The following is a 144,179-nucleotide window of genomic DNA, read 5'->3' on the forward strand; positions in this document are numbered from 1 at the left end:
CTATGCGTTATAGTGCAGCATCTTGATCTACATCTACATCCATACTCCACAAGTCACGTGACGGTATGTGGCGGAGGGTACCTTGAGTACCTCTATCGGTTCTCCCTTTTATTCCAATCTCGTATTGTTCGTGGAAAGAAGGATTGTCGGTATGCCTCTGTGTGGGCTCTAATCTCTCTGATTTTATCCTCATGGTCTCTTCGCGAGATATACGTAGGAGGGAGCAATATACTGCTTGACTCTTCGGTGAAGGTATGTTCTCGAATCTTTGACAAAAGCCCGTACCGAGCTACTGAGAGTCTCTCCTGTAGAGTCTTCCACTGGAGTTTATCTATCATCTCCGTAACGCTTTCGCGATTACTAAATGATCCCGTAACGAAGCGCGCTGCTCTCTGTTGGATCTTCTCTATATCTTCTATCAACCCTATCTGGTACGGATCCCACACTGCTGAGCAGTATTCAAGCAGTGGGCGAACAAGCGTACTGTAACCTACTTCCTTTGTTTTCGGATTGCATTTCCTTAGGATTCTTCCACTGAATCTCAGTCTGGCATCTGCTTTACCGACGATCAACATTATATGATCATTCCATTTTAAATCACTCCTAATGCGTACTCCCAGATAATTTATGGAATTAACTGCTTCCAGTTGCTGACCTGCTGTACTGTAGCTAAATGATAAGGTTCTTTCTTTCTGTGTACTCGCAGCACATTACACTTGTCTACATTGAGATTCAATTGCCATTCCCTGCACCATGCGTCAATTCGCTGGAGATCCTCCTGCATTTCAGTACAATTTTCCATTGTTACAACCTCTCCATACACCACAGATTCCGTCAGACAGAATTTATTGGTGTTTTTACTTTATGGATCGTTGCCTTTTCTGCAAGGTATCTTCATAGCGCTGGGGATTAACTGTGGTTCCACGCTCGAAGAAGTCGACGAGCAGATCACCCTTTCAGTGGAAGAGGAAGCCTACCTTAGATTAGCCGGAACTTGGGTGATCAGCTTTGAATTTCTTTGGCGGGGGATATGTGGGGTACTTCCGCTGTTGGTTTTGCCGTTTGCCTTCGGCTGTCGTTATGCTGTCGAACGGAATCATCCTGTTGCACGATAAAGCCCGCCCTTATACCGCCAATCGGGCGAAGGCTGCGCTTCATCGATTTGATTGGGAAACACTGTCACATCCTCTGTAGAGCCGGGAGCCTTCACCGTGTGATTTCCATGTCTTTGGCGACCTGAAGAGTAACTTTGCTTACAGTCGGACGAGCAAGTGGCCATAGTGGGTGCTGTTGTGTAGTCGTCTGCGGCCAACCGCTTTCTACGAACAGGAAATGATCATCTCGTCTCTGAGTGGGATAAATTTCTTAACGTGTGTAGCGCTTATTTTTCAGTTGGATCATTCCGTGATTCAGTTGTGGGTAACGTTCGATTTTTATTCAATTGCCCCCCCCCCCACATGTTGCTGGCATGAAAGGCGTTCTGCAGTTGTTCCAAAAGGCCGGTTCTCCAAGTTTTCTCAGTACCGTTCCGCGAAAAGATCGTCGTCTTTCCTCCAGTTATTGACATTTGAAATCACGAAGCATCTTCATAATATTCACGCGTTGATCGAACCTACCGGTAACAAATCAAGCAGCCCTCCTCTGAATTCAGTCGATGTCTCCCTTGAATACGATCTGGTGGGTGTGGTGTCAGCGTTAGACACCACGCTAGAGGTTGCGATAATCGATAGCGGTCCAGCACTTGCAACCTCTCTGGACTCGCTGGCGCTTGCAGCGCCGCCGTATGGCACGTGGCAGAGAGTTGCAGATCGTACCGGCCGAGTCAGCGATAGGTCGTGAGCCAAGTCAGATTACAATAGCCTTCAGCTCGCAAGGTTCTCAGGCTCTAATTCGCGCATGTATTACGCACGTTATACCAGAATTGTGTTACCTTGCTTGTTGTATAATCCAGTTCATGTTTGTTAATGAATCTTTTGTATTCAAGAAAGATAGTTGTTATTAGTTATGTTCTTGGAGTGCAGTAGCAGGACAAAGTTAAGTAAAAGTTATTTACTAAACTATTCCAGTACTAAGTATTATAGAATACTCCAGATTCCTACAACCATCCCACTTGTGAAAGCCTCTATCACCCCACTGCAAATCCCAGGGGTACAGATCGAAAAGTATCCTGCATTTGTGTGAGGTAACGACATGCTGCCATCGACTTTCACATCAGTGGGGATCCCAAAAACTGGAGCAGTACCCAAGAATGGGTCGCACCAATGTTCTGTTCGCGGTTTTCTTTACAGATGACCCACAGCTTCCTAAAATTCTCCCAATAAACCGAAGTCGACCACTCGCTTTCCCTACCACAGTTCTCACACTCTCGTTCCATTTCATGTCACTTTGCAGAGGTACACTTGGATATTTAATCGACTCGATTGTGTCAAACAGGACACTACTTATACTGTATTCGAGTATTACTAGACTGTTTCTCCAACTTATGTTAATTAATTTATGTTTTGCTATGTATAGAGAAAGCTTCCTTTCATGACATCAACTAGAAATTTTCGTAAGTCATGTTGTATACTCCACAGGAAACTTTAGCGATAGCCCCGGACATCTGCACAAGCCCCGCCCATTTACCCCCCTCCACACCCACCCCCCGCCGCACCAACCAAGAGCACATCAATATGATCTTTGGTAGTCCTTGTCACTGTCGTGTTTTTGTTGGTCGTTTTTTGTTTTGCCGGTTTTACCGTGGTTGTTCATATTAGCAGTGTTGTGCTGTTAGAACTTATTAGCACTTTGTGTAATACTGTCAAATTGAAACAGATATGCACTCTCAATAAAGCTATCATACACGATGTACCTAATCTTGACTGTTGTGGCCAAGTGCTGTCAAAACTGATACCTAACAGACATTACAGTACGATATGAGGTGTTGGAATGACACTGACGAAATTATGTACATATGTTTAACAATAGTCAGCTCTAAAGCTCTCAAACACTGAAGAAGAACTCAAAGTAATCTCGTGTCTGCTATAAGCAAGCAGTCGTAAGAGTTCACAAGTGAAAATTCACCCATTACACAGGCAAATATTAATGAAGAATGTCACTGTATAAATATCTGACTGCTTGCATTACGCATTTCTACATTATCCCACTCTTATATTCTTTAGTCTTAATGAGGTAATCAGAAACAAACCAAGACTTGTTTATGCACAACATTGACTTTAGACAATCGAGATAATGGACAGCATCCTTGGCGATACTACCAATTAATATTTCCCAACAGAATTTCTTATACTGCGCGAGGTGACGGAAATTTGCGCTCACTGCAGTTAACAAATATCAGATTTTTTGATATAGTGCAGATGAAAGCTCATGAAATAAAAAAGACAATGTGGATACCATTTTTATTTTTCTTTCATACTGACGATTTTTCAACTCGCATATTCAATGAACGTATTTCTAATTCTTTTCACAGTGGTACCGGAAAAACTCTATTTCGAACTAACTACTGATTTTCTCCCTTGTTATGACTGGCATATCTGTGATACGAACAACTTTGATGTTGTAACATGCGGCAGACCATGGGCGGAGATTAGGATATGGATTGGTGTGGAAGGGGGTGATTGGGCGGGACTTGTGCACCGTCCGGGGCTGTCGCTAACGTTACGTTACTCCACAAACGCTCAATGACGACACCTTCCCGCCCACCACAGCATCGTCACCATACAATCGCAGATTGCTGCTCACCTGTCCGTCGGATAATTTACACACGTAGAGAATAAGAGTGGTCCTTCCTTGAGGCACTTCTGACGATGCGGTTGCGAACTACCGGTTGGAGTGATTGTTTTATTGACTGTCGTCTGACCCATTCGTGAATATGTGAAATTCCATACTACTCCTCTCAAGATGAATGTCTGACAAACCCACCCAAGGATCTGAAAACCGCTTCAAAGAGAATGAATTTGACCCAGAGACATTCAAATTAAGGTCGGCATTTACTTCAAATTACTCTTGCTCTTAACCATTTGTAATAAGGTATCTGCCTTTCATGAATTTTATATGGTACTTCTTAATAAAGCATCTCACTAACGTCACTTGAAATTTGTACTTCCTTCAAACTGTATTCATAACACACAGATTTCAGGGATGAATGGTGCTACCTGAAACAAGATGTTACGCTCAATGAATACTATTTAATCCGACCACATAAAAATGAGCATTGAACTTGACTACAACAACTGCTGATCTCATTAAACACGAATAAAGAGCTCTAACGAAAAAAAAAACAAGAATGAATTTAATACAATTAGTTGACGTGTCTTTGGACACGGAAAAGGAGAAAATAGAAAACAACAGATTTCCTACCTCTTGTTTACGAAAGATAGTTACCTTCCTGAATAACAGTGAATTTGCATTACAAATGTGCATGCCTTGAAGAGGAAAGAACAACTATTGAACCCAAAGAATACTGTTATAAAAATGGCTGTCACTCAGCAACCGTATACTAATTTCAACATAGCATTATACAGCCAACCAGTTGCAAATAACTTTTTGATACACTGACCTAGGTTTCGGCACCTACTAAGAGTATCTTCATCAGAATGAAATTATGATAAACTGTAAAATTACATTGCGGAAAAGCAATGGTCAGAAATTAGAACAGCTGTGCTCAAGTCAAAAATAAAACAAAACGTTCCAGCCTTTGCCACATGTGCCTAGCAAGGAGCAACATTGCTTTTTCGCAATGTAATTTTACGGTTTATCAAAATTTCATTCTGATGCAGACACCCTTAATAGGTGTCGAAACGGAGGTCAGTGCTACTTGAAAACGGTTGGCTGTATAATTCTATGATGGAACCGAATGAAATTACCCTGAGTGTTGCCACCCGACTTCCCTACCATGCCGGAGCTGAGCAGTACTTTACGGTAACGTGTGATTGTACTCTCGCGTTGTAGCCACGACGAGTCGCGTTAGACGGCGCGTGAGTTCTGCATGTCGGTTCTGTACCTCGGTGGTTGAATCACGACTAAACCTGTCCTACGCTGAAATAATTTTCCGAAATAATTCTATCCCAATGTGAGTTAAGGGCGACGACGGTACGCGTCCAGAGAAAAAGCAAAACTTATCTTTAAGCTCTGTTGATCCGCTGTACATGCGGGACAGCGGCTAGTCAAATATTTATCAAGAAAAACCCTCAACCAGACGTATGTTTTGAGAAGTTATTTTCGTTAGACAACCAGTTTCGGCAACTCAGTATCACCATATTTAGGTCCAATATGTACTTCATGTGTAGGCAATCAGATCTATCCATACTTGCGTATTGGAGCTCTCAGTATCTGTGTTGTGTCGGCTACTGTGAGAATCAGCACGGATTCGAGCAGGGAAGGAGAGAAGTTGCGATGGTTGGTAAAAGGAATTCAAAAGCATCTTTACAAAACACTTTCCAGTTAATAGAAAATTTTATTTCTAAAAAGAAACTTAACGTGTCTTGATTTCTTACTATTACGCAGTACAGATACTATCAAAGATTGCGTCAGAACTGGGCCGGCCAGCAATGGTCGGCTGGTTAAGTCAGTATTAACAGAGGACGTTGGACTCTGTCTTGCTGCCCGCTCTTTCCATGGGAGAGTGAGTCAGCGCGTTCTTGACACCGTTTCATGGCGCTGGTCTCGGTGTCGAGTCGATGCTTTAGGACTGCACATCCTGAATACCGTGAATTCGTTTTTCGAGTGTTTTCTTCAAAGACCTAATAGTTGTCGAGTCTTCGAAGTTAACACTCGGAAAACGAACTCACGGTATCCAGATACTGGAGGCCCCAGTATGCAAGTATCGATTCAATTGATTGTCTATACATGAAGCTTATCTGGGGCCCGAAGATGCTGTTATTGAGATGCCGAAGCTGCTGGTCTAAATAAAATAACTTCTCAAAACGTACGGCTGTTTGACGATTTTCCTCGGAAAAATCTTGAAATTTGTGCAAAGTAAAGAAAAAGTATATAACGGAAGAGTAAAACATAAGATCTCGAGTGGAACTCCTGAGTAAACACTTAGAGCCAAAGCTCCTCTGATATGCATCAGCAAATGAAAAGGAGACTGTCCAAACTTGCAGTTATGAACAGAGCTTAGTTTGTCACAACTGAACGTTAAACAGAAAACTATCTACCTTACTTTCTCCGAAGGCAGAGGACTTGCTAATTTCCAAGAAGAAGTACCTCCCTTCCGTTGCCAGGACTATTAGACATAGAGATCCCTTTCATCTCATAATGCAGTCCGCCTGACTGAAGAAATTGCAAAAGAATAATGAGGAGTAAAAGGAGAAAGGAATTACTCTCGCAGTGCAAAATTATAAGTTTCATGTTCTCCCACATTCCATCATTTCTTCCATGCCTCTCACAATCAAAGGCCAGAACACAGTTCAAGGAGTCCGTATCACATACCAACAAATATTAAAGACCAAAAAAGAAATTCTGTCCATCCCATGCGTTCTTACATTCTACGCTCGCCAAGGAAGCGTCTTCTACCATGACTCTGATGTGAAAACGTATCAGTAAATGAGCGTTTCTCTTTCCAAACAGCACTTAGGACGCAGCATCCTCACGCTTCGTTCGGAAGTACTCTAAAAAGAGCGAACCGAAGCAGTGATGGTCGGGGGAGGAATTCTTAAGGTTTTGACTCTACATCTACATCTACACATACATCCATACTCCGCAAGCCACCTGACGGTGTGTGGCGGAGGGTACCCTCAGTACCTCTATCGGTTCTCCCTTCTATTCCAGTCTCGTATTGTTCGTGGAAAGAAGGATTGTCGGTATGCCTCTGTGTGGGCTCTAATCTCTCTGATTTTATCCTCATGGTCTCTTCGCGAGATATACGTAGGAGGGAGCAATATACTGCTTGACTCTTCGGTGAAGGTATGTTCTCGAAACTTTGACAAAAGCCCGTAACGAGCTACTGAGCGTCTCTCCTGCAGAGTCTTCCACTGGAGTTTATCTATCATCTCCGTAACGCTTTCGCGATTACTAAATGATCCTGTAACGAAGCGCGCTGCTCTCCGTTGGATCTTCTCTATGTCTTGTATCAACCCTATCTGGTACGGATCCCACACTGCTGAGCAGTATTCAAGCAGTGGGCGAACAAGCGTACTGTAACCTACTTCCTTTGTTTTCGGATTGCATTTCCTTAGGATTCTTCCAATGAATCTCAGTCTGGCATCTGCTTTACCGACAATCAACTTTATATGATCATTCCATTTTAAATCACTCCTAATGCGTACTCCCAGATAATTTATGGTATTAACTGCTTCCAGTTGCTGACCTGCTATTTTGTAGCTAAATGATAAAGGATCTATCTTTCTGTGTATTCGCAGCACATTACACTTGTCTACATTGAGATTCAGTTGCCATTCCCTGCACCATGCGTCAATTCGCTACAGATCCTCCTGCATTTCAGTACAATTTTCCATTGTTACAACCTCTCGATACACCACAGCATCATCTGCAAAAAGCCTCAGTGAACTTCCGATGTCATCCACCAGGTCATTTATGTATATTGTGAATAGCAACGGTCCTATGACACTCCCCTGCGGCACACCTGAAATTACTCTTACTTCGGAAGACTTCTCTCCATTGAGAATAACATGCTGCGTCCTGTTATCTAGGAACTCCTCAATCCAATCACACAATTGGTCTGATAGTCCATATGCTCTTACTTTGTTCATTAAACGACTGTGGGGAACTGTATCGAACGCCTTGCGGAAGTCAAGAAACACGGCATCTACCTGTGAACCCGTGTCTATGGCCCTCTGAGTCTCGTGGACGAATAGCGCGAGCTGGGTTTCACATGACCGTCTTATTCGAAACCCATGCTGATTCCTACAGAGTAGATTTCTAGTCTCCAGAAAAGTCATTATACTCGAACACAATACGTGTTCCAAAATTCTACAACTGATCGACGTTAGAGATATAGGTCTATAGTTCTGCACATCTGTTCGACGTCCCCTCTTGAAAACGGGGATGACCTGTGCCATTTTCCAATCCTTTGGAACGCTACGCTCTTCTAGAGACCTACGGTACACCGCTGCAAGAAGGGGGGCAAGTTCCTTCGCGTACTCTGTGTAAAATTGAACTGGTATCCCATCAGGTCCAGAGGCCTTTCCTCTTTTGAGCGATTTTAATTGTTTCTCTATCCCTCTGTCGTCTATTTCGATATCTACCATTTTGTCATCTGTGCGACAATCTAGAGAAGGAACTACAGTGCAATCTTCGTCTGTGAAACAACTTTGGAAAAAGACATTTAGTATTTCGGCCTTTAGTCTGTCATCCTCTGTTTCAGTACCATTTTGGTCACAGAGTGTCTGGACATTTTGTTTTGATCCACCTACCGCTTTGACATAAGACCAAAATTTCTTAGGATTTTCTGCCAAGTCAATACATAGAACTTTACTTTCGAATTCATTGAACGCCTCTCGCATAGCTCTCTTCACACTACATTTCGCTTCGCGTAATTTTTGTTTGTCTGCAAGGCTTTGGCTATGTTTATGTTTGCTGTGAAGTTCCCTTTGCTTCCGCAGCAGTTTTCTAACTCGGTTGTTGTACCACGGTGGCTCTTTTCCATCTCTTACGATCTTGCTTGGCACATACTCATCTAACGCATATTGTACGATGGTTTTGAACTTTGTCCACTGATCCTCAACACTATCAGTACTTGAGTCAAAACTTTTGTGTTGAGCCAACAGGTACTCTGAAATCTGCTTTTTGTCTCCCATGAGAGGCACCTCCCCAGCGTGAGCAGCGGAATGCAGTGCAGTGAAACGGCGACGAGAAAGCTTGTTCAAAGTTTTCACCGAACGTGAGACCTGTTGTATACTTCAGGGGCCAAAACTGCCTCGTGTGTGCGGCCGCCGACGGGCTGTGAGGCCCCTTGGGGAACAGCGCTGTTTGTCTCAGCGGATGGTGCCGCCCTCCCGGTGTATTCGCATATCCGACACAGAAGGCAACATCTGGAGACCGAGGCGTTGCCGCTGGTGGTCGTACCGTGTCGAACCCGCCTTCTCGCTCAGACCTGGCACAGTCTGCTCTGTTACGAGCCAACTCATAGCAACTAAGAACTTACACTGAAGTGCCAAAGAAAATGGTACAGGCATACAGATGCGTATTCAAACCCAGAGATATGTAAACAGGCAGAATACGGCGCTGCGGTCGGCAACCCCCAAAAATAAGACAACAAGTGTCTGGCGCAGATGTTAGATCAGTTACTGCTGCTAAAGTAGCAGGTTATCAAGATTTAAGTGGTTATCGGGGCACGAGCGTTGGGGCATGGCATCTCCGAGATAGCGATAAAATGGGGATTTTCCCGCACGACCATTTCACGAGTGTACCGTGAATATTAGAAATCCGGTGAAACATCTAACCTCCTACATCGCTGTGGCTTGAAAAAGATCCCGCAAGAAGGGTACCAACGACGACTGAAGAAAGCTGTTCAGCGCGATAGACGTGCAACCCTTCCGAAAATTCCTGCAGATTTCAGTGCTGGATCATCAACAAGTGTCAGCGTGCGAACAATTCAACGAAAAATCATCGATATGGGTTATCGGGGCAGAAGGACCACACGTATCCCCTTGATGACTGCACGACACAAAGCTTTACGCCTCGCCTGGGCCCGTCAACACCGAAATTGTACTGTTGATGGCTGGAAATATGTTGCCTGGTCGTACGAGTCTCGTTTCAAATTCTATCGAGCGGATGAACGTGTACGGGTATGGAGACAACCTCATGAATCCATAGACCCTGCATGTCAGCAAGGGTATGTTCAAGCTTGTGGAGGCTCTGTAATGGTATGGGGCGTGTGCAGTTGGAGTGATATGGGTCCCCTGTTACATCTAGATACGACTCTGACGGGTGACACGTACTTAATCACCCTGTCTGATCACCTGCATCAGTTCATGTCCATTGTGCATTCCGACAGACATGGGCAATTCCAGCAGCATAACGCGACACCCCACCCGTCGAGAATTGCAGCAGAGTTGCTCCAGAAACACTCTTCTGAGTTTAAACACTTCCGCTGGCCACCAACTCCCCAGACATGAACATTATTGAGCATATCGGGTATGCCTTGCAACGTGCTGTTCAGAAGAGATCTCCATCCCTCTCGTACTCTTACGGATTTATGGACAGCCCTGCAACATTCGTGAAGTCATTTCCCTCCAGACTGCATCAGACATTAGTCGAGTCCATGGCACGTCGTGTTGCGGCATTTCCGCGTGGTCGCGGGGGCCCTACACGATATTAGGCAGGTGTACCAGATTCTTTGGCTCGTCACTGGAACTACAATTGTCATAAGAAGTAGAAAGAAGGTTATTGAATTAAGGATAAAGAGAATAAGAAGGAAAAAAGTATGGAGACTCATTGGCTACTTATACTACTCGTACTGACATGACAAATCTACCTAATCTTGTGATTTAATACCCTGTAAGGAACTCAAAAACCTAGTTTTAAACGAATAAAAATATGAGAAACGTCGCGTACATCCACGACATTTTTCTCGTACGTCTCTGATGAACACTCGCTATCGCGATCGGGTCCTATTAAGAAGTCTTCGAGCCACTCAGATATCCGGGAACTTATTTCGTAACGAACCTTGTCGGCTCTTTCGATGTTTTTACGTGTTTGCCTACTTGCGCGATCCGCCTCTGTCTAGTCGCCGGGTGGCGCTTCGGTCGCCTGTTAGTTGAGTCTTTGGCTGTAGTTCCTTGGAGCGGGTTGTTGACCACATGGGCAGTCAGTCGGTCGCAGTCAGAGGGAGAGAGACAAGAGGACATGTGACGTACGGTGAGCTGCTTACTGTTTAAGCGGCCGGTGTTCGGAAGAGTTCTGTTGGTCGGCAATGCTTGGGATCCACTACGCTGGATGCCTGTGGTTCACTGTCACTCTATCCAAAACTGTTAAATTTATCTTTAGGTACCACTGTTTGAAATTATCTGAGTGGCGTATCTGATGTTTCAAAATTTCCTTAAAAAGGGAGGTTGTTCAATGTCTGCTTATCTTGTCATTCGGGCCTAAAATTAATTGTGTCGTATGTTCTAGGCTGCCACGAGTGGCCATTGAGGTTGAGATTGAGTTTTTTTGTATTAGGCTCAAAGGCTCTGAGCACTATGGGACTTAACTTCTAAGGTCATCAGTCCCCTAGAACTTAGAACTACTTAAACCTAACTAACCTAAGGACATCACACACATCCATGCCCGAGGCAGGATTCGAACCTGGGACCGTAGCGGCCGCGCGGTTCCAGACTGTAGCGCCTTTAACCGCTTGGCCACCACGGCCGGCGTCTTATTTGTATTAGAAGTTGTTGCTTCCCTAACTGATGTATCGACTAGAAAATTGTCTACGGCCGTAGTAAGCAAACGCTAGCGGCCCAGTGAATCTTGGCTCATTTGGGTAGTTAAATATCAAAAGTCTGGCGAGATGTTTGCCCTTTCAAGATAATTAATATTTATTATTTTAAATATAATGTTTTGTAATTGTTTGAGTGTTAGCCCTCAAGACTGGCCTGTTACCTTTTAAGTCAAATAAGTGAATGTGTTTGAATATCCGGTGATTTATTGGTTTTTACATTAACTTGTTATATTTTGTTGTAAGATTAATCGGTTAATCGTTTTAGTAATTCTTATTGTAATGTTCTTGTTCTAATACGTTATTCTTCTAATACGTGACTATTATGTATGACTTATATGTTTGTCTGTTTGCTCTCGACTTTTCGAGCTGTTCGTAGTGTTTGGAGGCGCTGCACCTGGCTGTTATCTGTTACCCACCGGTTGATCGGGCATAGCCTGTCCCCGTCGGCTGTGTACACTATGTGATCAAAAGTATACACACTCCCTCAAAAACATACTTTTTTCATATTAGGTGCATTGTGCTGCCACCTACTGTCAGGTACTCCACATTAGAGACCTCAGTAGTCATTAGACATCAGGAGAAAGCAGAATGGGGTGCTCACGGACTTCGAATATGGTCAGTTAATTGGGTGTTACTTGCGTCATACGTCTGTACGCGAGAATTCAACACTCCTAAACATCCATAGGTCCACAGTTTCCGATGTGATAGAGAAGTGGAAGCATGAAGGGATACGTACAGCACAAAAGCATACACGCCGACCTAGTCTGATGACTGACAGAGACCGCCGGCAGTTGAAGAGCGTCGTAGTCTGTAATACGCAGACATCTACAGGATTTCCAAACTGCATCACGATCCACTGCAAGTACTGCGGGAGGTGAGAAAACTCGTGGTCGAGCGGCTTCTCGTAAGCCACACAGCATGCCGGTAAATGCCAAACGACGCCTCGCTTGGTGTAAGGAGGGAAAACGTTGGACGATTGAACAGTGAAAAATCGTTGTGTGGAGTGACGAATCACGGTAAACAATGTGGTGATCCGATGGCAGGATGTGGGTATGGCGAAAGCCGGGTGAACGTCATCTGCCAGCGTGTGTAGTGCCAACAGTAAAATTCGGAGGCGATGGTATTATGGTGTGGTCATGCTTTTCATGGAGGGTTTTGAACCTCTTAATGTTTTGAGTGGCACTATGACAGTACAGGCCTAGACTGATGTTTTAAGCACGTTCTTGCTTCCCACTGTTGAAGAGCAGTTCGTGGCGCGGGATTAGCCGAACGGTCTAGGGCGCTTCAGTCATTGACTTTGCGGCTGGTCCCGGCGGAGGTTCGAGTCCTCCCTCGGGCATGGGTGTGTGTGTGTTTGTCCTTAGGATAATTTAGGTTAAGCTTAGGGACTTATGACCTTAGCAGTTAAGTCCCACAAGATTTCACACACATTCGAAGATTTTTTTGAAGAGCAGTTCGAGAATGGCGATTGCATCTTTCAACACGATCGAGCACCTGTTCATAATGCACGGCCTGTGGCGGAGTGGTTACACGACAATAACATCCCTGTAATGGACTGGCCTGCACAGAGTCCTGACCTGAATCCTATAGAACACCTTCGGGATGTTTTGGAACGCCGACTTCGTGCTTGGCCTCACCGACCGACATCCATACCTCTCCTTGTAGCACTCCTTGAAGAATTGGCTACCATTCCCCAAGAAGGCTTCCAGCAACTACATCCACATCTGTATACATACTCCGCAAGCCACCTGATGGTGTGTGGCGGAGGGTACTTTGAGTACCTCTATCGGTTCTCCCTTCCATTCCAGTCTTGTAATGTTCGTGGAAAGAAAGATTGTCGGAATGCCTCTGTGTGGGCTCTAATCTCCCTGATTTTATCCTCATGGTCTCTTCGCAAGATATACATAGGAGGGAGCAATATACTGCTTGAGTCCTCGGTGATGGTATGTTTTCGAAACTTCAACAAAAGCCCGTACCGAGCTACTGAGGGTCTCTCTAGCAGAGTCTTCCACCGGATTTTATCTATCATCTCCGTAACGCTTTCGCGATTACTAAATGATCCTGTGACGAAGCGCGCAGCTCTCCGTTGCATCTTCTCTATCTCTTCTATCAACCCTATCTGGGACGGATCCCACACCGGTGAGCAGTATTCAGAGGGCGAACAAGTGTACCGTAACCTACTTCTTTTGTTTTCGGACTGCATTTCCTTAGGATTCTTCCAATGAATCTAACTCTGGCACCTTCTTTACCGACGATTAATTTTATATGGTCATTACATTTTAAATCACTCCTAATGCCTACTCCCAGATAATTTATGGAATTAACTGCTTCCAGTTGCTGACCTGCTATACTGTAGCTAAATGATAAGGATTTTTCTTTCTATGTATTCGCAGCACATTACACTTGTCTACATTGAGATTCAACTGACATTCCCTGCACCATGCGTCAATTCGTTGCAGATCCTCCTGCATTTCAGTACAATTTTCCATTGTTACAACCTCTCGATATACTACAGCATCGTCCGCAAAAAGCCTCAGTGATCGTATGCCTGCTAGAGTGGATGCTGTCATCAAGGGCCAACACAATACTAAATTCCAGCATTACCGATGGAGGCCGCCACGAACTTGTAAGTCATTTTCAGCCAAGTGTCAGGATACTTTTGATCAAATTATGTGCACACGGGCAGCGCACCGCCTCCGTTTCATCGTTGTCTCTGAGACATTGCGGCCTCCTGGCTTGCTGGAGCATCCATCATAAATTGAATTTTTATCTCGTAGCAATCGGACGTTACTTTAACCAGAAATACCTGTTATTCTAAACCGTGTCTTGTCGTACCTACCCATTTCATATGTTACCAGTTCGAAGTTTGATTTTAGTGTAATTGTTTTAATTTTCGTGTAATGCTCAATTTGCTAAATGGTATGTTATTATTTTTCCAAGCCAGTACCTTAATTACGCCCGAGGGACTCGTCTGATTGATTAAATATGGGAAATTTGTGTTAAGAATTGTCCCTGTGCTCGTTGCATAAGATATTAGCATTTCACAGGCCTCAACTCGTGAGACACTTGTGTACTTTTATGTTACTACACTTATTGTAAGTTGTACTCATTAATGTCAAGCACGCCATTTCAGCAGCCAAATTTTGGAATTGTAGTCTTTACCATCATAGCTGTCACTGTTTGTCCAGTGCTAAGTGCATGTTTGAGTTATATTTGATCGCACTACTTGTTCGTTAATCCTTCCTAAACTGGTGCATTTTATTCGTTTAAATTAACTAATGAGTTATCAGCTGGTTTAACTGAAGAAATTAAGCAGTAACTGCCTGAATCATTTGTATTTTTTTCGTGTTTTGGTATGTGTGCAATTAAAGATTGTTCGACTCTTGTGATGAAACGACTGACTTGTGATAAATGGCCGACGCCTTTCCCATGCCCGTTTACCTGTTTCCGTATCCTGCAGCGTCCACTGACATTTCACGTATTCTCGTACCTTCGTAATCACTCTGCAGTGGGAACTGTGTCTAACGCTTTACGGAAATCTATGGTAATGGGATCTGTCTGTTACCCTTCATCCGCGGTTCGCAGGATATCATGTGAGAACAGGATAAGCTGACATTCGCACGAGCGATGCTTTCTAAATCCGTTCTGATTTGTGGACAAAAGGCTTTCTGTCTTAGGAAAATTTATTACATTCGCATTGAAAATACGTTCAAGTATTCTATTACAGGCCTATGTTACGGCTAGTGGTCTGTAATTTTGCGAGTTCATTATTTTACCTTACATATTTGCAGGTGTCATCTGCGCTGTTTTCGAATCGCTTAGGAGTGTGACGACCCCAGAAGGGTAGTAAGCATTTTAATAAATAACGTTTGAACCAGTATTACTCTTGGCGAATCGTAAATGAGATATATTTTATCATGCTATTGACCTGACAAGTGCAGCACGATGAAGATTAACAGTAAAAATCGTCTTGCTATATTTAAATTTCTGCTTTGAGGCTCAATGAATCCAAAATAAATTTCCCAGTAGTATAATCCGAGCCGACCTCGGGGATGATCAGTTTGGATTCCGTAGAAACACTGGAACACGTGAGGCAATACTCACCTTACGACTTACCTTAGAAGAAAGATTAAGGAAAGGCAAACCTACGTTTCTAGCATTTGTAGACTTAGAGAAAGCTTTTGACAATGTTGACTGGAATACTCTCTTTCAAATTCTAAAGGTGGCAGGGGTAAAATACAGGGAGCGAAAGGCTATTTACAATTTGTACAGAAACCAGATGGCAGTTATGAGTCGAGGGACATGAAAGGGAAGCAGTGGTTGGGAAGGGAGTAAGACAGGGTTGTAGCCTCTCCCCGATGTTATTCAGTCTGTATATTGAGCAAGCAGTAAAGAAAACAAAAGAAAAATTCGGTGTAAGTATTAAAATCCACGGAGAAGAAATAAAAACTTTGAGGTTCGCCGATGACATTGTAATTCTGTCAAAGATAGCAAAGGACTTGGAAGAGCAATTAAAGGGAATCAACCGACCACGGCATAACAGCCCGGATAATTATAATGGACATGATATTTCCGTCCGTGAAAGTCTACATTTTAGTATCAGACGCCTCTACGGGGAGGAGATGTCAAGAGAAGTGCGACGCCTGAAAGGGCTCCAGAAGAAGAGAGTGCAGCTTTTGTGTTCCCTCACATTCCTGTCTCGTTACAGAGCCGTCGGCGTTATACCGAAGTTTCTGAAGATAAAGCGACTGTTCTATTCGGGAAAGGCACAACGCATTTTCAAACGGACTGAGGAGGCCTTACTACGAGAGCGCATTCAGCAGACCCGACGGGACTTGGGTATGTCTGTAAGTCTGTAAGTTAATGTCTCTCCATATTACGATCAGTAATAAACTGTGCAGCGGTGACTGGGATAAAATTGATAGACTACTGCATGATACCATGGGGAAGCGTATGTTGACGACGTCTAGTAGACTGAAGAAGAAGTTTGATAGTTTGCTACCTAATCAGACTGTTCGGCATTTAGACGTTTCCCGGACCGTTATCAATTTGTCCAAACGATCGTTATCTAACGATGAGACATCTGTGCTTGCCAAGGGAGGAAATTTTGCCGTTAGTCCGCGTTTTGTGCCCACGGAAGAAATTATAGCCAATGTAGAAGCAGGAATTCGCAGTGTAGATTCTGTAACAGCTAAAGAAATCCGTATAGAAACAGTAAGAATATTAGTCAATGCAAAACCGCCGAAAAGTAATATAACTGTGGGTGAGAGAAGGGCTTTAAAACTCCTGAATGACGACGATTTTGGTTCTCCCAGCTGACAAAGGAAGCGCAACGGTAGTTATGGATGTGGCCGACTATCAGGGAAAAATTACTGATCTACTGGATTCGCAAGCATATAGGAAGCTGAATAAGGACCCCACTAACAACGTTCTCAGAACTGTGTCGCGGTTAATAAAAAAGTCCTCCATTGAAGAGAATGTACAGAAAGGTCTCTGCAATTCGGTTGCGCTACCACCGAGGCTGTATGGATTGCCCAAAATTCATAAAGAAAATGTGCCGTTAAGACCGATACTAAGTGCCATTGGTTCGCCCACCTACTCGTTAGCCAAGTTTTTGACTACGCTGTTAAAACCACATGTGGGCCGTTCGGACTCTCATTTAAAGAATTCGACACATTTCATCAGCAGATTGAATGGCATAGTGGTCCAGCCGGAGGACATATTGGTCAGCTTCGATGTGGTATCGCTGTTTACCATGGTTCCACTTAATGATGTATTGGAACAGCTGGATCGAATTTTTCCTGCCGATATTTTAGAACTGTTTAAGTGTTGTTTGACGACCACATACTTCAAGTGGAATGAACAGTTTTATGAGCAAACGGATGGCATGGCTGTGGGAAGCCCCCTAAGTCCCGTAATTGCAAACTTCTTTATGGAGAAATTCGAAGAACAGGCCTTAGGTACTGCCAGCAAGAAACCAAATGTATGGTTCCGATACGTAGATGACACGTTTGTGTTGTGGAGACATGGTAGGGAGGAACTAAGCCGGTTCCACGAACATCTGAACAGTATAAACTCAAGAATTCAGTTTACAATGGAGGAGGAGGTAGACGGCAAACTACATTTCCTCGTTGTGCTTGTGTTTAGAAACGAAAATGGTAGTTTGGGCCACTCAGTGTACCGCAAACCCACGCACACGGACCGTTATTTGCACCGGGATTCGAACCACCACCCACAACAGAAGCGGGGTGTTACCAAGACGTTAGCGGACAGAGCTAGAAATATTTGTGAACCTGAGTTGCTCGACGCTAAGATGGAACATCTCCACAATGCACTAACGAAGAACGGATATTCGTCCGCCGAAATAAAACGTGCGTTGAGGCAGCCACGCAGAAATCATACTGACGTACAGGCTACTGCAAAATCTAAGGTTTTCCTGCCGTTTGTTAAAAATGTAACGGAAAGAATCGGGAGGATCTTGACGAAGCGGAATATTACCGTAATTTACAAGCCCACCAGGAAGATACAGGAATACCTTAGGCCTGCCAAGGACGCTCGCAAACCATTGGAAAAATCTGGAGTGTATAGGATCCCATGCAGCTGTGGTGATGTTTATGTGGTTACCACTAAAAGAACTGTTTCTAAACGTTTGGAAAAGCACAAGGGAAATTGTAGAAGAGGAGAAACGGAACGATCAGCTGTTGCGGAGCATGCTTTCCAGCCAGGGAACCACAATATTCGTTTCGAGGAGACGCTAGTACTAGCGGCCACGAGCGGATATTACGAAAGGCTCTACAGGGAGGCAATCGAAATCGCTAAACACCCAAATAATTTCAACCGAAAGGAGGAGGGCGTCAAATTAAACGGTATATGGATGCCGGTGTTAAAGAAGATGTGTACCACTCGTCCACTACTGGGTGATGGAAACGGCGATCGACGGTGACGGACAGCGGCCAATTGCACTGACGTTTTCAAAACACGTGACGGCGCGGGGGCGCGTGGACACGGAATTTAGCGGCTGTCAGTAGCGAGCCAGTGTGTGTGTTGGACCTTCCATCGAGCTACGGATCCCCTTGAAGATGTCTCCCGCAGTCGGAGACGAAACGTTGGGAATCACCACAGAATTCATCAAACGACCACGGCATAACAGCCCGGATAATTATAATGGACATGATTAGATGGGTAGATCACATAACTAATGAGGAAGTATTGAATAGGATTGGAGAGAAGAGAGGTTTGTAGCACAACTTGACCAGAAGAAGGGTTCGGTTGGTAGGACATGTTCTGAGGCATCAAGGGGTCAACAATTTAGTATTGTAGTGCAGCGTGGAGGGTAAAAATCGTAGAGGGAGACCAAGAGATGAATACCCTAAGCAGATTCAGAAGGATGTAGGTTGCAGTAGATACTGGGAGATGAAGAAGCTAGCACAGGATAGAGTAGCAAGGAGAGCTGCATCAAACCAGTCTCAGGACTGAAGACCACAACAACAACAACATAATCCGAGCATTCAGAGTCTTAATTAAAGTTTATGCAGCCTATCAAACGCTGGAAATATTGTATTACCTCCAATCCTACTAAATACGAAATTGTGCTCCTCTCCTCGTGAAGCGCAGGATTGGGAGGGGGGGGGGGGGGGGGAGTTAACGACAGAGGGAAAGTGAGTTTAATTAAAAAGCGTTTCATTTGACAGAGACATAACACCTTGCCTACGATTGAAAGGAACCAATTAAAGGAAGCAGACTCATTATTATTTGTTCTCTATACTTTACCAAGTAAGTAGTTCCCAGAAACCGGAATTTAATTCTTTCGGAACCAGGTCTAACTTGGTGTAACATTTGATATACTAATGATAGACACCAATGTGTACTATCATCCTCGTACAGTACTTCACAGAATATGGTTAAAGTGAAGAGAACGTCTTATTCTCTAGAGCAAAGCGTGTCATACCAATTTAACATATATTCGTAATACTAGGATTCCTAATAGTTAGTTACGAGTTCACAAATCATTTGAACGATTCTTTCATCGAAATGATGTAGAACCAATCAGCTTAGGGAATATCTAGATACTTAAATGTGCCCTGTCGATAAAGAAAGCTCTACAAAGGACCAAACCTCCATCTAAACGACTTTGCAAAACGTAAGTGATTCAAAGTTTCTCGTCGCAGATTTTTTCACGTCGGGGAGCTCCATTCCAACAGCGATGGGATCATCTTTTTCGTCCATAAGCTGCATTTATACCTGTAATAAGTAACTATTTGTGATCTGAAAAAATAAGAAATATCAGTTATCATTCCCTTCGTTGGAAAGAAAAAACAAGAATGTCTGCCGTCATCGCTGAGTGACTCATGACTGTGAAAGTTTAATGCAACTCTCACAACCAAAAAACGTAGGAGTTTAGATAATCGAACTTCTATGTTGACGAAAACAGGATGTATCCCTGTTAAGAGAATGATTAACTAAAGAGTACACGTTGGTACGAATCATTCTGTTGTTGAACAACCCCATTCCAACCTTTTTGAGGATTTCTTCTTAAAATAATAGATAATACTTGTAAACTACAATTTGTTGTATTAGGTCAGGTGTTGCATCTTATACTATGAAATAAAGCAAGGTTAGATTATTAAATCTAAACTTATTATTCAGTAAGCAGACAGCACCCAAGAGTTACATGTTACTTCTACCACGATCAGACAGAGGACACGCAAAAACAGAAAATACAGAATGAGATTTTCACACTGCAGCGAACTGTGCGCTGATATGAAACTTCCAGGCAGATTAAAACTGTGTGCCGGACCGAGACTCAAACTCAGGAGCTCTGCCTTTCGAGGGCAAATGCTCTACCAACTTACTTTTTTTTCTTTAATTTTGTTTTGCTCGCTGTTGTTCATTGCATCTGTTCGGGGCTGACGTCGTAAGCCGTCCGTTTAAATTCGTTGTTGATCGATTAACTCACTTTCTTTATCACAGAGCGCAGCTAACCCTCCGACCGAACACCCTGAGTTACCGTGTCGGCGACCAACTGAGCTACCCAAGCACGACTCACGCCCCGTCCTCACAGCTTTACTTCTGCCAGTACCTTGTATCCTATCTTCCAAACTTTACAGAAGCTCTCCTGTGAAACTTTCAGAACTAGCAATCCTGAAAGAAAGGATATGGCAGAGACATGGCTTTGCCACAGCTTGGGGGATGTTTCCAGAAGGAAATTTTCACTCTGCAGCGGAGTGTGCGCTGATATGAAACTTTCTGGCAGATTAAAACTGTGTGACGGACCGAGACTCGAACTCAGGTCCTTTGCCTTTGCGGGCAAGTGTTCTACCAGCTGAGCTATCCAAGCACGACTCACGCCCCGTCCTCACAGCTTTACTTCTGCCAGTACCTTGTTTCCTACCTTCCCAACTTTACAGAAGCTCTCCTGTGAAGCTTGCAGAACTAGCACTCCTGAAAAAAGGATATGGCAGAGACATGGCTTTTCAACAGCCTGGGGGATGTTTCCAGAATGAGATTCTCACTCTGCATCGGAGTGTGCGCTGATATGAAACTTCCTGGCAGATTAAAACTGTGTGCCGGACCGAGACTCTAACTCAGGACGTTAGCCTTTCGCAGGCAAGTGCTGTACCATCTGAGTTACCCAAGCACGACTCACGCCCCGTCCTCACAGCTTTACTTTTGCCAGTACATTGTTTCCTACCTTTCAAACATTACAGAAGCTCTCCTGCGAAACTTGCAGAACTAGCACTCCTGAAAGAAAGGATATTGCGGAGACATGGCTTTACCACATGGTTTTGCCCTCCTTCTGGGGGATTTTTCCAGAGCATTTTCACTCTGCAGCGGAGTGTGCGCTGATATGAAACAAAAAATGGTTCAAATGGCTCTGAGCACTATGGGACTCATCATCTGAGGTCATCAGTCCCCTAGAACTTAGAACTACTTAAACCTGACCAACCTAAGGACATCACACACATCCATGCCCGATTCAGGATTCGAACCTGCGACCGTAGCGTTCACGCGGTTCCCAACTGAAGCGCCTAGAACCCCTCGGCCACAGCGGCCGGCTGATATGAAACTTCCTGGCAGATTAAAACTGCCAGGAAGTTTCTAACAGAAAACACAGTTGATGCTAATATATCAGCTGTACAATAAGAGGATATCGTAGGAGACCGGTAGCATCTCAAGCTCGTTATATCAATTATATACAATGATATTCAGAGATCAATGGATGGTCGTTAAATACTTTGTGTACAGAAAAGAACTGTCACACAATTTAGTTTGTGTGATTGAACAAGTAATGCTATAGTGGTTCGTTGAGGGTTTTTAAATAGAATTGTTGTTGTTGTTGTGGTCGTCAGTCCTAAGACTGGTTTGATGCAGCTCTCCATGCAACTCTATCCTGTGCAAGCTTATCTCCCAGTACCTACTGCTACCTACATCCTTCTGAATCTGCTTAGTGTATTCATCTCTTGGTCTCCTTCTACGATTATTACCATCCACGCTGCGTTCCAGTACTAAATTGGTGATCCCTTGATGCCTCAGAACATGTCCTACCAACCGATCCCAGCTTCTAGTCAAGTTGTGCCACAAACTCCTCTTCTCCCCAATTCTATTCAATACCTCATTAGTTATCTGATCTACCAATCTAATCTTCAGCATTATTCTGTAGCACCACATTTCGAAAGCCTCTATTCTTGTCTTGTCTAAACTATTTATAGTCCATGTTTCACTTCCATACATGGCTACACTCGATACAAATACTTTCAGAAACGACTTCCTGACACTTAAATCTATACTCGATGTTAACAAAGTTCTCTTCTTCAGAAACGCTTTCCTTGAGTCTACATTTTATATCCTCTCTACTTCGACCATCGTCAGTAATTTTGCTCCCCAAATAGCAAAACTCCTTTACTACTTTATGTGTCTCATTTCCTAATTTAATTCCCTCAGTATCACCCGACATAATTAGACTACATTCCATTATCCTCGTTTTGCTTTTGTTGATGTTCATCTTATACCTTTCTTTCAAGACACTGTCCATTCCCTTTAATTGCTCTTCCAAGTCCTTTGCTGTCTCTGACAGAATTACAATGTCATCGGTGAACCTCAAAGTTTCTATTTTTTCTCCATGGATTTTAATGCCTACTCCAAACTTTTATTTTGTTTCCTTTACTGCTTGCTCAATATACAGATTGAATAACATCGGGGAGAGGCTACAGCCCTGTCTCACTCCCTTCCCAACCACTGCTTCCCTTTCATGTCCCTCGACTCTTATAACTGCCATCTGGTTTTTGTACAAATTGTAAATAGCCTTTCGCTCCCTGTATTTTACCCCTGCCACCTTTAGAATTTGAAAGAGAGTATTCCAGTCAACATTGTCAACAGCTTTCTCTAAGTCTACAAATGCTAGAAACGTAGGTTTGTCTTTCCTTAATCTTTCTTCTAACATAAGTCGTAATGTCAGTATTGCCTCACGTGTTCCAACATTTCTACGGAATCCAAACTGATCATCCCCGAGGTCGGCTTGTATCAGTTTTTCCATTCGTCTGTAAAGAATTCGCGTAAGTATTTTGCAGCTGTGATTTATTAAACTGATAGTTCGGTAATTTTCACATTTGTCAACACGTGCTTTCTTTGGAATTTGAATTATTATATTCTGCTTGAAGTCTGAGGGAATTTCGCCTGTCTCATACATCTTGCTCACCAGATGGTAGAGTTTTGTCAGGACTGGCTCTCCCAAGGCTGTCAGTAGTTCTAATGGAATGTTGTCTACTCCCGGGGCCTTGTTTCGACTTAGGTCTTTCAGTGCTCTGTCAAACTCTTCACGCAGTATCACATCACCCATTTCATCTTCATCTACATCCTCTTCCATTTCCATAATATTGTCCTCAAAAGCATCGCCCCTGTATAGACCCTCTATATACTCCTTCCACCTTTCTGCTTTCCCTTTTTTGCTTAGAACTGGGTTTCCATCTGAGCTCTTTATATTCATGCAAGTGGTTCTCTTTTCTCCAAAGGTCTCTTTAATTTTCCTGTAGGCAGTATCTATCTTACCCCTCGAGAGAGAAGACTCTACATCCTTACATTTGTCCTATAGCCATCCCTGCTTAGCCATTTTGCACTTCCAGTCGATCTCATTTTTGCGACGATTGTATTCCTTTTTGCCTGCTTCATTTACTGCATTTTTATATTTTCTCCCTTCATCATTTAAATTCAGTATCTCTTCTGTTACCCAAGGATTTCTACTAGTCCTCGTCTTTTTACCTAGAATTACCAGACAAAAACATTAAATGTAAAGACGCTATTTAAAATGAGAGCTACTTTCCAACAAGAACATCGCTTAAGTGTGGTCAAAAATGGACCTTGGAAATTTCTGTCTCCACATTTAACATTATAATGCATTTCCTAATCAAAGCTCAACAAATCACCGCTTCCTCTAAATTTTACAACATCCCTTTATCCTCATACTGTTTGTGATGTTACTCAACGAATGCTGCTCGTTCATATGCTTTGCCATCTACCATGAGCCTGTCTCTTTCTTATTACGTTCTGTAAACCGCACTTTAAGGTTCCTTTCGTTTGCCCCAGGTAATTCAATTCACGATTCTGACATTTTATTCCATAAAATATCACTTTCGCCATCGAGCTCATCCCTGCGCAGTCTTATTCTCCTTCCTTTGTTCCAGTTTGTTGTACGTCCTGGATTCATTTTTCACCCCTTTGTTTTTAAATATACTCGCCAATTTATATGGCGACAATATCACACATAAGACAAATTATGGCGTAATATTTTCAATTTCGATGCATTCCATTAATGTTACCGTAATACAGACAGAACGTTGATGATGCAACCGAAGGAATTTCCAGTACATACCCTAAGTACACAAGCGTCAGTGTCAACTACAGATGAAAATGACCGTGAATCATAACTGTAAACAGAAATTCCTTGGTTTTGAGATGTAAGTAACAGAAAATTTTTAGAGAATTTAATCTTACAAAGCGAAATAAGAAAAGAGAAAACTTCACAGAAACATTTTTGGTAATAAATTAGGCGTTGCAATACACTTTTCGAAACCCCCTTAAGGGGCTCCGGAAAGGCTCAAAATCATGAAAAGTTCAATTTTTACTTTTTTGCGTTTTCTGAATCTGCAGACTATTACCTTTTAATAGATATATAATTTATTCATTTCCGAAGACTACAACTATTTTTAAATTTTTTTTGAAATGTGTTCTACATGGGCGTGACCCACTGTGGCGCTGTTAAACTGCTGTCAAATGGTGTTATTATTAACGTCCGTGTTCATCAGGTACATTTTAGTGATGTGAGATAAAGTATGTGCTGTGGCTAACCTATTTTCAGAGACTTAGCAGCACCTGAACTGTTGAAAAGTGTTTTCACGGAAAAACTCAAAACCCCAATGAAAGTGTAAATAGTGTTATATGGTCAAGAATCCCCAAGACTGTATTTGTTGGAATAGAAACACTTCACTTTGGTGTGTATGATGCTGTTGCGACTTTCAATGATGGCAACATTGTAAGGTGCAAGGTATTTAGAAATATGGGAATGAAGATAGGTTCTAACATGGTACGAGCGATGCTTGCTTTAGACAAGGAACGCCTTCGGGCTGCAGACAGGGCTGTAAAGAGTCTAGAAATACAAGCAAGAGTAAACAGGAGGAGGAACAAGAGGAAGCTGGAGGAGGAGTTTGCAGAGGATGAAGATAATCCATCCTATGGACCTGGAATGCACTAAAAAGTTAATCCAATCTCTGTCGCTCGATTCCCAAAACTTTTATTTTCTCATACTAATTACATGTTTTCTAAGGATCTCCCAAACATATTTGTTTCAAACTTTCAGTAAATGTTACACAGTACCTTCTGCATAATTTAACACAGCCTTTTTCCAAAAAACTGTATATTTTTGAATATATAAATAAAAAATTGCAAAAAAATATTGTGAATTTTTATTACAATTGAAAAAATCATCTTTAATAACTGAACTAAAATTTTGTAAAATCCCTGTGTTAAGTTGTAGCCCATATTCCAATAAATAATCTATAAAATGTTCAACTTCCTAACTCAAATACTTTGTGAGGAAAGATGTAATTTATAAGCGTTGTTTTAACATTGCAAGTATAGGGAGTTCCGGAGCCCCTTAAGAAGTAATTATACGTGTAAGATGCCAGGGAATCAAAGAAGTTATAATATCGATTATATTTCCTGAAACCAAAGAATCAGGAAACAAATTAAGGAACACCAGATTTACCCAGATGCTGACACTGATGGCGACGATAAGCTAGTACTAACGAAAAACCAGCAGAAATACAAAGAAGTAAAGAGAAAGCAGAACAGACGTTGGAACTTAGACAAGATGAAGGTACCAGAAACGGAGATTTCATTGGAAGAATACGTCATAAGAAAATACAAAAGATGGGATTGCTGAGTCAAAAACTGATAGATTAGACATAGTAAAGTGAAAGAAGTAAGTGCGGCAGACAAAATACTAGAAAGAAACAATGTCGTTGTGCATAACACAAGAGATAGTGGAAAGAATAGGAAAAGAGATGTAAAAATATTCAGAGAGATCAGTACAATGTACATCATTCAAAAATGAAATTAATCGTAAACATGGAGCTGCTAGACAGAATGAAATGGATGAAATAGATATCAAATTGAAAGCTACCCACAGACTAATAAACAGGCACTATCACTGAACAAGGAGCTCAGTGGCTACAGAGGAAAGTGGTAATTGGGTAAAAGATGCGGAAAATAGGACAAGAAGAAAACAAAAACTTTATAATTAGCAGAGAGATATTAAATCAATTAATAATAAAGAGACGAAGCAACAAAATGGTGGTGAATATGCAACGCTTATTTCTGAAACAGTTTTGTACGAACTCTGAAGATAGAAAAAAGGCCAGTCATAGGTGGAATACTAGTGGATCTCATGGCGAACATCATGCCAACGAGTGTATTAAGAATTCTCCTAGGTTGTGAAAGATTTTCATGAATCTGAGGATGTTCCTTCAGATTATGAAAATAATATAATTAACATACTTGAAAAAGAAAAGCCTGGAAAATTAATGCTAACAGTCTAGTGTCATGTATGTCAACAAAACTCATAAGAATACTTCGTTAGAGGAATGGAAAAGAAAATTGAAAGTAGTGTAGGATGGAACTAAATTGGGTTTTGGGAAATAATTCTAGTGTTCCAGCCAAAAATATAGAGTAGATTAAGCAAAAAACGGGTTACTTAATGTTGCATGAAACACTTTTTAGCAATGTCGCTTCAATGACTGAGACAGAAGGGAAAAACACTCTGCTTATACGATGCATAATGAAGGAGTCAACGGTTAGGAAATGGTAAAGGAGTACGAAAGCAGGAAATGCATCAGGTAAGGCTGCTCGTTGTCGCCACTGAAATTTAGTTTGTGTGCTGAGGAGACAATGAGGGAAGTAGTAAGCTATATCGATGTAGAAGTGGAATTTCATGGAGGCAAAATAATCTTGATACAATTTGGTTAAGTCGTAGTTGTAGTTGTCCAAAAGCGAACACGAACTGAATCAGTTGATTAAGGAAACTGTGTAGTTAAGTGACACACTGTACGGATAAAATCTAAGCTTTGATAACAGACCCCTAAAAAAGGGAACGAAATTCGGAACATCGGATGCACATTAGCTACAGAAGGAAGATGCGAAAAGAAATATACTATCTGATAACAAGTACCCGGACACCATATGTAATGCGGAACAGACCGCTAAATGTCACGAGAGGCAGACCAGCCAGTGTAAATGGGAGTACTGAATTGTCAGTAGAGAACCAGTTAAGGCAGAACGGGTCGGTGAGGGGAACTCAGCGACTTCGAATGTGGTCCTAACAATTCCATCTGGAACATTTCAATCCCTTGAAATCTGGGGCGCCAAGTCGACTGTTGGTGATATAAACGTGTAGTGGAAACGCGAAGGAACCATAACTATAACAACACAAGGTAGGCTTCATGTACTGAAAGACAAGAACCATCAATCGTTGCTAGAGTGCTTGTAAACGATCGCATGGAACAAGGAGAAAGTAGAACTTGTGAGTTTCAAACTGCTCCCAGTAGTCAAGCTAGTACAATTACTGCTTGTGCAGAGTTAAATAGAATGAGGTACAGTGGTCAACCAAATCTTTGTAAATTATTTTCTTGTAGAATGGGTCAATAGGTTCTACAAATGTTTGAAGGCTTTCATCCTGCTTTCACGTATTAAGGTTTTATTTTGTGATCGCAATCAAGGTCATTAAGCCATTTTCCAGCATAAGACTTTGACATACAGCCAGAGATAATAACTTAACGTGGTGCATATTACATTGTTACCTCTGCCCAAATGTCAAAATCTTATGTTTGAAAATGGCTTAATGCCGAAATTGCACTAGAAAAATGAAATTTTAACAGATGCAAACAAGATGAAATTCTTTAAAAGAACCTCATAAGCCAAACTTTTCTGTAGTCATTGCTGACCGACTCTCGAGGTGGTGTAAAGACAGAAGCCGCTGGACAGCGGATGGCTGGAAACGAGTAATCTGAAGTGATCACTAACGCTAAATAATGTGGCATTCCGATGGAAGGTTTTCAGTTTGGCGAATGCATGGAAGAACTTTACTGCTATCATGGATACTGCCAACAGTGAAATAAAGAGGGGGTGGTATCACTGTATAGGAGTGTCTTTAGTGGTTAGGGTGTATCACTCTTCTTAAGAAAACGGTAGCTGTGGAATGATGTGAACACGTAATACAGGACTGTGTGCTGTATACAAGGTGCGACAATAAAGTAATGAGACTGATGTGAAAAAAAATGTTGCTTACCGTTTTAGTCAAGTTTATTTTTTGTCTCCATCAGAGTAGTTCCCTTCTGATTGCACACACTTTTTGGTAACATTTCTGGAACTCATCTTCTGTTATATCCTCCAAGACCCTCGTCATAGCTTTTTGGACATCTTGTGTTGTTTGAAAATGGTGTGCCTTGACCGCCGTTTTGACTCTTGGAAATAGAAAAAAAGTCGCACAGAGCGATATCTGGTGAATAAGGTGGCTATGGTAGTACTGAAATTCTCATACCAAGATCAGTTATTATTAGACGAACCGTTTCTCGATTGGTGTTCAGTTCTTCTGCAATCATTTTCATGGATAATCTTCGATCAGATCTTATGAGTTCACGCACCCTGGCCTAGTTGACATCCGTTCGTGAGGTTGATGGTCGTCCACTGCGGTCTTCATCTTCAACATTCGTTCTGCCTTCACTAAACATTGTGTGCCAACGAAAAACTTGAGCTCTTGACGTAACCTCCTCTCCAAAAGCCTTCTAAAGCTTACCGTAAGTTGCCGTAGCGTTTTCACTTAATTTAACACAAAAAGAAATGACATACCGTTGCGCCATATGCGGTTCCATTTCTGTGACGAGAGACACAAACACATGTTAACTTATTACAGCATAACTCACGACTGAGCAGTTGCATCGATGTGCCACTTGGACCAGAAGCAGCTTATAGACCAAGGTCAAAGATGTTATGCCTGCACAATGCTGTAGGGTTGCCACATATTGCAAAGAAAATCAGTCTCATTACTTTATTGTCGCACCTCATACAGTGTAGAAACTGCTCGTATGCGATGATTGAATAAGAGTTACAGTGCACCATGTCATAGGTCATCATTTATGAAGCAATGGTTTGTGGACAATAACATTTCTGAAAACTACGCAGAGACTTGACAGGAACCCAGAGGGGTTGTGATGAGTTAGAAAGTCGAATTTGCTCTAGTTCCCAGCATCACGGTGTCATAAAGGCGAATGGTGGATACACCGCGTACTGAAGTCCGCTATTAGGTGACGTAATACTGTTAGTCAGATAGTCAGCGTTCGGACCACTGTGGTGTGTGAATAATGTGAAAGACAGAAACTAAACAATGATAAATGGTTAACAATATGGTGTTCAAGGTGATGGTTGAAGATCATGTAGGTAGATTTACTAATTCATTTTGATTTGATTGCTTGATTGCAATAGGGCACCTTAGGAACATGGCTGCCAAGAAGGGGAAGAAAGCCAGTGTGCACTCCGTGAACATATGGGGGGGGGGGGGTGATTCCGTTGTGGAAAAAGTGCTGCCGGATGCCATGAAGAGTACAGGGTGCAGCCAACTGCAGGTGGTGACCCATGTCTGTACCAGTGACGTGTGTCACTTTGGATAAAAGGAGATTCTCTCTGGTTTCGGGCGGTTAGCGGAAATGGTAAAGACTGCCAGTCTTGATTGCGAGATTAAGGTGGAGCTCACCATCAACAGCATCGTCGACAGAACCTACTAAGGTCCTTTGATGCAGAGCCGAGTGGAGGGTCTGAATCAGAGGCTCAGTTGGTTCTGTGACCGTGAAGGCTGCCAATTCCATGACTGCGCCATGGGTGGTGGGTTTCCACTTTCCGCTTAATAGGTCAAGAGACCACTACACACAGGAAGCGGCTACACATGTAGCTGCGGCTGTGTGGAGGAGACTGGGCAGTTTTTTGGGTTAGCGGGTCTCAGGAAAGCACAGAAAGGGCGTCCACCTAAAAGGGGGTAGGTAAAATACAGTAAGGTAGTTGTAGAAACGATTAGTGTTGTAGTTGTAAATTGTCGTAGGTGTGATGGGAAAGAACCGGAGCTCCAAAGCCTAATAGAAAGCACTGAAGCTAAGGTAGTCATAGGCATGGAAAGATGGCTAAAGCCGGAAATAAGTTCGGCCGAAATCTTTTCAAATGATGTAACAGTGTTCAGAAAGGATAAATTACATGCAGTTGGTGGTGGAGTATTTATTGCTGTCAGAAGGAGTTTGCGTTGTAGTGAAATTGAAGTGATATAGTATGGGTAGAGGCTATACCTGACAATCGTACTAAACTATTAATTGGATCGTTTTACCGATCATCCGTCTCAGAAAATATAGAGTTGCTGAACAGTTCAAAGAAACCTTGAGTCTTAATTCAAATAGGTACCCCACTCATACCATAATAGTCGGTGTTGACTTCAATCTACCCTCGATATGCTGGAAAAATTATAGGTTAAAAGCCGGCTGCAGGCCTAAGACTTCATCCGTAATTGTAATGAATGCTTTCTCAGAAAATTATTTTGAACACTTACTTCATGAGCCCCCTCGAAGCGTAAATGGTTGCGAAACCATACTTCACCTCTTAGCAACAAATAATCATGGACAAATGGATTAGCGACCACAAGGAAATTGCTGCTAGGCTCAATAACGTAACAACTGCAACCATCAAAAAAACGCAAACATCTATTTAAAAAAACTGATAAAAATGCTCTTAACGCCTTTTTAAGAGATAATCCTCAGTCCTTCCCATCTGATCACATAAGCGTAGAAAAGTTGTGGAATGATTTCAAAGAGTTAGTATCGACACCAATTGAGAGATATATACCACATAAATTAATAAGAGATGGTACTGATCCCTATGGTACACAAAACGGGTCAGCTCGATGTAGCATAAGCAGCGAAAAATGCAAGGCAAATTTATAATAACGCTAAATCCCAAAGATTAGCAAAGTTTTGTAGAAGTTCGAAATATAGCGCGTACCTCAATTCGAGATGCTTTTAATAATTTCCACAACGAAACTCGGAGCTGGCAAAAAATCCTAAGAGATTCTGGTCATACATAAAGTACAAGAGTGGCAAGACATAATCAGTACCTTCTCTGTGCGATAACAATGTGAAGTCACTGATGACAGTGTCACTAAAGCAGAGTTATTAAACACGGTTTCCCAAAACTCCTTCACCAAAGAAGACGATGTAAATATTCCTGAATTCCAATCAGGAACAACAGCCAAGATGAGAAACATAGAAGTAGATATCCTCGGTGTAGCAAAGCAGCTTAAATCAATTAATGAAGGCAAAGCCTCCAGTCCAGATTGTATACCATTCAGGGTCCTCTCAGAGTATGCTGATAAAATAGCTCCATATTTGGCAATTATATACAACCGCTCGCTCACAGAAAGTTCCACCCCTAAAGACTGGAAAATTTCTCAAGTCACACCAATCCCCATAAAGGGAAATAGGAGTAATCGGCTGAATTACAGGCCCATATCAACACGTCACCTGCTGCCCAGGAGTAAATGAGTATTAAAGGCTTGCTTGTCGTAAAAACTGATGTACTGTTGTTCAGCACATGGTCCTCCGTAACCTATAGAAATATCTGCACTTATACCCTTTATACTCTGTACAGGGAATATAAGTGGACCCAAAATTGAATCCTGTGGGTGCCCCTTTCTGCTTTCTCCCCAGTTACTAAAATTTTCTACCTTTGTAACGTTGATTGAGTTATTCAGCACAATTTTTTGCATTCTGTTTGTTAAGTATGTTTCAAACCAGTTGTGTATAAAGGCAATGAATTCCATAAAATGAAAATTATATTTCATTATTTTGGCTTGTAATATTAGTTGGGTGATTTGGTGTTAATTTTTATACAGAAGAAACTGAAACCATCTTTTACTACACTGTTCTCACTATGAACATCGATGTTACTACCACATGAGAAAAACAGTATGTATATAACACGAATTCCATTTTATCTACTGTGAAGCCATTTTACAACTGTCTCATGAATGGGTACTGAGAATGTTACGCCACTATTTATCAGTGGGTGTTATTTTTACCAGAATTTTTTCATATTATTCGGGACAGAAATGGCAATATTACAAATACTGTGAGCCTTATAAAATATTTCCATCCTCCTGTATTGCATATTTAGCAATTATATACAACCGCTCGCTCACAGAAAGTTCCATCCCTAAAGACTGGAAAATTTCTCAAGTCACATCAATACCCATAAAGGGATTTAGGAGTAATCCGCTGAATTACAGACCCATATCACTAACGTCGATTTGCAGTGGGATTTTGGAACATATACTGTGTTCGAACATTACGAATTTCCTCGAAGAAAACAATTTATTGACACACAGCATGGATTCAGAAAACATCGTTCTTGTGAAATACAAGTAGCTCTTTATGTTCAGAAGTAATCGACAGGGGAAGTCTACTTGAATCCGTATTTTTAGATTTCCAGAAGGCTTTCGACACCGTTCTTTGCAAGCGTCTTCCAATCCAGCTGGGTACCTATGGAATATCGCCTCAGTTGTGCGACTGGATTCGTGATTTCCTGTCAGAAAGGTCACAGTTCGTAGTGAAAGACGGAAAGTCATAGAGTAAAACAGAAGAACTATCCGGCGTTCCCCAGGGAAGTATTATAGGCCTTCTATTGTTCCTGATCTATATTAACGACATAGGAGTCAATCTCAGTGGCCCTATTAGATTGTTCACATATGATACTGTCATTTACCGTCTTCCAAAGTCCTCAGATGACCAAAATGAATAGCAAAATGATTTAAATAAGATATCTGTATGGTGCTAAAAGTGGCAATTGACCCTGAATGAAGATATGTGTGAAGTTATTGATGTGAGTACTAAAACAAATCAGCTAAATTTCGATTACGCGATAAGTCACGCAATACTTGAGGTTGTAAATTCAACTACATACTTAGGAATTACATGTAGAAATAACCTAAATTGGAACGATCACATAGGTAATGTTGTGGGTAGAGCAAACCAAAGACTGCGATTCATTGACAGAACACTTAGAAGGTGCAACAGGTCTACTAAAGGGATTGCTTATACCACGCTTCTCCGCCTTATCCTGGAGTATTGCTGTGCGGTGTGGGATCCGCATCAGGTGGGACTGACGAACGACATCGAAAATGTTCAAAGATGGGAGGCTCGTTTTGTATTATTGAGAAATAGGGGAGATAGTGCCATAGATGCGACGGGATTTTCTCATGATATTTCAATCGCCATTTTTCTCCTCCAATTGCGAAAACATTCTTTCAGCACCCACCTACGTAATGAGGAACGATCATCACGATAAAATAAGAGAAATCAAGACTCGCAAAGAAAAATTTAAGCGCTCGATTTTCCCGCGCACCTTTCGGGAGTGGAACGGTAGAGAGACAGTTTGATGGTGGTTCGAGATCTCTGTCAGGGATTTTATTGTGAATTGCATAGTAATCACGTAGATGTAAATGTAGATAGACTTCTGAATAAGGTTGCAGCTTTCGGCTATGCCATACCCATCTTCAAAATCTACAATAAAAGTAAAAATAAGGAAAAAGAAACATTACTATAGCTGAATCGATGAAAGTAGATCTCTGACAGTTGCAGCAGAATGCGCGCCGCGGCTTCACGTGCCGACCTCAGGAAACCACGTAACGCAATTCTGTAAATGTCTCTATGGCAATACACAGTGTTGTCGAGCTGTATAGACGACTATTGTTTTCTCTTGCAGCCGTTAGCGCTATGCAGCTGGAAGCGGACAACAGCGTTGTGAGCTGTCACTGACCTTCTCACACCGACTCGTCTCAAGGCTACTACATCAGTAAATTGGGTACAATAAAAACGACATGCCTTTCACTCTGCTGGACTGCAAAAAGTCATAAAATGTAAAAATAAAATGAGTCAGAGTTATCTTGCAAGCTTGACTGGTTATATATATGTTGGAAAGTGACCTGGAGGTCGTTGATGCGTAACGTACAAATAATTATACAAAGTAATTAAAAGGAAGTTCATTCAAGAGCACAGATTTTCAAGTATTTTCAGTTGTATGTACGAAAGCAAGATTTTTTAAAAATGGGTTTAACCATATGAAAAATATATTCGACTTCCCACAGTTTAAAACTGCTGAATATTTAACAGAACGTTCAAAAAACAAAAACTGGTTACAGAAAACAGTCTAAAATTGAAAACATTTTGATGGCACTAAAATTAACGTTGTCAAGGAAGAAGACCGAATAAAATTGGAGAAAGTGAATATTCCCTGTTTCTCATGTTGCAGTTGATCTTTGGATTCGAACAGTAAATAATCAAAATGAAACAATACAAATGAAAATGAGACAGGAACGGACTTGAAGTAAGGAAAAGAAGTAAATTATTAGGTTGACGCATAATTTCGTAGCGTTTTTGTTTTGAATATTGGTATGGCGGTTACCATGGGTTTATTTATCGACAGTCATTTCTTATTTGTACTAATTTCTATTTAACTTTACATTTTTCCATTTTTTCATTTGGAGATAGTGAGTGGGAGTGTGGACGCTAGAAAGTGGAGTGGAGAGTGGAGGAATCACAACATTTGCAGTATATTCTTCTACTTGGGTTTGATAGAGAGATGATGCTGTGTCGTCCGAAAAGAAGCACCATCGGTGCAAAGATGCGAGCTGGTGCCAGTGAATTAGAGACTCGCCAGTTGCGCGAGTTCGACCACCGTCACGGACGGCGCTGAGGATGAGGATATCGACTTCGCCTTGGCCAATTTCCAGCCGAGTACAATCAGCCAATGACCAGAGAAAAATGAACAAAAGCCTGCTCCAAAGGTAGAAGAGCAGCTCTCGTCCACTGGTCTATAGATCATCGAACAGGACTGACTTAGAAAGGGAACGTCGTTTAGTGAACTCTTAGAGGGGAATAAGCAATTGTTGTAAATTGCATTTTCTATGTACTGTGAAGTTTTCCTACGATTATTTGCACTTAGTCGTTGAGGGCATTTTTTGTGTTATATTACAAGGAGTGTTGCAGACTTAATAATTCAATTAGTCATATGGATAAGTAAACCTTTTAACTCATTTGTGAGACTTTGTCACTAATTTGTTGGAGTGTTGTAGAACCTTCGTTCTCCTATCCTGTTACCTGACCCTGGGGCATAGCTGACTAACAGTGGCAGGGAGAAACAGTCTTAGCGGTGTACTGCGCCATAATCCGTTTCACAAACTCGGCCTACCGTAACAACAGTGGCAACACGGTCTCCACAGCAGTAGCGACGAGGCCTTTATAAAACTGCCGACAAGGAATTACAAAAGGTGAGAGCGGCGGAGGCAGCCAGAAACATTTGCCCCGTATATGGGGATAGTTCTACTGGACAGAGCACGGCAAGAAATTGCTTTTCTTGTTTTAAACAGGGTCATTTTGACATTAGTGACTCTCTATGTTCACGAAGATTTTCAGGGTTTGATGAAGATCGTTTGAACACATTAATCCACAATGGTTCACATTAGTGTAACTCTAGAACTGGCAAATGTGATGAACTGTGGTCATTGCACCATCATGCGCCATTTTGCATGCAGTAGGAAAGGTTCATAAACCTGGTTTATGGATACTATAACACCCCAACGACCCCCCTTAAAGTCAATTAAGACAGAATATCATAATATGAAGTAGGGAAAAGTTATCTTGGCAAATACGACATCTTTGCCGATAAGCTAACACCAAGAAGTTTTGATAACAACAACATTATACATCACTGAGAGTTTTTGTTATGAAAAGAGGAGGAAGAAACTTCAGATTTAATTAATGGACAAATATCCAAGTGATAATTTCAATTAATATCTTGAAAGCTAAGTCCAAGGTGATGTTAAGCAGAGATAACTTTTATGTGGAAGAGAGTTGTAAGCGCTACGAAGAAATTCAATGCACCTATAATACTCTTTCACAGAAGTCTCTTGCTGGCTCTCGTCCTGTAAAGACGTGGGAGAAAAAAATTCTTGTCTCAGTTATTGAGAGTACGGACGCGACGAGATTGTTTTGCGTTCAGAAGTGTTTCTTGCGTGACGTGATTCACGAACTTCGGAAACTGATTTTCTAAGCAGAGACAGGAACCGATAGACGCGTTTAACCGTGCATAATGGGTTAATTGAACTTTATTGACGAAACTAGTAAATATTGGACTTGACTTTCAAATAGTTGGAACTAAAAGAAGAGTGGATAGTATATCAAAGGACTACACTCAATTAGTCACGAGTAGGACACAATTACACGACTTCACGAAGATAAAACAATTACGCTGAAGAGTCAAGTTGTCGTAATTGTCAAGAAACTTAATTTTAATATAACTGACTCTACCAACCAACAGCGTGTGCGTGTGGTGCGAAAGTTATAAAGTATTTAGCGGCCAAGGAACAATAAACTGTTCGTTCCAAGTGAAATATCAAGCGTGGAGTACATTATTAAGTGATTTAATCAATGATAGTTAACCAACGACTGTTCAGCAGGGACAATTTAATCTGAATATCAAAATACCTACTTCATTAATTGAAAAGAGAACTTCTGAATTTTTTTTAACATTACGGCGAAGGTTCACTCAGACAGTCATCACGCATCGTGTCTCAACTCCACTGCTGTGGCTGTAGCAGCTCTACGGCGTCGACAATATCAGCACGCGGTTGGAGTGCGTGGACGCCACACAATACCGCATGCTGAACGCCAAAACAACAAAAATCAGCTGGTGACCATTTGTGCATATATGTTTGCTCGTCATCAATAGGTGCGTGCACAATACCAATCATTCCCACCTGTAACGTTACTGGTAACGAGAAATGGTGCCTTTACGCTAACATAAGGAAAAGAAACGAAATGGCTGAACTCAAACGAAGCAGAAACCCCCTCTCCCCCTGCCCCCATAAAAAGACCTGTGCGCATCCACAAAATATAGTGTTATGCGTTTGGTGGAATGGCGACAGTGTGGTGTACTATTAATTGCTTCGTCGAGCTGTAACCATCATTGCTGACATTGATTCTCAACAATTGAGACGTCTTTGTAGGCGCAATTTAGGAACAATGACCAGGACGAATGCGTGAAGTGATGCTACTCCAAGGTAACGCCCGTCCGCATTCTGCCAGACTGACTAGAGACAGAATACAGGAGTGAGGTTGGGAAATCATTCCGAATCCACTTTATTCACTTGATCTTGCGCCTTCAGATTTTCTCCTTTTCTGATTTCTATCGAATGATCGTCTTGCAACTTCGGATGAAAATACGCTCCGAAAATGGCTCGATGAGTTCTTTGCATCAAAAATTGCATGATTTTTTCAGTGCACAGTCGAAATTGGTAATTTTATTAAAAAATTGGCGATCAAGACGAATAAATATGTACAACAAGATCGTTCTCGTTCTGTTTAGTGAAGCTATGATACTTCCACTGTCTTTGCTAGTAGCAGTAATATCAGTAAATCGAATTTGTTCCTCATGACTTTTTGTGTATATTTAGCTTGTTTGAGACACATTTTGCACTAAAATCTAGCTGGAAACCATAAAAGTTCTGCTTATGCATGAATCTGAAAATGGGCTCTAGCACAACCAATAATGTCACAGATGGAGGTAAGCCATCGTAGAGCGAAAGGCACTGTATGGAGTTACGTGATGCTCACTGGCCAATGGTTTGACAATGTCGATGAGTGTGATAAGTTCTCTGTTCACACTTGATGTCAACTTAATAGTTTTTCGGTTTTTCGATGATGGATTAGCTCAAAATGAAAATAATTTCTAAGTGTAATCTCAGTTACAAATATTCAGGTAGCAACTATTGTTCATTATATCATTTTCATCAGTTATTTGCCATTCACTTATTCAACATTTTTCTTTGCATTATGGCCTTCATCGATACATGTTCATGCTAGTGTTGCATATTTTGCAATGTGAGCTTCCCACCATCCATTTAGTCGTCTCGGTATGGTAGCAGCTCCGCCTATCATCCATTCGAATGGTTACATGCTCTGCACATGTGGGCATTATTACGCCGTTCTCTCCACCTTCTTCCCTGATTGGTAAGCTAGGGTTGCTGTTCCTCCTAGGAGTCCCCAGAATGCATCTATAACACGCTCACTCAGAGACTCTCAGTTTGAACATGTCTTTTTTTATTTTTTTTTATGGGTCATGTCTCATGGTAACAGACAAGTAATACAGAAGGACTGTAACTTTGCAGTTTCAAACATATTGGAATCTTTGTTCTGACTTTGTTGGGAAACCCATAGGTAGTTCAAGTAATGCATTCCAGAATATCAGTTATAAATTACTATAGAAACTACTCCCCTGATTTAGGAAATGGATATTGTATTTACAATAAAGGAAAATTTCAGATCTATAAATTCTAGCAAAAATACTAGTTACTGTACTTCACAAACACAAAGTATTGAAAACAGATGGAGAAACAAAAACGGTCTAATGACAAATTGCACCTTGGAGCACTAGATCTAAAGATCGTGTGTTAGATCGAAACCTGTCATTGTTAGTAAAAGAAGTAGTGATCCAGAAGGTGTGTTAATTCATCATGCGTGATCAGTGTTTCATTGATGCACTGGTGCTGAAACTGTTCAAAAATAATTCATCTTCCGAGAGGAACCAGGAACAAAGCTTTTAAGTGAATGTTTTACATTTTTCCATTACATCCAAACACACGTCACACATGACAGCAGCTTTTCCATTACAGGCACATCCATCCAGCATTTTTAACAGTGCTTCCTAGTTGAATGACTAATGTTCTAATATTTTATAAGCTGTTAGATATTTGCAGAATGTGGGTGTTTTGCCACCAATGGTATATTATTATTGTAGAATATCAAGAAGTTGCTACATAGCAAAAAAATCGTAATATGAGGTTCTCCTATGTTATTAAACGGGAGACAATCATTATAATAACAATCCTGTGATTGCACTCAGAGTTTGCTTCTATTGATCAAATGAGAATTGTAGATAACAGAGGGAAATGGAATGTACATAGGCCTGTGCGATCGTGTGAAAGATGTGTGTTCATTGCTACTTCTTTTTCGAGACTTGGATGTTTCAGTTTTCTGTGGTAATGAGCTAATACTGCAGCCAGCACTCAGCACTGATATTGATGTTTGTATTTGATAAAGATGTTTTCGACGTGTGATATTGTTGTCATGCCGTAAGCAGTTCTCTTTTGTAGATACGTTTTTCTACTGTAACATCACGGTTGACCATTTTTAAGTATTTTTAGAAAATAATAGATAGGATCTGTAGACGGGGCTCAAAATAATTAATATATTTTTTTGTCGTCTGCTGTTGCTCTGCCTGTACACAGCGTAACATTCTCATGAATTACGTCTATGTTACTGTAACATAGGCAGAACGTTGATGATGCAACCGAAGGAATTTCCAACACATACCGTATGGACATAAGCATCAGTGTCAACCACAGAAGTGGATAACAGTGAACGACAACTGTAGACACGAATTCCATACTTTTTAGATGTAAGGAACAAAATATGTATACAGGATTTGGCCTTGGGAAGCGAAATAAGAGAGATGGAAAATTAGCAGAAATATTTTCTGGGAACGAGTTAAGCGTTGTGAAAACACTTTTCGAAGGCCCCTTAAGAAGTAATTATCAGTGTAAGATGTCAGGGATTCAGAGAAGTATCGACTATACTTTCTGGAAACAAAGAAGCAGGAAACAAATTAAGGAATACTAGAATTATCTAGGTGATGACACTAATAGCGACGATAAGCTAGTACTACTGGAAAACCAGTTGAAATACAAGGAAGTAAAGAGAAAGAAGAAAGAAACAACTTTGGAACTTAGGCAAGATGAAGGTGCCAAAAGCTCATACTACCGATCAACATCTACACCGCAATAGTACTGTATATTTCGTCACAGACTCTAGATTAAAAATAAAAACGAAACAAGGTCTTTGCGTTAATAGATACAAATTAGCAGGGATATTCCGTAGAAGACTCTAAACTACAGCGATGAATTCCAGCGTAGAATAAAATGAGAGCGACAAAAGGCAGCATCATAAAATATATTAGGAAAATATAAAACCCGTCATAACTAGTTTACTATTTTGTATGTAGTTCACTGAAAATGGCATCTGCAGACCATTGAGAGCATTTTCTGTGCACTGGTTAAGAATATACCTATCTAACCAGTAATCGTTTTTCTATTTCACTTCGTGAACACTGTGGTTGACATTAACTTAAGGTATACTATTAACTGCTTATCCGATGAGGGACTGTGTACAGAGGTGGCATTTAAAGTTCCGAGACTAAGTTATGGCCATCACGATGATGGTGATCTTACACCTGATACGTTACTAATCAACCTTTTCTATCTTAAAAGTACTCAAGCTCTTGCTAATATGGTGGACATTTCAGGAACTTCTTGCATTAAAGATAAAAGCAAAAGTTTCTAAATAAGATGCCGAGGAAGTTCCCCGTTCATATTTAGTTGTAATAATTGATAATGTTCTAATATTGAACAGGGAAAACATTCCTAATGTTCCACATAAAGTTATTTGTATTGTCACGAACTGTCTTTCGGCTTCTTAGGTCACCGTCAGGGGAATGTCGCAAACACACAAACTCCACTTGCTCTTTATTCTCACGAAGTAATGAGTGTTATCGATGGGGGATGTCAATCTGATTGTATACTTGGAGATTTGCAGAAGGCTTTTGACACAGTTCCACACAAGCGACTTCCTATCAAATTGCGTGCCTGTAGGTTACCGCCTCTGTTGTGTGACACGATTCGTGAGTCCCTGTCAGGAAGGTCACAGTCCGTAGCAAATGACTGAGAGTCATAGAGTAATCCAGACGGAAAATCTGGCGCTCCCCAAGAAAGTGTAATGGGTCCTCTGCTGTTCTCTATTTACACAGACGTCACAGGTGATAATACCAGCAGTCCTCTTGGGTTGTTTTCAGATGATGCTGTCATTTTCCGTTTTCCAAAGTCATCAGATGATCAAGACCAATTACAATACGAATTAGACAAGATATCTGCATAATGTGGACAGTGGAAATTGACTCAATGAAATGGAGAGTGTGAAGTCACTCACAAGAGGGAAACAGAAATCCCCTAAATGTCGGTTACACGATAAATCACATAAATTTAAAGGCAGCAAATTCAATCAAATACTTAGGGGTTAACTTAAATTGGAAGCATCGCATAAATCACTTCGTGAGGAAAGTAACCCAAAAACTGCGATTTATTGGCAGAACACTTAGAAACATGTCCACTAAAGAGACTGATGCCATAGCACCTGCCAGCCCTCTTCTGCAGTGCGTCTGTGCGGTGTGCGATTCGCTTTAGATGGGACTGATGCCGCCAAAAGTTCAAAGAGGGGCCGTTTTGTATTATCGTGGAATATGGGAGAGAGTGCTACGGACATTATACACGAGTTGGAGTAGCAGCCATCGTTGCAGTAGGATCTTTTCGTGAAATTTCCATCATCAACTTTCTCCAACGATTGTGAAAATATTCTGTCGACGCCCACCGACATAGGGGAAAAGATCATAATGACAAAATAAGAGAAAGCAAAGCTCGCATCGAAAGATTTAAGTGCGCGTTTTTCTCGCACACCTTTCGAGTGTTGAAAGCTAGGGAAATAGCAAAATGGTTCAAATGGCTCTGAGCACTATGGGACTCAACTGCTGTGGTCATAAGTCCCCTAGAACTTAGAACTACTTAAACCTAACTAACCTAAGGACAGCACACAACACCCAGCCATCACGAGGCAGAGAAAATCCCTGACCCCGCCGGGAATCGAACCCGGGAACCCGGGCGTGGGAAGCGAGAACGCTACCGCACGACCACGAGATGCGGGCGGGGAAATAGCAGGAAGGTGGTTCGATGGACCATCTGTGAGGCACTTAATTGTTAATTACAGAGTAAACACCTAAACATAGCTGAAGAAATAAATGTAGAACTTAAATGCAACTCACTCAGATATTATTCATACAGATCACACAAATAATGCAAAAAATGAAGACACACACTGTGTTTACGAAGAAAAGTGTTAAATTTTTATGTAATGCAGAAACAGTTACACATAAATTGAAACCAAAGATGTAGTTTTTTATGTAAATATCGCTACATTTAATACCCGACATTAACTAAACATGAACTAGCGACCCAGCCCGGCTTCGCACGGGCAGCAGTTAAGTGTCTACTCGCAGTCACTCGGGTGGTACAGCGTATTGCCTTTGCGGGCCACTGCATAGAGTTATGAATCAGTTTCACAGAGCAACATTAGGTACTTTCATATAACTTACGCGATATAAGCATTGTGCTGTGGGAAACTTGTCTGGATGCATGAATGTTATGTGTTTCATACTGATTTGGTGTTTGGAGTGACATTTCGTGGTAATGATAGTGCCACACCGTCACGTAAGTAATAAGCTTACAACCAATGTAAACATTGTATGCCAATCATGATGTGTGTGCGTGTTTTTGTGTGATCCAGCATGTATCGGAGGCTGGCTGAGGTGGCAAAAAGAAAAGAAAAAGGAAGCAAAAACCAGCATGATGTTCAGATTTAGTTCGTGTTCCACCACTCGTCTTGTGAAGGTTATTATGCGCTGTGAGGCATTGTTTAGACTCACTGCCTCAATTGTTTGTCGTATACTTTACGGAAGGTTACTTCCCCATGCCACCCAAAGAACTGTATCCACAACAAGGTTTCATTCAAGAAATGAAGACAGCTGAAAGGTGAATCATGCACTGCGCTGCTGAAAGAATGTGTTGTAGGTGACAGGAGGAAATTTGCTGATCGAATTTTTCGCAGATTGTTTTCCTTGTAGCTTAAAAAATTAAACATCGCATGTTTTCGATTTGTCTCTATTTTTGCTGTAGAAGGGTTCTCAGACGATTGCAGGAAATACATTGTTTAAAATTATTGGACTTTTTACGGTTGCAAATCTCACATCACATCCTGATGATTAGGCGGTTGTTTCTTCGTTATTGGTCTAATGCCTTACGATGCTTCAAAGCTCAGTATCTCACTGCCCGTTGTTCGAAGAATCTGCAGTGAATTAAGAGTGCGAAATGCGATTGCTAACCGGATGGAAGCAAAAATTAGCAGCTGAAACTGTCCATATATTTCGAAATCCATATCTCCATGACATTGAGAGTTGAATGCCAGGTCAAAAGACGGAGTACCTTGTTTGCCTTCTTAGAATAGCTTCTGCCCTTTACTGTTGCTTTTTATTGATAAAGCAAACTTGAAAATCAGCGATTCCTTCTGGGAAACTTAAAGTTCGTCCTGTCTTAAAACAAACATAAATTCCTATTCTTGAAAAAATATATTCTCGTCGAAAATAAATTTTCATTTTATACGAACAAATAAATCCTGGCTACACTGTGGTTGCGAGTGTACTCCTCAGTGAAGAAAACCGAACAATTGAAAGCTTCTTGATTGAAAATAGCAACTGACATACCTTTTTTCTAGAAGTAGAAATTATGCAGTCCGTAAAGGGCAATATGCAATTTGAAAATTAAATAATTTGATTGGAAATCGAAAAAAGATCTTCTCGAGGGAAGTAAGTAATATCACTCGCTTTTTTGCCGGCAGGGGTGGCCGAGCGGTTCTGGCGCTTCAGTCTGGAACCGTGCTACCGCTACGGTAGCAGGTTCGAATCGTGCCTCGGGCATGGATGTGTGTGATGTCCTTAGGTTCGTTAGGTTTAAGTAGTTCTAAGTTCTAGGTGACTGATGACCTCAGATGTTAAGTCCCATAGTGCTCAGAGCCATTTGAGCCATTCGCTCTTCCAACATATCCGTCTGGCTGACGCTCATTGTAACGTCTCTTGTAGTTACGACTCTATCGTATTCAACTGGTCTGTCATATGTGTACTTCATCTTACGATGTGCGTTATCCACGATTATCAGGTGGGTAGGGCACATTTACTGTGAGTAATCTGAGCATAATCCCAAAAGTCTTCTTGTGCTTTGGGTCGTCCGCGATCTTCAAAAATTCGTACAGAATGTAAGGTAGTGATATTCGCTTGTCTATATATATATATATATATATATATATATATATATATATATATATATATATACCAGGGAGCGAATTCTGCCACAAAACTCACATGCTATAGTCGCACTGAGGTGAATGTTATGTAGATCGTCATTTGTCGACATCTTGTCACTGACGAGCAGATGCCACAGAGAGCGTATACGCCTTGGTAAAAGGGGTGTATGTACAGGGCTATTACAAATGATTGAAGCGATTTCATAAATTCACTATAGCTCCATTCATTGACATATGGTCACGACACACTACAGATACGTAGAAAAACTCGTAAAGTTTTGTTCGAGAGCGCAGTGAGACAAAATGGCGACAGGAGCCGAGAAAGCGTATGTCGTGCTTGAAATGCACTCACATCAGTCAGTCATAACAGTGCAACGACACTTCAGGACGAAGTTCAACAAAGATCCACCAACTGCTAACTCCATTCGGCGATGGTATGTGCAGTTTAAAGCTTCTGGATGCCTCTGTAAGGGGAAATCAACGGGTCGGCCTGCAGTGAGCGAAGAAACGGTTGAACGCGTGCGGGCAAGTTTCACGCGAAGCCCGCGGAAAATTGGCTCATGCCACAACTGGAGACCGACAGCGCCGACTTCATCTTTCAACGGGATGGTGCTCCACCGCACTTCCATCATGATGTTCGGCATTTCTTAAACAGGAGATTGGAAAACCGATGGATCGGTCGTGGTGGAGATCATGATCGGCAATTCATGTCACGGCCTCCACGCTCTCCCGACTTAACCCCATGCGATTTCTTTCTGTGGGGTTATGTGAAAGATTCAGTGTTTAAACCTCCTCTACCAAGAAACGTGCCAGAACTGCGAGCTCGCATCAACGATGCTTTCGAACTCATTGATGGGGACATGCTGCGCCGTGTGTGGGAGGAACTTGATTATCGGCTTGATGTCTGCCGAATCACTAAAGGGGCACATATCGAACATTTGTGAATGCCTAAAAAAAACTTTTTGAGTTTTTGTATGTGTGTGCAAAGCATTTTGAAAATATCTCAAATAATAAAGTTATTGTAGAGCTGTGAAATCGCTTCAATCATTTGTAATAACCCTGTATATTGTGCCATAGTATATTCCATCTCAATTGGACTACATGCATCTGTCGCTACTATGAGTATATAAATGTTTGTCGTGCGCCACTGATTCGGCTGCTTTCAGTTGGCGCGCAGGTAACTGAAGACCGAATAATATGGTGGATACACTGATTAACCAGAACATTACGACCACCGGACCACTATCGATATAATTCTGTCCAGGCAATATCAGCGTCGTCTGGCGAGGAATGACTGCTAGTCGAACACATGAACGGTGCATGTAGTATCAGTGAGCGTGCTGTCCGTATGTAGAATGGGCACGCGAGCTTTCTGAGTTTGACCGAGTGTGGACTGTGATGCCCTGGAGGCTCGGCGAGAGCATCTCGGAAACTGCACGACTTGCCGGGTGTTCGAGGAGTGAAGTGGTGAGTATCTTCAACACGTGGCGAAACCAAGGTGAAACCATGCCCAGCCGTCGTGGGGTTGGGTGCCCCCCCCCTCATTACAGATGTCGGGCGTCTTAGGTTTGAACGAAACAGGACATGTGGCGCAACTAACGCCAGATTTTAATGCTGGGCGGAGTACAAGCGTGTCTGAACACACAGTGCACCGAACAGACTAACCATGGGACTCCTCGGCCGACAACCGATACATGTGCCATTGTTAACACCCCGAATAACACCACGACATCGTTAACTATGGCTGAAACTGGCACGTGACCATCGGAATTGGACGTTGGCGCAGTGGCAGAGCGTTGCATGGTCTCCGGTACCGTCTTCATCATGCCGACTGGAGGTCGTGAATCCGCCGTCTTCCAGGGGAACAGCTCCTTGAAACCTCTACTGTGGGACGGAGAAAAGTTGGTGGGGGCTGCATTCTGCTCTGGGGGACAATCACGTGGGCATCCATGGATCCAGAGGAGCTCGTGCAAGCCACAATGACGGCCAAGGAGCATCGTACACTGGTTGCAGACCACATACACCCCTCCATGACGATCATGTTCCCCGACGGCCGTGGTATTTTTCAGCAAGATAATGTGTCATGAAAGAAGGCCAGAAATGTGATGTAGTGTTTGAGGAACACAGTGGCGAGTTCCAGTTGATATGCTGTCCCCACAGCTTGCCAGATCTGAACTCGATCGAACATATCTATATGTGGTTGAACGTGGCGTCAGAGCTCATGACTTATGTACGCAGATGTGTTGCGAAGTTCCTCCAGCTACCTACCAAGGCCTCATTGCCACGTCGCGTCGCCGCTGTTATCCTTGCCAAAGATGGACGTACAGGCTATTAGGTAGATGGTCATAATTTTCTGGGTGATCAGTGAATGTCTTTATGCCAGTGGATGCCAGCAGTGTTGATTGGTGCAGTCCAGGTTTTGCAGTTGAAAGGTCACAGTTAAATGCTGTATAAGGCAAGAGCCCTGTTTCTGGGATTGACAAGAATAGCCGCACATTGATGTTACACACTAGGAAGGCCGATCCGCCTAGTATAGGTGGTAAAGTGAGGAACTTCAAGCTGACTTGAAGATGTGTCCATGGAGAAACCACCAGATGAGTATCTTTTGAACGTTGATTGCTACGGGTTGAGGTATCAGTAGAATTTTAATCAAGTATTGCGTCTTGCTAGTTACTGAAATTCGTATTTGTAGTTAATTAAGGTCTCTGTCATAATGTATTTGCAATAAGGCTCGAATCCGGCACTATAAGTCTGATAGGTTCACTGATATGTAAGTGCCTCGATGACTTCTTATGTGATAAAAATCAGTATGTTGTCCTCGATGGACAGTGTTCATTAGATGCAAGTGTGTCGTCAGGATTGACTCAGGGAAGTGTCATAGCACAGCTTATGTTCTCTATATACATAAACAACATGGCAGACAGAGTTGGCAACAGTCTGCGACTGTTTGGTGTTCGCTCTGGAATGTGCGGGACAGTGACGTGGCTGAATGGCTGTATGAGGATAGAAGATGACTCAGACAGAATTTCTGTTTGGTGTGTGTATGACATCTCGCTCTGTGTGTAGATGAATGGAAATTAATGTCGATGAGTAGCAGGAACAGTCCAGTGACGTTCGAATACTCTATGACTTATGTGCTGCTTCACCTCGATCTAATGCCTAACGCTGCAAAGCGATATAAGATGGATCGAGGACAAGAATGGGTAGTAGGGAAGACGAATGTTCGACTTCCGTTTCTGGGAGAGTTCTGAGAAAGGGTAGCTCATTTATAAAGAATACTGCGTATAGAACAATGGTACGGCCCGTTCTTGACTAATGCTCAGTTATTTGAGATCCCCACAACTTCGCGTTGGAGAAAGACGTGGAAACAACTCAGAGGCTTGCTGGTAGATTTGTTACCGGTAGTTTGGATCAACATATAATTATTACTGAGCCACGTCGTGAGTTAAAGTGGGAATCCCTGGAGAGAAGACTTCTTTTCGCCAAACATAACTGAGAAAATGGAGAGAACCAGCATTAGGGCTGATTGCAGAACGATTCTACTGAGGCCACAGTACAGGGGTTGGATGAAAATATGGAAACGCCTCGAGAAATGCTTGTGTTTCCATTGACCACTATCGGCGTTTGTGGAATGCCCTCGGCACGTTGAAAGTGTCAGACGTGCTCAGAACAGTGTTCTGTGTAGTTGCGAGTGGATTATGTTGGAACTAAGTCAAGTCGAACGTGGACAAGTTATTGGGGCCTATGTGGTGGATGCATCCGTAGCCAAGGTATTTGCCATCTCAGAGGGCACCGTACCAAAGATTCCTATTAAACAGAGGGAAGCAGAGAAACATCTTCCGCTAAGTCAGAATGCAGATGAAAGTGCTGAGTGATCGTGACAGACAGTCATTTAAGAGGACTGTGACGAAATATTAGGGTATAACAACTACAAAACAGTCTACAAAACTGAATGTCGAACTCGTGAACCCTGTCAGCAGAAAACAACACAACGGGAACTCCATAAGCTGGAAATCGTAGAGCGAGCTGGAATTCCTAAATAATTCACTAGTGAAGCAAATACCCGAATCAGAAAAAAGCGGTGGCGAAGCCATGATGATGATGATGTTTGGTTTGGGGGGCACCAATTTGCGGGGTCATCAGTGCCTGAACATATTCCCAATTTTCACACAGTCCAATTTTTTTTCGCGGTACAGTCTATCCACTGTCACGAATGATAATGATGATGATGATGAAATGATGAGGACAACACAAACACCCAGTCCACAGGCAGAGAAAATCTCCAACCCAGCTGAGAATAGATCCCGGGACCACGTGATCCAGAGGCAGCAACGCTAGCCAGTAGACCCGGAGCTGCGGACGCGGCAAAGTCATGAAACCTGGAGCAATAAAAGGAAGTTATTTGGTCTGATGAGTCTTCTTTAACACTTTTTCCAACTTCTGGGCTAGTTTATGTCCCAAGCATTTGCTGGTGGAAGTTCAATGAGGTTTGTGGATAAACGCTTTCATTTTCCATCAGCTGGGTATGTTTCATTTAGTCTTGGCCGATTTCGGTAATTTCAACCACTATCAACTGGAGGAAAAATTATGGCATCTGTTGGTTTAAAAATCCATATTATTCATAGATGGAATTTACTGACGGAAAAAAAATCACAACACCAAAAAATAATTAATATATGGTAATGAAATTACGGGAACGCATTTATGTAGGTAACACATTTAAGCGAATAACATTATAAGATCACAGGTTAATGTTAGCGTGAGATAAGCCACTGCAAATGTGAAATGCAGATACGCTAATACCGGTGAAAGTTCCAGAATGTTAAATGGAGGTATGCATGTGTTGTGTTGTACAGGTGCCGGATGTCACGTTGTGGGATGGTCTTCCATGCTTGTTTCATGTGGTCTGTCAATATAGGAACTGTTAATGCTGTTTGTGGGTGACACTGAAGTTTTGTCCAGTGATGTCCCTCATGTGCTCTATTGGTGACTTAGCACGCCAAGGCAACATACATTCCGGGACAAACCTATTATTCTGGTCAATTTTGGAAAAAACGACATTTTGTGAGTGATTGATTATTTTGTAAAAATTTTTTGTTTGATTATAGACGCAATTACATTTTATCGAAATAAGACGAAAGATCTATGGAATGAAGTTTTGGGTTGGACTGCAGTACCAAATGTTACACAGAAAACGAACCCTGTCCTTTCCTTTTGTGCTATCCCACTATGTGTTTGTGTACCCTTGTGTATCTGTTTTCTTCCTGTCTCTGTGTAGTTTCATAGAATTTTTTTTCTTCTAATACTAAGCTACATTCACTATGATGAGGAATACTGTTATCCTCAAATTTAATTGGCATTAATATATGTTATTTACCTTGTAAATATGCTTAGACATTATTTATTCTGTTTTGTTTTAATGCTCATGTGTAAAGTTGATGTTTCAAAAGTTATTCTGATCTTTTATATATTTACCTATAATTCCTGTAACACTGATGTATATGTTATGTCGATTCTTTTGTAAAGCCTGTACTACAAATGTTATCTGTATTGTTATGTTCTTTAATGATGTATTTTGTACCTTTGTAATTGTATTCTTATGTTATAAAATTGTAATTGACACCAGTTCATCATATTATTAATTTGTAAGTTCCATTTCACTGCACACGTTTCTGTTGGTCATAGTATATGAACAATATGTGAGAAGTAGGGACTGTTAGTGTTTGCACGTGTGTTAATAATTCAGCAAGGGACTGGATAACAGCATTGCTGGTTCTAAGGACAATTCCAAAAACTTTGTGAGTGCACAAGTGGTGGTTATGGACTTGCTATATTCTCCGCAAGACTCTTCGATGGTGATTGTGCACCTGCACAGCCGCAACAGATGGCTGCTGGCCGTCTCTACAAGGACAACAGTGGGTCCGCACCTTTGATGACCCACCAATACCAATATTTCTACAAGGACTGCAGTGGGTCTGCACCTCTGGTGGCCCACCAATACCACAATCTCTACCAGGACTACAGTTGGTCTGCACCTCTGGTGGCCCACCAACACCGTAATATCTACTGGGACTACAGTGGGTCTGCTCTGTGATGACCTACTTACCGATCTTCTTCAAAACGTCGAATGACTCTGCTGTGGGTTTGCTCTGTTGTGGCCCATTACCTGTCAGCATGTCAAGAGTCAGCACTGTCTTTCCGTTGGAAGGACAACACTACTTCTTCAAGACTGCATGGAAAACTACTTCCGTGTGCATTGTCTTTTACTGCTCAGACTTTGAGAAAAACACTGCAATTTTACTGTAATGAACAATCTGGACTGTCTTTATGGACTGTGGGAAAATTTTAGCATTTGACCAACATTGTATCAATAAGTGTGTGCATTTGATATCTTTGTTATTGTAATTATGAAAAATTTTATCAAATAATTATTGGCCACTGCCCAAAGTGGGGAGTGTGGGGGCTATGTAAGTAGGCTGTTTATGTTTTCTTATTGGCAACGTTACATAGCGCTCTGTATGAAAATCAATGGCTGTGCTGTGTGCAGTCTGTGGCTAGTTTGCATTGTTGTCTGCCATTGTAGTGTTGGGCAGCGGCAGCTGGATGTGAACAGCGCGTAGCGTTGCGCAGTTGGAGGTGAGCCGCCAGCAATGGTGGATGTGGGAAATGAGATGGCGGATTTTTGAGTACAGAATGGATGTCATGAACTGATATATATATTATGACTATTAAGGTAAATACATTGTTTGTTCTCTATTAAAATCTTTCATTTGCTAACTATGCCTATCAGTAGTTAGTGCCTTCCGTAGTTTGAATCTTTTATTTAGCTGGCAGTAGTGGCGCTCGCCGTGTTGCAGTAGTTCGAGTAACGAAGATTTTTGTGAGGTAAGTGATTTGTGAAACGTATAGGTTAATGTTAGCCAGGGCCATTCATTTGTAGGGATTATTGAAAGTCAGATTGCGTTGCGCTAAAAAAATATTGTGTGTCAGTTTAAGCCCAGTCACGTGTATAATTGTTCAAAGGGGGCGTTTCAAGTATAAATTACATAGGAGTTGATACATTGTTTATCTACGAAATTTAATTTGCGGGGGTTGGATCTCTCTTTTATTTGATGGCGAAAGCTCACATCCCCTAACTACATGTTCTGATTAAGTAATTACACTGCGATCGTTACAGCTAAGAGCTCTATCCTGATCCTATCCCGAACATAACCTGTACCATGTTAAACGATTTCTGGCAGACAAGACAGTGGTTGGAATATTATTTATTTAAACAATTTATGGGATATAAAGAAGTGTGTGGAATATAGTTTATTTATTTAAAGAATTTGTCGAGAGATTGATTGTAGTGTATGGAATATTGTTTATTTAAGCAATTTGCGAGATGAAAGACAGTTTGTGGAATATTTAAACAATTTACACCTTATTTCCGATCGCATGAGGAATACCATCAACATAAAACACTCACCACACGTATTTACATTGCTGTTAGTTTCTTCCGCGAAAAAAAAAAAAAAAGCACTTGTGGTGCAGTTGCGGCGTAAGACGGGAAGCGCCATGCGTCCCTTGTAGTAGCTGCGTCACCAGAGACACGGTGAGGCTTCCGCGTGCGTCGAAATGCTGTCGTCGGCCAGAGTGGCCGAGCGGTTCTAGGCGCTTCAGTCTGGAACCGAGCGACCACTGCAGTCGCAGGTTCGAATCCTGCCTCGCGCGTAGCTGTGTGTGATGCCCCTACATTAGTTAGGTTTAAATAGTTCTAAGTTCTAAGGGACTGATGACCTCAGAAGTTAAGTCCCATAATGCTCAGAGCCATTTTTTTCACCACACCCGATCTCAAAGGTAACTAACGCTCACGACCGTGACAGCGTGTATTTCAAGCAAACCTCATTTACACCTCACAATGGTGCTGTTAGCGCCACTCTCATGAGACTGTTGTGAAATGTGAACAGATATAATGTTTCAAATACAGAAACACGCTTTCTTTTATATCGCACAACTCCTTCTTGTTGTGATTTTTTCCGTCGTGTAGAGGAGATGTGTCTCACAGTAGCGAAGATGAACAAGCTCTCATAGCCCACGGTATGCATTTGAGAGCCCATGTTTATTGGACTTTTTTCCCTGTTTTGATCCATACTACCACCTCTGAAAGATGCCTACCCTGCAATCTTAGCAACTACAGTACCACTAAATGTACTGTCGCTGATATCAGAACGGTTTTCGCTTGTAACTTTTGACTCGTTCGTTTCTGGTACAGGGACCCTTATCTCAAATTCAGACATTTATCCTTTTCCATTATCCCAGAATGTTTGTAACGTTGTCACGGTATCACCGTATATATGTATGCCTACATATACACTCCTGGAAATGGAAAAAAGAACACATTGACACCGGTGTGTCAGACCCACCATACTTGCTCCGGACACTGCGAGAGGGCTGTGCAAGCAATGATCACACGCACGGCACAGCGGACACACCAGGAACCGCGGTGTTGGCCGTCGAATGGCGCTAGCTGCGCAGCATTTGTGCACCGCCGCCGTCAGTGTCAGCCAGTTTGCCGTGGCATACGGAGCTCCATCGCAGTCTTTAACACTGGTAGCATGCCGCGACAGCGTGGACGTGAACCGTATGTGCAGTTGACGGACTTTGAGCGAGGGCGTATAGTGGGCATGCGGGAGGCCGGGTGGACGTACCGCCGAATTGCTCAACACGTGGGGCGTGAGGTCTCCACAGTACATCGATGTTGTCGCCAGTGGTCGGCGGAAGGTGCACGTGCCCGTCGACCTGGGACCGGACCGCAGCGACGCACGGATGCACGCCAAGACCGTACGATCCTACGCAGTGCCGTAGGGGACCGCACCGCCACTTCCCAGCAAATTAGGGACACTGTTGCTCCTGGGGTATCGGCGAGGACCATTCGCAACCGTCTCCATGAAACTGGGCTACGGTCCCGCACACCGTTAGGCCGTCTTCCGCTCACGCCCCAACATCGTGCAGCCCGCCTCCAGTGGTGTCGCGACAGGCGTGAATGGAGGGACGAATGGAGACGTGTCGTCTTCAGCGATGAGAGTCGCTTCTGCCTTGGTGCCAATGATGGTCGTATGCGTGTTTGGCGCCGTGCAGGTGAGCGCCTCAATCAAGACTGCATACGACCGAGGCACACAGGGCCAACACCCGGCATCATGGTGTGGGGAGCGATCTCCTACACTGGCCGTACACCACTGGTGATCGTCGAGGGGACACTGAATAGTGCACGGTACATCCAAACCGTCATCGAACCCATCGTTCTACCATTCCTAGACCGGCAAGGGAACTTGCTGTTCCAACAGGACAATGCACGTCCGCATGTATCCCGTGCCACCCTGGCCAGCAAGATCTCCGGTCTGTCCCCCATTGAGCATGTTTGGGACTGGATGAAGCGTCGTCTCACGCGGTCTGCACGTCCAGCACGAACGCTGGTCCAACTGAGGCGCCAGGTGGAAATGGCATGGCAAGCCGTTCCACAGGACTACATCCAGCATATCTACGATCGTCTCCATGGGAGAATAGCAGCCTGCATTGCTGCGAAAGGTGGATATACACTGTACTAGTGCCGACATTGTGCATGCTCTGTTGCCTGTGTCTATGTGCCTGTGGTTCTGTCAGTGTGATCATGTGATGTATCTGACCCCAGGAATGTGTCAATAAAGTTTCCCCTTCCTGGGACAATGAATTCACGGTGTTCTTATTTCAATTTCCAGGAGTGTATTTACAGACGCCCGTGCCTAGAACTTTGACGCTCTGTAGCGTCGTTGGAATACGTTCCCGGACATGAGCTTCTATGTAAAACTTTATCTACTAAGTTTGTTCTACAATTTCTAGAACTGTGTAACATGAGTTGTGAAACGCCCTGTATATGGAGAACGCCAGCTACAAAAAAGGACTGGGTAACGGGATATGTGTTAATGTATCGGGAATAGCTTCTGTGTTGTATTAGAGACCAAAAATTGTAAGGAAGGTAGAGGCAGGAAGATATGTAACCGCTAACTAAGTATACTGGTTTTAAGCGTTGCTCTTAAATGAACAGATTAACACGTGAGAGGAAATAATACCATCCCGCTTCTAACCAATCAGTAGATTGACGACTGAAGAAAATAAATTTACACGGAATCAGCTTCATTTCTGGAGCATATCTTACATGAATGAGTAGGTGCTTAGAATCCCTGAACAGAGGTAACAGCAAAAGTATCTTTATAGCAATACTTCTGTGAACGCCACTGACTTTCTTTGTTTCGATTAGCTTCGAGGCTTAGTTCGCAGTTACTGTGTAAATAATAGACGCTTGCCTTCACAGAACCGTAACAATATTTCTACTTCATTATATTGCAAGTGCTTTCAGATGCCTATCTGGCACAACGTATTACACACCACAGGGAGAGAACGAAGCTCCGCCCTGTTAATAATATAGTGAGATGGCTGCAGTGTGTATCGCGCCGAATTTTCTTTCCCGAGGCTCTGATCTTAACTGCGACTCGAGAATATTCTTTATCTACGGGTTACAGCTCTTTTCGTATCTGATCCATAATTTTCTCTTGTTTTTCAGCCACAGCGGAAGAGGCTCCCCGGAAGGAGAAGCTTACTGAAGGAAAGGAAGCAGATTCTCGGCCTGATAAGTGTAAAGGCTGGTTTCGCGTGACTGTGCCACGGACCACTCCCCGCGGAAAGGAGGCAACCCTGTTTAGCGCAGTTCTCCTTGATGTACGACATAATTTCTCTTCTGTCCCTCCGCTCTCTTCCGCTCCCAGCCAGCCTCTATTTATCCCTTGCCCTAAAGGGCTCAGCGTGACCTGAATCTCGCTGGCACGCCACTCACAGAAGTATACAGTCGTTGTATGGATAGAGAAGGGAATCAGTCTTCATGAACTGGATAATTAAATTTACGTGATTACCTGTTTCATCACGTTCTCGAAGTTGGCTGATGCAACTCCTGTTTTTTCTTGACATAATATGAATATAAACAGACACGCCCACTGAAACTTTCCGAATGGTTCTTCAGTGCGTTAGAGGGGTTCAAAGCGGGAGTGCAGCTTGTAGTATAAATGCTACTTTTATTACCAGTTAGGCTGACTTAAATCTGAGGTACTGCTTATGCAAAGTACATATTCAGAAGTGAGCAACTTTCGAAGCCACCACCTCATGCTAAGGTAGACCTATTTTTTAGTTTTAGCAAGTCAGGTTACGTTATGTATTCCGGTTCTGGAGTAATGAGATCAAAATTACTGTTGGGCCATGATGTACATTCACTTTGAAACTTCCCCTTTGAATGTGAAGAACGACTGTGCTGGTAAACTTCTGCGTTATTTGATACTGAAACAGCTGAGTAGAATTGAACGTTCTCAGACAGTTTTCTCTTTACACATTCTGATCATTTTTAAACTGACACACAATATTTTAGCGCAACGCAGTCGGACTTTTAATAATCCCTAAAAAAGAATAGCCCTGACTAACAATAACCTATCCTTTATAAATCACTTACCTCACCAAAAACTTCATTATTTGAACTACTAGAATACTGCGGGCGCCAATACTGCCAGCTAAATAAAGGATTCTAACTACTGAAGGCACTAACTACTGATAGGTATATAGTTAACAAATGAAAGATTTTGATAAAGAACAAACAAGGTATTTACCTTAATAGTGTTCAAATGCGACAAACCCTGGCTCCCCACATCCACCACTGCTGGCGGCTCACCTCCAACTGCCGTAACGCTACGCACTGTTCACATCCAACTGCCCAACACTACACTAGCGAATATTCCAACAATGAGTCCATCCAGCCACAGACCGCACACAGCACAGTTAGCTTGTAGCAAGCGATATGACGTGAAATATAGCCAATAAACCATTTAATAAATGAAAAATTATTAGTTAACTTGGATGGAAAAAAACATTTCGGTAAACTTCTACAAACTGTGTCATTCAACCCTTCCTGTACTTTCTATAATCACGTTATTATGCTTCATACTGTACTGCTAAGCTCTACTGCATACAAAATGTTACTTTATCTGTAGCCGTTAAACGAAATAATACTTTTTACATTATGTACTGAACAATATTCATTATAATTTTCGTCTGTCTACACTTGAATGTTAAGTATCCAAGTTGTACCTGCGGCTACTAGTTGGCACTCGCGATGCAATGTCATGTTCACCTGCCGCGCTTGTTAACGCGGGCGCCTCAGTCCCTTGCAACCTGTATCTGCACAGATGAGAACAGCCCATAGCAGCTCGCCTTCATGCATTCCTTTTTATATATTTTGTTACTAAAGCCCTTCTGGGCTGTTAATTATTTTATATGTGACATGTAAGTATTGCCTTTGTCTTTTATTAGTCAGTACTTGCACTTTTTAGCCAGCCTGAGTGGCCGTGCGGTTCTAGGCGCTGCAGTCTGGAGCCGAGCGACCGCTACGGTCGCAGGGTCGAATCCTGCCTCGGGTATGGATGTGTGTGAAGTCCTTAGGTTAGTTAGGTTTCATTAGTTCTAAGTTCTAGGCGATTGATGACCTCAGCAGTTAAGTCGCATAGTGCTCAGAGCCATTTTGCACTTTTTATATAAAAATGTCTTTTCCTATACATATGGAACTACGATGGGCCATTTTAATTGTTTTAATTCTAATGAAAATACTCTTAGAAGTGTTGTGATCTGGTAAATAAGACTAAAAATTATTGTGACCGAGAGACCATTTGTTTCAATTCTACTGAAATGTAATGTACACCAGTTGTAAATAAATATTATTGGACAAGTGAAAACAAAAATAGTAATCAGTACACGATTTAAATAACAATGCACCCACCCCATCAGAGCTGAGTCCGAAACACATATCTTATAGAATGTGCGAGAAAGTTACGTGAATTATCTGAAAGATCAAGGAAAGCTGTTTCTATTCAAAATGAATATAAAAAAGACGTGTAATTTGTGCAAATACTTTTCCCGAATAAATATGTATTATAAAGTTCAATATTTGCGATAACACTACGAGTGTGAAAGGAGGACGGAGTAGCCCGCGGGGAGCGCGAAAAATGCGCCGTACAGCGCGCACAGCCGGGCTGGGCTGGCGCTCGTTCACAGCGCACCGTGCAACAACCACGGCACCGGCGTGAAGGGGTTAAAAAGGGTGGGTGGGGTATTTAGTTTGGGCTTCCCATTTGCTCTGCAGCCCTGAGGATGGCAATCATATAGTGTGTCCTGGTTTTGCCTTGTCCTAGACACTTCAGACTTTAGCTTCCAGAGGCTCTTTTCTGCTGGTTCGTTACCTGAGTACTTATTGTTGCCTATTCCTCCTAACGACACTCTGCTTTGTCACTAATATGATTGTGCCTCTAGGCTGCCATGATGTTATTATGCTTCGCTTGCAGACTTGGGCACTCGGTCGTTCCCCTGTGATGCAATAGCTTCCTTGTGTGCTGCAGCTTGCTCAGTATATCCCCCTAGCTGGCTGTTCGGCTTCTAGGAACTGCCAAAGCAGATACTGGACGAATTTTTAGTGTCCGCCGAGGATACTGTCGTGGGGTGTAACAACTCCCTCTTCCTTCAGAAAATTCGTATCGAAATTTCCAATTTGGTGTACCTACAATACCCGGCCGCTGTGGCAGAGCGGTTTTAGGCGCTTCAGCCCGGAACCGTGCTGCTGTTTCGGTCACAGGTTCGAATCCTACCTCGTGCATAGATGTGTGTGATGTCCTTAGGTTAGTTAGGTTTAAGTAGTTCCAAGTCTAGGGGACTGATGACCTCAGATGTTAAGTCCCATAGTGGTTAGAGCCATTTGAACCATTTTTACCCATAATAACTTCATTCTATATATTTATGCTCCAGTAGTTACACATTATACAACTTCAGCTATTCTCCCATTACCATACAGCTACTTTACATGATTTTCAACGGTTGATGTATCGAAGCGATGAAGTAGGTCTTTTCAGAAGTCATTTTTTACACACTTATACAATTATTCGTTTACTTATAGGTTCATCTATTAGTAACACGTAATTCTGTTACCGGGTCTGAGCTGTATTTATAAACCAATCAACGGGTATTTGGTTCACAGGTGTATTAACAGTCATTTAAAACAGAAGTAGAATACAAAAACGCAGTCAGAATCACTACAGTGCTGGTAGATGTCACGGTTATATTTGTGATACTATAATGTTGTCTATCTTGCTAGAACATTTGCTCGACTGCAATTCTCCATTTTTGCAGTGCTTCTAGTTTGTCCAGTGAGCGTTGAATGTCTGGGTTCAGGGCATTATTTAGCGAGGACAATTTTATGGTTGGCAGGTTTCTTGGGCCAGTACGGCATAGGTTGTGGTCTTACTCAGTGATCGTAGCTGGTGGACGAAATGTTGGGTCTGCTAAGTAACAAGTGGTACTGTTCACTATTATTCTACTATCGTCTAATTCCACTTTGTCCATACATGTTGTCTCCTGAGTTCGTATCAGTTTGCTATGGCTACTTCTGGTGAGAAAACTGAAAATGTGGACAGGGTGCTAACACTTCCCCTTGATATTCACTTGCTATGGCTTTTTCCAGGAACACTTTTCCTTCTGGTATCTCTTTAGCTCCTCCGACGACTTCAAAGTACAGGCATTTGGGCATTTCTATGTCCTGAAATTATTTATACACCTTTGGCCGATATTTGTACCCATTTCCCCGTCGTTACCAATTACTGGCTAGAGGTGTGTGGTAGAGCATTGGTACAGCGCATTGACGCCTGCTGCTGGGAATCGAATTAATAGGGTAAATCAGGGTCATATGGTGAACAAATAATTTGGGCCTCGTAGAAGACAAAAAATTGTTTATTTAAACAAAATAAAAACACTCCCCTTTCACAAAATACATAAGTAATACATTAACAGTACCACATCCTCTTTAAGGCACTACAAAAGTTAAAAAAGGCAATACTTAATTTTATCAATTTCACCATTTCACCCAAAGGGTGAAATGGTGAACTTATTTCCCCTGGTTTTTGCCACATACGTCACACATAGAATCATATTTTGAACAGTCTTCATGCGGCCGACGTTGGCAACTAATACGTTTTATCCAATCCACATCCTTTTTAGTGCAACTGTACAGTTCACCGCATCCTACACAACAACACTCTTCATCATCCGCGTCTTCACCATCGTCTTGCAATTGGATATCCAGCGACGAGTCGGATTCGGTGTCAGTGGTGTCGTTTCTTAGGCTGCTTCTTTTTCATAATTCCTTCGGTAGTCTCTTTGGTTACGGTTTTTCCTTTGGTTACGGTTTCTCCTTTGGTCCTCTTTTTAGCATTTGCTCTTCACTGACTCATTTTCTCGTTTTCTGTTTCGCAGGTTGTCGATTTTTTCTGGAGAAGTCAAAACCTGAGGTAAAACTCTGGAGTTCTTCCTTGCAGATGCAACTTTATCTTGGATAGGTATCGGCGAAATATGGTCCAAGAGTTTGCTGGGGGTTATTTGAGATTATTCTGTTGCCAATGTCGAGGTCATATCTGTTGCTTCTGATGAAGACTGCATGTTTTCCTGTGGATTTTCCGCCCATTGCCAACAGCCCAGTTGTGGTGAAGCTTGTATGTGTTCAAGCCCCTGATCGTTATCTACGTCTGCAGTTGCTTCTTCCGAGGGATTAGGTATCTCCTGCCAGTGCGAACAACTTCGTCGAGGTGAAGTAGGTCTGTTTTCATGTCGTCCGTTTTTTTTTCCTGATGTTGATCTGAAGCTGATGTTAAAAACGTGTATTCGGGGATGACATCAGGATTAAACGGGATGATTCCTGTGCTTCTGAACTCCATATTGCATTCTCTGTCACAGCTGCTTGTACCCATGCCTTTGGAAGCAGTACTCCGAGCACTAGTCTGGAAATTTTTCTGTTTGGATTCATTTCAATGTACGAATTGGAAGCATTGTAATAATAGAATTTCAGAGCTTTCAAAATGCTCCGTCTAGCGGCTGCAGATAGTGTGTGGTGTGGCTGGGTAGACAGAGCAAAATTATGTTTTTTTTTTCTTCTGCAAACTCTAATGTATCCACGCTGCTGCAATGAGAGCGATGCCCATCCAAAATAAGCACGACTGTTCCCTCAGGCTTCCTCGGTGCAAAATGGTTCCATAGCCACAGAAGAAAAATATCAGTTGTTAAGTACGGCGACTTCTGTGACATGAAAATCATGGAACCCGGCGGCATACCGTCCTCATACTGGGGATTTTCATTTTTTCCATTCATAACACAAGCTGGGGGTAGAAACATGCCCTCTCCATTGCAGCAAGCGATTACAGATATAGTTTCATCCTTTTCAGCAGGTGATATCGCTGAAACTCTCTTAGACCCCTTTGCTGCCAACACGTAACCTGGTCTATTTTCAGCTGAAGTCCGGACTCATCTACGTTGAATATACGTATTTCCCGGCTTATCAAGGAGGTTATACTCTACCAAGATGTTCTGCAGTAATGAAAAACAGTCTGAAAAGTTTTTCGTACTTAATCCCCTTGACCGTGCTTGTAAAACTCCTTCCGATTTCCAGATTGAGAGTTCCGGGTTGCTTTTTAAGAATAAATGTAGCCAGTCCATTCCAGCAATTTCCTTTTCTCGGTTAAATTTCTGATGTTGGTTATATTTCTCAGCTAGTTTATATACCATGGTACGTATTTCTGTCCTTGTCGGTGCAAATCCGAAGTTTTGTAATTTTATGATATGCTTTACCAACTTTTTCCTTATTCTTGTGTTACTACAGGCAGCCCACCCAAAGGTTTTTTCGTAAAGCACCCGTTTGCTAATCGTCTCTTCAGCATTCACCACGGAACGTGAAACTCCTTTGAGGCTTTATTCAGGCTTATTCCATTGTGCACCCTTTTTAGGGCATCGTTACGTTACTCCTCTAGCCAATAAGCACGGCTGGTTCCTTTTATTCTTTGTTAAAATGTAGGCATCTTTGCCTGGAACAATGGCGGTAGTTAGAACATTTACTTTTTTAATCACTGACAAACCAAACTGTAATCGCAAAATATATATATAAAAACTAATTTTTAAATTAACGATTGTATTGAGACGTCGGATAAAACAGAATATAACTCTCGCATGTGATAGGAAACGGTAACATTTCATGACCTGTCAAAAACCCTGGCTGGGATGTACCTAAATAAAAGCTTTGTACTTCACACACAAGAAAAGTCCTTCACCGTATCACCCCTGCCCGAGTTCACCATTTCTCCCATTTGCTGTGGGTGAAACGGTGAATAGCACGACAAGAAGTTCAAAACAGTAGACGCTACGACTTCTACGTCATGTAGTACATAAGCAGTATAAAAAGGCAGAATATATCAAAAAATACCCAGCGGACTACGCTACCTGAGGTAACATCTACAAATTCATGCAATGCCGGCCGCGGTCGTCTAGCGGTTCTAGGCGCTCAGTCCGGAACCGCGCGACTGCTACGGTCGCAGGTTCGAATCCTGCCTCGGGCATGGATGTGTGTGATGTCCTTAGGTTACTTAGGTTCAAGTAGTTCTAAGTTCTAGGGGACTGATGACCACAGATGTTTAGTCCCATAGTGCTCAGAGCCATTTGAACCATTTGAAATTCATATAAAAAACAGTTTTGTACAAAGTACTTACGTTTTTTAAAACGGAGCTGCTTTTCAATACGTGCACACTGCACTGATGATCAGAGACTGTTGGCATGCAGACATACAGTGACATCTGTTCAACCAGTAAAGAATTAAAGCAATTCACCATTTCACCCGATTCACCATATCACCCTGACTTATCCTACATTTTACCTTGTAACATCTGAACTCATTTCAGTGATGGACACATGATAGAATAGTGCCAAATATGCTTGTGTTGGTTCCATTATGTGCCATAATTCTGCTGTAAAATCATTTTGCGCTTTGCATAGGGCAGTTAGGAATTGCTACAGTGGCAATAGTGTAGAACTCAGCTGCTCATGGTTGGCATGATGCGCTAGTTCTTATAGCGTAGTTACTCCCAACCATCAGTTAGGGACCGTAGCAGCCTCGCTGTGGTCACTCTCCCATCCAATGCTTTCAATCGATTTTGAACAGTCTGTATGTTAATGTTAAAGGCGTGCACCGTATCTCGTGTAATCTGCACTAGTTCAGCAGTTACTTCTCCGTCTAACTTGGTATTGTTTAGCTCATACTGTTCTAGGTTCGAAAATTGAGTAGTATGCCATCTCAGTGTAGATCCAGCAGCTAATATTTGCCCCATCATGTCATACAAATTCCGGATGTCTTCGCTGTCGGCTGTATCAAATACTGTTTTTAGTGGTTTTCCACCAGCGTCTAACTGCTCTTCTTACACACGTGGGTTCGTGGTACCATGCCCATTACCTGCGTAACTTTTTCCCGTAGTTTTTCAGATGAGAATTGTAAATCACGCTATTCCCCTCGTACTTCGATTAAAATTCCGTCATTCTGTGCTTCTTGACGCAACTCCCCAAACACATCTTGCAATCTACGCATTCAGTCCTAACCTCCCATGAATTGCAAATAAGTGGAAATATCCAACAATGGTATGTCAGTAGGACGTTCAGTTGACTGAAGAACATTGCTCCAGACTCGAGAGACTGGGTTTGTAACACAGTTGTGTAACCTCCCCACAGAATAACAATTAAATGAATTATTTTTTAATATTGTAACCTCTGAACAAAATTAATCTTAACGTAACCTCTGAACAAAATTGGCTCCCATTTATAGTCTGTGGGCAGAAATGCATTCACATTTAATGTTCCCACAAAATTCTTTTCTCTTTCAACATCATGTTCGAAACAGAAAAATTCCTAAACAGCAAAATAATAAAAAAGTTTAGTAACCTGATAAATTTTACGACGACAGCAGCGCTGCCCTTCGGCCCTGTATTCTGAATAAAAAAACAAAAATTCTTACCTCGATAAAAACCGCAATTATATCTGCTCTTAAGTTGGAATTTCTCGACACAGCTTCGTGCAATGCTGCCGTACATTTTTTTTTTATTATTGGAAGGAATGATCATGCATTTGAAATATTCTTTAAATTGAAATGAACGCTTTTCTTTAAAAAAGTTGCTTTATATTATAAAAATTATTATTGGGGCATTTTTTTGGAACAAATTAATTTACAATTAACATACATTATTAAATATGCGCAAGGCTGCTTCTTTACCTTCTACAACAATACTCATTCTCCAGAGTCCTGACCAGAGTCGCGAGCAGAGCACACAGCCGACGCATGCCGACTCCTGTCGATTACTGCTTACCATAGTTCAATTCTTTTATCTTGGCGGCTCGCGCATGCCCGCCCAGACGCAGGAGATTGCTGCGTTGCCAGTTGCACACGACGCACGCGCCAATAGAAGCAGCGCCATAGTATAGCGTAGTTCGCAAGCTTACGTTTACGGGGGAGCGCGCAGTTCATGAAGTTAAGCCTGCACGCATTAACCCTTTCGCTGCTACAGAGACGTGCTCCCTGCATTCCGCGCTGTACGTGATTTTGTCACTGCACTGCTCGCCTGTGCAGACACATCGTGTTCCGACTGCTTTGACACTCTTTATCATTCGATTCCACAAAAACTATTTGGCCCAAAAATTAGATTTTTACATGTCTTCTTGACTGATACCTCCCCCCCCCCCCCGTAAATGACTTAATTTTGTTTCGATGTTCAACGCAGTTATTATGCAGCATTAAATATAGTAAACCATTGCACGAAATTTTGAAGAGTTTGCAGAGGTAAAAGTCCATAGAGTATACTTTCCGAATGGTCGATTTTAGTTGCCACGATGTTGAGAATGAAACGTGGACAAGATACCTAAATTTCATATAAAATTACTACATGTAATGCTGCATAATAACTGCGTTGAACATCGAAACAAAATTAAGTCATTTATAGGGGGAAGGTATCAGTCAAGAAGACGTGAAAAAATCAATTTTTTGGGCCAAATAGTTTTTGTGAAATCGAATGATAAGTGTGTCAAAGCCGTGGGAACACCATGTGTCTGCACAGGCGAGCAGTGCAGTAATGACAAAATCGCGCACAGCGCGGAATGCGGGGAGCACGTGTCTGCAGCAGCGAAAGGGTTAATGAAGAGACAAAGCACCAGAAATTTCAAAAAAACTGCATTCAAACGAACGTAATTCGTGAAGGCACTTCGATATTGTTTATAAATAATGAAAATACTAAGTAGTGCACAAGGATTGAACTCATAAACCTCCGCTTAGAAGCCTAACACCTTAACCGTTACGCTAACGCAGCTAGTCTGACGAACGAATGCCATGAGGGCTATAAAACGTCACGCAAAATACTGATAAACACTGTTGGTATGACTAAAAAGTACTGACACTTCGGCGAAGTACAATAGGAAATAAACAATTACCGCTGTTGAAACTTCCTGGCAGATTAAAACTGTGTGCCCGACCGAGACTCGAACTCGGGACCTTTGCCTTTCGCGGGCAAGCGCTCTACAGTCTGAGCTATCGAAGCACGACTCACGGCCGGTACTCACAGCTTTACTTCTGCCAGTATCTCGTCTCCTACCTTCCAAACTTTACAGAAGCTCTCCTGCGAAACTTGCAGAACTAGCACTCCTGAAAGAAAGGATATTGCGGAGACATGGCTTAGCCACAGGCTGGGGGAGGTTTCCAGAATGAGCACATAATACAAAATCGAGATGTAGCTGCAATAACGGCGCTATAGCTTCCAATAACCTGATAATGTAACTAGTACGTTTTGTATTTTCTACAGAAATCACTTGAAAATGGACTTCTAGGTCCGGAACCGTTATGTTACATTGAGGGATGTGCAGAAGAGAAGGAAGCGTACGTGCTGTGTTCACATCGTCGGCTGCAGTCATTCCGAAATAATTAAAATTAAAATTCCCAGCTTCTGTGATTTGAAAGAGGTTCGAAATCCGAATGAAATAATTCGGGGACGAAAGGGAGAATGTTTCTAGCATTTTTCGAGAATGACGTCAACAAGCCATACTCGGTTTACTAACGGAGGTCTCCCTTTGTTTTGCCTGATCGGATTTTCCTGGCGGTCGGAGTGCTTATGTGGGAGGTACATGGCCGGCGAGATACAGTCGACCGTACTCTTCGCGTGAACACAAACGCTCTGCAAATCACTGTACGGCCGTACTCAATATGGCGCGGTACCGACGCACCATTCGCGGCGTGCTGCTGAAAGAAAAAAAGGCGATTAATTGCATTGGTCAGCAGGCCAGGCACCGATCCGCGTTGCCGTCGAGGGCACTGTCAACAGAGCTCTTCCGCGCGGCGGATCAAAGCGTTCAGCTGGGACAACGCACCGCCCCCACACGCTCCCGGCGTGTAGCTGTTCTGCTGGTCTCAATTTGTGGTAGCAGTCACAGTGGGCCTTTTCTTCACTACACGTAGGCAGTTCTGCCTCTCCTCGACTGTGACAATTTCCTGTACAGGCGTTTTAAGAAAAGAGCTTAATGTAAAAATACGGCCAGTGGAATAAAGAGTAACAAGATACTGCTACCCTCCGATTTCGACGAGCTACTGATAAAGACAGGGAGCGAAACGATATTTACAACTGCTGGGGAAACTGGTTAGGAGCTATAAGATTCAAAGGACATGGAAAGGAAGCAGTGGTTGAGATGTGAGTGAGACATTGTTAGACCATATCCCCGATGCTATTCAATCCTTAGATTGAGAAAACAGTAAAGGAAAGCAAGGAAAATTCTGGAAAGAATATTAAAGTTATAAGAGAAGAAGTAAAAACTCTGAAAACAAGCAGCAGCTATGACTGGTTGCAGCAACCAAGACTAGTTTCAAGTAATTATGAAGCCAGCAACGAATGGGCTAGCTGTCATGGTGGTAGAAACTAAATTTTAAATTGGTGCTGTAATTGGTTTCCAAGTGGTTAATACAGTTTGAGGCTCTGCTCCATCATGTTCAACAAGCCAGAAAAAAAGACATTTGTCTATTATACTGTCATTCCGCCCGAGACGCAAATGTCTTGGATGAACAGTTACGCGGAATGAATACTATCTTCAAAAGCGACAAACATCAGCTACATTAATACTAGGGTAATGAAATGTTATAGAGTTATATCATGGGCAGCTTAGAGAATTATATAAGGAAATGATTAACTATTCGTGCTTTTTTCCGTCATTTGACTGTCAATTGCTCATTTATTTTACGGAATCATGATTTCGGCATTATAGCCATTCTCAAGCACAAGTTGAAAAGTTAATATATGTCTGAATGATCTGCCTGTGACACGTCAGCGGAAACTTGTTCCCGGTCCTATCAACCAGTAGTCTCACTACAGGATATGAGTTCATATCGAAGATATATAATATGGCTAACATTATATAGAGCAAAAACCATTAGCACACACTGTGCACAATGTCCGCCACATTATGTTTCTTCGATATGTACTCAATCCTGTAATATCACAACTGATCAATGAGATCAGAAATATGTTTCTTCGACGATGACATGTCACAGACAGGTCAGACATATTTTAATATTTCAATATGCATCTGAGAATGGTTATAACGGTGAAATAATGACTGTGTAAAATAGATGAACAATTAACAATCAAAGGGCAGAGATTCCTATAAAAAATTCTATATTTCTGTGGTCCCCCACGAAGGAAAGATTATTCGTTATTCGGTTTGCAAGTAAATGATGATGGCCGAAGTACAGACGACTATCTGTCGTAAGAAAAGCATTAACATCAAATATAAATTTAAGTTTTAGCAAGTCTTCTCTTAAAGTACTCTTGATTGTACCACGCACAAAAGTGAAATCGTTATAATAAGCAGTGCAGGCAATACAAGCTTTTGAAATGTGGTTTTCCCATACGACCATTTCACGAGTGTACCATGAATATCCTCAGATAAATAATGAGGAGGTTCTGAATCGAATTGAGGGAGAAAGAATTTTATGGCACTAATTGACTACAAGAAAGGATGAGTTTATAGGAGACATAGTGACGTACCAAGGAACAAGGAATAGAAAGTCTCGTAATGGAGGAAAATGGGTGGGGTAAAAATTGCAGCTGGAGACCAAAGGATGAATACATGAAGAAGGCAGAAATGGATGTTGGGTGCAGTAGATATCCTGGGGTGAAGAGGCTTGTACAGGATACAACAGCGTGGAGTGCTGCATCAAACCAGTCCTCGGATTGAAGGGCTCAGTCCAATCATCGGCCTAAAAATCACAACAGAAACTACAGCATTTAAGTTGGTGGCCCTCTAAAGTGAGTCCAATGGAGGGTACTATCCTTCCCTTTTCGAAAAAGTTGATATCAACGTTGCAGTGCCCATTAACACTGAAGGCTACCTAGACTGCAGCCAAGACGACCGTAGCACAAATATTTAAAATTAAAAATATAATTATATTTCTGTATCTGTATTTTAATGCGGCATTTAAGCCTGCTTATAATCATAACAGACCTAAAGTTTTGTATGGGCTTATCCGGCCTTTTCTTCAGCGAACAGCACATAGAAACTAAGACAACATTCACCTCTAGCATTCTCCCATCAATTTCTCAGTGGCATCACGTGGCATGCATGATACTTCAGTGGGCAAAATCGTTAAGTCTTGTAAAACAATCGTTAAATGAACTTCGGCACTTTGAAATGAGTTAGCCTTTATGGAAAGCCCCTTTCGTCCAAACCTCATTTCATTCAAAACAGGGCACATAACGCGTTTAAAGTTCATTTTTTTAATATTGAGGGTGCTCTAAGGATGTACAGATTTCTAATAATTAAAAACAGTAATGGAAACGTGTCTTTGACAAACTGGAATTAATCAAAAACTGACTTCGAACTTTCACGTTAAAAGACAGGATCAGACGTTTTGTTACGTCCAGTGATATTCATGACAAGTAGGTTATAAAGATATTGTAAATAATTTCAATAATATGAAGTGTATGCACAAACAAATTAGCTTACAAATTTATTTAAAATTTGCTTATTAAAGGTAATTATCTGGAAAGCTATTGTATTCGAACCTGAGTGACAGTTGGTAAGTTGATACATTCCTTTTATGTTCCTGTTGTGCCTCACAAATATGTTTGCATATAGCTAAGATGTCTTACTTCCAAAATCGAATTACAAATTTTTTGGACAGACAGGAAACTTAACTTCTTGCTTGTATACACTCCTGGAAATGGAAAAAGAACACATTGACACCGGTGTGTCAGACCCATCATACTTGCTCCGGACACTGCGAGAGGGCTGTACAAGCAATGATCACACGCACGGCACAGCGGATACACCAGGAACCGCGATGTTGGCCGTCGAATGGCGCTAGCTGCGCAGCATTTGTGCACCGCCGCCGTCAGTGTCAGCCAGTTTGCCGTGGCATACGGAGCTCCATCGCAGTCTTTAACACTGGTAGCATGCCGCGACAGCGTGGACGTGAACCGTATGTGCAGTTGACGGACTTTGAGCGAGGGCGTATAGTGGGCATGCGGGAGGCCGGGTGGACGTACCGCCGAATTGCTCAACACGTGGGGCGTGAGGTCTCCACAGTACATCGATGTTGTCGCCAGTGGTCGGCGGAAGGTGCACGTGCCCGTCGACCTGGGACCGGACCGCAGCGACGCACGGATGCACGCCAAGACCGTAGGATCCTACGCAGTGCCGTAGGGGACCGCACCGCCACTTCCCAGCAAATTAGGGACACTGTTGCTCCTGGGGTATCGGCGAGGACCATTCGCAACCGTCTCCATGAAGCTGGGCTACGGTCCCGCACACCGTTAGGCCGTCTTCCGCTCACGCCCCAAAATCGTGCAGCCCGCCTCCAGTGGTGTCGCGACAGGCGTGAATGGAGGGACGAATGGAGACGTGTCGTCTTCAGCGATGAGAGTCGCTTCTGCCTTGGTGCCAATGATGGTCGCATGCGTGTTTGGCGCCGTGCAGGTGAGCGCCACAATCAGGACTGCATACGACCGAGGCACACAGGGCCAACACCCGGCATCATGGTGTGGGGCGATCTCCTACACTGGCCGTACACCACTGGTGATCGTCGAGGGGACACTGAATAGTGCACGGTACATCCAAACCGTCATCGAACCCATCGTTCTACCATTCCTAGACCGGCAAGGGAACTTGCTGTTCCAACAGGACAATGCACGTCCGCATGTATCCCGTGCCACCCAACGTGGTCTAGAAGGTGTAAGTCAACTACCCTGGCCAGCAAGATCTCCGGATCTGTCCCCCATTGAGCATGTTTGGGACTGGATGAAGCGTCGACTCACGCGGTCTGCACGTCCAGCACGAACGCTGGTCCAACTGAGGCGCCAGGTGGAAATGGCATGGCAAGCCGTTCCACAGGACTACATCCAGCATCTCTACGATCGTCTCCATGGGAGAATTGCAGCCTGCATTGCTGCGAAAGGTGGATATACACTGTACTAGTGCCGACATTGTGCATGCTCTGTTGCCTGTGTCTATGTGCCTGTGGTTCTGTCAGTGTGATCATGTGATGTATCTGACCCCAGGAATGTGTCAATAAAGTTTCCCCTTCCTGGGACAATGAATTCACAGTGTTCTTATTTCAATTTCCAGGAGTGTATTATAAAGTTAGGTATTCTTAGTGAGATTAATAAATCCTATTACATACCTTACGCATTGCATTACTTGTCATTTTTTGATCACATCACTTCATTAAATAATAAGCTTCATAGCAAAATATCATAAATTAAGCAATGTACCTCAAATACTATGTAATAGGCTTTTAATGAGAAAATTGTTCTAAAATAATATTCTTGACGGTTGTTTATCACAAAATTGCCTGTGGAACGGAAGAACCGTAGGAGAGATTCTAACAGGTGTAAAGTCGACCTTCGAGAAATATTGCGACTGTCATGGGACTTCGAAATATGTCAAGTGCTGGAGGACTTCGAAATATTTTCGACTCTCACCTAACTTTGAATTATTTCTCACTCAATTTATGCAACCTCATGGGGCTTTTGATTTCTTTTAGGCAGCTGCGAACTTTAAAATATTTTAGAAGAAGTTTGGACTTCGAGTACTTTCGTGTGAACCACGGAGTGGTAGGAAACATAACTTGTATGCATTAATCAGGTGGCCATTTAAAGGGCATGGCAAAGGCACTGCGCTATTCTGTTGAGGAACTAATAAATGCTGTGGTTTCAATTTACTGCTTCATACAAGTCATTATTAAAATAAAGCATTCCTCTTTTTCGGTAAATGACGATTTTTTTTGGAATTACGTGGACATTAAAGTGAAAGCACAACCTTCCTCTCTAGGCCCCCTAGATAGTCTTAAATACTACTGCCACATTTTCAATATAGGGCGCCACAGAGGTGGAAGAGTAAAATAGCAATGAGTTATAATTAGCGCCAAAATGATAAGTTCTACTAGATACTAGATTGTGAGAAATGTCATGCGATTGACATGGTAATTACTGCCAGGGTAATTCTGTCTCTTGTCTTGCAGAACAGCATTAGGTAGCTTTGGAATAAAATCTGAAATACACCAACTAGAGTAACACCAATTCCTCAATCTATCAGTATCTAGAACTGGAGAAAGACAGAAAGATGAGCTCACTGCTTTCAAGATATAATCACAGGATTTAGTGAGCACAAAGCTCTTATCCTTACAATGAGCACTACGGAAGACACTGCACTCCATGGGGATATAGCTACCGCAAAGGAACAACAGCTTGGAGAAGAAAACGTAGAGACAACAAAACGATAGAAATTTAAGATAATTCTCATTTATTGTGCAGTCGCAGTTGCACATTTAGAATCCGATGACATGTTTCGGTGACTCAGGATCGCCTTCAGATCTAATATATAGTGAAAATAACAGAAACCTCTCCGTTTTGAGGGAGAAATGATTTGATTAGCTCTTACAAAATCGAAAGCAACAGTGGACAATCGTGTAACGTGTACTGGGATCGAAGTTAATGGCTGTGTACGGTAAAAGTCAGCGAAAAATAACTCAGTGTGTGTGAATTTCAAGCGTAAAATATTTTGTTCTTGAAGAAACGTAGAAAGAAGAAACGATAAAGCAGACTCAGTGTGTCAAGAAATCTGTTCTAGTAATAACACCAGCGTTAGGTACATGGATAGACGTCCTGGAATGTTACGAACGTTTCAATCTTGTGGTGATTTTCGAAAAGACGACAATATATCGTAAATAATAACGGAGTCCTTGTAATGTGATCTAACGTCCTACAGAAAAACCCAAAGCGCTATTTATCAACATATTTTCAAGAACAGAAAGAGACTGTGAAAGGCTCAATGTCTCTTCCTGCCGTTAAACTGGAGCCCTTGCTGTAGTGAAGTGGAATCACTGCCTTGGATCAGTAGGAACCTATAACGCTGATGATGATAACTACATATTAAGTAGACACTTTTGCCAATAATGTGCGTTATACGTTATGCTGTGGATATGGTTTCCAAATGAGTAAACCGGCTTTCAAAGCGACAGTAACGCAATTTATAGCTTTTATCTTTGTACAGCCATGTAGTTACGAGCGCGTAAGCTAGTCAGTCAATTACTGAACGGTTTCTTTGCAATCTAAATGAAGTGCAACGTGCCAGTTTACAGGCTACTCGAGTGGATACTGACAGATAATGCCAAGAATATTTTGTGTGAAAGTCCTTGAAGATTTTTAAATTACTCATTATTAACAGTCTACATCTTGATTCATCATTTCTATAAATTTATTTCTCAACGTAATCACCCTGGCGACGAACATATTTCTCCCAACGAAAGACCAGTTTGATGATGCATAGCTCACTATAGAATGTGTGACTTTGTTGATGGAGCCATGATCTCACCTCTTCTTCCACTGATCGATCATTATCACAATAAAGTCCTCGAAGGTATTCTTTAAGTTCCGGAAACACATGAAAATCGGTGCTGCTAAGTCGGGACTGCATGGAGAATTATCGATGCCAGTGAATCCAAGGTGTCTGGTTGTTGGAGGTGCTGCAGCGCTCGTATGCGTTCTAGCACTGTCATTCTGAAAGGGAAAGTGCTTCACGGTTGGGCGCAGTCTTCGAATTTGAAACTCGATTACCGTACGCTGTTTCTCATGCACCGAGATAGTTACAGCACACGCCGACATGTTAAACGTAACAACGCTACAATTCGGAACCCTCTAGCGGGACAAGGCTGCAAATATGTAGACATTAACAAGAAAGATGGAGGATGTTAATAACGTTTGTTTTATTTAAAAAGCTTTAAGTGTTTTCACATAAAAAATTCAGAGGAATTACTTGTCAGCACGCCTTTGTACATAATTAGTTCCAATGGATGGCTACATCTCAGCAGATTCAGAGTTCCTAAACTGTAAGCGTTAATGAACGTATAATATTTCAGGTCTAATTAAGCAACTACAATTAAAAATAAATTTTGTTACAAGCTACCAGTATTAAATAGTAATTCGTCTTGTTTGCTTGCTTGCTTGGTTTACCATCTGTCAGAAATTTTATGTTATTGGCAAATGATGCAAACGTTAGTGGCTGCCTCTTGAACTAACGAATAACAAAGGTCATTTTTTCTCCCCGTGTTTCCTTGAAGAAAAAATCTGAACATATTGAATTTTCTCAAACTAGGGGAGACTCCATTTTCACAGACTCAATAGTTTTTTGAGAAACGTTATAATAACATCTTCTATTGCTTTCTAATGGAATTTTTATTACATCCGTAGCGTCTTCAACAAATGTTAATTCCGCTCCACAAATGTTATATGGAAGTTATAATAAGGAATAAGAGTCCCACCAAAATTGAAACCTGCGGTACTCTGTGATATCTGTCTAATCACTAAAATTCTCTGTTTCCAAAATCGTTTAAAATTATTCAGTAAATTTTTTCTTCATTTTGTTTCTTAAATATGATTCACAACAGTTGTTTGTAAAGTCATCAATTCCATAAAACTTTGTAGATGCTGCTTAGTGTGACGTGGCTAGGTGGTAATACAGTGGAAAAAGGATTGACTGTGAGATTACCTTAACAGTCGGCCCCTGATTCCTATTAGCTGCAACACTTGATCTGACCGGCTAAATGGCTGTTGTCTCGACCGTTGTTGGCACGGGAGTCTTGTGTCGCCTGGTGGGGTTTTGTCGTAGCTACAAAGAACCATTTATTACGGGTGTTTTAAATTAAAAGTCACTTCGCTGTGCCGTATGATTGTCAGGCGCGCGTACCGTATGATTGTTCGCCTGCCTCGGTTACTTCCCTTCAATTGGACTCTACCAACATTCCACTGTTTCGTTTATCTCAGCCACCGTCAGTAGTATCGTTGGTGTGTATCGTTACGTGTTGACGTGAGCGTTAAAGTTTAGTTCCTTTGTTCGTTTGTTTCGTTTTTGTCACTGTTAAAATGCTAACCATTGAAGAACGTATGTTTTTAGTCGAACAAGTGTTCAAAGCTGGCGGTAAATACAAAGTTTCATTTAATTCAGTTTTCCTGGAGACAACACTCCCACATCGCAATACTGTGCGAGATTTAATTAACAAATTTCGAAGTACGGGTTCAGTGACAGATGCACCAAGAAGTGGTCGTCCTAGCGTTTTGTCTGAGGATAAACTACTCAATATTTCCGATAAAATGTCCACGAGACCGAAGAAGTCAGCAAGAAAACTCGCCCAGGAAATCGATGTCAGTGCCGGAACGGCCCACAGAGCTGTAAGGAAAAAATTAGAACTTTTCCCATACAAAGTGACAGTCGTGCAAGAACAGAAAAATACTGATCATGGCAAGAGACTACATTAATGTCATTGGTTCAAAAATTTCGTTCAACAAAATGGAAGGAATATTCTTAATGAAACGTTTTTCACTGATGACGCGTGGTTTCATTTATCCGGGTACATGAACTCGCTAAATTCTCGTATGTGGAGTACCGCAGATCCATTATGTATTCATGAGGAACCACATAATTCTGTGAAAATAAGAGTTTGGATTGCAATTTCTATACGTCGGATTGTAGGTCCCATATTTTTCAACGAAACAATAAACGCCCGCCGGCCGGAGTGGGCGAGCGGTTAAAGGCGCTACAGTCTGGAACCGAGGTTCGAATCCTGCCTCGGGCGTGGATGTGTGTGATGTCCTTAGGTTAGTTAGGTTTAAGTAGTTCTAAGTTCTAGGGGACTTATGACCACAGCAGTTGAGTCCCATAGTGCTCAGAGCCATTTGAACCATTTTTGAATAAACGCCCAACGATACTGCAGTGATATTCTGTACCCATTCGTAGGAGAACTTGTCTTAAGTGAAATACTGAACAGTTACTTTCAACAAGATGCTGCAACCGTCCATACTGCTCGCGTTTCAACGTCACTGCTTACTGATGTTTTTGGTGATCTCGTAATTTCACAGGTACTTTGGCCTCCACGATCGCCTGACCTAAATCCACCTCACTTTTTCTTCTGGGGTGCAGCGAAAGCAACTTTCTATAAAAACCGTCCAAAATCGATCGATGAATTGAAACCCGCAGGATCCACTTTCACTGCTTCTTTTACAGAAGAAATGTTACAGTTTGTGTTTGGAAGCATGATAAGACGAATTGAATTGTGTATTCCACAACAGGGAGACACTTTCGACATTTATTGTGAGAACTTGAAAGTAAAATTAAATATTCAATAAATTAATTACTTGTATTTCACTGATTTTCATTTCGGTATATTCACTGCGGCATAAGCACGCGTGGCTAACAATCATACAGCACTGCGGAGAGACTTTTTGAACAACCTTTATGAGGCGACAGAGGACTGCTACATGACAGATGAAAGACAGATTTGGTAAAAATCTGAATATATTGTTCAGAAACGCAAAAAATACGAGATGGCCTGGTATTCTGATAGCGGTACTCCATTCACGATGTAAAGCAACAGCCTGACGCGAAGAACGTCTGGCTGCAGCTCAAGACTAATTAATAGAAACAGAAACACCCGCTAGTGCATATAAGTAACACATCCTATCGCTTTTTATGGAGAACGAGAGAGAGGAAGAGAGAGAGAGAGAGAGAGAGAGAGAGAGAGAGAGAGAGAGAGAGAGTGCAAACGGAGAGTTATATTGTAAATAACTAATAACGTAGAGATCAGCGTTGGATGAAGCCCAGCAGTACAGCAAAAATTTAGCTACCGAGGATTCACGGCTAGCATGCGTATTGATCAAGATGGTAGCGGAAGCATCACTAAGAAACCATAATCAAAATAGTAACGAAACACGTTACTGAGCAAAGGTAGTACTAACATGAGCCGCACGGTCCACAGTGGATACCAGGCAAAGGAAACATGCACACACAGAAATGAAAACGATGGTAACAAAGACGCTTGTGCTCATCACGAAGTGGCTCTCACTGACAACTGAAAACGAATGAGTTGGTGAGAGCGTCTCTCGTCAGTTTTGTGAATGCTGACGTCGCAGCAGGCGTCCGTCCACTGTCAGGTGGAGGACATGTGGCCAATTTAACAAGGGTGACCGTCATCATTTGTTCCGGCAGCGATAGCCTGACCTCTGAGCTCAGAAGTTGCACGGAATGAAACGGCGGCAATTCTGGGAAATGCATGACCATGTGGTATCCATACGCCTCGTAATAGCAACAGCTTGAAATTTAAAGTAACGACTCGGCAGCCGTTGTAGAATTTCGCCCTTTTACAAATCGTCAGAAGCAATTAATCGAGAGTCTAGAAAATTACTCCGAACCCCACGAGAAGATTGTTCTTGGTTTAGGCACTCGCACGGTTGCTCTGACTGCCGGGGAAAATTGGTTGAATGTCATCAATCGCGTAATTAACTTCATCGAATTTTGAATTGATAATGTGAGCAGCGTGTAATCTCTATTTTCTGTTTCGTAATTTTATGACCAGTCCGAATCAGGGTTCAAAATTATAAATTAAATTTTGTTTAATCTCTCTCTCTTTGTCAAGACTCTGGGCGGTGCTGTAGTCGTTGCTTCTGCATGCCTTGTTTTAGGACAGAGAACAGTCTCTCCTCTACAATTTTTTGTACGATCCACAGTCACAAGTCTTAATTACTAACTGCGATGTGTGACAATTTAAAGTCTGCAATATTCGATAAGTGAATATATAGATAGTATGCGATGTGCTAAGTAAATTGTTTCTATTTAAATGTGAAACTATACGCTGTATTTATGTACTGGTTTTTCGCTCTGATCAATACATCAATCGCGTTGTATGAATACAATGTACCTTTCTTCATCTACATCTGCTTTATAGTACACTCCTGGAAATTGAAATAAGAACACCGTGAATTCATTGTCCCAGGAAGGGGAAACTTTATTGACACATTTCTGGGGTCAGATACATCACATGATCACACTGACAGAACCACAGGCACATAGACACAGGCAACAGAGCATGCACAATGTCGGCACTAGTACAGTGTATATCCACCTTTCGCAGCAATGCAGGCTGCTATTCTCCCATGGAGACGATCGTAGAGATGCTGGATGTAGTCCTGTGGAACGGCTTGCCATGCCATTTCCACCTGGCGCCTCAGTTGGACCAGCGTTCGTGCTGGACGTGCAGACCGCGTGAGACGACGCTTCATCCAGTCCCAAACATGCTCAATGGGGGACAGAAAGGAGATCTTGCTGGCCAGGGTAGTTGACTTACACCTTCTAGAGCACGTTGGGTGGCACGGGATACATGCGGACGTGCATTGTCCTGTTGGAACAGCAAGTTCCCTTGCCGGTCTAGGAATGGTAGAACGATGGGTTCGATGACGGTTTGGATGTACCGTGCACTATTCAGTGTCCCCTCGACGATCACCAGTGGTGTACGGCCAGTGTAGGAGATCGCTCCCCACACCATGATGCCGGGTGTTGGCCCTGTGTGCCTCGGTCGTATGCAGTCCTGATTGTGGCGCACACCTGCACGGCGCCAAACACGCATACGACCATCATTGGCACCAAGGCAGAAGCGACTCTCATCGCTGAAGACGACACGTCTCCATTCGTCCCTCCATTCACGCCTGTCGCGACACCACTGGAGGCGGGCTGCACGATGTCGGGGCGTGAGCGGAAGACGGCCTAACGGTGTGCGGGACCGTAGCCCAGCTTCATGGAGACGGTTGCGAATGGTCCTCGCCGATACCCCAGGAGCAACAGTGTCCCTAATTTGCTGGGAAGTGGCGGTGCGGTCTCCTACGGCACTGCGTAGGATCCTACGGTCTTGGCGTGCATCCGTGCGTCGTTGCGGTCCGGTCCCAGGTCGACGGGCACGTGCACCTTCTGCCGACCACTGGCGACAACATCGATGTACTGTGGAGACCTCACGCCCCACGTGTTGAGCAATTCGACGGTACGTCCACCCGGCCTCCCGCATGCCCACTATACGCCCTCGCTCAAAGTCCGTCAACTGCACATACGGTTCACGTCCACGCTGTCGCGGCATGCTACCAGTGTTAAAGACTGCGATGGAGCTCCGTATGCCACGGCAAACTGGCTGACACTGACGGCGGCGGTGCACAAATGCTGCGCAGCTAACGCCATTCGACGGCCAACACCGCGGTTCCTGGTGTGTCCGCTGTGCCGTGCGTGTGATCATTGCTTGTACAGCCCTCTCGCAGTGTCCGGAGCAAGTATGGTGGGTCTGACACACCGGTGTCAATGTGTTCTTTTTTCCATTTCCAGGAGTGTATCTTTCAACTTACACCACATACAATTTTCTGAGTGCTTGGTCACAATGGTAGGTCAGTAAATAAAGGAACTTTTTTCTGTTGCAAAGATGGACATCACTACCTCAACAATGACATAGCAACTCCATTGTTTGTATTATAACAAACCGAGTTGAATCAGTTAATACCTCTGTTATTGTAAATTTCAGAGAAGTTTTCGAAAGGACAAAAGCTTGGAAAGATGTTTTCCAGAATTCAGCTGCAGTCTGGCAATAGGTGTTTTAATGAGACAAAGTTAAAGAATGATTAAATCGTTTAAAATGTATTACGTCTGCGAAGAAGAGTGTTCGGCTCGCTATTCACTTCCGACATGGGCAGGATAACCTCCTGATTCAATGATTCGTAATTATTGTAGTGGCACATTAGATAATACTGAGTTTATTATTAATAGCGGTTCCTGAATTTGAAATTATCATAATTGAGTAAACCATCGCAACGATTTTGCACGTTGGGTACCATGTGAACTGACAAATAAACAAAAAAAAAAGGTTTACTAACGTCGAAATCAAATTTAATGCTTGTGGAAGCGAAGGAGACGTCCTCCCCTGTCTCATAGTAACCGTTTATGAGAGGTGGTGTATCGCTACGAAGCACAGAGGAAGTGACAGAGTGTAGCGTCGAAACCTCCACCATCGCCGATAGTCAAAGGCCAAACTTCGACAAGAAAGTTGACAGTTGTAGTGTTTTGGCGATATGAAAGATGCATTGCCCGTTCATTAGTTTCCTAGTGCTCTGACAGTGAACAGTGACAGTTACTGTAAGCTATTGCGAGTTGAGGGATCCAAAATCGAAACGAAGAAGAGAGAAAAGCTTTCAAAATTGTGTAATTGGCCTTCAGGACAATGATCGCCTTACAGCTGGAAAAGCTGTGCAGTGCTTTCGAAATCTCGATTTTGAACTGGTCAAGTATGCGCCGTACAGCCCTGACCTAGCACCAAGTCATTTTTCATCTTTTTTACGCGAGAAGAAAGCGCCTGCTTGAGTCCTACTTTTCGTCAGACGATGAGGTTGTGGTGGCTTTGCAAGAGCAAATGTGCAATAAGGTATGGAGCTTCTTCCATGACGCAGTTACGTAGCTTGACTAGAAGTGAAACAAGAGCATAGAAGCTCAAGGACACTACGTAAAAAATTATGTTACTTTCAGTGCTGTGTCCTCAACTAAAAATTTATTCCTAAACCATTGCCTTAACTTTTTGAATTGCGTTCAATGTTGTCCTCATTCACTTGTTATGGCTAGGAGAGTTACTGCATCTTGCTGTACCATGTTAACGACGTCGTCTGAGTTTATTATCTGCTTGTGGAGGTGAACAATGTTCGTTGTCTTCGGCATTACTTCACTGTTCATTTATTTAACTTTAATTCGCATCAAACGAAGTAAACTTTGATTTACATCTCTTTCCAGAGTCGTGAACGCGGTTCGTGCTCACTCCGCGCCGTCTTTCGCGTGATCCGATTTCCGCGGGGCCTCCCCCTTTTGCTTCCCTTAGCGCTTTTCGCAGGATGTTAATTTCCTGCTAAATTAAACGGCTTTTAATTAGGGCCTCGCCGCTTCCGCGCGCCGCCCGTTACTCCTTCCTCCGAGTGGATAAGCGCGCAATCTCAAATTTAGTGCGCTGGAAGGTAACACAATATTTCCCCGGTCGTCCCGGGCTGCACTTCAAGGCCCTCTCAGCGCGCGTCAGACTGCTGTGATATTGCAGTCACCCTCGGTGAGCTGTATTAATACACAAAGAGAAGCAGCGCGCTCCCTGTTTGGTGTCGGACAAGCATTTGCCCTTAGCGTCAGCCAAGTGATCACAATTGACGTGCGCACTCTTTCCCACTTGAATACGTGTTAAGAGCAGGCGCATATTTGGGTGCAGCCGACGAAAGGCGGGGCAGAACAGCGAAGGCTTATGTGACCCACAGGTAAAAATACAGCAACGGAAATTGAGGCACAGGTCAGGGGAGCCAAAACAGTGTCTGCTTCCGCCTTGGCCGAGCAGTGTCCGGTACACAGTGCATGCGACACGAATCTGCTGGTCGCATGCCAACCACGGGCTATCGCTGGTTGGATGCGACAATGAAAACTGCCTCGCTATAAGCGCACGTACTATTATGACAAAGTATTTCCTTCGCTGCGCTGCCCTGCCCTGCGTCGGCTGCATCACAATGTGCGTCTGACCTTGCCGTGCTAGTAAAGATGAGGAAACATGATAAGATTTTCACTCTGCAGCAGAGTGTGCGCCGAAATGAAACTTCCTGGCAGATTAAAACTGCGTGCGGGACCAAGACTCGAACTCGACACCTTTGCCTTTCGCGGGCAAGTGCTCTACCAACTGAGCTACCCAAGCACGACTCACGCCCCATCCTCACAGCTTTACTGGTAGAGCACTTGCCCGTGAAAGGCAAAGGTCCCGAGTTCGAGTCTCGGTCCCGCACACAGTTTTAATCTGCCAGGAAGTTTCATGAAGAAACATGCTGCACATTTACCAAAAATCAAGTAAATAAGCATTCGTCACCTAAATTGTGGAACCCCTTTCCTTTTGTTTTTATCAATGCATTGAGGCCGTTAACGTTACAATAAGTGTAAATATGCAGTAAAACGCCTACCTTCCCTCAGGTTAAGGGTTGGTGTCTCCAGACATGTATATGAGCACGAACACTTATGGTAAAGCTAATGGATAAGTAAATTATACACACACGTGCGCACACTATTAGTTTATCACTTTCTCATTTGATACCAATAATGGCTAAAATAAATAATTCACGTTTATAAACACGAATGCATGGTGTCTATGATCAGTTTCGTAGCTAGAAACCTCTAACGACTCAAATAAATAATTTTCTAATTAGTGGTGAATGATTGCTGTAGGTACCTACTAATCAGAATTTAATACTACTGTAGCGCTGTATGTCACATTATCCTCTTCATTAAACATTCACCAAGGCATGAAATATCACAGTGAAATTATCTTATGCCAGTAACCACGAAATTTATAGTTCTCGACTCGTCAGCACCCGGTTCGTGGACGTTCCAGATTTTGGAAGAAAATCCTAGGAAATATTGGTCCTAGCTGTCCATTTAAATTCACTATCACGGATGTCATATTATTTTACTCTGTATGTGTTCTAGAGGGAATGTCATTCATCTTTTTGAACATCATCTCTGATGGGAAAGGCATCAACCATGAACGTATTCAATCACTAGAAACATGGGCATATTGTATGATTTTTAATTAAATAATCAGTTGTGATAAGTCAAAAATCCAGTTATGCTTGATATCTCTCTAACGTTCCAAATCATTGCTGTAATTTCGTTCTTCAACTTAAAAAATAATTGCGGCATGTATAGCCTGCTCCCTGTCACCTTTCTTCTTCTGTCCATCTTCACGTAAGGACACATTTATTTGTTACTTATAAATTCAGGAATAATAATAATAATAATATGTAAATTCATTTCTCCTTTTTCTTGTAGTAATATTTTAAAGAGTCTGGTAATGCTGATGTGCTGAGAATATGTGTCTGTCTCAGTGTTTTAATAATTTTGGAAAGGGACTGCTTTGGTGACACGTCGATTGCGCATCATCCATTCGCCATTACATGCTCATTTCCATCTTCAATAATTAGAACGTTGCAATGTAAATTTCTTTCACCAAATCCGACAACTGTTTTCGTTTGTGTAATCCATGTTACTCCGCTGCGTTATACATCGTATCATCACGATCTACTGTCACCAAGTTTTCTGCTCCGCATCGACAAATCTACACCTCAGCATAAAGCAAAGAGGTAATGCAGGAGTTTTATTTTGGCCAAGCAAATAGCTTGAGTTTAATCAAAAATGTACTCGGATGATATAACTTTCTTTATTAAGCTCCTGCTGTGGTCTTTTTGATGTATCCCATTTCCGGAGAATTAGCCTTCGGAAAAAATTATGTACAAGTATTAGTAAATCATTTCATTTGCTCTCATTCTATAGGGGCCGAGTGTTATGCAATACATTATAAATTTTACGTCCTTGATGTGTAAAGTATTTGTTTTGTCACATTGTTTAACAGTTTCTTATTTGCTTCGTGAGCAATACACTGCTAAATGCCAAGAAAGGATCAATTGCAACATAATAAAATATTAATGAGAATAAACAACAAGAAAAGTATACCACTGAGTAGATGGAAAATATTTAAAAATTGTAGTATGTTGCTGTCTACACAGTGATGTTACAGGAAAGGTGAGGATTCTATTGCCTATTTTCCATTCCCTGAGCAAAGAGTGACTCCATGTTTGAGCTGTACTCATCCTAAAATGAACATTGCTTGGTAGATTAAATATAGCAAATTTTAAAACAGTATTTAGCTTTTAGTACCAGTATCAGAACGTCCTTGTTTATAAATATCCATCATTTGTGTGCTCATATTAATTTGGATGAAATGATTTCACCTACATGACTTTATTCATTTTATGTGGTTCGGTAAAGATCGATAAATTGTCCAAAATGAACCTGAAATGCTTCATTAAATAGAATTTAATGTCAGTGAGAGCGAATTCGCTGATGCTTAAACAGATATTGTAAATGCTTCAGCTCGTGAAACTGAATCGTTTGCTGAAAGCAAAGTATTAATCCTAAAATTAGTCCCATCACCAGCAACATACTACGTTCAAATACTATAATGCTGAGCAGTTTAATCTAGACAATAGGAAAAATATCATCTAAAATGTAATCATGAATATGATATCAGAAGTATAATCTAAATTGTCATCTGAAAGACAACAATGTATAATGCAAGGTAACCCAGTTACCATATAAATCATCCTCTGAAATATCAACTACGCATAACGAAATCTCAACCAAACAAGATTGATTCTGCAATGAAATGACTACTAAAAATAACGAGTTCCGCAATTAAACTTCTTCTTAAATAACAAAGCTAACAATCACTGTATCAATTAAAAACAACGCAACAAAATGTGACACTAACTCATCAAAGTGCCTTAACTACCTAAATAGCCACATTGAAAGACGCACATCAAATTTTAATTAAACCAGATACTGTGTCGTCCCAACTATATGATGAAATATCAGTAACCAATAATAAACAAATAGATTAAGAACTGACACACATAGTGCAGCCTGCAGCTGTTGAAATCTTCCATCTCAGAATGGACTTTCGAAAATGTTTTCGAGCCAAAAGTGATGCCGTCCGGGTACCCATTAAGTGAAAATTTGTTGGAATCCCAAGGCAAAGATAAAATTTCGACGCCAATCAGTAAAATACCACGGAAACAGTCTAATGCAAAACATACGATACTGCACCCATTGCCATCTGTTGATATCACACACAGGAAAAAGATTTATTCCACTCTACGCAATAATATCTATAGTAACAAAATAAATCATGCTGGTCTGACACCTAAATACATGCTCTATAAGGTGGGAGCAGCACTTTCGTTATACTTAATTGTATTATGTGACCATCTGTCTGAAAACGAACTGTAACAGGTGTTCTCTGCTATTAAAAACAATAATACGAGGATCATTCAGTAATTAAAGAGATAAACTGGTCTGGAGAAAAAAGCGTTTATTTTTACAAAACAATACTTTTTCTACTTTTTAACATAAGCCCCTTAATATTTATGCACTTGTTCCAACGTGCTAAAAGCTTTTTTATTCCGGCTGCAAAGAACTCTTTATCTTTATGTTTGAACGAATTTCCTGCAAACATTTTCACGTCCTTGTTGATCTGGAATCTCTTCCAACGTAATGCCCCCTTCAGTGCATCAAAGAAATTGAAATCACTTGGTGCTAAATGAGGACTGTAAGGGGGATGAGGCAGTACTTCCGAGCCCATTTTGTCAACGGTTTCACGGGTTACTAGAGCAAACTGAGGACGTGCGTTGTCTTGCTGGAGAATCATACCTCTCCTCTGCCATCCACCACTTCTCTCTCCCATGGCTGGCTTCACCTTGTTTAAAAGCAAATCCGAGCAATATTCGCTGTTCATTTTACGCTGCTCTTCGAGATAATCACTAAAACTGGACCTTCAGCATCCACGATTTTTCTTGCTGATGATTAGGTTTTGAATTTTTTCTTGACAGGTGAGTTGGTATGCTTCCATTCCATGCTTTGTCTTTTTGATTCTGGCTCATAGTAGTGAACCCAAGTTCCACCACAAGTTAAAATTTTGTTGAGGAAGTGCACACCTTCTCTGTCATAAAGTTCCCTTTGTGCACACTCTCGACCTTGTTTCCATATTTAGCTGTGTCAACTCCTTTGGGACCCATTTTGCTCATGTTTTGCGGTACGTCAGCTTGGTACAGATCATGTTATGAACTGTACCACAACTATCTTGAACCTTATCAACTATCATTTCCACAGTCACACGGCAGTCGCCACGAATAATGTCATCAACTTGACTTTCAACTGAGGGGGTTGAAACTGGAACTGGTCGGCCAGAACGGTGTTCGCCAGTCACCGAGTCCCGACCACTTTTTAACTGCGCTACCGACTTGTAAAAATTTGGACGATTTATTCATCCTTCACCATAAACTTTGGATTTTGTACGGTATATATTCACTGGTTTCTCGCCTTCAGCAAGTAAGAAACGAATTACAGAACGTTGTTCAGCTAATGCGGACGTTTCAAGAGGACTCACCATCTTGAAAAGAATTTTTGAGGTTATAAACAAAAAAATGTTGATACATCAGCTGATCAGGGCTCATCCCAGTGATGCTAACTTTAAGCCATAAAACTACCAAACTTTGCCTACTAACAGTTTTTCCCCAGACCATGAATGACCCTCGTAATAATACCAGTAACAACTGCAGCACATGTCGAAAGATGATAACGTCAATCTGATGAAGCAGTCGATGATGCTACTGCTATGATATACTTGTCATGCGGAACAAGGTCCAGCAAATCTCATCAGTTGTAACAAAGGCGGTGACCAACAACAAATCACTTTCCATCGCGTTGGACTAAGGCAATGCCAGGATTATGACATCTACACAAATAATTAAAATAAATACGACAGTTTTACATGGCATTTTAGAAGTTGCTAAACTGTAACTGTACTGTGAACTGGCGAAGGTGCTATGCCACGTAAACCCTGTGATGGATCAGGGGCAATAAGACAATTTAGTAAACTAATTGCATTACAATGATGACATGGACATCAGACAGGAACTAATTTTCCACTATTTTAAAACGTGTGATCGGAACGAAGAGGCTGTCGAAGGATTGGTACATCGAGGAGTACGAAAGATGCCGACTATGATTGTAATAGACGTGGGCGTTATGGTGTGCATTATGTTATCCAGTTTATGTAATAAAGTTTGTGCTGTCACATAAGTATGCACATATCCTGTACAAAACTGTAGAATCATTAGATTGTTGTTAAATTATGTGTTGTTAAGAAGCAGACTCAGGTGGAGGTTAAAATAACAAGTGGAGTGAGATAATGCCCATTCCTAATTAAAATTGGTTTGTTAGTAGAATACATTCTTGGCCTTTATTTCCTATGAGAGGAGGATGCAATCTATCAGGACTTAACGGCAAAATTGCTTATGACACCATACGCCAGTAACATACGCTCACACTCAAGCCAGATTGAATTTGTAGAGTCTACTACTGTCGACTGAGTACAACAAGAAGAAGTGAAACAATCACTACAAAAGTATTTACATGTGTTTGGGAGCAAGCATGGTATTATCAACACATATATAAAAAAAATTAAGGGATTATATGACCACCAGAGATTGGAAAAAATACTTACATAAATGGATGATTGCATTTATATTACCTGAGATGTTTTATGTTTAGGTGCGATTACCATTTGTTATCCGTGACTGGTTTACTCAGTATAATTAGAGGAAAACTTAATACCATGTGTGAGAAGGATGTCTGCATGGGATGAAGTAATATTAGGAAGTTAATGCTTCCTGTAACTGGACATTCTTTTGAAGAAGCAAAGTTACTCAACAGTATGTAGTTGAAGATAATTTCTATTAACTGAGTTTGTGTACTGAGTGCGTTACTTGTAGGCCTTGTGCTACCTAGGTTGTTCAGCTATTTATTGCTGTATGTATGTGCCTATATAGCAGTTATAAGAACAGTGAAGCAAATGATACTCTGGTGTAAACCGTTTCGACAGTACACCAAACGGGCTTGGCACGAGGAAAGAGTGCTAGAAATTGAAACTCTTTGTAAATATTACCCTGTTATAATTACTTCAACGTGCCTTTAAGGGAATGACTTAGTATTAATATTCCTCAAAACTATGTAAATGTCATTTCAGTAATGCAAGCCTGTTTTGAATGAGTACAGTTTTCTTAGTTTCTTGCAAGTTGCAAGTTGGTGTTTTGCCCAGCTTTGTTCCTAGATTTTCTTTTGATGTTACTTTGCTTTTCTGTGTTCGGTTTACTGACATGATCCAACATTCTGTACAAACGGTGACTTTAGTTCTGTGAAGAATGTTGTCCTAACCGGTACAATAAGCAATTTTTACGCAAGGCAGGAATGCCTAAAGTCAAGACAGTCTCGTATATGAAAGCTATTTTATTACTGAAAATCCACTTTTGTCGTAGTACGAGCATATAATTACGGTTCCCACAAAAAGAAGCACAATTTTGTTCCACGTTTTATTATGAATACTTCAGATCCGGCGGGGGGAGAGGGGGACCAAAAATCATGGACTGGAAAGAATAAACTAACGAGCAGTCACACAGTGAAGTGGACTCCTAAACACAAAGGTACTGTAACAGTGAGTCTGTGGCGATAATATGCGACAGTCATGAAAGCATATCGAGAGTAGTTGTGGCACAGTCAACTCATTACAGTGTTAGGACGTTTTGATATTGACTGCAAAGCTCAGTTCCTAGCCTTATGTCCAAGTTGTGCTTACTGGGGATGAACTCTGCGAAAGGCCATCGTCTCCTGGTTGTATTGCATAATGATGGCGATGTTATCCTGGCGTGAGGTGCAACACACAATAACACACTCCATAAACACTAACTCCAAACAGTTCCTACGCGCAAGAGTCAGTGAGTCGCTGGTGTTTTCTAACTGTGGTTTCTAGATTAATTTAACAAAATTACCGAACACTGGAAAATATTACCGAACTCTGCCTTGCTAAAGCATTTATTGAGGAGAGGGTGAACACAATAAAACATTCAGTAAACATTGAGAGTCATCTGTATCATTGGTAGTTCCGGCTATGGAAAAATTATCGTCGCTTTTAAATTTTCGTTAAAAATCGTTGCATGTGGCAAGTCCCAGATCACAACTAATGAATATTTATGCTTTTACCATATCGATACTCAATTTATTTCTAGGGTTTTTCCACGAGAACGAGTTTGTGGATGTAGATGCATGAGTTTGTAATCGTTCCGAAGTTTTATTTAGTGTACAGATCTCTTCATATAAACTATCTAAATTAGACATTTGAATGGAATTCTAAAAATACCGCACCACTCACACTTAGGTACAGAAAACCGAACTTGGGGCTGAAATATCGAACAGTTTGGTAAAATACAAAACACTTGACAAACCAGATTCTAACCGTCTGGGAGGCGGGATTGTCGCTGCGAACTCTCAGTGGGTGGTCATTATTAAATTGAATTACGTGTTTGAAAATAAAAAGACTTGCCCAACAGAAACACGAAAGTGGTGCCTTAAAGACAAAAGTGATTTTGACTCTGTGAGATCGTTCCTCACACACTTTAGTAGTCTGGAATGGGTGGCGCTGTAGAAAAAAAAAATTAAAAAAAGGAAGAGCCAGTTTCCCACCCCCACCCTTGCTAGAACACGGATCCATCTAACCTGTTAAACGTATGCATTGCTCTTTGTGTCAACGTATAATTTCGTTTAACTATATCTTAACAATAGTCCTTTCAGTGTAGCCTCTATGGGGTTTACTCTATGTAGTACTAATTCCACTGTAGAACTGTTCCCTCTAACCTGACAAGCCTGAACCATCTGAGGCAACCGCAAAACACATGGAAAAGTGAGTGGGTGCTACCTCTTACAGTTCCAGTTGGTGAACTTCCTATAGAGAACCTCATCATTAATTTGGGTCCAACCACTTCCAACGACGTCGCCTAAAACACATCCGTGGTTCCATCGTACCAGGTCAGAGTCTAGCGCAATATTCAGTCAGTCCCATACCACAGCCTCTGATAAGTTCCACAGTACATTGTTCGTGAAAGACAAATTAAACTTTTCTTTTATTGTTATCATTTGCTATATAATACCACAGTGACAACATGTTATCTACAGAAATAGAGAAATCGATAAATACCTATGTAGATGATGGGGCATGTAGAACATTAATATCGGGAGAGCTCCAGAACTACTAAAATCAAACACATTTAGTGGTATCAATAGCTATGAACTGTGAAATTTTAACAGGAATAACTGTACTTATTGAGCTTTCACTCTGTAAAATGTACCATATTATTTCCTTCTTGGATAGTAAAATCATTTCTGTTACTGGTAACGTGAACGTGATTATGGGCAGATGTTTATCTGTAAAGACCTGGGCCACTAAATTGAAACTCTGACCCTTCACACTAAGTCATATTACTTCGTTTTTCTCCGACAGGATGCTAAATAATGTGTAATGGTGATACGTGTAAGGAGGTAAGGAGATTGCATCATCTGAACAAATTGGCTAATCTTAGTTACAAGACAACCCACACACTTCCTGGGAACCTGTTTTAAGATCTGGTTGAACGGAACTCTGAAATTGCTTCCATGTAATGATAATGTGTCAAGAGAACTCCCTGACTATTGCTTCTCCTACGATGTTAACAAAAGGCGTCTTAGCCATTCAAGGGCCTTTGTAGTAAATTACTCTGTCGTCATAAGTCAGAGATACAGTTATACCTTGTGTCTCTGTCACCGTTTAAACTCGTTGCTATGATTTCGCTCTTAATAGATAACTCAGGCGATTATAGCCTCCTCCCCATGATGATAACATGTAAATTCATTTCCACTTATATTTCGTAGCAATCTAGTAAAAATCCTGCAAATACTGTGTTCATAATTTCAGTCTGATTCAACTTTTTACTAACGTTGTGATGCAACTGGTTTGGTGGCATGTAGATTGCGCACTCTCCTCACAACATTACACGAATATTTTCATTTTTCATAAAATAAACTCGCAATCTGAAGTCCGATTACCGTTTTTCCTTGTGTAATGCATGTTATTCCGTTGCGTTATACATCATATTATCACTGTCAGCCGTCACCAAACTTTTCTGCTGTCCTCCAACGACTCAGCATTTGAACACAATGAAAACAAGTAACGCACGAACCTCATTTTGGCCAAATGGGAAATTAAAGTTTAGTGAAAATTGAGCTCCTGGTGATATACGTTTCTTCATTATGGCCCTGCTGTGGTCAATGTGTTGTGTCATTCTTCCAAACAATTAGCTTTGTAAGATGTATGCTTTGCCAGCGATGGGCGAGGCATGACAGAATCTCTGACCAGAGAGTAGTTTATCGTTAATTGTTGCTTGTCGCTAGTCTGCGCTTGACTGCGCGAGTCAACAGTAGTAGTCTGGTGTAGTCAGCGTGAGTCGGCGGGAGTCGGCATGTGTCGGCTGTGTGCTCTGCTCGCGACTCTGGTCAGGACTCTGGAGGATGAGTATTGTTGTAGAAGGTAAAGAAGCAGCCTTGCGCATATTTAATAATGTATGGTAATTGTAATTTAATTTGTTCCGAAAAAAATGCCCCAATAATAATTTTTATAATATGAAGTAACTCTTCTAAAGAAAAGCATTCATTTCAATTTAAAGAATATTTCCAATGCATGATCATTCCTTCCAACAACAAAAAAAAAAAAAAAAATATAAGCCAGCATTGCACGAAGCTGTGTCGAAAAATATCTAATTAAGAGCAGATATAATTGCAGTTTTTATTGAGGTAAGAATTTTTTGCTTCTTTTATTCAGAATACAGGGCCGAAGGGCAACGCTGCTGTCCTCATAAAATTTATCAGGTTACTAAACTTTTTTTATTATTTTGGTGTTTAGGAATTTTTCTGTTTCGAACTTGACATTAAATGAGAAAAGAATTTTGTGGGAATTTTAAATGTGAATGCATTTCTGCACACAGACTATCAATCGGAGCCAATTTTGTTCAGAGGTCACAATATTTAAAATTCATTTAATTATTATTTTGTGGGGAGTTTACGCATGGTTCATATTTTAAATATAGATAATTCTTTGGGCGGGCTACACTTGGCTCATTTTCATTTAACATTTTCTGTGGGGAGGTTACACTCGGAGCCAATTTTGTTCAGATCTCACAATATTTAAAATTCATTTAATTATTATTTTGTGGGGAGTTTACGCATGGTTCATATTTTAAATATAGACAATTCTTTGAGCAGGCTACACTTGGCTCATTTTCACATTTTCATTTTTTGTGGGGAGGTTACACTTTCATTTTTTGTGGGTAGATTACAGCTTTCGAACGATTTAAGTACAAGGATTAGCAGTTCATTTAGTTTTCTCACTTAAGTTTTTGTCAGGAATATATTACAGGTTGTCAAACATATCTTTCATTTGAAGCACTGCAAGGAGGGATGCTGGAGTGAATATTTGCTGTTGCAGTCGATGTACAGTACATTTGTAGAGCAGGCGATCTGTTGTAAAATGACATCACAGAGAGCGTCTTTAATTCAAAACAGGAAATGAAATTAGTTAATCAAATAATATCAAATGGCTTTAATTTAAATGGGTGAGTTGCTAACTCTGCAAACGTATATTGTGGAAAACAACAAAAGAGTAAAAAAAATTAATGCTGGTTTGTAGCACTGCAGTGAGTGTCAAATATAATCTTGATATAAATGATATACACTCCTGGAAGACCTAGCTATTACGCCTTCGGCGTATGTTTCATGTAACTAAAGGCTACACACATGACTACGCAGAGCTGTTTGTGTGTCTACAGGCAACTAAAGTTCTATGATAATTAATGACTGAGACAGTTTCCTGGGGCGTGGAGGAATACAACAATTGCTCACGGAAGTAGACCTGGGACAGGAACGATGCACAACGTCAGTTCCCTGTGTTTATGCTTCGTTAGATACGTCGCATGCATATGGTACAGAAATGGAACTGTAGAGACTGCAACTAACAAGAATGTTCTGAATGTAGTGCTCTAACTTTCAGAGGAGTCTCTTATCGAGTCAGGTACTTAGGCCTTCTGCTATGAGAACATAATTACTTTTGGGACATAATTCAATGATTTCTGTGTATTATCGTATAATTCAGTTGTACGTGTTTCCTTAGTACAATTAGATATCTGCGTTCTGGTTCTTTTTCAGATTTCTATACCCACTTCTGTAGTATTTTGTTTGTGCTGAACTTCAGTTGTGTATTGGTTAGTGCACCTAAACCACTTCTCTCTTATGTGACCTTGTAGTTTACATAACGACCGGCCACAATTACACATATGCTTTTAGTTTCTTCATTGCTTTCAGATGATATTCATAAGACACATTCATGTATTTCGACTCAATTTGAAAATAAATTTTTTCACTATACACGCTTCTTACGTTCTGCTTGGTTTCTATGTACTTCTCCTCTGTTCCAAAGATTTTAATTATTTAAAGACGTTGTGTTCGCCATCAGTTATAAGGTCTGTTAGATGCAGTTCTCGATACCTGTTTCTTGCGAGCTTCCCTACTCGTAGTAGGATACAAGCTTCGTCTTATACGAGGAGCTAACTACTATTTCCGATACAATTATCCACTGTCACCTTCAGAACAATACATCGCGTTTGCTTGTAACGCTTGCAGCGATTTTTGCCATTGTTGTAAGCAATGCTGGCAGTGAGCTACCTGAATCGTGTTCAAAATTAGTGGCGATTTCGCCTGAATTCTTTCTGTGGAGTCAAATCACCGCTGTTTCTCTCTTATGAGAGAAAAGGTAGGTGGGGAACCATTGTCACGTTATCTCTTGCCAGGAATTCTCTCACAATGACTGAGGGTTGTGCAGGTGCCTTGTCACGATGCAGCAATCATCCCTGTTCTTCCATGTGTCAGACAGTTTGCGTCTAACATCTTACCTCAGTCTCCCGAAGAAGTCACAAAAGAACTTAACTACGAGTGTCTGAACATACTGAATGAATTCATAGTGAGAAATTCCACGTATGTTGACAAAAAAGGCAAAAAACTCGTCTTCACTTGATCTTTATGCGAATGTGGCGTGCTTTTGGGCTTCAGAGAGGTTGATGTCTTCCATTGCAAAGATTGCTGTTTTGTTTCTGACCTGCCTCTATGATTGTTTCCGGCTTCAATAACTTCAACTCTTTGATTACGTACGTTCTTTATTAGACGTATTTACTCGTGCATTCAAAAGTGTCAGGGGCTTTCTTTTATTTTTCTGTATTTCTGTCTTCTAAACTGTCTACGTTTCGCATCCAGAGAGATCAATGCTCCAAACATAGCTTTCATGAAGCTTTTTTTAATTTCAAGATTTATAATTGTAAATATTGTCGGTGGCTTCTCTTAACTAATAGCTCAGTTGCTTTGTGAATTTGTACCTGCTGTTTCGTTTTTCCTTTTCTTTCGTTGTATCATCTACTTACGAAATAGCAAAAATCATCCTTTTCTTAAATAGTTTTCCTTAGGCAAGTCATGATAACGGTCTTCGGCGTGAAACATTAAGTCCTGACCACATTGCGGACCTGTGCAACTTGAGCCAAGTAACGGGCCATAACTTGACTTTGTCTGTTTTTGCCAGTATTTATCATAGGTATCTTAATACCAGCTGGTTGTAACACGCCGTTACAGCCCCCCTGTTCCTAAGAATTGAGATACTCCTCGCCTTGGTGCATCTTTTGCTTGTTGTCCGGGTTTGGCAGTGCCACTGTTGTAAGCGAAGCCCTTCCGTCGAGAGGTGGTGTCTTACGAGCAGCAGTGTCCACTGAGCAAGAAGGTGTGCCCTGGAAAGATGAAATTGCGTTACCAGCTGCAAGACCCGAGAACGTGCGACCACATCCGTACTTCCTCTCCTGGCCGTGCCTAAATCATCGAATTTATCTACTACTACGGGTGTGATTCGATCTAATCTTTACAGTTACAGTGGATGGATTAATGATGGAAGGGCCAGACACACCTCTTACATAAGTAAGAGTCGACTACGGACTTAATGAAAAATATATCTGTTCATACAGACCTACAAACGTATTAACAATGAAACGTACCAAGGGCAAGATGGCATTGAAATGGGTAGCAAAAGTGCCTGGATACAAGAATGTTATTACTGTGCTGGCAGTCGTTTTGAATTTGTTGACCATCGCTCCTATAATAATACCACCGTTGCTAATCTCTCACACACTGGGGACACACTCGAAAATACCGTGTCTTTTTGTAACCAGGATGTCCTACATATTTCTTTCGCTAGTGGTAACAGCGCCCAATGCCAATAGCTGTTCTGCTAGGGGAGTGTGAAATCATTAGCAGAAGGAGGGACACCGAGGGCACAGTGCAACTGGTGACAAAGCATCACTTTCTTATTTCCAACAATGTAGATTTTCTGAAGCTAGTCAGTCAGCCTGTTTTAACAAATATCCCCACAAGCATTATATATTACTAAAACACTGGCTTCTAATCTATGAAGCCGGGATGTCTTTGGATGGGTTTCTTTAAACTAGTTCGGTAATGAGCTCAGTCTCCCAAACGGTAAATAAGAGATCACACTACATAACACCAGTGATGCTACTCACCACCACCCACACTGATTTTCATCTATCTAAATTTAAGAAAGAGTTAAATTAATTTTACAGTATGCACAACTATCTACGAACATCCCCGCTCTAACTCAACGACTATATCCATGTGATACCTTCCCGTCTCCTCTATATCTCTTTTATTACGCAACCTTCCCTTCTACAATAACCTATGAAACCTTCCCTTGGGATTTCTATCTCTTGCTTAGTTATAACAAATGAAATCTTCCCTCTGAAATTAATTCTCTTTCTCAATATTCGCATACAAATTTAAATTCAGGTTATTAAAAGCGATTTGCTGATTATTTCGACGAAACATAAAATGTGTCGTCGTCGTAGCCCTCAGTCGTTACCTGTTCCTTACCTTTTTTACTGTTACTGGATCACCATCTGACTGCTGCTTCGAACTGCGACATGAATATACTTACTCTGTTTTACTATACTCTATTAGCTGCTGGTGGGTTGTCATAATAAATGGCTGTATTTATTACCAAAGCTGACGTTATTCTTTAATTAATTCGACTGAAGCTACGTAATTCATAGTTAAACTTTATCTTCACAACAATAATATTTTGCAAAGTTTTACTTTGATGGTTTTTGTGATGGTTTATAATCAGTAATGCAATATTGCTGGCAAAAATTAATTATATTCTGAATGAAATGATTTTACAAACGTTCAAATGGGACTTACTTTTTACAATAATGTTACAACCAGCATTGCGCAAACATACCTTCAGTAGTCTTGAGTTTCTCAAAAAAATAATTCAATAATATTAGTTCCTCTTATGATAATAGTTAGCTGATGTCTCTGTACATCCGTTTATAATCTCTTGTAAATCATAGCTGGTGACTGGCAGGCACACCGCTCCTCTCAACCTCTCGCTTCAGACCTGCTACCGACTCGCTTCACATCGCGCTTACTACTGACTTCCTACGAACGCTAAAGTGCAGTCTCTCCCGCTAACAATGCTTTCTGGTGCAGACAATCCCTGCTACCATTACAAAATGTATCAACGCGCGGTCTTTCCCGCTGTTTTCTTAAAATTTATCCATACGCGGTCTGTCCCGCCCTTTTTAAAATTACATCAATGTGCGGTCTCTCCTGCCAACAATACTTTGGTGCAGACATTCCCTGCTACCACAATTATTTCCAACATGACAAATATTAATTATTCCTACCTAATCCTATTAATAAAATATAAACACCTTTCATAAATTGTGGTTTGACAATAGACAATATAAATATACACGTCTTACTCATGTTAATACGAAGACGATCTTCTAAAGTACAATCCGCTATCTACCGGATCATTTACATATGGCGAATAGTGAAGCCATGAAGCTATCCCACCATTCCCATAGTTGTCACTCTTGCAGTGAACCTTATACGTTCAGGGCAATCTATAGTCCAGTATCTCTGTGATAGCCTGCACTGTTTCTGTTTCATCTCCTTCTGAAATAATGAAAAGGAGATATTACGAACAGCGACTTGGAAGCTAATGTCTGTCTGAAATTGTGAATCGAGGATTAAATGTGAAGTTGTTCGATTATAGTTAACAGAAAATTGCATTAAAGTATCTTTAGCCAGATGCTTACTTCAATATTGTCCTACTATAACTGAAATGGGGAAAAGTATTCAAGAGACTATGCGAAGATACCTGTTTTACACCGTGCTTTACAGCTGAACTTTTGGAGACTCAAGGTGTTGAAAAATATTTCGTATTTGGGAATGTGGTAATATGGACCGTGTTAAAAGCTATGAGTACCTGTTTATCTTCGCCACTGTGGAACATATCTCTTCTAGAGCAACCTTTTTGCTATTACGAAAGACCTACAGAATGCAGTAAATAAACGACAAATTCATCCATTATTGTTCTTGGATACAACACGCTGTAAACATCTGTTAATGTTGATACGGAAAAGGTATTTGTAGCTCTAGGGAAGAGCAGCGCTTACACTAGTTCTGCACAAATTAGTTAATGTCTTGGTAAGTTTGTGAAGTGATTTTCATTTTAAATTTATCTTTGCACTTACCACCTTAATCGAAACCTATTATTCTACAAGGGGAACTAGCCACATTGAGCATCTAGATTAGCGATGGCTCACAAGTACTGGTCGTATGTAATAGCAAACAGAGTATACTGGAAACTCTGCTGTTTCACAGTAACAGACTAATGTGTTCTCATTTGTTTATTTATTTGTTTTCTGTATTCTGTAGGGCGTTAGTAACAGCAAAGAACTTGTAGTAGAAGAGATGTGGTTCACAATAGCGAGAATGAACAAATTCTTACACCTCTTAAGATTTGCATTTTGGAGCCCTTGTTTACTGAACATCTTCTCTTGTTTTGGTCCATCCCACTATCTTAAAAGTACGGAATACTTATTTTCAACACCAGCACAATTTAGAGATCCATCATGACTGATAAATAGGATGTAGATGTTGTGAAAGGAAATAAATAAAATTGGCCAAAGAATGCGGTGCTACTACGTAAGCGCATAGCGTTTAGCGGTCAAAATAAGTTTACGTCAGACATTTTGGATGTGCAACCACTTCATGCTACAAAATGCCTGTCACTTTCAAAAATCAGTTAGAAACAAATTACTGAAAAGATTAAACAACGCTATGAGATTAGTATGATTTTCAAGTTCTTAGGTGTTAAAAAGTGAGTGAATTTTTTTCTGCATTGCTTTATATAGCTCGATAGCAAGATACACAAATAACTGAGAAGAGAGAATGTACATCTCCTCAACAGGTTTAACACACCATCAACGAGAAAGTGTGAATCAGCAGAAGCATCTTCACCAACAACGAAGAACAACGGATGTATTGTGAAAAAACACTCTTAAATTGCAATAACGGAAGAAATAAAATTTTATGGGACATGTGTTTTTTCGTTACTGAATGTGGTAACACTCGCGTCGATGATTTAGTGCAGTAATGACAGGCAATGATGGCAGATTTGGAATGTGTATTGGCATATTCTCATCATTTGTTCAGCTTACCGACAATACATATTACGCTCTGAAATTGGTAATGTTATCATCTGTGTAGGGTTGCTCAGCAATAGATTTCGCAGCTGCTTTTGCAGTTTGTCTATTCGTTACAGGGGTGAAATATCAGACGTCATCTCGTAAATGAAAACTGATTATCGTTTGTTACTGATAATAGTACTGGGCCGATATGAAATCGGACTGGAAGTATGAATTCATCACAGATCTCTGGTTAAAAGGCTGCCTGAAGCTAAACGGCAGTAGTAGATCGTCTATCTCCTCGTAAATTTGTTCGACAAAATCCCAGCATAATGCAGAGTTTTAAGCTTTCTATAATGGAATGACACGTAGTTGTGTTGGTTTCGAATGACTAATGGGAAATAAGGATTTTGATCCCGAGCGTTGAAAGTTCATTGGCCGTGACATACACTACTGGCTATTAGAATTGCTACACCAAGAAGAAGTGCAGATGATAAACGGCTATTCATTGGACAAATATATTATACTAGAACTGATGTGTCATTACATTTTCACGCAATTTTGGTGCATAGATCCTGAGAAATCAGTAACCAGAACAACCACCTCTGGCCGTAATAACGGCCTTGATACGCATGGGCATTGAGTCAAACAGAGCTTGGATGGCTTGTACAGGTATAGCTGCCCATGCAGGTTCAACACGTTACCACAGTTCATCAAGAGTAATGACTGGCGTATTGTGACGAGCCAGTTGCTCGGCCACCATTGACCAGACGTTTTCAATTGGTAAGAGATCTGGAGAAAGTGCTGGCCAGGACAGCAGTCGAACATTTTCTGTATCCAGAAAGGCCCGTACAGGACCTGCAACATGCGGTCGTGCATTATCCTGCTGAAATGTAGAGTTTTGCAGGGAGATCAAATGAAGGATAGAGCCACGGGTCGCCACGCATCTGAAATGTAACGTCCACTGTTCAAAGTGCCGTCAATGCGGACAAGAGGTGACCGAGACGTGTAGCCAATGGCACCCTATACCATCACGCCGGGTGATACGTCAGTATGGCGATCCTCGAGATGACTGGGTGTTTGTGTTGTCCTTATCATTTCATCATCATCCAGGAAAGTGGCGAAATTGGACTGAGCGAAGGTTGGGAAATTGTACGGGCGCTGATAACCACGCAGTTGAGCGCCTCACAAACCAAACATCATCATCATCATCAGTATGGCGATGACGAATACACGCTTCCAATGTGCGTTCACCGCGATGTCACCAAACACGGATGCGACCATCATGATGCTGTAAACAGGACCTGGATTCATCCGAAAAAATGACGTTTTTCCAATCGTGCACCCAGGTTCGTCGTTGAGTACACTATCGCAGACGCTCCTGCCTGTGATGCAGCGTCAAGGGTAACCGCAGCCATGGTCTCCGAGCTGATAGTCCATGCTGCTGCAAACGTCGTCGAACTGTTCGTGCGGATGGTTGTTGTCTTGCAAGCGGCCACATCTGTTGACTCAGGGATCGAGGCGTGGCTGCACGATACGTTACAGCCATGCGGATAAGATGGCTGTCATCTCGACTGCTAGTGATACGAGGCCTTGGGCTCCAGCACAGCGTTCCGTATTACCCTCCTGAACCCACCGATTCCATATTCTGCTAACAGACATTGGATCTCGACCAACGCGAACAGCAATGTCGCGATACGATAAACCTCAATCGCGATAGGCTACAATCCGACCTTTATCAAAGTCGGAAACGTGATGGTACGCATTTCCCCTCCTTACACGAGGCATCACAACAACGTTTCACCAGGCCAACTGCTGTTTGTGTATGGGAAATTGGTTGGAAACTTTCCTCATGTCAGCACGTTGTAAGTGTCACCACCGGCGCCAACCTTTTGTGAATCCTCTGAAAAGCTAATCATTTGCATATCACACCATCTTCTTCGTGTCGGTTACATTTAGCGTCTGTAGCACGTCATCTTCGTGGAGTAGCAAGTTTAATGGCCAGTAGTGTACTTGCTTGTACCGTTCATAGCTAAAATTAATGCACATTTACACGGCGATCCCAAGTGTTTCGTACCATTGGTCTCTTTGTTACGTATCTTGTAATACTGTTTCATATAGATAATATTTCGTTTCATTGTTTATGTCTTCCTGTGACTAATGAATATGATCCAGTAGTGGTTATCACAGCTGCAAACCTGTTACGCCGTTGAATTCGTTTGTATAAACTATTGTTTTCGTAATAACTTTTCCATTATCCAGTTCTTTTACCTTTTTTATTGTTGTTTTGATCTTCAGGATTTGTTGGATGCAGCTCTTCACGGTAGTCTATCCTGTCAGTGGCCGTCACCTCTGGATGACTACAACAGCCTATGTCAGTTCGTAATTGCTCTCCCGACTGAAGCTTGACTCTCCTTCTACAATTATTGTCTCACACTTTTCAAAAGCTTATATTCTCTTGAAGTTCGTATTGTTTACAGTCCCTGTTTCATGCTCCGTACGATTATGCTTCGCAAATTTATATTAAATCTTAAAACATTTAACATTTTCCGAAAACCTTTTCTTGCTGTTCCTAGTCTACTATTTAACTCACCACTTATTTTGAAGCCCAAATAACAAAATTCTTTTATAGTTGTAGTGCCTTGTATCCTAATACACTTTCGTCAGTTCCACCTGATTTGTTTCTACCACTCTCCAAAAACCTTGTTTTGTTTTTGTTAAGGCTCATCTTCAAATTTCTTTGCCAAATTAAAATTTCATTGCAAAAATCTTTAAGTATTCGTACCTTGTTCCTCAACTTTAATTCCTGTACCCATTTTCTACTAGGTTTTGTTAACTTCGTGCTCTATGTATATCTGAACAACATTAGGAAATCTTTTATCCCATAATAATCAGCTGCTTTCCCACTAAAACTACAGCGTGGAATTAGTGTGCCCATCGTGACTTTCTTCCTTTGGATCTATTTCACACTCTCTAGCTTTGAAAGCCAATGAGAGCGATAGTTTGTTCTCTCTCAAGGGGCGGCAAGGGCACTAACCTTCGCTGCGTAAGTTTTGTTGTCTGCAATGCGTGATGTGTGTGCCAAGCCGAAGTCCAAGATCCGCCTTTTGTCAACGAATAATGCAGATACGACTCACTTACTTCTGTAGTAACGGTCTATGCCGGAGTTCTGACAAGCGTTTTTCCCTCTACTTCACATACCGTGGTCCTAAGTGATCAATTATAGATTATGGTCAACGTCATGTGTTATCCGACTTTGAACTAGTTTAAAGCGATTTGATGAAGTTCCACTATACTGATATATACTACATGGCAGAAAATTACTGATCATTTTTAAAAACTCCGTTTCACATTTACTTGATATACTTCTTTGTTCTTACTGCTACTGCAATGCAACTCATAAATGAACGCTTTCTACTTCCTACGAGTACAAAGAATATATCTTGGTTTTCAAAGCAACATATTTCATCAGATCGTCTCTACAGAGATTTTACAATATCAGAAATAAATAATTAATTATAGCAAGGTGTCCTTCGCTATTGGTAGACTGACAGTTCAACCTGAAATTGAAAAGAAGTCGGACATCTCGCTAAGAAATTCTGTTTTTCTCTAAAATAACATATCTTTTGCACTCACTGGTACCTCTGTGGTATCAGATTTCTAATTCAGTTAAACACGTGATGTGAAACTGCAGCTGTACATTTGCATAAAAGTCATTGCGTTGGAGCACACGATTAAAACCTCTGTTCTCACAAATAATTTGGGCTCTAGGGTTCTTTTGAAGTTTCTTCGTTGGAATTAACTTCTTTTTCGACCGAAAATACGTTTCGTCTCCATTCTATTAAAATTGTAATTTCTTCTCTGTACAATTATTTTTATAGGTATTAACGTTATTCATTATACTGATCTGTGACGATTAATTCATAGCTTTTCTAGCAGGTGTTTGAGCCAGAGTAAGACATGCCCTGTACTATGGAATATACGAAGTAGCGTTGGTGCAGCACCAACAGGTCACTCCAGATATTTCTTACATCGTTTTACAAATATGTCTTCAGTGTGTTCATAGACTCATGATGTACAAATGGGACACTCCTACAGGTCTCAGCGTCAGCGACTACCAATTGCTAAACCAAATGAAGAGTGCAGTTGCACTCAGGGAGGTGAGTGAGTGGTGGTGGTGGCGATACGCCAGCAGTAGAAACAGTATTGACAGTAAATAATGCCTTTATTTAATTCCCATACTGACGTGTCATAACTCAGCGAGGCAAACATGCGTGACTCTGTTGTCTCTGACTGGTGTAGACCTATCTCTGGCGGTTTCTGTCATGGATGTAGCATAGGCGGCCTCCAAAGCTAACGGAAGGCCTGCGGCAGGATAGCGGCCTCGGGAGGTCACAGCCATGACGTTAGCGGCATCGTATTCCCTAGGCACACGGAACCCTGACAGCCCCTTGGTTCTCGGCGCATTTACCGCGGCCGCGCATTGTGTGCAGGTTTCGACTTGCTGCCCTCTGGCAGAACTAGGGAGACAGCTGGCACTGAGGCACTCGGTGCCATAAGCAACTATCCAGTGCTGGTAGTAGTAACAGGCGCAGACTGCTAGGTGAAAGATCTGTGGCACCAAGTAATGTGAAGAACGTAACTATCGGCGGCGGCAGGTGCAGCCCAGCCTCGAACCCGTCGCTGATACTGGCGATGCCCAGTCATCTTACTTCCCAGCGATGCTCTTTATGTCACGGTGGTGTGACAGTACTCCGGCAACGAGAAAATCTCTTTTCCCTGAAAATCCAAGCTTATTTATATCGCTCCAAGGCGCATTTGTTTAGGTAAAACTGGGCTCTAATCACGGCACCTATAACCAGGGACTTGCTCTGTCGTGGTGACATCGATCCGCCGGCTACGCTCATTTTCACTGCATGGTGCTGTTTTCTGCCGAGATAGGCTAGCCTTGTCTCGCAGATCCCTTACTATTATGTTACTTTTACACACATGTTTCCACACTTGTGGCTGCCAGTCTGTGGCTGTCAATGCAATGCTTCATGGCAGCTTTCTCACTACTTCTCATTACTTTAGCTAAAAAGTGGATAGAGGCGTTACACAGGACATTTACAGGAAATCTTACCTCGTGGCCAGAACTTTTAAGAATAATCATAATTGGATCAGGGTGAAATGAGCTGACACTGGTGGTTTCTTGTTGTTAAGAGTGTAATTGTTCAAAAATGGCTCTGAGCACTATGCGAATTAACATCTGTGGTCATCAGTGCCCTAGAACTTAGAACTACTTAAACCTAACTAACCTAAGGACATCACACACATCCATGGCCGAAGCAGGATTCGAACCTGCGACCGTAGCAGTCGCGCGGTTCCGGACTGAGCACCTAGAACCGCTAGACCACCGCGGCCGGCTGTAATTGTTCAAAAAGTACTATTTGATTATCTCACTTTCTGTTTATAGCTGATTTGAAGCAGACGTTTATGCTCTGGTAGTGTACAAATGTTGTAAGTGTATCACTTTCTCCTTTCCTCTCAACTCTGAGAGGGCTTTTCGTGGGTTAGGAAAATTATTAATGCTTACCAACCATTGCAGTGGCATAAATATTTGCGTAATTAGCAGGAATGCAGATTAGACCAGGCAACTCTATTTTTTTTAGAGTAGATGAAATATAACTGAGTGCAGCGGCAACCTGATTCTTCAGATGTTCATTTTATTTGTTTTTGGAATTTCTATGCAGCTAATTTTTAGGACACGGGCGTAAAGAGTTGATCATAAATGAAAAGGGATGCTCTGTAAATCACCGAAATTTTCATAACTTTATCTAAGACAGATAAAAAATTCTTAATAAGAAGATATCAAAGAAATTACTAATTTCTTATAACTAAATCCCACAGTCTCTCAATGACACGTTTGTTACTTCAACTAGAAAAAGAAACGAATGTTGAATCACTTTAAATACGGCATTCACCGGGAATACAAAAATCCCTACTGGATTATATCTGTGAAAGCTATTCCGGCCGAACCGGTGAAACGCATCATATTGGGTTTTTCTTAGATTTCCTTTTGTGTTCTTTACAGAGAGAGATAAAGGGAGAAAAAATGTAATTTCATTTGGTGACTGAAACCTAAAAATCCAATACTGCTTCAATGGAGGTCACTTTAATTGTGAAATGGCTGCTCATTGTTCAGTTACATATATAACTGAGAAAATTGGACGTGGTTATCCGAGTTCAGCACTTAGCCAGCGACTAACAGACAAAAAGATCGGCGAAGTTGCGACTCAATCACGTTAGCGAAAATACGCATTTAACATCCACTAACAAAAGTCAGTAAAATATAATTTGTGTGGCTTCCATTCACCACACGATTGAGTTCAGCACTTTATGTGCCATACTGCGAAAGTCGTAAGCGCAGCATATCACGAAGACAGTAACTGCTCTTTCTGTGTCTCTCTCCAGTTTCTTAAAAAAATTAGTCGGTACCTGAATTTCACATTCAACACCGACACAACTATACTATTATAATCTCTGCAGATCTCTGCTCGAAGAAATAATACAAGATTAGTTATTTTACATACAATGGATTTATTGTATGTGGCAGTTGGTTTTGAAAGAAGCTATACAATGCATAAAGATTCACAGAATAATTGAATTAATAAACTGCAACTTCACAACTCTTGCATACCAAATATTGCAGTAAAAATATGTTAGACACAGCAACTATTACTTTAATTCCGTTTGTGTCATTCCAGCTACAGATGAAGCCATTCGAGGAATCTGAAAATAAAATTTCTGTTTTATAAGGAGGTGAGGAAGGCTTTGAGGCAACTGCAACGTCATAATATTGTCGAGAGTGACTTCCAACCATACGCGTTCACAGCTAGCACCCTGGTTTCCATTAGTTTCATCGTATCTGATACAAGCAATTTGCTTTACTGCGCTGTGCTCCGTTTTCTACGGCTATCGCGTTACCTAGAAGCTGTCTCGTAACGGAAGTGTAAGTTTTAAAATCTCACTTATAGCTGCAGTTCACTCACGCAGAAAAATAGGTCATAAAAAAATGTAATGCGCTGTGTGGTAAATTACAGGGAAAAAAATGTTCAACTACGTACTCACTGGTGTTATGCACTACTTAACATGTGACAGAACTGCTATCATTAGACTGGCTTGGATCCTCTTCTTTATGGACTTTATGTATGATATATAATCACTGCATTTTACATATTTTCAGTATAAAACTGCATTCTAGAATATGCAGGGTGCTCCAGGAAGCATAGTAAGTTTATTAGGAGGTGGTAATATAGACTGATTCCTACAAAACATTCCTTAAAACAAGCTTCCCACTGCTTACAGAAATACAGCTGTTATGAAATAAAAAAAAAAAAAAAGAAAAGAGAGAGAGAGAGAGAGAGAGAGAGGGGGGGGGAGAGACTCACGGAAGATGTTAAAGCAAAGACAAATAAATAACTTCAGGGCAGACTTTTATAAATTCCATCTCCGACTGCTATGTACTTGCGAACTCACTTGACAGCAATACGTGTAACCCCTAAATAGTCTTCTTGGCGTTCTTTTACAATGGGAGCACTGTCCACAATCTGAACGGTCAGTTCATTTCCAGTGTTCATTTTTTATTTGCAGACTTCGCCTTTCAACCATCTCCAAGGCCCAAAATCTAAAACGGTAATGTCGGGGACCTTGGTGGCAAAGAAACTTTACCAATCCTGACGATCCATCTTCCAGAGAGTGTCACGTTTAGATGATGTATCACCCGACGATCAGAATCTGCCTGAGCCCCGTAACACTGGAATTACACACCCAAACTTGTAGCGAAAGAACCTCTTCAGGTGATGTTGGAAGCAGGTTTCCAGGAAAGGCTAGATAACGTGGTCCTGGGACACAATGATTGGTGAACATGGATAGCAGATAAAGCCGCCAAGGAGGCCTGCAAAAGCATGACGTTGCACCATGTGCCATTTCCCTGCAGGCTGTCATTTCGTTGGTGAGTCGAAGATCCATGAGACTATGGGAAGAGGAGTGGCCAGCAGTGGCAGACAATAAACAGCGGTTGATGAAGCCAGTTATCGGGCAGTGGTGTGCTCTTAATGGCGGTCACTGCAGTGGGATGAAGTGGGCTTGACTTACCTCTGTACTCTGATCTAACCAGAATTGCTAGCTAATTTTTTTTCAGTGGCCGGCCAGCCGCGCTCTCTGCTCTGTTCTTTTTGTTCTTTCCCTAGCTTTTTCCTGCACTTTTCCAGTTTGTCAACGTGCATGATTTTCTATTATTTCTCTCTCTCTCTCTCTCTCTCTCTCTGCTGTATATGTATCTCTATAGTGTGTGTTCTTATTTCTGTTGTTCCTTTTAGTTACAGTTGTATTTATTGTATGCTTTTTTACCACACTCGTCGCAGGAAAGGGTGCTAGAGATCTTCATATTGTCTCCCACACGAATGTAGCATCATCATCATCATCATCATGGAGCACGATACGATAAGACCCGTCTAATCAACTGTTTGTCATTCCACACCACACGTTTACAAAGAATGGGGGTTTTCGTCAGACCATTGATGTGTAGTCACGAGTGTTATTGATACCGTCGAGAACGAAAGTGGCTCCTTGAGCAAACGGTATTAATCGTTTCACTCGGCGATTTTCAGTTACCTAACGACAAAATTCCAATCGTCTAGCGTCATATGGTTCTCGGAGGTGGTGAACCCAGTGTAAATTATGAGAATAGACACAGTGCATACCTAATCTCCACCTCATTTCTGTATGTGAAACACCAAGTCCTGCAGATGTTTTATGGGTACTAGTTGAGAGACTACGCTCACACATTGAATAAAAGCTTTTGATTGCTCTACATTCAGTCCATTTGCACGTTCAGATGGAACATGCCTTTTGGCCACTGCAACAGCTTGACACAGTTAAGTTAAATCACAAATAAACACTGGGAAACTTGTACTCTCCTGTTAGGATATCGTCCCCTGTTTTCTCTACAAGGAGGAGCAACGTTTCACTACAAAACCTGTACACAAATGTGATGTCAGCATACTTAACATCTGTAAATACTCGGAGCATACTTCAACGATTCAGCAGAATTGGCTGAAAAACCACAGTGACAACCACAGTTGAAAAATTCAGTTACGTAAAACTCGAGCACAACTTCACAACTCGCGCTTCAAACCAAAAATGAAGGCCGATAAATGAATAAAAACATGGTAAATGAACTACCAACGCCTCAAATGAAAACTTATTCTGTAAGCAGCTTCATCTCTGTTAGGAATAAAGATTGGACACCGGTTTTATGGAATGTTTACTGCCACTCCTAAAATGTTAATTATTGCTCCTGAAAAGTCCTGTGGATAAAGAAATCATTATATAGAGGGTTGGATTGTTTCCCTATCCATATTATTGTTTCGTTGTGACACAAGGATTAAATCTTTTAGAATGTTTCAAATTATAACTGTTGTTGATCCAATATTTGAAAACGTTTATCATCTTTGTATGCTACAGATAAAAAACCACATAACAGTGAGATATGTATTCCTGTACACAAACCACAGTTTGCTGAATTTTCCAGAAGTATCATAGAAACCAACGTGCAGGCATTTTAACAATTTATCCGCATACAACATTCAAACTCAGTACTGGAATAAGTATCTGTGAAACCAAACAACCAATAATTCCCATTACAGTTACTGCATTGAAATCAGACCAGAGTAGGAAAAAACTATTAAAATCTAAAATGTAAATATATTAAAAATCGAAACGTGTTTAGTGAGTCACTATATAAGATCTGACAATAGACAACATTTTTAACTTTGCTAATTTCTTCCTTAGATTTGAGAATTTGCTGAACCCTGTATCTCATTATTAAGTAATATTAGGAACATTTATCCGAAAAATGAAGAGCATACAGATGTTATCAGGTACTACATGTTTTGCGTCTTTAATTGTAAACACCTTTAAAAAAACTGAGAATCATTTCTCTCCTGATATGCGTCTGGATATCTACATTTCCATACCTACATATACAGAGCGATTCATTATTGTGAGGAGTCTTATTGGTACAAATAAGTAGAGAAACGTTTACAAAATATTAAATTAAATTTATTTTTCAGGCATGTACTTTCCTCGATAGGTATTTACTTGAAATTTATATTCTACGGAAGATTGGACGCGGAAATTGGCCTCCAGACAAACGTTTACAACGCACTTTACCACGCGACACTGTACGATGAGAAGCAGATCCTTCATGGTGAAGCGTTGTATCTCTTAGGCAGCAGAATTTTATTTATTTACGTGTTTTTATGCAGGTACTCAACATTTTTACAGAAGTGCCTGACCTCCCTGAGACTTGTGGGCTTTAAAAGTCACGAGGTGTAATGTATACTCTGCATCATATCACAAAAAGTTCCGGTATCTGCATTATTTTATTGTTTACGCTTTACTAACGTAACACTGAATCTTGGTACATCCACCACATACTACTGACTATTTCTAAATGTCATGTTTTGTTTGAATAGCCTTCCCATCAGTGGTTGGGAAGGGAGTGAGAGAGGGTTGTACCCTATCCCCGATGTTATTCAATCTGTATAACAAGTAAGCTGTAAAGGAAACAAAAGAAAAATTTGGTGTACGAATTAAAATCCACGCGGAAGAAATCAAAACTTTGTAGTTTGCCGATAACATTGTAATTCTGTCAGAGACAACAAAGGACCTGGAAGAGCAGTTCAACGGAATGGACAGTGTCTTGAAAGGAAGGTATGATATGAACATCAACAAAAGCAAAACGATGATAATGGAATGTAGTCGAATTAAATCAGACGACGCTGAGGGAATTCGATAAGGAAATGAGACACTTAGAGTAGTAGTGACTTTTGTTATTTGGAGAGCAAAAAACTGATGATGGTCGAAGTAGAGAAGATATAAAATGTAGACTGGTAATGGCAAGGAAAGCGTTTCTGAAGAAGAGAAATTTGTTAACATCGAGTATAGATTTAAGCGTCAGAAAGACATTTCTGAAAGTATTTGTATGGAAGTGAAACATGGAAGATAACTACTTCACACAAGAAGAGAATAGAAGCTTTCGAAATGTGGTGCTACAGAAGAATGCTGAAGATTAGATGGGTGTATCACGTTACTAATGAGGAGGTACTGAATAGAATCGGGGAGAAGATGAATTTGTGGCACAACATGACTAAATGACGGGATCGGTAGGTAGAACATGTTTTGAGGCATCAGTGGATCACCAATTTAGTACCGGAGGGCAGCGTGGAGGGTAAAAACCGTCGAGGGAGATCGAGAGATGAATACACTAAGCAGATTCAGAACGATGTAGGTTGCAGTAGATACTTGGAGATGAAGAAGCTTGCACAGGATAGAGTAGCATGGAGGGCTGCATCAAACCATTCTCTGGACTGAAGACCACAGCAACAACGATAACCTTCCCTAAGGGATAGAAAAGGGTTTATGACAGGTATACAGATTTTCGCTCCTGGTCTTTGATCTATACATCAAAGAAACGATGGCGGAAATAAAAAAAAGCTCCAAGAACGGGATTAAAATTCAGGGTGAAAACATATGAATGATAAGATTCGTTGATGACATTGCTGTCCAGAGTGAAGATGAAGAAAAATTGCAAGTCATGTTGAACTGGATAAACAATCAAACGAGTACAGAATATGGACTGACAGTAAACTGAAGAAACACGGAAGTAATGGATAATAGCAGAAATGAGAATAGCGAAAAGCTGAACATCAAAACTGATCACGAAGTAGACGAAGTTAAGGAATTCTGTTACCTTGTAAGCAAAATAGCCCATGGCAGATTAAGGAAGGAGTACTAGCAGGGGCAAAGAGAGCACTGCAGAACAAGAGCTTAGTGTGAAAATGTAAATTTTGAGCACTCAGTTGTATGTAAGTGAATCGTGGGCTGTAGGGAAACCGGAACAAAAGAGAATCGATGCGTTTCCGATGAACAAGTGGACTGATACGATAAAAAATAAAGAGGTTGTCCATAGACTCGGCTAAGAATAGAATATATGGAAACACTGACATTGTGAAGGGACAGGCCGATAGCACATGTGTTTAGACATGTAGGAATGCAGAGTACTAGAGGGAGCTCTTTAGGGTAAAGACTGCTGCGCAAGGCAATATCCTCAATTTTTACAAAAGAAAGACCATGCTGTTATGACAGAGACTATTTACGATGATTGTGGTCAATACTCTGTGGGCGAAAATTAATGATCCCCACCAAAAATTTGGAATCTTTCACATATCATCATACTGCTTCCTACTCATTTCGTTGGAGTTAAATGCGACTCAGCAGTCCGCCCCATTATCCGAACGGTCAGCACGCTGGTATGCCACGCACGGGGGCCCTGGTTCGATTACCGGCTGGGGTGGGAGATTTTCTTCCCTCAGGGACTTGGTGTTGTGCTGTCCTCATCATCATTTCATCCCCATTGTCGACGCTCAAGTCTCCCAATGTGGCGTCGCACTCAATAAGACTTGCACTTGGCGGCCGAACTTCCCGCCTGGGAACTCTCGGCCACTGACGTCATACGACCATTTCCATTTCCATTACCACTCAGCAGGCATCTTCCACCTCCATACAGGCTTATGTGAGTACTGTATAGGGTGCCATAATTCGCCACTGTGGAAAAAAAAAATCTATCAATATCTAATAAAGTAAAGGAGACATTCATTCCTCCTCGTTAGGCGATGACACGCATCTGTCTTCATCGTCAGAGGCTTCAGAGCAGCAGGGAGAACATGGAAACCAGTTCCCACCCATATCTAGCTGCAATAACTGTCAAAGATGCCAGACAATTGGCTTGCACAATACGCTTTCAATTTGGCTTACTCTTCAGTTAATTTCTTAGGCGTCTACACCGTAAGAGCAACCCTAAAGTCGGATCTTGGTACAAGTAACCCAGTAAAATGTAAGGAAATGTCCTAACTCGCCTAGCTATCTAGTAGCGCATCCTTGGAACCCTCTCTTTACGTTAATCTTTCCGGTCGCACATGCTGTAGACGGCATTAGTCGTCTGTCACAAGGATCTTCTAGTCATAAAATACAGCTTATGACGTAATTTTGATCTGTCTAATCTGTTGTAAACACGATATGTAATTGTATGTCCTCAGAGTGCTTGTGTACCTCTTACTCCGGATTAGATCTAGAGCAAAATTCATTGTGCCTATATTCATCTTTTAGATGTGCAGTTCTTGTATTTTGTTTCGTTGGTGTTGTTGTTGTGGTCTTCAGTCCTGAGACTGGCCTGATGCAGCTCTCCATGCTACTCTATCCTGTGCAAGCTTCTTCATCTCCCAGCACTTACTGCAACCTACATCCTTCTATATCTGCTTAGTGTATTCATCTCTTGGTCTCCCGCTACGATTTTTACCCTCCACGCTGCCCTCCAATGCTAAATTTGTGATCCCTTGATGCCTCAGAACATGCCCTACCAACCGGTCCTTTCTTCTTGTCAAGTTGTGCCAAAAACTCCACTTCTCCCCTATTCTATTCAATACCTCCTCATTAGTTACGTGATCTACCCATCTAATCTTCAGCATTCTTTTGTAGCACCACATTTCGAAAGCTTCTATTCTCTTCTTGTCCAAACTATTTATCGTCCATGTTTCACTTCCATACATGGCTACAATCCATACAAATACTTTCATAAACGACTTCCTGACACTTAAATCTATACTCAATGTATGATACGTCCCTTAGAACAATTTATACACAACTGTGCTCAAAGTGACACACAATAGTTTTTAGCGCAACGCAATCTGACTTTCAGAAATCCCTACAAAGGAGTGGCCCTGACTAACATTAACCTGTACCTTTCACAAATCACTTACCACACAAAAATCTTCGTTACTCAAGGTACTGCAATACAGCGAGCGCCACTACTGCCAGCTAAATAAAAGATTCAAACTACAGAAGGCACTAACTACTGATAGGCATAGTTAGCAAATGAAAGATTTTAATAGAGAACAAACAATGTATTTACCTTAATAGTCATCAAAAGTCATAATATATACAGCAGCTCATGACATCCATTTTTACAAATTTCAAAACTCCGCCATTTCTCTCCCCACATCCACCACTGCTGGCGGCTCACCTCCAACTGCGCAACGCTACGCGCTGTTCACATCCAGCTGCCGCTGCCCAACACTACAATGGCAGACAACAATGCAAACTAGCCACAGACTGCACACAGCACAGCCAGTGATTTTCATATAGAGCGCTACGTAACGTTGCCCATAAGAAAACAAAAACAGCCTACATACATAAAGAAAACATAAACAGTCTACTTACATAGCCCCCATGCTCCCCACAAAAAATATTACAAATTGTTTTGGGCAGTGGCCAATACAGATTTGAAAAAAATTTTCATAATTACAATAACAAAGAAATCAAATGCACACACTTATTAATACAATGTTGGTCAAAAGCTAAAATTTTCTCACAGTCAATAAAGACAGTCCAGATTGTTCATCACAGTATAATTTCAGTGGTTTTTTTTTCAAAGGCTGAGCAGTAAAAGACAATGCACACGGAAGTAGTGCAGTCTTGAAACAGCCTACTTACATAAAGAAAACATAAACAGCCTACTTACAAATGTTAACAACTTTCTCTTCTTCAGAAACGCTCTTTCCTGCCATTGCCAGTCTACATGTTCTATCCTCTCTACTTCGACCATCATCAGTTATTTTGCTCCCCAAATAGCAAAACTCCTTTATTACTTTAAGAGTCTCATTTCCTAATCTAATTCCTTCACCATCACCTGACTTAATTCGACTACATTCGATGATCCTCGTTTTGCTATTGTTGATGTTCATCTTATATCCTCCTTTCAAGATACTGTCCATTCCGTTCAACTGCTCTTCCAAGTTCATTGCTGTCTCTGACAGAATTACAATGTCATCGGCGAACCTCAAAGTTTTTATTTCTTCTCCATGGATTTTAATACCCACTCCGAATTTTTCTTTCGTTTCCTTTACTGCTTGCTCAATATACAGATTTAATAGCGTCGGGGAGACGCTACAACCCTGTCTCACTCCCTTCCCATCACTGCTTCCCTTTGATGTGCCTCGACTCTTATAACTGACATCTGGTTTCTGTACGAATTGTAAATAGCCTTTCGCTCCCTGTATTTTACCCCTGCCACCCTTAGAATTTGAAAGAGAGTATTCCAGTCAACATTGACAAAAGCTTTCTCTAAGTTTACAAATACTAGAAACGTAGGTTTGCCTTTCCTTAATCTTTCTTCTAAGATAAGGCGTAAGGTCAGTATTGCCTCACGTGTTCCAACATTTCTACGGAATCCAAACTGATCTTACCCGAGGTCAACTTCTACCACTTTTTCCATTCGTCTGTTACGAATTCGCGTTAGTATTTTGCAGCCGTGACTTATTAAACAGATAGTTCGGTAATGATATGTGCCATTATTTTTAGTCAAATTCACACATCTTTTACTATTAGAATGTTATAATATTAGAATAGATATATATTTGAGTGTGTTCAGAATATATCACGACATTAAATTTATAAGATACACGGGGATACTAAAACAGTCTTATAAATACCATACTTTTTTCGCAGCTACAGATATTGGAACACCCTACCTCAGCAAAGAGAGACTACAGAGGAGATAGAAGAGACCGCGTAGCCGTCTGGAGGGAAGCTGCCGACGTCAGCTGGTGGTCCCGCACAAGGTCTGCTGCTATTCGAAGCACGTAGCGCACGTGATACGTTTTCATTTGCTCTCGATATTGATTCAAAGTGCCCTCCAATGGAAAGCCGTAAATATCTGTTTCTGCCTCAGAGTACTCACAAGTGTCAATGAAATCGTCTCCTCCAGAAGCGATACCGTGCAGTTATTCTTTCACAAGCACTAACATCTCAAAATCCAGAGCGTCTAAATCAGCAGGATTGTTGAAAACTTTCCTCAAGTGTGCGCTACCATCTTTCGAAGTTCATGCGAAGCTAGGCAATTAAATAGCCAGATACTGTAACGATGTTTGCCGCCTGAATTAATGAATTTCAGTAACCTTGAAAGTATTTGAGGTAAATTATAATTAATATGTCACTTTATCTAATCAGTAACTGAAAATACGTAACGACCAAAGTAAAAATGCTAAAACTGGTACTTACAAAATTTGTACCTACGAAAGTCAGAAATTTTTAATTAGCTAATCTTAAAACACAGGATCCATGTTAGTATCAAAATCAAACCCGTATTTATAAAATCATTAAGACATGATGCAGGCATTTGGATAAACCAGAGGTTATGTTAAATACGCACAAGATCTTGTTTGAGCAAATAAGAGTACTGGCTCACGCTTGGAAGTATTAGAGCTCTGTGATCAGAGAGGCTGTTGAAATGAGGCTTTGTGAAAACAAATTCAATAGAGGCACCGGCTATGCGCTTAGCAATGCATGGAAGCGTGCATTTGAGAAGGAAAAAGCACAGGGAACTGCTTCCCAAGTTGACCGCCTGCTACGATGGACCGCGCCGCAAGCAACACTAGATAGAGATCGCAAGCAAAATCTGTGGGTGTAGAGCGCGCCGCCTCTGTACTCCCCATCATGACGAAATCCAGCCAATCGGATGCCATTGTACGGGTATAAAAGAGGGAACCTTGCCAGCTCATGACAGTCAGTTTTAGTTCCTGACGAAAATGATGGTAGGTATCATCGAAAGCTTGGAAATTTATACGCATTTGAAGCAACAATTTAACTGAGAAAATTTTATGCAAGGGCTCTGCCGAAATATTATGTGTACTGAGACTCTTCTTTCCTAATTATGTCTATGTAATAATATTGATTAATTGTACTTGTCATCATATTGCTACACAAACAGATACAAACATCCAAATTATTGTATGATGTATATCTGTTAAAGTACATGCATTCTGAGACTTATGCACTAGGTGGGAGGGGTGAGTGGTGTAAAGTAAGTAGCATTATAGGAGAGCACTTAACAGAAACTGTAATTTCTAGCCAACTGATGTGTGTGACAGTATCTTTCAAGGATTATGCAAATCTATGTCATTAACTGAACATACATTGTAACAACGTTTATTGATTGCATTAATGAAGTTCAGTAATTTGAAAATATAATTAAATGAAATATAATTAATACTCAAAATACACTCCTGGAAATGGAAAAAAGAACACATTGACACCGGTGTGTCAGACCCACCATACTTGCTCCGGACACTGCGAGAGGGCTGTACAAGCAATGATCACACACACGGCACAGCGGACACACCAGGAACCGCGGTGTTGGCCGTCGAATGGCGCTAGCTGCGCAGCATTTTGCACCTCCGCCGTCAGTGTCAGCCAGTTTGCCGTGGCATACGGAGCTCCATCGCAGTCTTTAACACTGGTAGCATGCCGCGACAGCGTGGACGTGAACCGTATGTGCAGTTGACGGACTTTGAGCGAGGGCGTATAGTGTGCATGCGAGAGGCTGGGCGGACGTACCGCCGAATTGCTCAACACGTGGGGCGTGAGGTCTCCACAGTACATCGATGTTGTCGCCAGTGGTCGGCGGAAGGTGCACGTGCCCGTCGACCTGGGACCGGACCGCAGCGACGCACAGATGCACGCCAAGACCGTAGGAACCTACGCAGTGCCGTAGGGGACCGCACCGCCACTTCCCAGCAAATTAGGGACACTGTTGCTCCTGGGGTATCGGCGAGGACCATTCGCAACCGTCTCCATGAAGCTGGGCTACTGTCCCGCACACCGTGAGGCCGTCTTCCGCTCACGCCCCAACATCGTGCAGCCCGCCTCCAGTGGTGTCGCGACAGGCGTGAATGGAGGGACGAATGGAGACGTGTCGTCTTCAGCGATGAGAGTCGCTTCTGCCTTGGTGTCAATGATGGTCGTATGCGTGTTTGGCGCCGTGCAGGTGAGCGCCACAATCAGGACTGCATACGACCGAGGCACACAGGGCCAACACCCGGCATCATGGTGTGGGCAGCGATCTCCTACACTGGCCGTACACTACTGGTGATCGTCGAGGGGACACTGAATAGTGCACGGTACATCCAAACCGTCATCGAACCCATCGTTCTACCATTCCTAGACCGGCAAGGGAACTTGCTGTTCCAACAGGACAATGCACGTCCGCATGTATCCCGTGCCACCCAACGTGCTCTAGAAGGTGTAAGTCAACTACCCTGGCCAGCAAGATTTCCGGATCTGTCCCCCATTGAGCATGTTTGGGACTGGATGAAGCGTCGTCTCACGCGGTCTGCACGTCCAGCACGAACGCTGGTCCAACTGAGGCGCCATGTGGAAATGGCATGGCAAGCCGTTCCACAGGACTACATCCAGCATCTCTACGATCGTCTCCATGGGAGAATAGCAGTCTGCATTGCTGCGAAAGGTGGATATACACTGTACTAGTGCCGACATTGTGCATGCTCTGTTGCCTGTGTATATGTGCCTGTGGTTCTGTCAGTGTGATCATGTGATGTATCTGACCCCAGGAATGTGTCAATAAAGTTTCCCCTTCCTGGGACAATGAATTCACGGTGTTCTTATTTCAATTTCCAGGAGTGTATGTAACCTCTAACAGGAAATATATAAAAACCACTGCAAACGAATGCCAAACCTAGCACTTGCGAAATTACTACGTAGAAAAAGGATCGTAATTTTTATTTAGCTAGTCATGACAGGATTCATATTAGTATCAAAATCAAACTTATATTTACAAATTTGTTAAGATATATATTTGCAACATTACTGTGAAAAGGTATTTAATGTAATTTGGTCATATTGATCATGATGTTTTGAGATGTTAATTAAATTACAGTTTTTTTTAAAAATAGTAGAGCCAAATTCCATACCCCGTTTGGAAAACTAATAAAATTTTTCTGCAAACTTCAAACTATCTGTTTAACACAATTCACGTTCTCTTGTTTTGGTTGTTGAAGCACGTATGAAGACCAGTGACAGCAGCCGTGGCTTGGCTAGTATTGTTCCAGATCCTGTAAGGTTAATGTTAGTCATCTTTTTTACCCAATAAATAACTTATTATGAAAGAATGTAACTGTTTTACCTACATCATTTTAATTTGATTACTTTCTATGAAAAGCTCCTAAGATAAAAAGAGCCCAGACTTTCTAACAGGTTCAGATAAGTGGAGTAAAGTGATACTAACACGAACTCAACATCTTGGAAAATGAAGAATCTAAGTAAACAGTTTCGTAGCCACAAAACATGTGTTTACGTTTTAATTTGATTGGAGTCGCTGAGATTAGATAAGAAAGCTTTAAGCAGCTATTAATATTTTTCAAGGAATTTCCTATGATACCTCTCGTATTTTACATCTTCCAAGAATGTATAATGATTGGTGGGAAATCCGGCCGCTGTGGCCGAGCGGTTCTAGGCGCTTCAGTCTGGAACCGCGCGACCGCTACGGTCGCAGGTTCGAATCCTGCCTCGGGCATGGATGTGAGTGATGTCCTTAGGTTAGTTAGGTTTAAGTAGTTCTAAGTTCTAGGGGACTGATGACCTCAGATTTGAAGTCCCATAGTGCTCGGAGCCATTTGTACCATTTTGATTGGTGGGAAAAAGTCACAGTGGAGATATGTAGTCTCAACAGTCTGACCGGTATCAGTACTGGAACAACTGCTGTTCTCATTGTATGCAAATTAGCTGCTGTTAACTGTTCGCTCCCACTGCAAGTAACACAAGGTGCTGGAAATGTCTGGTTACCTAATTGCAAGTCCACCTAACCTTCGAACAGTCATCCAGCATTTTAACGCATTTGTAACGCGAACAAAACATAGATTCGAAACATAACTCATATAAAACGAAACGATTCGAGTTTCCCACAACAAAGATCACTTTCATCTATTGCTAAATGGTACAGAAACCATATTAAACTAAACACACAATTTTAATCTGTAAGAATGTGTCAGCATCGCTCCTTTCTCTTTAGTTTGATATAGAAACTTGAAGGATCACTAATACTCCCAGTTCTTGATTGTGATGATGCTGCTATTCTTCAATGACTCTCATATGTGGTCTCACTTAAAAAAGAAGTGGCGGGGAACACTGATGTGTAATGAATTTTCGACGTTATTTTATTTGACCTTATGAACAGTTATCATTGCTAAGCGAAGGTGGTAAACATAGCGACTATCATACCTTTTGTTCCTGTGTAGTCTCTTCAATCACGGGATGCCATCTCACTTACCTCTAACACTACTCTAAGAAAAGGATAACAGAAATACAGGATTTCGACGAAGCATAATCCTATCCACACCACTAAATTACATTGTCATCTTCTCACAAACGTTTTCTGCATTAGAATCCGAACGTTGGAATGCTCTTCCTAAAAATCTCAAATACACGCTTCCACAACTTGAAAAGATAGTTAACAGTCAAACCTCTATTAAAACAATTATCTATTCCACATACTTACCTGCAGTTCAATCCACTAAGAACGCCACTTCTCTCATCTGTCCCTTCTCCTTATCAATATTGGCCTTTATTGAAAAAGTCTACGCTTTCTAATGAGTTACTCTCACTGAAATTTCTAAGTTCTCTGACATTACTCCTCTTTCTGCTGTTATTCAACACTGCTAAAATAGCGTTAAATCAACTAATATTATTGCTATTCGTAATTACTATTATCTTTGTAGAAAAATGTCATATTTACATAATTGGGCTGTGAGTGTGCATATTATTTAAGAATTTCCTGTGACAGTTTTTTATCTGTATAGTTACTGTAGGTAAGACCTGGCATGAAGGTTCTAATTTGAAAAGGATAAATAAGAAATTGGAAATAAATTAACAAACGTGAAACAGATTTTCTAAAATGAATTAAATAGGGAGACCTTGTGCAGAAGATATATGACAGTTAATTGCAATTAACAATACACTAATGATGCCATAGTTAAATGAGAGATACTTGAACAATTACTACAGATATAAAAACTAAATTTTGTGTTAATGGAAAACTAAGGATTATAGTCACTCCAGTGTTACAGAAGGCAACTTACATGAAAAGATGTGTGCGAGTTATATAATTCCCACCATGCACAGAATTTTCATTCGATGACGATTATACGAACCACGTGGTATTGTGATCTACTAAATGTGCTACACACGAAGATAAATATGTCGGAATACAAAGTGAATATGCGTAGCTCTTCCAAAAGTTAATTGGACCTTTAAGGAGCCAGAACAGTATTGAAATTGACAATGAATACCCTCATTTTCTGCAATAACAAATCTATGATTCAGCAAATAGTGAATTACATAAATTTATACATAATTTAAATGATCATTTGTAAATTTAACACTCTAAACCATCACAATGTTGTTGGATTTGGATGACCTTGTTGGAATTTACTGTATATATGAGACATACAGAAGCAACATGTGATAAATCCACTCTTTCAAAAAAATGAGGTGTTAGAACCATTTTCTTCCCTATGCTGCTGTCTGTCGATTACAAAACCAAAACAGCTTGTGTCTGACCTAAAACGTATCTACAAATTAGGCTACATCTAGAAAAGTCTAGGTATCCATTTCGAGTTGCAATGAAAAACTGAGTTAAGCTACTGCATTCTAAAATAGCAGAACTTGGTTTATTCTTAGCAAGCGACATAATATCTCAATTTGTAATGTCGCAAAACTCGCTCTGCACACGTTATAATTTTGTCTGAATAATGCTGCTTTCCCAGATCAAGGCTTCATGAAAGTTAGCTTTGAGCCTATGTGCTGCTTTGTAAACGTTAGTTTTGAGCTCATAAGCGACAGTTTCGTGAAATTGTCTTTATGACATGCTGCTGTGAAACAAGAAACAACAGCTCGCCGACTGTTACCTGCCCATACTGGCGCGTGCTTCTTGGCTTGCAGAACTTTTACGAAGCTTTTGTTATTAAACTTTGAAGAGATCTTTATCATTCCCGCCATAATCATGGATGTTCATCATGGAATACGTGTACAATGAGTTCCATAAAGTAAATGCCGTAAAAGATCAGCAAATGCTTCTGACTGGAAGAGAAACAAAGTCAAACGTATGAGGCGAGAATCATTGTCAGATTCCTGTTTTGTACTATTTCAGGGCATAAAAATAATAGGAACTACATTATCAGCATATCTGTAAACAGTAATTTACACTGTGATTTGTCAGGTTCCTTAGGAGTTGCTTTTCAGCCACTGCTTGCTGTGGAGTGTTAATACATTGTGCTTCACTTTGTAGCAAAATATTGTACTTCAGACAGCCTCACTGACTGAACTTAACATTTGGATGCAACAGAGAGGACTGCGTCGCAGAACATCAACTTCATCTTTGTATCACAATTATCTGCGAAAGACATTTTCTATCCATCCTTGTAAAAACTAATAGAAATGATATTCCTACTTCCTCCTCCTCCTCATTCTTCTACTTTGAACATTAGTGATGCAAGACTGTAACTTACATTTTGTGTTAAATAATAATGCGGTTTGAACTATCTTCTCTTTATTTATACAGTACGTAACCCTGTGTACCAGTACTAATGAAGTTCATTTTGCACATTTGTTGCCCTGTAAATGAGCTGGAAGGAGTCAGTTCGGTGAACGATCATCACACATCATAAGCATGCTGTCATCTTTCCATTTCAACATGTGTAAGTCGAACATGCAGCCTGTGATTTTAACGAAGTCCGATAGTGATGTAGTGTTATCATGTAAAACTAACTTTTTGTCTTAACGATTAACAATAGCATGGTTTCTTGTAACCAAGCTTGCTGCTGTCCAATGACGACTGCTTGCCTGGAGCTAATCCTTGCTTGGGAATTATAGTAAATATCTATGAGTAGGAATCATCTTGTGTCGTAAGAAAAGACTAAGTAAACAACGCCTTCTTGCCAATTTTCTGATAGCATGTTTTTGTCATATTGACATTGTGATATATCCTTCCTCTGATAACATTTTTCCTTTCCTGAACAAATTTAAAATAACAAAAGCCATTCTGTCGAATGTTTTAGAAGATGATTTTATGTTAATCTTGTGAAGTTAAAACATATTATTTTTCTGAGTTTGTGAATGGAAACTGTAAAATACTGACTATAAAACACAGAAGTCTTTACGATACAACATATGACGTAAGAGCAACATTTCCTATTTCCCTCGCTTAAGAGAAGCCTATCATAATCAGTGCCAGTCGAATAAATAATTTAGGGCGCATTTTGTTCAAGGTTTGAAAATTTTAATTTATTGGTAACTAACTGCAACATTCAAAAAGTTAAAGTTCATAATGTACCTAGCTTTATTTAGAGAGGGTGCAGCATGGCATAGTGCTGTTACTTTGTTTCAACAGACTATCTTCTTACTGAAACGTTCACAATTCTACGTTATTTTAATTTTTCTGCTGTCATTTAACTAAAATACGTAATAAATTAATACAATTTCAGCTCATTGTTTTGGCAAAGAGAGCAAAAACTATAAAAACTGAATCCGGGAAACATACGCAAAAGCTAGTAAATCTCCTGATACGGCTATGAAAAGTATTGACCCTTCAGCCCACGAAATGGAGTCACAGGCTGAGAGTGAAGTCGTTATTCCATCGACTAGTCCTACTAAAGACCCATTTACAGCATTATATCGAAGTTTAGAGGCAATATGAAAACAAGTCTTAAGCACTTACCATTACAGGACGATAAAATTTTGTCTAAGCTATCAAAATTTTTCACCGCAGCATGATACTCTAACAACTGAAAAGCGCACGCCAGGTCAATTATGAGGCTGCATGTATATTAACAGACTAAGAAACTTATACAAAGAAATCTGTCAAGATGCAAAGTGCAGAAGTAGGTAATTTCACTACTGGAAAAGAAGTGAAGTTAGTAGAACATTTTGACACACAAAGCGAAAGTTAGTCACAGGATTTTTCAAAGTGGATCTCGGATAAGAACACACATACCAGTGAAAAGTTAGAATAAGAATTACAACTTGTTACTCAACATTCTGTTACTGTTGTGTTACCTGGGAGAGATACTACAACGGAATTATTTAAATTATAGTTAATTAAAATAAAAGGTACTTTTAGTAAAGATTTGCCAGAATGACATGACAATGTCAAGTCTCAGATCATTAATACCCAGCAGGAATCGTCTGCTGTCAAAGAAAAGTCACATGACATGTCCTCCTGTATTAGTGGGCCAAGTGGTAACTATAACAGTCGAGCATCATATGACGAAATGCGTAGAGATTAAATAGATCGTGTTAGTCCGTCACCTAACCAAATGTTGTACATTGTGGGGCAGCCTTTTTTTCATCATCCGTTTGCTAGAAGAAATCGTACTGAAACACTAAAGTACTGTTTGTCGTTCCCACTGTGCTATGCCACTTTCATTTATAAGACGCGACTCTAATCTGTATACTAACAATAGTTCTGTCTTAAAAACTAGACACACCTCGCCCCAGTACTAATATAAATCGTTAAATTTTAGTCCAAGATGTTTGAGGGACTGCGCACAAGCTACGCATCTGACTAAAAGAGAAATACACGGGTTACATGTGCACACTGTTACTACTACACTCGTCTGCCACCGGTAGTTGAATGGTCAGCGTCACGGATTGACAATCCTCTGAGCCCGGGTTCGATTCCCGGACGAGTCGGGGAATTTTCTCCGCCCAGGGACTGAGTGTTGTTCTGTCATCATCATCCTATCACCCTCATCGACTGCAGGTCCCCGAAGTGACGTCAAATTGAAAGACCGGCACCTCGTGAAATGTCTGCCTTGATGGGGGGCCCTACCCATACAATTTAATTAAAAATACCACACTTGTCAATAGTGTTGCAATGGGTTAACGTGGTGAAGGGTCAACACACTTTAGTATCGGTAGTTACCGTTATAGTAATTAAGATTTAATTAAATCTTGTGTATATTGCACTTTACCTGAAACCTAAATACGATCGACTGATGACCATAGATGTTAATTCCCATAGTGCTCAGAGCCTAAATACGATGGTTCAATGAGCGGTAACGTTGGTTGCTATTGACAACAACAGTTCAACATTTGCCAGTAAAATTTCGTACTTTATAATTCATAACTTGAGCCGATTATAGCATTATTAGTAATTATTTAAATGATTAAGTCCTCTAACTGACATCAGACAACTTTATGATACGAAATAACTGTAGCTATCGCTGGTTATGTACGTTATTCTAAGGAGAGGTATACATTACCATGCGAAGATCTTTCGCTCACTTCTATAAAACAAAATCACTTAAATTCGCGTAGCAAATATTTACCGTGTCCAAAGTTTCACTTACTTACGGTAAATCTTACTCCTTACATCCTCGTCGAGTTAAATTTAATAAATCGTGTCTTATTACGATGATTCCGAACGTAGCGACCACAGTTATAGTTTCATTGCAGACCAGCGATATAGCGAAAGCTATCTCTGCGATAGTATCAGTTCTCTTAAGATCTGTAAACGTTATTTCTTGTTGTCCTTTGCCTTATTCCTATCTCTTTAATTTTGAAATAACCGTTAAGTGAACAAAGAAGTTAAAAACTTTACCTTTAATGAAATATAATTAAGTCTTCTTTTTCGCTAGTAACTGATTTTTAATTCATAATAAAATGTCAGTATGGCATTGATTCTTTGACTCTAGTTCTTTGGCCTGGAATAACCGATTAGCTTTGCAAGACTGGCTTGTACCTACTTTACATCAATGTAGCTTTTTGTTAATTATGTCACTTGCGTGTCTTTCAGCGGGAGTTCAATCCGTCCCACTGTAGAATTAGACCCCAAACTCAGAATTCAGTTTAACTTGTCTTTTTTAGGATCAAATTATTATTTGTCATACGTCTTCTATGTGAACGAGTGATATTCAAAACTCTAAAACCCACACAAATCAGTATAGTGAATACAAAACAATAAAGCAAACAAAATTCCTATGTGTCACCACCACTTTTGTCGCACTGTAAGTCTAGTCCAATGAGTGACTAACACCTCCAAAGATAAAATTTTCATTCCTAAATCACGTAAACACTAATAAAGTTTATCCAAGCTATTACAGCATTAGTTAATCAATTCCTCCGCATACCTGATCGTAGAAAAATCTCCTCTGCCCTACGACCCAAAATGAACTCAAATAAATTAGTTTAACGTTCCCAACTTTCTCTCGCAGAACAATATACATTGAAGCAGATACACAGCCAAACACGTCTAGAAACTCCGACCGAATACCACTAACTCAATAATTCAATAAAACGTCTTGAGGATATTGTCACCCAATTTATTAGCCACGACCCACCTAGATCTGCTATCTATTGCGTTTCCCGGTGACTGTTTGACATGACAATTAATTAGAGTTTGCACCTACCAGCTCCAGTGTGGGATTCCCTAGCAAAACTCAAATCAGAAGTGAACTTCTAAATACCAAAAACAATGGGGCGACCAATTTAGACAATAACTTCACATTTCCACTACTTTTAAGATTTAAATGTAAGTAATTCGGTTCTCGTGGAATAGCGGCGAGCTGGATGTGATGATATCTTCCTCTCGGACAGCTGATGTAGGCTGCCGGCGGCGCGAAATGAGTCTTTGTTGCAACTTACTCGTTCTATCAAGCGCTTTCTAAACCTCGCTTTTCTACAACATTTGCACACATAGAGAGTTTAGTCACAGAACATGCAAGCCTTTATAACCATTCGCACGTATTTGATACTTGCCACCCTCTTACTTAATTTGTTCAACGAATCAAACTCGGTGACGGCATCCAAAAACTTTTGTCTCGTCACACCACTAAGAAAAATATTCATCCCGCTGTGTTGATGAAATATTTTCGGAGAATATTGCCTATAACTTGACCAGAAACAACAGAAGATACATTTCACTAATGCAATGGCTGAAAGCTGTCCAACCTATGAGCAATTTGAGAAACCGTTCTTGTCAAAGAATTCGTCAAACTGCACGCACGAAAGACTTGGTAACGAAGTGTTAGCTCAGAACCAATCCACAGTAAACAAGTCAGCCTTGAAAATTATTTTGAAAAGTTTTTAAATAAAATTAGACATTTGGATGAACCTATTTCGTACAAACGTGTGTTACGAAGGCTTAAAGCTAAGTTGCCTGCGGGCATAAAAGGTAGGCCATGTTCCTGTGACAAATTTAGAGAACACTTCATGTCCCCACTGGATTCTAATGATTTAATACATGAGGATTCTAAGGTAAATAAAGTCAATAATAATGATGGCGCGGGTCAGTATACTCAGACCTGCATAAAGTCCTACAATCAAGGCAGATCAGACGTTTGTCGTGTTCACTTCGTGGCACAGCTGGTGGTGTCTCATCTGGATAATACTCACCATTCTAACTGAGGTCCGCCAGATCCTAACAAAAGGAGAAGAGCAATTAATAGGTACCGCCCCGGTTACTGTAGTAATGCAGTGGGTCAATGACATGAAAAGCAATAATAATCGGTGAAACGCCAACACGGCAAACGAGAGAGAGTTAAATCTAGACATTACTCTCCAGCAAGTGGTTCAGTACAAAACTGTGCTGTTGATACGGGTTGAAGAGTGCAAAGTCCAACAATCAAATGGTTCAAATGGCTCTGAGCACTATGGGACGTACCATCTGTGGTCATCAGTCCCCTAGGACTTAGAAGTACTTAAACCTAACTAACCTAAGGACATCACACACATCCATGCCTGAGGCAGGATTCCAACCTGCGACCATAGCGGTCACGCGGTTCCAGACTGAAGCGCCTAGAACCGCACGGCCACATCGGCCGTCAAAGTCCAACAATCAATGTTGCTGAAATACTGGCAGAGCCCCACCCAACAATGACTCCTTCAACGAATTACACTCCTGGAAATTGAAATAAGAACACCGTGAATTCATTGTCCCAGGAAGGGGAAACTTTATTGACACATTCCTGGGGTCAGATACATCACATGATCACACTGACAGAACCACAGGCACATATACACAGGCAACACAGCATGCACAATGTCGGCACTAGTACAGTGTATATCCACCTTTCGCAGCAATGCAGGCTGCTATTCTCCCATGGAGACGATCGTAGAGATGCTGGATGTAGTCCTGTGGAACGGCTTGCCATGCCATTTCCACCTGGCGCCTCAGTTGGACCAGCGTTCGTGCTGGACGTGCAGACCGCGTGAGACGACGCTTCATCCAGTCCCAAACATGCTCAATAGGGGACAGATCCGGAGATATTGCTGGCCAGGGTAGTTGACTTACACCTTCTAGAGCACGTTGGGTGGCACGGGATACATGCGGACGTGCATTGTCCTGTTGGAACAGCAAGTTTCCTTGCCGGTCTAGGAATGGTAGAACGATGGGTTCGATGACGGTTTGGATGTACCGTGCACTATTCAGTGTCCCCTCGACGATCACCAGTGGTGTACGGCCAGTGTAGGAGATCGCTCCCCACACCATGATGCCGGGTGTTGGCCCTGTGTGCCTCGGTCGTATGCAGTCCTGATTGTGGCGCTCACCTGCACGGCGCCAAACACGCATACGACCATCATTGGCACCAAGGCAGAAGCGACTCTCATCGCTGAAGACGACACGTCTCCATTCGTCCCTCCATTCACGCCTGTCGCGACACCACTGGAGGCGGGCTGCACGATGTTGGGGCGTGAGCGGAAGACGGCCTAACGGTGTGCGGGACCGTAGCCCAGGTTCATGGAGACGGTTGCGAATGGTCCTCGCCGATACGCCAGGAGCAACAGTGTCCCTAATTTGCTGGGAAGTGGCGGTGCGGTCCCCTACGGCACTGCGTAGGATCCTACGGTCTTGGCGTGCATCCGTGCGTCGCTGCGGTCCGGTCCCAGGTCGACGGGCACGTGCACCTTCCGCCGACCACTGGCGACAACATCGATGTACTGTGGAGACCTCACGCCCCACGTGTTGAGCAATTCGGCGGTACGTCCACCCGGCCTCCCGCATGCACACTATACGCCCTCGCTCAAAGTCCGTCAACTGCACATACGGTTCACGTCCACGCTGTCGCGGCATGCTACCAGTGTTAAAGACTGTGATGGAGCTCCGTATGCCACGGCAAACTGGCTGACACTGACGGCGGCGGTGCACAAATGCTGCGCAGCTAGCGCCATTCGACGGCCAACACCGCGGTTCCTGGTGTGTCCGCTGTGCCGTGCGTGTGATCATTGCTTGTACAGCCCTCTCGCAGTGTCCGGAGCAAGTATGGTGGGTCTGACACACCGGTGTCAATGTGTTCTTTTTTCCATTTCCAGGAGTGTAGATCCAACTGCATTGCACCCTCCAATGACAGTTGTCGGGTGAAGTGAGGGCAGTATACACAATTCATTGAACCATTTAAAATGTAATGAAGACACGGGCGTTTGGCATGAGTTAGGTACTGACCATTACAAATTCCGCGTTCAATGTAAAATTCAGGCCACTACTAATGCTACTGTGGGAAGATTCCGGCTACAGCTGTCACTGACACTGATTCTCCCGTACATGTGATGTCAGGAAGTTTATTTAATAAGGTTATTGACGTTATGAGGGAAGACCCGCAAGGGTAGCCGAGAGCGCTAACGGGCTGCTTCCTGGAATCGGGTAGGCGCGCCGGCCCCGGATCGGATCCGCCCGGCGGATGTGGTTTTTAGGCGGTTTTCTACATCCCAATAGATGAATACCGGGCTGGTGCCCACGTTCCGCCTCAGTTACACCCGTCGCAGGCATTTGAAACACGTTCGCACTATTTCACGATTTACACTAGATGCATACAGCTGGGGTACACTGATTCCATCCCTGGGGGTACGGGTTGGCGGCAGGAAGGGCATCCGGCCACCCCTAAACCTAACCTTGCCAAATCCGTTCTACCCACCCTGACTCTGCAATCGCTGCAGGACTATGCCGTAAGCGAAAGAAATAAAGAAACTGACGTTATGAGGGATCCTCCTCACCAAGTACAGTACTGCAAAATTATGTGAGAAGTTGATGCTAGATCGCAACGTGTCAAAACGCAGATGCAGGGTGAGGTAATTATAGGAAATCGAACCATAGTTTTACTATTCCTAGCTGTAAATGGATCGATAGTCGAGTGCATTTTTGACATGGAACTTTTGAAACAAAGGGACGCAAAGGTAGACTTCTCCGTGAACAAGTAGTACCGGAGTACTGATGGTGAAGATATTATTGTAGATTTGATAAAGACAGAAGTATGGAAGCTACTGCCAAGGCCTAAGAGATAAGTTTAAGGTTTTTTGAGAGAGAAACACAGATCAGTAGTCAACCTCATCACTGTAGTGCAGTGAAGAATTATGAAGATACATATACGAGTATTATAAAGTGCTAGTATCTTCGACTATTAACTCACTACAGCAATCTGAACTAAAAGAATTGTTATTGATGTATACATACCTTTTCAATAAGAATCGAGGTGGCATACATACCTATCAGCGTCATATAGAAGTAATTCCACACAAAACTTACTGCCAAAACCAGAGAGATGCAGCAGATGTTAGAAAGGAAAACTATAGAACCATCACTGCCATCTTATTGCAACATTTAATCATCTTAAGGAATATCTCCACCAATTATTAGTTCTGTTTATTTTTGACTAATGATTTTGAATACATGAGTAATTAGTTGCACATTAGTAATTGACTTAACATTTTAGGAGAAAGTCTTTGCTCCACATACATACACTTAGAATCCATATGGGCTGACAAAAATTTCTGTCAGCAGTATTATTTGTACTACATTTATTTCATGTGGTTAACATTGATGACTAGTCCATAGAATGAGCAATTTTGTGAACATTTACATATATATGAGAAGAACTAAATACTGGATACAGCTCTGCTTATATCTAACCATTTCTGACTAAAGTGTACATATGTAAATAATAGCTTATAGCAACATAAAGCAACAGGACATTGTTAGAGTTAATGTGAATTTTTTATGGACTATAACTGTGGCATCGAGACTATCCTGCTACAGCAGCCTACAAGATCAATGTGCAGAGTCATGACTTGAACACAGAATTTTAACTATCTTTCTTAGTTCAATAGAATTACTTCCACAGTATCTGATTTAAAATTACTATACCTGTATACTCAAAACGAGGAGACATTTGTGTATAGATAATTTATAGATAAATCATTCTTTCTTATTTCATAGTAATACATATTGAGCTGTAAGAAGTACTTAACTATCTGTCTTCCCTTGTACCTTTAAAGTAAGTGTAATCAGAGCTTCGTACATGGTTGAAGTGTCTTCATTACTGGTTGGTTTGTACAAATGTAACATAGCTTGGTACTATAATATGAGGACGAAAATTTGAATTTATGCAAATGGCGTTCAGTGTCCTATGGATAACAATATTATTACACTATGTGAGCTTTGGATGATTGTATTTAGACTTCGCACATTATGAATACCAAGTAAATATTTTGCTCTGAACTTATCTAACATATTGTCGTTTCCAGTGTTCTGAATGAAATTTCGCAGATAGATTTGATTTTAATACAAAATATGCCACGGAAAATTTTGTTACGAATAAATAAACTATGTTTTCCTAAGCTTCGTGAATGATGAGACACTAAAGGATATCAGTATTATACCTCAGGCCAGAGTCGTAAAAAATCATTCTACTTCATGGACACCTACTCCTTTGTATGGGTTATATTGATTACATGAACTTTTCTCGCTGAAATTTGTATTTATCTGCCTTGTGAATACTTTACTTATATTCTTTACGCCAAAATAATGCGATCTATGGAGGCAGCATTGATACAAGCATTTGAAAGAAATAGGTACCGAAAGACTGCAGTCCAGTTAGCTCGATTTTAAAAACGTTTTTGCATTTGTGAGTGTGAGGTAAAGCTCTAAAACACTGGTAAGCAAAGTATGGTGCTAGTAAATGTTGAAATTGACAACAAAAACCCTGTAAAGAATTTTTTACTTACCTAATTAGAGATCAGCAAACTATTTTCACATTCGTGGTAACGTGTGAAAGATTAGCATCTTTTCCAAATACGATGAGGAAGTTTTATCTTCACTAGCGCTCGCTGAGTAACTGTGTTGGACACATAACGAGCAATGTACTTTGGTATTGCAGGGCTTATTTTAAGATGTCCGGTTCTGCACACTTTTGGGAACTCTTGAAGACCACCTTGATATGCTTGTCTGGGAGAGCAGCTTAAGTGTAGAAAGGAAACAAGAGCTTGTGAGATTACTGAAGTCTGACCATCTTCCACCGTTTAAGGCGCTGAAGGAACATTTTGCAGCCTGTCTTACCCATGCTGATGGATGGAATATGATGCACAGGCCTCCTGGCAGGGAGTGTCGGATCGGTTCTTGCCATATCTCCTTTCGCTGCTCAGCCTTCCCCTATTCTGTCGCCAGTGGTTCATACCGATTGTCAAATGAGGTGATCCCCGCTTCTGCGGCCACAATCGTTTGTTGAATAGTAAAATTTCTCAGGTCTACAGCCAGAATTACCTCGCCAAATAAGTACAGTGAAGTGTTAAGGATTACGGCAGAGTTTTAAATTGGGAACCGATGTCGGCAATCGGTGTCTGAAGGACGAAGTTGCTGATGTTCTCAAGTCACCTAGTCAGTGACACTTCAGATTCAGTAAGTTATGAGAACATTACTCGTGGAGAAGAGGGATCTTGCGAAAAGTACTTTAAAAGTGGACACAAACAGTCGCAACTGCGACAATATTTATTTTAATGGTAACCAGTTTCGGCCTGTTTTTGACCATCCTCAGACCATCATACTAGAGGGTAGTCGGTGGCGGAGAATCGAGCGGATGTTGCAACACCAACAGTCGACGTTCGTGGAGCTACAACGCCCGCTCCATTATCCGCCACCGACTACCCTCATGGTACGAGTGACTGAGGAGGGCCAAAACTGCCCGGAATCGGTTACCATCAAAACAAATTGTGTTTCCGTCAAGATTGTTTACATCCATTTTTTAAATACTTCAGATTTACCTCTGTGGAACAGGTTGTTATTGCTAAAGATAAACATGGAAAGACATCAGTATGATGTGAAGTGATCTACACAATAGACGTTGGTGAAGAAAGAGGGATGCGAAGACGGAGAAAAGCCCTTTTGGATTTTTCTGGTCGCATTGGGAAGAAAACAAAAATTTTGCGCCGTACAAGAATATGATCGACCGTTACCGCGTCACGTGCCTGCAACGCTACCAGGCGGCATCCAACGTCACAGTAGACTATGGTCGTAATTTTTGGCTTATCACTGTATAAACTCATTGACAAACTTCCCATGTAATTAAAGTACCTGACAAATAGCAAAAGTGTTCTATAATGTAAATTACACTGGTTTCTACGTAACAGCTCTTTCTGTCCCACAGAAGAAATATTGAACATTTTTTTCCTCTTTTTACTAAAGTGTGAATATGCGTTTTACATTCTGTTGACACGTTCCACTGCATAAAGTTTATGGTGCATTTAATCTGTGGAAGAAGTGCCTACTGCTAGTTGTAGTGCATTTGATTGAGTGGGTCTCAGTGTTTGTCGGTAACTCCTCGAGCATTCACAGAGAAGCTAAGTACACGTAAGCATGATTCAGTAGCTAATGTACAAGTGAGATATCCCTTGTACTCTCATATGTCGAGGTTGCAATGAAATGTATTTATACCTAAGCCTGGCTCCAGAATTGTTGCAGCAATTTCAACCATGTTTTGTAAATACACTCCTGGAAATGGAAAAAAGAACACATTGACACCGGTGTGTCAGACCCACCATACTTGCTCCGGACACTGCGAGAGGGCTGTACAAGCAATGATCACACGCACGGCACAGCGGACACACCAGGAACCGCGGTGTTGGCCGTCGAATGGCGCTAGCTGCGCAGCATTTGTGCACCGCCGCCGTCAGTGTCAGCCAGTTTGCCGTGGCATACGGAGCTCCATCGCAGTCTTTAACACTGGCAGCATGCCGCGACAGCGTGGACGTGAACCGTATGTGCAGTTGACCGACTTTGAGCGAGGGCGTATAGTGGGCATGCGGGAGGCCGGGTGGACGTACCGCCGAATTGCTCAACACGTGGGGCGTGAGGTCTCCACAGTACATCGATGTTGTCGCCAGTGGTCGGCGGAAGGTGCACGTGCCCGTCGACCTGGGACCGGACCGCAGCGACGCACGGATGCACGCCAAGACCGTAGGATCCTACGCAGTCCCGTAGGGGACCGCACCGCCACTTCCCAGCAAATTAGGGACACTGTTGCTCCTGGGGTATCGGCGAGGACCATTCGCAACCGTCTCCATGAAGCTGGGCTACGGTCCCGCACACCGTTAGGCCGTCTTCCGCTCACGCCCCAACATCGTGCAGCCCGCGTCCAGTGGTGTCGCGACAGGCGTGAATGGAGGGACGAATGGAGACGTGTCGTCTTCAGCGATGAGAGTCGCTTCTGCCTTGGTGCCAATGATGGTCGTATGCGTGTTTGGCGCCGTGCAGGTGAGCGCCACAATCAGGACTGCATACGACCGAGGCACACAGGGCCAACACCCGCCATCATGGTGTGGGGAGCGATCTCCTACACTGGCCGTACACCACTGGTGATCGTCGAGGGGAAACTGAATAGTGCACGGTACATCCAAACCGTCATCGAACCCATCGTTCTACCATTCCTAGACCGGCAAGGGAACTTGCTGTTCCAACAGGACAATGCACGTCCGCATGTATCCCGTGCCACCCAACGTGCTCTACAAGGTGTAAGTCAACTACCCTGGCCAGCAAGATCTCCGGATCTGTCCCCCATTGAGCATGTTTGGGACTGGATGAAGCATCGTCTCACGCGGTCTGCACGTCCAGCACGAACGCTGGTCCAACTGAGGCGCCAGGTGGAAATGGCATGGCAAGCCGTTCCACAGGACTACATCCAGCATCTCTACGATCGTCTCCATGGGAGAATAGCAGCCTGCATTGCTGCGAAAGGTGGATATACACTGTACTAGTGCCGACATTGTGCATGCTCTGTTGCCTGTGTCTATGTGCCAGTGGTTCTGTCAGTGTGATCATGTGATATATCTGACCTCAGGAATGTGTCAATAAAGTTTCCCCTTCCTGGGACAATGTATTCACGGTGTTCTTATTTCAATTTCCAGGAGTGTATAATACATTCTACGACTGATAATACTCTGTTGGAATAAGACACCCATAGCACCGTTTGGCATGGGTATGTGTGAAGAATACAACGAAACTGGTTCACATTTCGCGAATCCGGATTGACGTCAGTTGTTTGCAACACATGAAAATTTTTGCTCGGACATGCGAAGTGGTTAAGGCGACCTCTCACGATAAGCCGGTAAGCCGGGTTCGCGTCTCAGTCCGGCACAAATTTTCATGTGTCGCAAACAGCTGACGTGTCTGTTCTTTTAGAAATGCAAGCATGTCTGAGGCACATTGTAATGTGAGGATACAGACAGCCTATAAACACAGACATTATAACTGTCAAGAGTGTGAATAACAATGAAAACAGAACTATTTAGTGACGAACGCAGTTTCCAGGGTTATTGGACAGGTTGGTGACAGTCCTATCGACATTCAACCACGGACCGCGGGGGAGGTGGTATAAAGTTGTGTATGGCCGTCTCGCTTTAGTTACATATGTGTGTGGTGTCTGTTCTTTCGAAAGAATTAGCACTATTTTGATACGACAGCCACTAAGAATTAAGACACTAAGGAACTGCAGCATTAGCTGTGAGCAGGCGTTGATTTAAATCAATGGCAAAATTTGAATAAATATGGAACGCTTGCAATCTATACCACACAAGGGACATAACTGTCTTAAGGAATGAAAAAACCGCTGCAGGACCACATCAATCCTAAGCACTTGAATATCGTAGAAAACTGTCACCGGTAATTAGGATACTTGTGAATTACTATTTACGAAATAAAGATATTAGCCAAATTACCAGATATAATCAGTGGATATAAGCCTATCTAAACTGCAATAGATACCTATATGATCACTTACCCAGCGGTGTTCCTACAGTGGCAAACTCTGCTCTTTGCTGACAGTCTTCTTTTGAGACACAACGGAATTACAGGTATGGGCTGCTAGCGGACTTAGGTGCGTTAACCACTGCCCCATCCAGACACAGTGGTCAGTACGTTTTCCTCGTAAGCAAGAGAACCGAGCTCGAATCCCAGTCTGGCATAAACTTTCAACTTCCCCGTTGATTCAAATCAACGCCCGCTCGCAGTCAATGTCTGTAGTTCATTTGTGTCTTACTTCATAGTGGCTGCTGGATCAAAGCAAAACGGTGTCTGATCTCTTGGACGTGTCCAAAAGAACAGGCACTATTTGATGAAGGGGAATCTGTAATTACACTCCTACAGAATCATGACTGACCAGATTTTGCAGTGACACAGGTAAAGTAGAATATGAATTACTTGCTTCAACATTAATGGAGCAGAACAAACTTTGGGACTTTTACATGCAGGTAATTATTTATACTGACAACCTCTGTGTTCTTGTAACAAAAGTACAGAAGACCTGAAGCTAACATTCAAGAGATTTCTTTTTTAAAGAACGGTTTTAACTGGTAGACCATTTTTCCAGGTGATTGTCCGCTGAAGACTGTGGGTTATACACATGTTTACAATCAAATTCTTCAGGTTAATTAACGAGAAACGTTTCCGCAATGTGTTTTCAAATAACGATTTCAGTTACGTTTAATTAAAGCAACCTACATCCACGCACAGCAACGATGAGAATTTAATGTCTCTGATTTCGGCGGGACACTGTGTGTGTGTGTGTATGTGTGTGTGTGTGTGCGTGTGTATCTCATAATGATATTGTCACAATAGTGCTTCCCTTTGTATTAAAATTGAGGATCAACTGCTAATAAGAATTACGGTGGTAACTGATGAAAATAAAAAATAAGTTTTCAGCTTCATGTAGTGACTTCAGAACCGATAGGAAGAAGGGCTGCACTTACTTCAATATCTACGTTAAATACCGGCAGCTATCATCGCTAGTTATTCGGGCATTGGAATGATGGCAGCGAACAAAAAGAACCCTCAGCTGACGCAGTGAAGTAGTATAGTAAAAGCTCGCACAAAAGAAGTCGTTAGGGAACTGAAAACCTCCTTGTTCCGATTAACTCCACGATTCAGGGAAAGAGCCACACCAAGAATAAGAAAACTATTGACAGAAATGACAGCAGGAAGGGAGCCTTAAGTATGGTTCGGTGCAGTGCATAATACCAACAAAGTCGTTGTACGGCCAGAAGAATTTTCAAACGAAGCGTTTAACGTTCCTCTGTTTTACCTGGCTCTGTCAGGTGTCTTCCTGCGGTCGCCATGTTATTTTGTACCTGGCGACATTGGTGACAGAAGATGGGCGGATGCGCTTGCTGTGGATTTGCCTGGAGCCACAGGAAACATATAGGGTGACTACTACTGAAATACACTCCTGGAAATTGAAATAAGAACGCCGTGAATTCATTGTCCCAGGAAGGGCAAACTTTATTGACACATTCCTGGGGTCAGATACATCACATGATCACACTGACAGAACCACAGGCACATACACACAGGCAACAGAGCATGCACAATGTCGGCACTAGTACAGTGTATATCCACCTTTCGCAGCAATGCAGGCTGCTATTCTCCCATGGAGACGATCGTAGAGATGCTGGATGTAGTCCTGTGGAACGGCTTGCCATGCCATTTCCACCTGGCGCCTCAGTTGGACCAGCGTTCGTGCTGGACGTGCAGACCGCGTGAGACGACGCTTCATCCAGTCCCAAACATGCTCAATGGGGGACAGATCCGGAGATCTTGCTGGCCAGGGTAGTTGACTTACACCTTGTAGAGCACGTTGGGTGGCACGGGATACATGCGGACGTGCATTGTCCTGTTGGAACAGCAAGTTCCCTTGCCGGTCTAGGAATGGTAGAACGATGGGTTCGATGACGGTTTGGATGTACCGTGCACTATTCAGTGTCCCCTCGACGATCACCAGTGGTGTACGGCCAGTGTAGGAGATCGCTCCCCACACCATGATGGCGGGTGTTGGCCCTGTGTGCCTCGGTCGTATGCAGTCCTGATTGTGGCGCTCACCTGCACGGCGCCAAACACGCATACGACCATCATTGGCACCAAGGCAGAAGCGACTCTCATCGCTGAAGACGACACGTCTCCATTCGTCCCTCCATTCACGCCTGTCGCGACACCACTGGAGGCGGGCTGCACGATGTTGGGGCGTGAGCGGAAGACGGCCTAACGGTGTGCGGGACCGTAGCCCAGCTTCATGGAGACGGTTGCGAATGGTCCTCGCCGATACCCCAGGCGCAACAGTGTCCCTAATTTGCTGGGAAGTGGCGGTGCAGTCCCCTACGGCACTGCGTAGCATCCTACGGTCTTGGCGTGCATCCGTGCGTCGCTGCGGTCCGGTCCCAGGTCGACGGGCACGTGCACCTTCCGTCGACCACTGGCGACAACATCGATGTACTGTGGAGACCTCAGGCCCCACGTGTTGAGCAATTCGGCGGTACGTCCACCCGGCCTCCCGCATGCACACTATACGCCCTCGCTCAAAGTCCGTCAACTGCACATACGGTTCACGTCCACGCTGTCGCGGCATGCTACCAGTGTTAAAGACTGCGATGGAGCTCCGTATGCCACGGCAAACTGGCTGACACTGACGGCGGCGGTGCACAAATGCTGCGCAGCTAGCGCCATTCGACGGCCAACACCGCGGTTCCTGGTGTGTCCGCTGTGCCGTGCGTGTGATCATTGCTTGTACAGCCCTCTCGCAGTGTCCGGAGCAAGTATGGTGGGTCTGACACACCGGTGTCAATGTGTTCTTTTTTTCCATTTCCAGGAGTGTATAAGACATAAAATCGTCACAACTTCGGAACAGCATGCATTAGAACGTTCAAACTGCACGGTTGGCCCTGGGGCATGACGTGATTTAGTACATGCAAGCGCACGCGCCTTGTTGATCAAGCCCACTTTCATTTGATTGGGCTCGTCAATAAGCATAATTGGCCGATTTGGGGGAGTGAGAATCCGCATTTCGGGATCGAGAAGTCTCTTCACCGTCACTATGTGGTGTGCAGTGTCCAGTCACGGAGTAATCGGTGCGATATTCCTTGATGGCACGGCGACAACTGTATGGTACATGACGGGTTTGGAAGATGATTTCATTCCTATTATCCAAAATCATCCTGATGTCACAAGATTTGGTTCATGGAAGACGGCGTTCGACCACATCGAAGTAGGAGAGTGTTTGATGTTCCGAGGAGCACTTAAGGGACCGCATTCTGGCTCTGGGGTACCCAGAGGCCACTAGTACCGGCCTCGATTGGCCGCCATATTCTCCGGATCGGAACACATGCGACTCCTTTTTATGGGGCGATATTAAAAACAAGGGGTACAGCAATAGGTCCAAAACCATTGCTGAGTTGAAAACAGCCATTCAGGAGGTCATCGACAGCATCGACGTTCCGACATCTGAGCGGGCCATGCAGAATTTCACTATTCGTCTGCGCCAATGGTGAAAGGCATATCGAACATGTCATAACCTTAATCCGAATATCTGTAGTGACATTTACATGTTGGATAAAGAGTGTGCACGCCGTAGTTTGTAATTCATTTACATTTTTTCATATAGTTCAATAATTGTCACCCTGTAAATCAGGAAAACGTCGTTCTCCGGTAGGCATGTTCAGAGTGTAACCCACTGCGCCACCTAGCTCGTTATCTTCTACGAGGAAAGGGTACACAAGCTTGATACACGCTATTACAAGTGTTTACAAAATGGCGAGAGTTATGAAGATTGATTGAGATTTGTAACTTTTACCAGTTAATAGTTTTTCTTACTCTTTACTAAATTTGTTTTTATTACGAAGGGGAACTACTTTCTGGACGCACATTATCTGTCAGATGGAGTGACTAGAACCGCATGGCATTTGTCATGGATAAAGGTACATACGTGTAAGGGGCAATCAGAAACTTTCCGTTAGAAGGCCTCACAGTCTAGAATCAGTACGGCGTTCAGGCAAAATCACCGTGAGAATTGAGGCAATCATCCCACCAACATACCACATTAACTAAAATTGCAATGAAATCCAGACCAGTAGCTGCTTACAGGCGTTGATAAGTGTCAACGGAGACAGTTGAAAATGTGTGACCTGACCGGGACCTCCTGCTTACAGAGCAGACACGCTATACTACTCAGCCATAGAGGACACAGACGATAGTGCGACTGCAGTGACCTGTCTCTGGCACGCTCCCCGTGAGACTCACATTTCCAACTTACTGTACACAGATTACATTTTTAGTGCCCCTGCCCACTATACTCAATACTCGCGGCAGTCGATCTACCGATTCCCGTAAAAATTTGAGCAATGTGAGTGCATCTGAACTTAAGAAGATCATTGTCCAGTAAGCCTTATCTATATGAAGATGACATGTGTTCTTTCGGACATACAGATAACGCGTACCGGCCAATGATCCCCTTCAGTACGGATGCACTCACATCGCTCAAACTCTTACGGGAATCGGTAGATTGACTGCCGCGAGTAATGAGTATAGTGGGCAGGGACACTAAAAATGTAGTGTATGGACAGTAAGTTGGAAATGTGGGTCCCACGAGGACCGTGCCAGAGATACGTCCCTGCAGTCGCACTGTCCTCTGTGTCCTTGATGGCTCAGTCGGATAGAGTGTCTGCTATGTAAGCAGGAGATCTCGGGTTCGACTTCTGGTCGGGGCACACATTTTGAATTGTCCTCCTTGATATTTATGAACACCTCTAAGCAGATAATGGTCCGGATTTCATTGTAATTTCATTCTTCGAGAGGTGCAAGATCACCAGTGGTATATATACTCCGTTAAATGTCTGCCCGCTTTGCTGAGTGATCGCTGGCACGTTAGCTCAGCGAGTTCGGTCAGGGATCTGGCTGCTTTCTGTAATAACAATAAAAAAGAAATTTAAAAGAACTGAATGAAGCCATCAGCAGCGAACGTATTGAAGTTCGCTCATGATGTCACTTGACGTTCGCTACGACCAAACGCAACGAACAATCATTAACATTAATCTCCGTCCGTGGACTGGGTGTTGTGTTGTCTCCTCATCGTCAGCGGCAAGCAAGTCGATCTTTCAAGGCCTTTTTTAAGGGACCAAAGGCGTGATGATCGCAAGGGGAGGGATCGGGACTCTGGGGTGAGTGGTCGAGAGTGTTTCTCACCATAGATAAGGCTGCCGTCTTGTGTCGTACCGCGACCAGTACGGAACTTCGATTATCTTTCCACAATGGTGGTTTTAAACAGACATGCTTCCCAATATATATTCTTCACTCCCCGATGTATGTCTATCGGTGTTTGTCCTTCGGCAGTCAAGAAAAGAATAGCAGCACGTTGGTTCTGTTTGGACACATTTGGTAATAACCTCGCCACACTTCACGTCTCTGCGTTCACCGCACGTGCGTAGGAGAAACGCGAATGTCACAGTAATCCCTGGCCTACATGGTGCTAATATACCCTCATCGGAATCACCCTAAGTTGCACATATTCTGCTGCTACTTCCTCAGCTGAAAACATTTTCATTGCACCTTATACACATCAAAAACAGTTTGCATCACCCTGGTTACCAGAACTATTTATCGCATCCGCATTGTTAATCTGTGTCAGAAAGTGCTCTCAACAAGGGAAGTGTCCAGGCGTCTCGCAGTGAACCAAAGCGATGTTGTTCGGACATGGAGGAGATACAGAGACACAGGAACTGTTGATAATATGCTTCCCTCAGGCCGCCCAAGGGCTGCTACTACAGTGGATGACCGATGTTTACGGAACATGGCTTGGAGGAACTCTGACAGCCACGCTACCATGTTGAATAAAGCTTTTCGTGCAGCCACACGACGTCGTGTTACGACTCTTACTATGCGCAATAGGCTTCATGAAGCGCAACATCACTCCTGACGTCCATGGCGATGTCCACCTTTGTAACCACGGCACCAAGCAGCGCAGTGCAGATGGTCCCAACGACATGCCGAATGGACTGCTCAGCATTGGCATCACGTTCTCTTCACCGATGAGTGTCGCATATGCCTTCAGTCAAGCAATCATCGGAGACGTGTTTGGAGGCTACCTGGTGTGACCGAACGCCTTAGACATACTGTCCAGCGAGTGCAGCAAGGTGGTGGTTCCCTGCTGTTTTGGGGTGGCAATATGTGGGGCCGACGTACACCGCTGGTGGTCATGGAAGGCGCTATAACGGCTGTACGGTATGTGAATGCCATCCTCCCACCGATAGTGCAACCATATCGGCAACATATTGGCGAGGCATTCGTCTTCATGGACGACAATTCGCGGCCTCATCATGCTCATCTTGTGAATGCCTTCCATCTGGATAACAACATCGCTCGAGCAGAGTAGCCAGCATGTTCTCCGGACAGTAACCCTATCGAACATACCTGGGATACATAGAAAAGTGTTGTGTATGGACGAGGTGACCCACCAACCACTCTGAGGGATCTAAGCCGAATCGCGTTTGAGGAGTGGGACAATCTGGACCAGCAGTGCCTTGATGAACTTGTAGACAGTATGCCACGACGAATACAGGCATGCATCAAAGCAGGAGGACGTGCTACCGGATATTAAAGGTACCAGTGTGTACAGCAATCTGGACCACCACTTCTCAAGGTCTCGCTGTATGTTGGTACAACATGCAATGTATGGTTTTCATGGGCAATGAAAACGGCGGAAATGATGTTTATCTCAATTCCATTTGTATGCAGGTTTCAGAACTCTCGGAACATCTCGGAACATCAAGCTCAATCGTGGCGGTATTACCTAATTAGCTCCGACACGAGATTACGTTAACACAGTATTTAAAGGTGTTTTGCGTTCTCCGATTCAACAGATAGTATTCAGTTACAGTTGTACTGCGTGATTTGTCGTCGAGAGTATGGCACTGCAAGGATGGATGGACCGTGAGGGGCGTACAACTCCTACATGGCACCACTAGTCTCCCAGATAGCCCGATCTCACTGTATCGCATTTTTTGTGTGAATTTGAGAAAGAATCCATGAATGCGCCCCCCTTCCAGCAATTCTGGATCAACTGAGACGCTGTGCAGCAGTAGCAGCGATTACAGTAATAGATGACATGCTATAGGAAGTTCAGGGTCTCAGAAGGTACGGTACAACTTCAAAGTTTTTGTGCCAATCAGTCAATTTCAACATGTGCAACTTTGGTGGTACGCTCAAGAGTCAGTCTGTGTTCAAGCTTTATTCACATTCACCACAACATATCTGCATGAACTGTGCCAATTGCAATGACGATTCTGTGCTTTAAATCTTTTGCGTGGTTGACAGGTGTTTGGTAACATATCCCCATAGAAAGAAGTGCATCGTGTAAGGTCAGGCGACCTAGGAGGGCAAGGAAATGAACGACACCTGTCAATCCAGCAATAGGGATACAGTGGATAGAGAACTTCTTCAACAGTCTCAGCCCAACGTGGCAGTGTACCTCCTGTTGGGAAACGGAAGCGCAACAAGGCCGAGAATATCAAGGTAACTGTTAGAATTAACTGCATTTTCTGAGATTAAAGTGGTCCCATAATGAGATCAACCATCAACCAACACCACAGACACACTTTCGGGATGTCACGTACCTCTTCTGTCACGGTACGCTGACTGGTTGTGCCCCAGATGCGAACATTGCGCTTTTGTACCTTACCACAACGATCTTTGTTGCTTCGCTAGAATTTGCTAGAACGTGTAGAAAATTTCCATCCTCCGCCAAACTGTGAAGAACGTCCACAGAGAATTGCATACTTTGTGACGTCTCTGGTTTTAATGGGCACAACACTTGCATTCGATATGGATACATCAGTACACGTTTCCAAAAGGCCTGACGGATGAAAGTTCTAGAGACCTGATACTCCTGCAACGCCCTCCGAAGAGACTACAGAGGTGAACTTTAAAAAGCCAACAGTATCCGTTCTTTGTCGGCTTCACTTGTTTCTGATACTTCACATCAACGCTTCTTGTCTGCATACGATTTCTGTACCTCCGGCGTAGTTACGTCGGCGTGGATGGGGGCGTCCGTATCGTGTTTTGAAGTTCCCTTCAGATTTCCTCTTAATAAACCGTTCCATACGCTGAGCTTTTTCTTGAACCATTGTAATTATGGTTCACTCGCCATAACCTTAAACACACGCAAACCGAACTTTCTGAGTTTGTCTGTTGCATAAGCTAAACAAAGTTTGAATATGTTACTTAGTTTGGGTGCTATAACACATGGAAGTTGTATTGTGCCATTTGTGACAATCTGTATAGTCCATCTTGGACTATCATCTGGCAGTTTGTCGTGCTACCGGTTTGTGTGGGTTGGTGGAGAGGTGAATGGGAGGGGGAGGAGGAGGCAAAATCGAACATTTGTGAAAGTCGTATGAAATTTTTTTTAAAAATCCGAAACGTAACTAAAAGCATTTCAAAATAAAAACTTTGTAGTCCTATGCGTAGTCCGAATTTTAAGCGTCTATCTTCATGGTAACTTGCTGTAAATGCTCAGAATCATAAAACTATGCACTTTAACAGACGAAAAAATTTCGCATCCTACGGCTACATTATCAACGAGTCACAATGGGAATCGATAAACTATAGTGTGCAACACTTTTTAGGTATGCATAATGAAACAATCATATACGCTCAGTCGTAGGTAACGCATGTAGCAGACTTCCCTTCATTGGTAGAATATTAGGAAAGTGCAAAAAGTGTGGATGGGGTATGCTTAGAAACCACTCATGCATACCATCCTGGGATGATACTCAATTGTGTGGGAGCCGTTCGAGATAGGACTAACAGTGGGAATCCTACGTGTACAGAAAACGTCAGTACGAATGGTCATAGGCTTGTTTCACCTGTAAAAGAGCGTTACACAGATCCCCAATGAACTGAATTGGGAGATACTGGAAGGTAGACGCAAACTATTCCGAGAATGCTATTTTCAAAGTTTCAAAAACTCAACTTTAAACGATAAATCTAGTAATAGCAGTTCCCAACGTATCGCTACCATGTGAATCGTGAGAACAATATTAGAGTAATTATAGCACACACAGATGCATCTGAAACATTATCCTTCCCGTGCTTCACACGTGACTGGAAGGAAAAGAAGTTCTAATAACTGGTGAATGGGAAGCGCCCTCTGCCAGACACCGTTCAAATGTTTGCAGTGAATACCGATAGAGCACTGTGGATAGAGTCTTGTGAATACGGATTACACTTTTTGAAATATCTTTGTCTAGAGATGAAGGCAAACCGGAAAAACTGGAGAATGCTGACAGTCGTTTAACTTAAAGTCCGAGTCTGTTTACTGACTAAAGTCAAGTTTAGCCGGTGAAGCATGAGATCTATAAACTGACAACTTAAATATTTAGTAACACTAAGAAATGATGAGAAAAAACAACAGCAACAGTGGTAACAGTTACTGAAAAAATACGGCTAGTTATGTCGTCATGTAAGACCAAGAGCAAATGTCACTTAGCACGTTTCAAGTCAGATTACCAACGTCAAATATTCGTTGTATGTCTTGAAGTTGTTCATAACAAACTAATTACGTCAACTGAATAGTAAATTGCCTTATACAATAAAAAACCGTTACAATTGTAACTTCTACACTACTGGCCATCAAAATTGCTACACCACGAAGATGGCGTGCTACAGACGCGAAATTTAATCGCCAGGTAGAAGATGCTGTGATATGCAAATGATTAGCTTTTCAGAGCATTCACACAAGGTTGGCGCCGGTGGCGACACCTACAACGTGCTGACATGAGGAAAGTTTCCAACCGATTTCTCATACACAAACAGCAGTTGACCGGCGTTATCTGGTGAAACGTTGTTGTGATGCCTCGTGTAAGGAGGAGAAATGCGTACCATCACGTTTCCGACTTTGATAAAGGTCGGATTGTAGCCTATCGCGATTGCGGTTTATTGTATCGAGACATTGATGCTCGCGTTGGTCGAGATCCAATGACTGTCAGCAGAATATGGAATCGATGGGTTCAGGAGGGTAAAACGGAACGTCGTCCTCGATCCCAACGGCCTCGTATCACTAGCAGTCGAGATGATAGGCATCTTATCCGCATGGCTGTGACGGATCGTGCAGCCACGTCTCGATCCCTGAGTCAACAGATAGGGACATTTGCAAGACAACAACCCTCTGCACGAACAGTGCTACGACGTTTGCAGCAGCATGGACTATCAGCTCGTAGGCCATGGCAGCGGTTACCCTTGACGCTGCATTAGAGATATGAGCGCCTGCGATGGTGTACTCAACGACGAACCTGGGTGCACGAATGGCAAAATGTCATTTTTTCGGATGAATTCAGGTTCTATTTACAGCATCATGATGGTCGCGTCCGTGTTTGGCGACATCGCGGTGAAAGCACATTGGAAGCGTGTAGTCGTCATCGCCATACTGGCGTATCACCCGGCATGATGGTATGGGGTGCTATTGGTTACACGTCTTGGTCACCTCTTGTTTGCATTGACGGCACTGTGAACAGTGTACGTTACATTTCAGATGTGTTACGACCCGTGGCTCTACCCTTCATTCGATCCCTGCGAAACCCTTCATTTCAGCAGGATAATGCACGACCTCAAGTTGCAGATCCTGTACGGGCCTTTCTGGATACAGAAAGTGTTCGACTGCTGCGCTGGCCATCACATTCTCCAGATCTCTCACCAATTGAAAACGTCTGGTCAATGGTGGCCGAGCAACTGGCCCGTCACAATACGCCAGTCACTACTCTTGATGAACTGTGGTATCGTGTTGAAGCTGCATGGGCAGCTGTACATGTAGACGCCATCCAAGCTCTGTTTGACTCAATGCCCAGGCGTATCAAGGCCGTTATTAGGGCCAGAGGTGATTGTTCTGGTTACTGATTTCTCAGGATCTATGCACCCAAATTGCGTGAAAATGTAATCATATGGCAGTTCTAGTATAATATATTTGTCCAATGATTACCCGTTTATCATCAGCATTTCTTCTTGGTGTAGCAATTTTAATGGCCAGTAGTGTATTATCGCCACCATCTGTTCACTAATTTGGGACTCGACCTCCTTCCTCCTCCCCCTCCTGACCTCTTGGAGAAACAATTCAGTAACTGTGTCTGTAGGACATTGGTTACGATGACAGAGAACAGAGTGTCAACACTGTTCTGCGCTACGCTGCTGTGGGCTGACGCACGCGAGCCCCTCCCTCTCCTCTGCGCGGCGCTTTGACGCAGATGAAATATGGAGTGCGTCAGCGCCGCTGTTTGAACTGCTTGGCGAGACATTCTCTGTGTGAGGAGGACGGTTCACTGCTTATGGTATTGACCGTCGTCCCGGTTATGCTGCGGCAATAAGCTAGGAGCGCAGAGGCTGCCCCAGTCAAGCTCCACATCGAACACAATCTACAGTGTACTCTCGCTACCGAGCATCACACGAATTCGGAAGTCACAGATACTGAGATAAACTGTTACAAGGAAACCGAATAAAATCACTTGGCAGAGGAACACGTCTGGGTACGAAGGGATAAATATACTGTTCTATACGGAGTGAACTTCCTTCTGTTGTAGCAGCAGTTTATCATTTATCCCATAAGTAATGAACCCTTCAGAGCAATAGGGAAAAGGAGCGAGCCATTCTCGTTTCCAAGAAGGGTCATGCACCACATTTGTATGAATTTACATCGCTGACATCAAATTGTTATAGAATTAGGGAACACATACGTTGCTTGACGTAAAAAAAAAGAAGCACCCATAACATATACTCTGATG

This window comes from Schistocerca cancellata, chromosome 6 (genome assembly GCF_023864275.1).
Source record: "Schistocerca cancellata isolate TAMUIC-IGC-003103 chromosome 6, iqSchCanc2.1, whole genome shotgun sequence".
NCBI classification, from domain to species: domain Eukaryota; kingdom Metazoa; phylum Arthropoda; class Insecta; order Orthoptera; family Acrididae; genus Schistocerca; species Schistocerca cancellata.